General features: G+C 40.7%; 3 protein-coding genes and 1 long non-coding RNA gene across 5 annotated transcripts; all 4 read right to left on the bottom strand.

Moving 5' to 3' along the window:
- Positions 1–33,262: 33,262 nt before the first annotated feature.
- LOC311116975 lies at positions 33,263–37,615 on the bottom strand. 2 transcript variants are annotated; one of them, XR_014611530.1, is made up of 3 exons: positions 37,434–37,615; positions 34,135–34,321; positions 33,263–33,361 (listed from the first exon to the last, which is right to left on the bottom strand). It is a non-coding gene; the product is annotated as an uncharacterized lncRNA (long non-coding RNA). The 2 variants fall into 2 exon arrangements; XR_014611531.1 differs by having other exon boundaries at positions 34,135–34,288.
- Positions 37,616–70,921: 33,306 nt separating this feature from the next.
- LOC311116985 (interferon-induced very large GTPase 1-like) lies at positions 70,922–131,328 on the bottom strand. Its single transcript, XM_084191988.1, is given in 8 exon segments — positions 70,922–74,260; positions 74,264–74,326; positions 74,329–77,090; positions 79,276–79,545; positions 85,161–85,427; positions 85,551–85,820; positions 86,017–86,059; positions 131,264–131,328. Coding segments are annotated over 5 exon segments (5,145 nt in total). The 5' UTR covers positions 85,351–85,427; positions 85,551–85,820; positions 86,017–86,059; positions 131,264–131,328; the 3' UTR covers positions 70,922–72,400.
- LOC311116980 (interferon-induced very large GTPase 1-like) lies at positions 120,862–134,216 on the bottom strand (the record flags this gene model as incomplete). Its single annotated transcript, XM_084191984.1, is given in 9 exon segments — positions 120,862–123,870; positions 123,874–125,495; positions 126,269–126,529; positions 130,588–130,854; positions 131,079–131,127; positions 131,264–131,438; positions 131,440–131,489; positions 131,949–132,001; positions 134,108–134,216. Coding segments are annotated over 9 exon segments (5,595 nt in total).
- A 5,529-nt stretch (positions 134,217–139,745) lies between these two features.
- Positions 139,746–140,624, bottom strand: LOC311116979 (GTPase IMAP family member 9-like; the record flags this gene model as incomplete). Its single annotated transcript, XM_084191983.1, has 1 exon — positions 139,746–140,624. One exon carries the CDS (start codon positions 140,622–140,624, stop codon positions 139,839–139,841), a length of 786 nt encoding a protein of 261 aa, XP_084048109.1. The 3' UTR covers positions 139,746–139,838.
- Between the last annotated feature and the right edge of the window lie 3,555 nt (positions 140,625–144,179).

Genomic DNA, 144,179 nt, shown 5'->3' with positions numbered 1-144,179 from the left:
TATATAGTGTGTCAACATGAGTGTCAGTAAGTCTATAGTGTGTCAACATGAGTGTCAGTAAGTATATAGTGTGTCAACATCAGTGTCAGTAAGTCTATAGTGTGTCAACATGAGTGTCAGTAAGTCTATAGTGTGTCAACATGAGTGTCAGTAAGTCTATAGTGTGTCAACATGAGTGTCAGTGAGTCTATAGTGTGTCAACATGAGTGTCAGTGAGTCTATAGTGTGTCAACATGAGTGTCAGTAAGAATATAGTGTGTCAACATGAGTGTCAGTAAGAATATAGTGTGTCAACATGAGTGTCAGTAAGTATATAGTGTGTCAACATGAGTGTCAGTAAGTATATAGTGTGTCAACATGAGTGTCAGTAAGTATATAGTGTGTCAACATGAGTGTCAGTAAGTCTATAGTGTGTCAACATGAGTGTCAGTAAGTCTATAGTGTGTCAACATGAGTGTCACTAAGTCTATAGTGTGTCAACATGAGTGTCAGTAAGTCTATAGTGTGTCAACATGAGTGTCAGTAAGTATATAGTGTGTCAACATGAGTGTCAGTAAGTATATAGTGTGTCAACATGAGTGTCAGTAAGTATATAGTGTGTCAACATGAGTGTCAGTAAGTATATAGTGTGTCAACATGAGTGTCAGTAAGTATATAGTGTCAACATGAGTGTCAGTAAGTATATAGTGTGTCAACATGAGTGTCAGTAAGTATATAGTGTGTCAACATGAGTGTCAGTAAGTATATAGTGTGTCAACATGAGTGTCAGTGAGTCAAAAGTGTCAACATGAGTGTCAGTGAGTCTATAGTGTGTCAACATGAGTGTCAGTAAGTCTATAGTGTGTCAACATGAGTGTCAGTAAGTATATAGTGTGTCAACATGAGTGTCAGTAAGTCTATAGTGTGTCAACATGAGTGTCAGTAAGTCTATAGTGTGTCAACGTGAGTGTCAGTAAGTATATAGTGTGTCAACATGAGTGTCAGTAAGTATATAGTGTGTCAACATGAGTGTCAGTAAGTATATAGTGTGTCAACATGAGTGTCAGTAAGTCTATAGTGTGTCAACATGAGTGTCAGTAAGTATATAGTGTGTCAACATCAGTGTCAGTAAGTCTATAGTGTGTCAACATGAGTGTCAGTAAGTCTATAGTGTGTCAACATGAGTGTCAGTAAGTCTATAGTGTGTCAACATGAGTGTCAGTGAGTCTATAGTGTGTCAACATGAGTGTCAGTGAGTCTATAGTGTGTCAACATGAGTGTCAGTGAGTCTATAGTGTGTCAACATGAGTGTCAGTGAGTCTATAGTGTGTCAACATGAGTGTCAGTAAGTCTATAGTGTGTCAACATGAGTGTCAGTAAGTCTATAGTGTGTCAACATGAGTGTCAGTAAGTCTATAGTGTGTCAACATGAGTGTCAGTGAGTCAAAAGTGTGTCAACATGAGTGTCAGTGAGTCTATAGTGTGTCAACATGAGTGTCAGTGAGTCTATAGTGTGTCAACATGAGTGTCAGTAAGTCTATAGTGTGTCAACATGAGTGTCAGTAAGTCTATAGTGTGTCAACATGAGTGTCAGTAAGTCTATAGTGTGTCAACATGAGTGTCAGTAAGTATATAGTGTGTCAACATGAGTGTCAGTAAGTCTATAGTGTGTCAACATGAGTGTCAGTGAGTCTATAGTGTGTCAATATGAGTGTCAGTAAGTCTATAGTGTGTCAACATGAGTGTCAGTAAGTCTATAGTGTGTCAATATGAGTGTCAGTAAGTCTATAGTGTGTCAACATGAGTGTAAGTGAGTCTATAGTGTGTCAATATGAGTGTCAGTAAGTCTATAGTGTGTCAATATGAGTGTCAGTGAGTCTATAGTGTGTCAATATGAGTGTCAGTAAGTCTATAGTGTGTCAACATGAGTGTAAGTGAGTCTATAGTGTGTCAACATGAGTGTCAGTAAGTCTATAGTGTGTCAACATGAGTGTCAGTAAGTCTATAGTGTGTCAACATGAGTGTCAGTGAGTCTATAGTGTGTCAACATGAGTGTCAGTGAGTCTATAGTGTGTCAACATGAGTGTCAGTGAGTCTATAGTGTGTCAACATGAGTGTCAGTAAGTCTATAGTGTGTCAACATGAGTGTCAGTAAGTCTATAGTGTGTCAACATGAGTGTCAGTAAGTCTATAGTGTGTCAACATGAGTGTCAGTGAGTCAAAAGTGTGTCAACATGAGTGTCAGTGAGTCTATAGTGTGTCAACATGAGTGTCAGTGAGTCTATAGTGTGTCAACATGAGTGTCAGTAAGTCTATAGTGTGTCAACATGAGTGTCAGTAAGTCTATAGTGTGTCAACATGAGTGTCAGTAAGTCTATAGTGTGTCAACATGAGTGTCAGTAAGTATATAGTGTGTCAACATGAGTGTCAGTAAGTCTATAGTGTGTCAACATGAGTGTCAGTGAGTCTATAGTGTGTCAATATGAGTGTCAGTAAGTCTATAGTGTGTCAACATGAGTGTAAGTAAGTCTATAGTGTGTCAATATGAGTGTCAGTAAGTCTATAGTGTGTCAACATGAGTGTAAGTGAGTCTATAGTGTGTCAATATGAGTGTCAGTAAGTCTATAGTGTGTCAATATGAGTGTCAGTGAGTCTATAGTGTGTCAATATGAGTGTCAGTAAGTCTATAGTGTGTCAACATGAGTGTAAGTGAGTCTATAGTGTGTCAACATGAGTGTCAGTAAGTCTATAGTGTGTCAACATGAGTGTCAGTAAGTCTATAGTGTGTCAACATGAGTGTCAGTGAGTCTATAGTGTGTCAACATGAGTGTCAGTGAGTCTATAGTGTGTCAACATGAGTGTCAGTGAGTCTATAGTGTGTCAACATGAGTGTCAGTGAGTCTATAGTGTGTCAACATGAGTGTCAGTAAGTCTATAGTGTGTCAACATGAGTGTCAGTAAGTCTATAGTGTGTCAACATGAGTGTCAGTAAGTCTATAGTGTGTCAACATGAGTGTCAGTGAGTCAAAAGTGTGTCAACATGAGTGTCAGTGAGTCTATAGTGTGTCAACATGAGTGTCAGTGAGTCTATAGTGTGTCAACATGAGTGTCAGTATGTCTATAGTGTGTCAACATGAGTGTAAGTGAGTCTATAGTGTGTCAACATGAGTGTCAGTGAGTCTATAGTGTGTCAACATGAGTGTCAGTGAGTCTATAGTGTGTCAACATGAGTGTCAGTGAGTCTATAGTGTGTCAACATGAGTGTCAGTAAGTCTATAGTGTGTCAACATGAGTGTCAGTAAGTCTATAGTGTGTCAACATGAGTGTCAGTGAGTCTATAGTGTGTCAACATGAGTGTCAGTGAGTCTATAGTGTGTCAACATGAGTGTCAGTGAGTCTATAGTGTGTCAACATGAGTGTCAGTGAGTCTATAGTGTGTCAACATGAGTGTCAGTAAGTCTATAGTGTGTCAACATGAGTGTCAGTAAGTCTATAGTGTGTCAACATGAGTGTCAGTAAGTCTATAGTGTGTCAACATGAGTGTCAGTGAGTCTATAGTGTGTCAACATGAGTGTCAGTGAGTCTATAGTGTGTCAACATGAGTGTCAGTAAGTCTATAGTGTGTCAACATGAGTGTCAGTGAGTCTATAGTGTGTCAACATGAGTGTCAGTAAGTCTATAGTGTGTCAACATGAGTGTCAGTAAGTATATAGTGTGTCAACATGAGTGTCAGTAAGTCTATAGTGTGTCAACATGAGTGTCAGTGAGTCTATAGTGTGTCAATATGAGTGTCAGTAAGTCTATAGTGTGTCAACATGAGTGTCAGTAAGTCTATAGTGTGTCAATATGAGTGTCAGTAAGTCTATAGTGTGTCAACATGAGTGTAAGTGAGTCTATAGTGTGTCAACATGAGTGTCAGTAAGTCTATAGTGTGTCAATATGAGTGTCAGTGAGTCTATAGTGTGTCAATATGAGTGTCAGTAAGTCTATAGTGTGTCAACATGAGTGTAAGTGAGTCTATAGTGTGTCAACATGAGTGTCAGTAAGTCTATAGTGTGTCAACATGAGTGTAAGTGAGTCTATAGTGTGTCAACATGAGTGTCAGTAAGTCTATAGTGTGTCAATATGAGTGTCAGTGAGTATATAGTGTGTCAACATGAGTGTCAGTAAGTCTATAGTGTGTCAACATGAGTGTCAGTAAGTCTATAGTGTGTCAACATGAGTGTCAGTGAGTCTATAGTGTGTCAACATGAGTGTCAGTAAGTCTATAGTGTGTCAACATGAGTGTCAGTAAGTCTATAGTGTGTCAACATGAGTGTCAGTAAGTATATAGTGTGTCAACATGAGTGTCAGTAAGTATATAGTGTGTCAACATGAGTGTCAGTAAGTCTATAGTGTGTCAACATGAGTGTCAGTAAGTCTATAGTGTGTCAACATGAGTGTCAGTAAGTCTATAGTGTGTCAACATGAGTGTCAGTAAGTCTATAGTGTGTCAACATGAGTGTCAGTGAGTCTATAGTGTGTCAACATGAGTGTCAGTAAGTCTATAGTGTGTCAACATGAGTGTCAGTAAGTATATAGTGTGTCAACATGAGTGTCAGTAAGTATATAGTGTGTCAACATGAGTGTCAGTAAGTCTATAGTGTGTCAACATGAGTGTCAGTAAGTCTATAGTGTGTCAACATGAGTGTCACTAAGTCTATAGTGTGTCAACATGAGTGTCAGTAAGTCTATAGTGTGTCAACATGAGTGTCAGTAAGTATATAGTGTGTCAACATGAGTGTCAGTAAGTATATAGTGTGTCAACATGAGTGTCAGTAAGTATATAGTGTGTCAACATGAGTGTCAGTAAGTATATAGTGTGTCAACATGAGTGTCAGTAAGTATATAGTGTCAACATGAGTGTCAGTAAGTATATAGTGTGTCAACATGAGTGTCAGTAAGTATATAGTGTGTCAACATGAGTGTCAGTAAGTCTATAGTGTGTCAACATGAGTGTCAGTAAGTCTATAGTGTGTCAACATGAGTGTCACTAAGTCTATAGTGTATCAACATGAGTGTCAGTAAGTCTATAGTGTGTCAACATGAGTGTCAGTAAGTATATAGTGTGTCAACATGAGTGTCAGTAAGTATATAGTGTGTCAACATGAGTGTCAGTAAGTATATAGTGTGTCAACATGAGTGTCAGTAAGTATATAGTGTGTCAACATGAGTGTCAGTAAGTATATAGTGTCAACATGAGTGTCAGTAAGTATATAGTGTGTCAACATGAGTGTCAGTAAGTATATAGTGTGTCAACATGAGTGTCAGTAAGTATATAGTGTGTCAACATGAGTGTCAGTGAGTCAAAAGTGTCAACATGAGTGTCAGTGAGTCTATAGTGTGTCAACATGAGTGTCAGTAAGTCTATAGTGTGTCAACATGAGTGTCAGTAAGTATATAGTGTGTCAACATGAGTGTCAGTAAGTCTATAGTGTGTCAACATGAGTGTCAGTAAGTCTATAGTGTGTCAACATGAGTGTCAGTAAGTATATAGTGTGTCAACATGAGTGTCAGTAAGTATATAGTGTGTCAACATGAGTGTCAGTAAGTATATAGTGTGTCAACATGAGTGTCAGTAAGTCTATAGTGTGTCAACATGAGTGTCACTAAGTATATAATGTGTCAACATCAGTGTCAGTAAGTCTATAGTGTGTCAACATGAGTGTCAGTAAGTCTATAGTGTGTCAACATGAGTGTCAGTAAGTCTATAGTGTGTCAACATGAGTGTCAGTGAGTCTATAGTGTGTCAACATGAGTGTCAGTGAGTCTATAGTGTGTCAACATGAGTGTCAGTGAGTCTATAGTGTGTCAACATGAGTATCAGTGAGTCTATAGTGTGTCAACATGAGTGTCAGTAAGTCTACAGTGTGTCAACATGAGTGTCAGTAAGTCTATAGTGTGTCAACATGAGTGTCAGTAAGTCTATAGTGTGTCAACATGAGTGTCAGTGAGTCTATAGTGTGTCAACATGAGTGTCAGTGAGTCTATAGTGTGTCAACATGAGTGTCAGTGAGTCTATAGTGTGTCAACATGAGTGTCAGTAAGTCTATAGTGTGTCAACATGAGTTTAAGTGAGTCTATAGTGTGTCAACATGAGTGTAAGTGAGTCTATAGTGTGTCAACATGAGTGTCAGTGAGTCTATAGTGTGTCAACATGAGTGTCAGTGAGTCTATAGTGTGTCAACATGAGTGTCAGTAAGTCTATAGTGTGTCAACATGAGTGTCAGTAAGTCTATAGTGTGTCAACATGAGTGTCAGTGAGTCTATAGTGTGTCAACATGAGTGTCAGTGAGTCTATAGTGTGTCAACATGAGTGTCAGTGAGTCTATAGTGTGTCAACATGAGTGTCAGTGAGTCTATAGTGTGTCAACATGAGTGTCAGTAAGTCTATAGTGTGTCAACATGAGTGTCAGTAAGTCTATAGTGTGTCAACATGAGTGTCAGTAAGTCTATAGTGTGTCAACATGAGTGTCAGTGAGTCTATAGTGTGTCAACATGAGTGTCAGTGAGTCTATAGTGTGTCAACATGAGTGTCAGTAAGTCTATAGTGTGTCAACATGAGTGTCAGTGAGTCTATAGTGTGTCAAAATGAGTGTCAGTAAGTCTATAGTGTGTCAACATGAGTGTCAGTAAGTATATAGTGTGTCAACATGAGTGTCAGTAAGTCTATAGTGTGTCAACATGAGTGTCAGTGAGTCTATAGTGTGTCAATATGAGTGTCAGTAAGTCTATAGTGTGTCAACATGAGTGTCAGTAAGTCTATAGTGTGTCAATATGAGTGTCAGTAAGTCTATAGTGTGTCAACATGAGTGTAAGTGAGTCTATAGTGTGTCAACATGAGTGTCAGTAAGTCTATAGTGTGTCAATATGAGTGTCAGTGAGTCTATAGTGTGTCAGTATGAGTGTCAGTAAGTCTATAGTGTGTCAACATGAGTGTAAGTGAGTCTATAGTGTGTCAACATGAGTGTCAGTAAGTCTATAGTGTGTCAATATGAGTGTCATTGAGTCTATAGTGTGTCAATATGAGTGTCAGTAAGTCTATAGTGTGTCAACATGAGTGTCAGTAAGTCTATAGTGTGTCAATATGAGTGTCAGTAAGTCTATAGTGTGTCAACATGAGTGTAAGTGAGTCTATAGTGTCAACATGAGTGTCAGTAAGTCTATAGTGTGTCAACATGAGTGTCAGTAAGTCTATAGTGTGTCAACATGAGTGTCAGTAAGTATATAGTGTGTCAACATGAGTGTCAGTAAGTCTATAGTGTGTCAACATGAGTGTCAGTGAGTCTATAGTGTGTCAACATGAGTGTCAGTAAGTATATAGTGTGTCAACATGAGTGTCAGTAAGTCTATAGTGTGTCAACATGAGTGTCAGTGAGTCTATAGTGTGTCAACATGAGTGTCAGTAAGTATATATTGTGTCAACATGAGTGTCAGTAAGTATATAGTGTGTCAACATGAGTGTCAGTGAGTCTATAGTGTGTCAACATGAGTGTCAGTGAGTCTATAGTGTGTCAACATGAGTGTCAGTGAGTATATAGTGTGTCAACATGAGTGTCAGTAAGTCTATAGTGTGTCAACATGAGTGTCAGTAAGTCTATAGTGTGTCAACATGAGTGTCAGTGAGTCTATAGTGTGTCAACATGAGTGTCAGTAAGTCTATAGTGTGTCAACATGAGTGTCAGTAAGTCTATAGTGTGTCAACATGAGTGTCAGTAAGTATATAGTGTGTCAACATGAGTGTCAGTAAGTATATAGTGTGTCAACATGAGTGTCAGTAAGTCTATAGTGTGTCAACATGAGTGTCAGTAAGTCTATAGTGTGTCAACATGAGTGTCAGTAAGTCTATAGTGTGTCAACATGAGTGTCAGTAAGTCTATAGTGTGTCAACATGAGTGTCAGTGAGTCTATAGTGTGTCAACATGAGTGTCAGTAAGTCTATAGTGTGTCAACATGAGTGTCAGTAAGAATATAGTGTGTCAACATGAGTGTCAGTAAGTATATAGTGTGTCAACATGAGTGTCAGTAAGTATATAGTGTGTCAACATGAGTGTCAGTAAGTCTATAGTGTGTCAACATGAGTGTCAGTAAGTCTATAGTGTGTCAACATGAGTGTCACTAAGTCTATAGTGTGTCAACATGAGTGTCAGTAAGTCTATAGTGTGTCAACATGAGTGTCAGTAAGTATATAGTGTGTCAACATGAGTGTCAGTAAGTATATAGTGTGTCAACATGAGTGTCAGTAAGTATATAGTGTGTCAACATGAGTGTCAGTAAGTATATAGTGTGTCAACATGAGTGTCAGTAAGTATATAGTGTCAACATGAGTGTCAGTAAGTATATAGTGTGTCAACATGAGTGTCAGTAAGTATATAGTGTGTCAACATGAGTGTCAGTAAGTATATAGTGTGTCAACATGAGTGTCAGTAAGTCTATAGTATGTCAACATGAGTGTCAGTAAGTCTATAGTGTGTCAACATGAGTGTCAGTGAGTCTATAGTGTGTCAACATGAGTGTCAGTAAGTCTATAGTGTGTCAACATGAGTGTCAGTGAGTCTATAGTGTGTCAACATGAGTGTCAGTAAGTCTATAGTGTGTTAACATGAGTGTCAGTAAGTCTATAGTGTGTCAACATGAGTGTCAGTAAGTCTATAGTGTGTCAACATGAGTGTCAGTGAGTCTATAGTGTGTCAACATCAGTGTCATTGAGTCTATAGTGTGTCAACATGAGTGTCAGTAAGTCTATAGTGTGTCAACATGAGTGTCAGTGAGTTTATAGTGTGTCAACATGAGTGTCAGTGAGTCTATAGTGTGTCAACATGAGTGTCAGTAAGTCTATAGTGTGTCAACATGAGTGTCAGTAAGTCTATAGTGTGTCAACATGAGTGTCAGTAAGTCTATAGTGTGTCAACATGAGTGTCAGTGAGTCTATAGTGTGTCAACATGAGTGTCAGTAAGTCTATAGTGTGTCAACATGAGTGTCAGTAAGAATATAGTGTGTCAACATGAGTGTCAGTAAGTATATAGTGTGTCAACATGAGTGTCAGTAAGTATATAGTGTGTCAACATGAGTGTCAGTAAGTATATAGTGTGTCAACATGAGTGTCAGTAAGTCTATAGTGTGTCAACATGAGTGTCAGTAAGTCTATAGTGTGTCAACATGAGTGTCACTAAGTCTATAGTGTGTCAACATGAGTGTCAGTAAGTCTATAGTGTGTCAACATGAGTGTCAGTAAGTATATAGTGTGTCAACATGAGTGTCAGTAAGTATATAGTGTGTCAACATGAGTGTCAGTAAGTCTATAGTGTGTCAACATGAGTGTCAGTAAGTATATAGTGTGTCAACATGAGTGTCAGTAAGTATATAGTGTCAACATGAGTGTCAGTAAGTATATAGTGTGTCAACATGAGTGTCAGTAAGTATATAGTGTGTCAACATGAGTGTCAGTAAGTATATAGTGTGTCAACATGAGTGTCAGTAAGTCTATAGTGTGTCAACATGAGTGTCAGTGAGTCTATAGTGTGTCAACATGAGTGTCAGTAAGTCTATAGTGTGTCAACATGAGTGTCAGTAAGTCTATAGTGTGTCAACATGAGTGTCAGTAAGTCTATAGTGTGTTAACATGAGTGTCAGTAAGTCTATAGTGTGTCAACATGAGTGTCAGTAAGAATATAGTGTGTCAACATGAGTGTCAGTAAGTATATAGTGTGTCAACATGAGTGTCAGTAAGTATATAGTGTGTCAACATGAGTGTCAGTAAGTCTATAGTGTGTCAACATGAGTGTCAGTAAGTCTATAGTGTGTCAACATGAGTGTCACTAAGTCTATAGTGTGTCAACATGAGTGTCAGTAAGTCTATAGTGTGTCAACATGAGTGTCAGTAAGTATATAGTGTGTCAACATGAGTGTCAGTAAGTATATAGTGTGTCAACATGAGTGTCAGTAAGTATATAGTGTGTCAACATGAGTGTCAGTAAGTATATAGTGTGTCAACATGAGTGTCAGTAAGTATATAGTGTGTCAACATGAGTGTCAGTAAGTATATAGTGTCAACATGAGTGTCAGTAAGTATATAGTGTGTCAACATGAGTGTCAGTAAGTATATAGTGTGTCAACATGAGTGTCAGTAAGTATATAGTGTGTCAACATGAGTGTCAGTGAGTCAAAAGTGTCAACATGAGTGTCAGTGAGTCTATAGTGTGTCAACATGAGTGTCAGTAAGTCTATAGTGTGTCAACATGAGTGTCAGTAAGTATATAGTGTGTCAACATGAGTGTCAGTAAGTCTATAGTGTGTCAACATGAGTGTCAGTAAGTCTATAGTGTGTCAACGTGAGTGTCAGTAAGTATATAGTGTGTCAACATGAGTGTCAGTAAGTATATAGTGTGTCAACATGAGTGTCAGTAAGTATATAGTGTGTCAACATGAGTGTCAGTAAGTCTATAGTGTGTCAACATGAGTGTCAGTAAGTATATAGTGTGTCAACATCAGTGTCAGTAAGTCTATAGTGTGTCAACATGAGTGTCAGTAAGTCTATAGTGTGTCAACATGAGTGTCAGTAAGTCTATAGTGTGTCAACATGAGTGTCAGTGAGTCTATAGTGTGTCAACATGAGTGTCAGTGAGTCTATAGTGTGTCAACATGAGTGTCAGTGAGTCTATAGTGTGTCAACATGAGTGTCAGTGAGTCTATAGTGTGTCAACATGAGTGTCAGTAAGTCTATAGTGTGTCAACATGAGTGTCAGTAAGTCTATAGTGTGTCAACATGAGTGTCAGTAAGTCTATAGTGTGTCAACATGAGTGTCAGTGAGTCAAAAGTGTGTCAACATGAGTGTCAGTGAGTCTATAGTGTGTCAACATGAGTGTCAGTGAGTCTATAGTGTGTCAACATGAGTGTCAATAAGTCTATAGTGTGTCAACATGAGTGTAAGTGAGTCTATAGTGTGTCAACATGAGTGTCAGTGAGTCTATAGTGTGTCAACATGAGTGTCAGTGAGTCTATAGTGTGTCAACATGAGTGTCAGTGAGTCTATAGTGTGTCAACATGAGTGTCAGTAAGTTTATAGTGTGTCAACATGAGTGTCAGTAAGTCTATAGTGTGTCAACATGAGTGTCAGTGAGTCTATAGTGTGTCAACATGAGTGTCAGTGAGTCTATAGTGTGTCAACATGAGTGTCAGTGAGTCTATAGTGTGTCAACATGAGTGTCAGTGAGTCTATAGTGTGTCAACATGAGTGTCAGTAAGTCTATAGTGTGTCAACATGAGTGTCAGTAAGTCTATAGTGTGTCAACATGAGTGTCAGTAAGTCTATAGTGTGTCAACATGAGTGTCAGTGAGTCTATAGTGTGTCAACATGAGTGTCAGTGAGTCTATAGTGTGTCAACATGAGTGTCAGTAAGTCTATAGTGTGTCAACATGAGTGTCAGTGAGTCTATAGTGTGTCAACATGAGTGTCAGTAAGTCTATAGTGTGTCAACATGAGTGTCAGTAAGTATATAGTGTGTCAACATGAGTGTCAGTAAGTCTATAGTGTGTCAACATGAGTGTCAGTGAGTCTATAGTGTGTCAATATGAGTGTCAGTAAGTCTATAGTGTGTCAACATGAGTGTCAGTAAGTCTATAGTGTGTCAATATGAGTGTCAGTAAGTCTATAGTGTGTCAACATGAGTGTAAGTGAGTCTATAGTGTGTCAATATGAGTGTCAGTAAGTCTATAGTGTGTCAATATGAGTGTCAGTGAGTCTATAGTGTGTCAATATGAGTGTCAGTAAGTCTATAGTGTGTCAACATGAGTGTAAGTGAGTCTATAGTGTGTCAACATGAGTGTCAGTAAGTCTATAGTGTGTCAATATGAGTGTCATTGAGTCTATAGTGTGTCAATATGAGTGTCAGTAAGTCTATAGTGTGTCAACATGAGTGTCAGTAAGTCTATAGTGTGTCAATATGAGTGTCAGTAAGTCTATAGTGTGTCAACATGAGTGTAAGTGAGTCTATAGTGTCAACATGAGTGTCAGTAAGTCTATAGTGTGTCAACATGAGTGTCAGTAAGTCTATAGTGTGTCAACATGAGTGTCAGTAAGTCTATAGTGTGTCAACATGAGTGTCAGTAAGTCTATAGTGTGTCAACATGAGTGTCAGTGAGTATATAGTGTGTCAACATGAGTGTCAGTAAGTATATAGTGTGTCAACATGAGTGTCAGTAAGTCTATAGTGTGTCAACATGAGTGTCAGTGAGTCTATAGTGTGTCAACATGAGTGTCAGTAAGTATATATTGTGTCAACATGAGTGTCAGTAAGTATATAGTGTGTCAACATGAGTGTCAGTGAGTCTATAGTGTGTCAACATGAGTGTCAGTGAGTCTATAGTGTGTCAACATGAGTGTCAGTGAGTATATAGTGTGTCAACATGAGTGTCAGTAAGTCTATAGTGTGTCAACATGAGTGTCAGTAAGTCTATAGTGTGTCAACATGAGTGTCAGTGAGTCTATAGTGTGTCAACATGAGTGTCAGTAAGTCTATAGTGTGTCAACATGAGTGTCAGTAAGTCTATAGTGTGTCAACATGAGTGTCACTAAGTCTATAGTGTGTCAACATGAGTGTCAGTAAGTATATAGTGTGTCAACATGAGTGTCAGTAAGTATATAGTGTGTCAACATGAGTGTCAGTAAGTCTATAGTGTGTCAACATGAGTGTCAGTAAGTCTATAGTGTGTCAACATGAGTGTCAGTAAGTCTATAGTGTGTCAACATGAGTGTCAGTAAGTCTATAGTGTGTCAACATGAGTGTCAGTGAGTCTATAGTGTGTCAACATGAGTGTCAGTAAGTCTATAGTGTGTCAACATGAGTGTCAGTAAGAATATAGTGTGTCAACATGAGTGTCAGTAAGTATATAGTGTGTCAACATGAGTGTCAGTGAGTCAAAAGTGTCAACATGAGTGTCAGTGAGTCTATAGTGTGTCAACATGAGTGTCAGTAAGTCTATAGTGTGTCAACATGAGTGTCAGTAAGTATATAGTGTGTCAACATGAGTGTCAGTAAGTCTATAGTGTGTCAACATGAGTGTCAGTAAGTCTATAGTGTGTCAACGTGAGTGTCAGTAAGTATATAGTGTGTCAACATGAGTGTCAGTAAGTATATAGTGTGTCAACATGAGTGTCAGTAAGTATATAGTGTGTCAACATGAGTGTCAGTAAGTCTATAGTGTGTCAACATGAGTGTCAGTAAGTATATAGTGTGTCAACATCAGTGTCAGTAAGTCTATAGTGTGTCAACATGAGTGTCAGTAAGTCTATAGTGTGTCAACATGAGTGTCAGTAAGTCTATAGTGTGTCAACATGAGTGTCAGTGAGTCTATAGTGTGTCAACATGAGTGTCAGTGAGTCTATAGTGTGTCAACATGAGTGTCAGTGAGTCTATAGTGTGTCAACATGAGTGTCAGTGAGTCTATAGTGTGTCAACATGAGTGTCAGTAAGTCTATAGTGTGTCAACATGAGTGTCAGTAAGTCTATAGTGTGTCAACATGAGTGTCAGTAAGTCTATAGTGTGTCAACATGAGTGTCAGTGAGTCAAAAGTGTGTCAACATGAGTGTCAGTGAGTCTATAGTGTGTCAACATGAGTGTCAGTGAGTCTATAGTGTGTCAACATGAGTGTCAGTAAGTCTATAGTGTGTCAACATGAGTGTAAGTGAGTCTATAGTGTGTCAACATGAGTGTCAGTGAGTCTATAGTGTGTCAACATGAGTGTCAGTGAGTCTATAGTGTGTCAACATGAGTGTCAGTGAGTCTATAGTGTGTCAACATGAGTGTCAGTAAGTTTATAGTGTGTCAACATGAGTGTCAGTAAGTCTATAGTGTGTCAACATGAGTGTCAGTGAGTCTATAGTGTGTCAACATGAGTGTCAGTGAGTCTATAGTGTGTCAACATGAGTGTCAGTGAGTCTATAGTGTGTCAACATGAGTGTCAGTGAGTCTATAGTGTGTCAACATGAGTGTCAGTAAGTCTATAGTGTGTCAACATGAGTGTCAGTAAGTCTATAGTGTGTCAACATGAGTGTCAGTAAGTCTATAGTGTGTCAACATGAGTGTCAGTGAGTCTATAGTGTGTCAACATGAGTGTCAGTGAGTCTATAGTGTGTCAACATGAGTGTCAGTAAGTCTATAGTGTGTCAACATGAGTGTCAGTGAGTCTATAGTGTGTCAACATGAGTGTCAGTAAGTCTATAGTGTGTCAACATGAGTGTCAGTAAGTATATAGTGTGTCAACATGAGTGTCAGTAAGTCTATAGTGTGTCAACATGAGTGTCAGTGAGTCTATAGTGTGTCAATATGAGTGTCAGTAAGTCTATAGTGTGTCAACATGAGTGTCAGTAAGTCTATAGTGTGTCAATATGAGTGTCAGTAAGTCTATAGTGTGTCAACATGAGTGTAAGTGAGTCTATAGTGTGTCAATATGAGTGTCAGTAAGTCTATAGTGTGTCAATATGAGTGTCAGTGAGTCTATAGTGTGTCAATATGAGTGTCAGTAAGTCTATAGTGTGTCAACATGAGTGTAAGTGAGTCTATAGTGTGTCAACATGAGTGTCAGTAAGTCTATAGTGTGTCAATATGAGTGTCATTGAGTCTATAGTGTGTCAATATGAGTGTCAGTAAGTCTATAGTGTGTCAACATGAGTGTCAGTAAGTCTATAGTGTGTCAATATGAGTGTCAGTAAGTCTATAGTGTGTCAACATGAGTGTAAGTGAGTCTATAGTGTCAACATGAGTGTCAGTAAGTCTATAGTGTGTCAACATGAGTGTCAGTAAGTCTATAGTGTGTCAACATGAGTGTCAGTAAGTCTATAGTGTGTCAACATGAGTGTCAGTAAGTCTATAGTGTGTCAACATGAGTGTCAGTGAGTATATAGTGTGTCAACATGAGTGTCAGTAAGTATATAGTGTGTCAACATGAGTGTCAGTAAGTCTATAGTGTGTCAACATGAGTGTCAGTGAGTCTATAGTGTGTCAACATGAGTGTCAGTAAGTATATATTGTGTCAACATGAGTGTCAGTAAGTATATAGTGTGTCAACATGAGTGTCAGTGAGTATATAGTGTGTCAACATGAGTGTCAGTGAGTCTATAGTGTGTCAACATGAGTGTCAGTGAGTATATAGTGTGTCAACATGAGTGTCAGTAAGTCTATAGTGTGTCAACATGAGTGTCAGTAAGTCTATAGTGTGTCAACATGAGTGTCAGTGAGTCTATAGTGTGTCAACATGAGTGTCAGTAAGTCTATAGTGTGTCAACATGAGTGTCAGTAAGTCTATAGTGTGTCAACATGAGTGTCAGTAAGTATATAGTGTGTCAACATGAGTGTCAGTAAGTATATAGTGTGTCAACATGAGTGTCAGTAAGTCTATAGTGTGTCAACATGAGTGTCAGTAAGTCTATAGTGTGTCAACATGAGTGTCAGTAAGTCTATAGTGTGTCAACATGAGTGTCAGTAAGTCTATAGTGTGTCAACATGAGTGTCAGTGAGTCTATAGTGTGTCAACATGAGTGTCAGTAAGTCTATAGTGTGTCAACATGAGTGTCAGTAAGAATATAGTGTGTCAACATGAGTGTCAGTAAGTATATAGTGTGTCAACATGAGTGTCAGTAAGTATATAGTGTGTCAACATGAGTGTCAGTAAGTCTATAGTGTGTCAACATGAGTGTCAGTAAGTCTATAGTGTGTCAACATGAGTGTCACTAAGTCTATAGTGTGTCAACATGAGTGTCAGTAAGTCTATAGTGTGTCAACATGAGTGTCAGTAAGTATATAGTGTGTCAACATGAGTGTCAGTAAGTATATAGTGTGTCAACATGAGTGTCAGTAAGTATATAGTGTGTCAACATGAGTGTCAGTAAGTATATAGTGTGTCAACATGAGTGTCAGTAAGTATATAGTGTCAACATGAGTGTCAGTAAGTATATAGTGTGTCAACATGAGTGTCAGTAAGTATATAGTGTGTCAACATGAGTGTCAGTAAGTATATAGTGTGTCAACATGAGTGTCAGTAAGTCTATAGTATGTCAACATGAGTGTCAGTAAGTCTATAGTGTGTCAACATGAGTTTCAGTGAGTCTATAGTGTGTCAACATGAGTGTCAGTAAGTCTATAGTGTGTCAACATGAGTGTCAGTGAGTCTATAGTGTGTCAACATGAGTGTCAGTAAGTCTATAGTGTGTTAACATGAGTGTCAGTAAGTCTATAGTGTGTCAACATGAGTGTCAGTAAGTCTATAGTGTGTCAACATGAGTGTCAGTGAGTCTATAGTGTGTCAACATCAGTGTCATTGAGTCTATAGTGTGTCAACATGAGTGTCAGTAAGTCTATAGTGTGTCAACATGAGTGTCAGTGAGTTTATAGTGTGTCAACATGAGTGTCAGTGAGTCTATAGTGTGTCAACATGAGTGTCAGTAAGTCTATAGTGTGTCAACATGAGTGTCAGTAAGTCTATAGTGTGTCAACATGAGTGTCAGTAAGTCTATAGTGTGTCAACATGAGTGTCAGTGAGTCTATAGTGTGTCAACATGAGTGTCAGTAAGTCTATAGTGTGTCAACATGAGTGTCAGTAAGAATATAGTGTGTCAACATGAGTGTCAGTAAGTATATAGTGTGTCAACATGAGTGTCAGTAAGTATATAGTGTGTCAACATGAGTGTCAGTAAGTATATAGTGTGTCAACATGAGTGTCAGTAAGTCTATAGTGTGTCAACATGAGTGTCAGTAAGTCTATAGTGTGTCAACATGAGTGTCACTAAGTCTATAGTGTGTCAACATGAGTGTCAGTAAGTCTATAGTGTGTCAACATGAGTGTCAGTAAGTATATAGTGTGTCAACATGAGTGTCAGTAAGTATATAGTGTGTCAACATGAGTGTCAGTAAGTATATAGTGTGTCAACATGAGTGTCAGTAAGTATATAGTGTGTCAACATGAGTGTCAGTAAGTATATAGTGTCAACATGAGTGTCAGTAAGTATATAGTGTGTCAACATGAGTGTCAGTAAGTATATAGTGTGTCAACATGAGTGTCAGTAAGTCTATAGTGTGTCAACATGAGTGTCAGTGAGTCTATAGTGTGTCAACATGAGTGTCAGTAAGTCTATAGTGTGTCAACATGAGTGTCAGTGAGTCTATAGTGTGTCAACATGAGTGTCAGTAAGTATATATTGTGTCAACATGAGTGTCAGTAAGTATATAGTGTGTCAACATGAGTGTCAGTGAGTCTATAGTGTGTCAACATGAGTGTCAGTGAGTCTATAGTGTGTCAACATGAGTGTCAGTGAGTATATAGTGTGTCAACATGAGTGTCAGTAAGTCTATAGTGTGTCAACATGAGTGTCAGTAAGTCTATAGTGTGTCAACATGAGTGTCAGTGAGTCTATAGTGTGTCAACATGAGTGTCAGTAAGTATATAGTGTGTCAACATGAGTGTCAGTAAGTCTATAGTGTGTCAACATGAGTGTCAGTAAGTATATAGTGTGTCAACATGAGTGTCAGTAAGTATATAGTGTGTCAACATGAGTGTCAGTAAGAATATAGTGTGTCAACATGAGTGTCAGTAAGTATATAGTGTGTCAACATGAGTGTCAGTAAGTATATAGTGTGTCAACATGAGTGTCAGTAAGTCTATAGTGTGTCAACATGAGTGTCAGTAAGTCTATAGTGTGTCAACATGAGTGTCACTAAGTCTATAGTGTGTCAACATGAGTGTCAGTAAGTCTATAGTGTGTCAACATGAGTGTCAGTAAGTATATAGTGTGTCAACATGAGTGTCAGTAAGTATATAGTGTGTCAACATGAGTGTCAGTAAGTATATAGTGTGTCAACATGAGTGTCAGTAAGTATATAGTGTGTCAACATGAGTGTCAGTAAGTATATAGTGTCAACATGAGTGTCAGTAAGTATATAGTGTGTCAACATGAGTGTCAGTAAGTATATAGTGTGTCAACATGAGTGTCAGTAAGTATATAGTGTGTCAACATGAGTGTCAGTAAGTCTATAGTATGTCAACATGAGTGTCAGTAAGTCTATAGTGTGTCAACATGAGTTTCAGTGAGTCTATAGTGTGTCAACATGAGTGTCAGTAAGTCTATAGTGTGTCAACATGAGTGTCAGTGAGTCTATAGTGTGTCAACATGAGTGTCAGTAAGTCTATAGTGTGTTAACATGAGTGTCAGTAAGTCTATAGTGTGTCAACATGAGTGTCAGTAAGTCTATAGTGTGTCAACATGAGTGTCAGTGAGTCTATAGTGTGTCAACATCAGTGTCATTGAGTCTATAGTGTGTCAACATGAGTGTCAGTAAGTCTATAGTGTGTCAACATGAGTGTCAGTGAGTTTATAGTGTGTCAACATGAGTGTCAGTGAGTCTATAGTGTGTCAACATGAGTGTCAGTAAGTCTATAGTGTGTCAACATGAGTGTCAGTAAGTCTATAGTGTGTCAACATGAGTGTCAGTAAGTCTATAGTGTGTCAACCTGAGTGTCAGTGAGTCTATAGTGTGTCAACATGAGTGTCAGTAAGTCTATAGTGTGTCAACATGAGTGTCAGTAAGAATATAGTGTGTCAACATGAGTGTCAGTAAGTATATAGTGTGTCAACATGAGTGTCAGTAAGTATATAGTGTGTCAACATGAGTGTCAGTAAGTATATAGTGTGTCAACATGAGTGTCAGTAAGTCTATAGTGTGTCAACATGAGTGTCAGTAAGTCTATAGTGTGTCAACATGAGTGTCACTAAGTCTATAGTGTGTCAACATGAGTGTCAGTAAGTCTATAGTGTGTCAACATGAGTGTCAGTAAGTATATAGTGTGTCAACATGAGTGTCAGTAAGTATATAGTGTGTCAACATGAGTGTCAGTAAGTATATAGTGTGTCAACATGAGTGTCAGTAAGTATATAGTGTGTCAACATGAGTGTCAGTAAGTATATAGTGTCAACATGAGTGTCAGTAAGTATATAGTGTGTCAACATGAGTGTCAGTAAGTATATAGTGTGTCAACATGAGTGTCAGTAAGTATATAGTGTGTCAACATGAGTGTCAGTAAGTCTATAGTGTGTCAACATGAGTGTCAGTGAGTCTATAGTGTGTCAACATGAGTGTCAGTAAGTCTATAGTGTGTCAACATGAGTGTCAGTAAGTCTATAGTGTGTCAACATGAGTGTCAGTAAGTCTATAGTGTGTTAACATGAGTGTCAGTAAGTCTATAGTGTGTCAACATGAGTGTCAGTAAGTCTATAGTGTGTCAACATGAGTGTCAGTGAGTCTATAGTGTGTCAACATCAGTGTCATTGAGTCTATAGTGTGTCAACATGAGTGTCAGTAAGTCTATAGTGTGTCAACATGAGTGTCAGTGAGTTTATAGTGTGTCAACATGAGTGTCAGTAAGTCTATAGTATGTCAACATGAGTGTCAGTAAGTCTATAGTGTGTCAACATGAGTTTCAGTGAGTCTATAGTGTGTCAACATGAGTGTCAGTAAGTCTATAGTGTGTCAACATGAGTGTCAGTGAGTCTATAGTGTGTCAACATGAGTGTCAGTAAGTCTATAGTGTGTTAACATGAGTGTCAGTAAGTCTATAGTGTGTCAACATGAGTGTCAGTAAGTCTATAGTGTGTCAACATGAGTGTCAGTGAGTCTATAGTGTGTCAACATGAGTGTCAGTAAGTCTATAGTGTGTCAACATGAGTGTCAGTAAGTCTATAGTGTGTCAACCTGAGTGTCAGTGAGTCTATAGTGTGTCAACATGAGTGTCAGTAAGTCTATAGTGTGTCAACATGAGTGTCAGTAAGAATATAGTGTGTCAACATGAGTGTCAGTAAGTATATAGTGTGTCAACATGAGTGTCAGTAAGTATATAGTGTGTCAACATGAGTGTCAGTAAGTATATAGTGTGTCAACATGAGTGTCAGTAAGTCTATAGTGTGTCAACATGAGTGTCAGTAAGTCTATAGTGTGTCAACATGAGTGTCACTAAGTCTATAGTGTGTCAACATGAGTGTCAGTAAGTCTATAGTGTGTCAACATGAGTGTCAGTAAGTATATAGTGTGTCAACATGAGTGTCAGTAAGTATATAGTGTGTCAACATGAGTGTCAGTAAGTATATAGTGTGTCAACATGAGTGTCAGTAAGTATATAGTGTGTCAACATGAGTGTCAGTAAGTATATAGTGTCAACATGAGTGTCAGTAAGTATATAGTGTGTCAACATGAGTGTCAGTAAGTATATAGTGTGTCAACATGAGTGTCAGTAAGTATATAGTGTGTCAACATGAGTGTCAGTAAGTCTATAGTGTGTCAACATGAGTGTCAGTGAGTCTATAGTGTGTCAACATGAGTGTCAGTAAGTCTATAGTGTGTCAACATGAGTGTCAGTAAGTCTATAGTGTGTCAACATGAGTGTCAGTAAGTCTATAGTGTGTTAACATGAGTGTCAGTAAGTCTATAGTGTGTCAACATGAGTGTCAGTAAGTCTATAGTGTGTCAACATGAGTGTCAGTGAGTCTATAGTGTGTCAACATCAGTGTCATTGAGTCTATAGTGTGTCAACATGAGTGTCAGTAAGTCTATAGTGTGTCAACATGAGTGTCAGTGAGTTTATAGTGTGTCAACATGAGTGTCAGTAAGTCTATAGTATGTCAACATGAGTGTCAGTAAGTCTATAGTGTGTCAACATGAGTTTCAGTGAGTCTATAGTGTGTCAACATGAGTGTCAGTAAGTCTATAGTGTGTCAACATGAGTGTCAGTGAGTCTATAGTGTGTCAACATGAGTGTCAGTAAGTCTATAGTGTGTTAACATGAGTGTCAGTAAGTCTATAGTGTGTCAACATGAGTGTCAGTAAGTCTATAGTGTGTCAACATGAGTGTCAGTGAGTCTATAGTGTGTCAACATCAGTGTCATTGAGTCTATAGTGTGTCAACATGAGTGTCAGTAAGTATATAGTGTGTCAACATGAGTGTCAGTAAGTATATAGTGTCAACATGAGTGTCAGTAAGTATATAGTGTGTCAACATGAGTGTCAGTAAGTATATAGTGTGTCAACATGAGTGTCAGTAAGTATATAGTGTGTCAACATGAGTGTCAGTAAGTCTATAGTGTGTCAACATGAGTGTCAGTGAGTCTATAGTGTGTCAACATGAGTGTCAGTAAGTCTATAGTGTGTCAACATGAGTGTCAGTAAGTCTATAGTGTGTCAACATGAGTGTCAGTAAGTCTATAGTGTGTTAACATGAGTGTCAGTAAGTCTATAGTGTGTCAACATGAGTGTCAGTAGGAATATAGTGTGTCAACATGAGTGTCAGTAAGTATATAGTGTGTCAACATGAGTGTCAGTAAGTATATAGTGTGTCAACATGAGTGTCAGTAAGTCTATAGTGTGTCAACATGAGTGTCAGTAAGTCTATAGTGTGTCAACATGAGTGTCACTAAGTCTATAGTGTGTCAACATGAGTGTCAGTAAGTCTATAGTGTGTCAACATGAGTGTCAGTAAGTATATAGTGTGTCAACATGAGTGTCAGTAAGTATATAGTGTGTCAACATGAGTGTCAGTAAGTATATAGTGTGTCAACATGAGTGTCAGTAAGTATATAGTGTGTCAACATGAGTGTCAGTAAGTATATAGTGTCAACATGAGTGTCAGTAAGTATATAGTGTGTCAACATGAGTGTCAGTAAGTATATAGTGTGTCAACATGAGTGTCAGTAAGTATATAGTGTGTCAACATGAGTGTCAGTGAGTCAAAAGTGTCAACATGAGTGTCAGTGAGTCTATAGTGTGTCAACATGAGTGTCAGTAAGTCTATAGTGTGTCAACATGAGTGTCAGTAAGTATATAGTGTGTCAACATGAGTGTCAGTAAGTCTATAGTGTGTCAACATGAGTGTCAGTAAGTCTATAGTGTGTCAACGTGAGTGTCAGTAAGTATATAGTGTGTCAACATGAGTGTCAGTAAGTATATAGTGTGTCAACATGAGTGTCAGTAAGTATATAGTGTGTCAACATGAGTGTCAGTAAGTCTATAGTGTGTCAACATGAGTGTCAGTAAGTATATAGTGTGTCAACATCAGTGTCAGTAAGTCTATAGTGTGTCAACATGAGTGTCAGTAAGTCTATAGTGTGTCAACATGAGTGTCAGTAAGTCTATAGTGTGTCAACATGAGTGTCAGTGAGTCTATAGTGTGTCAACATGAGTGTCAGTGAGTCTATAGTGTGTCAACATGAGTGTCAGTGAGTCTATAGTGTGTCAACATGAGTGTCAGTGAGTCTATAGTGTGTCAACATGAGTGTCAGTAAGTCTATAGTGTGTCAACATGAGTGTCAGTAAGTCTATAGTGTGTCAACATGAGTGTCAGTAAGTCTATAGTGTGTCAACATGAGTGTCAGTGAGTCAAAAGTGTGTCAACATGAGTGTCAGTGAGTCTATAGTGTGTCAACATGAGTGTCAGTGAGTCTATAGTGTGTCAACATGAGTGTCAGTAAGTCTATAGTGTGTCAACATGAGTGTAAGTGAGTCTATAGTGTGTCAACATGAATGTCAGTGAGTCTATAGTGTGTCAACATGAGTGTCAGTGAGTCTATAGTGTGTCAACATGAGTGTCAGTGAGTCTATAGTGTGTCAACATGAGTGTCAGTAAGTTTATAGTGTGTCAACATGAGTGTCAGTAAGTCTATAGTGTGTCAACATGAGTGTCAGTGAGTCTATAGTGTGTCAACATGAGTGTCAGTGAGTCTATAGTGTGTCAACATGAGTGTCAGTGAGTCTATAGTGTGTCAACATGAGTGTCAGTGAGTCTATAGCGTGTCAACATGAGTGTCAGTAAGTCTATAGTGTGTCAACATGAGTGTCAGTAAGTCTATAGTGTGTCAACATGAGTGTCAGTAAGTCTATAGTGTGTCAACATGAGTGTCAGTGAGTCTATAGTGTGTCAACATGAGTGTCAGTGAGTCTATAGTGTGTCAACATGAGTGTCAGTAAGTCTATAGTGTGTCAACATGAGTGTCAGTGAGTCTATAGTGTGTCAACATGAGTGTCAGTAAGTCTATAGTGTGTCAACATGAGTGTCAGTAAGTATATAGTGTGTCAACATGAGTGTCAGTAAGTCTATAGTGTGTCAACATGAGTGTCAGTGAGTCTATAGTGTGTCAATATGAGTGTCAGTAAGTCTATAGTGTGTCAACATGAGTGTCAGTAAGTCTATAGTGTGTCAATATGAGTGTCAGTAAGTCTATAGTGTGTCAACATGAGTGTAAGTGAGTCTATAGTGTGTCAATATGAGTGTCAGTAAGTCTATAGTGTGTCAATATGAGTGTCAGTGAGTCTATAGTGCGTCAATATGAGTGTCAGTAAGTCTATAGTGTGTCAACATGAGTGTAAGTGAGTCTATAGTGTGTCAACGTGAGTGTCAGTAAGTCTATAGTGTGTCAATATGAGTGTCATTGAGTCTATAGTGTGTCAATATGAGTGTCAGTAAGTCTATAGTGTGTCAACATGAGTGTCAGTAAGTCTATAGTGTGTCAATATGAGTGTCAGTAAGTCTATAGTGTGTCAACATGAGTGTAAGTGAGTCTATAGTGTCAACATGAGTGTCAGTAAGTCTATAGTGTGTCAACATGAGTGTCAGTAAGTCTATAGTGTGTCAACATGAGTGTCAGTAAGTCTATAGTGTGTCAACATGAGTGTCAGTAAGTCTATAGTGTGTCAACATGAGTGTCAGTGAGTATATAGTGTGTCAACATGAGTGTCAGTAAGTATATAGTGTGTCAACATGAGTGTCAGTAAGTCTATAGTGTGTCAACATGAGTGTCAGTGAGTCTATAGTGTGTCAACATGAGTGTCAGTAAGTATATATTGTGTCAACATGAGTGTCAGTAAGTATATAGTGTGTCAACATGAGTGTCAGTGAGTCTATAGTGTGTCAACATGAGTGTCAGTGAGTCTATAGTGTGTCAACATGAGTGTCAGTAAGTCTATAGTGTGTCAACATGAGTGTCAGTAAGTATATAGTGTGTCAACATGAGTGTCAGTAAGTATATAGTGTGTCAACATGAGTGTCAGTAAGTCTATAGTGTGTCAACATGAGTGTCAGTAAGTCTATAGTGTGTCAACATGAGTGTCAGTAAGTCTATAGTGTGTCAACATGAGTGTCAGTAAGTCTATAGTGTGTCAACATGAGTGTCAGTGAGTCTATAGTGTGTCAACATGAGTGTCAGTAAGTCTATAGTGTGTCAACATGAGTGTCAGTAAGAATATAGTGTGTCAACATGAGTGTCAGTAAGTATATAGTGTGTCAACATGAGTGTCAGTAAGTATATAGTGTGTCAACATGAGTGTCAGTAAGTATATAGTGTGTCAACATGAGTGTCAGTAAGTCTATAGTGTGTCAACATGAGTGTCAGTAAGTCTATAGTGTGTCAACATGAGTGTCACTAAGTCTATAGTGTGTCAACATGAGTGTCAGTAAGTCTATAGTGTGTCAACATGAGTGTCAGTAAGTATATAGTGTGTCAACATGAGTGTCAGTAAGTATATAGTGTGTCAACATGAGTGTCAGTAAGTATATAGTGTGTCAACATGAGTGTCAGTAAGTATATAGTGTGTCAACATGAGTGTCAGTAAGTATATAGTGTCAACATGAGTGTCAGTAAGTATATAGTGTGTCAACATGAGTGTCAGTAAGTATATAGTGTGTCAACATGAGTGTCAGTAAGTATATAGTGTGTCAACATGAGTGTCAGTAAGTCTATAGTATGTCAACATGAGTGTCAGTAAGTCTATAGTGTGTCAACATGAGTTTCAGTGAGTCTATAGTGTGTCAACATGAGTGTCAGTAAGTCTATAGTGTGTCAACATGAGTGTCAGTGAGTCTATAGTGTGTCAACATGAGTGTCAGTAAGTCTATAGTGTGTTAACATGAGTGTCAGTAAGTCTATAGTGTGTCAACATGAGTGTCAGTAAGTCTATAGTGTGTCAACATGAGTGTCAGTGAGTCTATAGTGTGTCAACATCAGTGTCATTGAGTCTATAGTGTGTCAACATGAGTGTCAGTAAGTCTATAGTGTGTCAACATGAGTGTCAGTGAGTTTATAGTGTGTCAACATGAGTGTCAGTGAGTCTATAGTGTGTCAACATGAGTGTCAGTAAGTCTATAGTGTGTCAACATGAGTGTCAGTAAGTCTATAGTGTGTCAACATGAGTGTCAGTAAGTCTATAGTGTGTCAACATGAGTGTCAGTGAGTCTATAGTGTGTCAACATGAGTGTCAGTAAGTCTATAGTGTGTCAACATGAGTGTCAGTAAGAATATAGTGTGTCAACATGAGTGTCAGTAAGTATATAGTGTGTCAACATGAGTGTCAGTAAGTATATAGTGTGTCAACATGAGTGTCAGTAAGTATATAGTGTGTCAACATGAGTGTCAGTAAGTCTATAGTGTGTCAACATGAGTGTCAGTAAGTCTATAGTGTGTCAACATGAGTGTCACTAAGTCTATAGTGTGTCAACATGAGTGTCAGTAAGTCTATAGTGTGTCAACATGAGTGTCAGTAAGTATATAGTGTGTCAACATGAGTGTCAGTAAGTATATAGTGTGTCAACATGAGTGTCAGTAAGTATATAGTGTGTCAACATGAGTGTCAGTAAGTATATAGTGTGTCAACATGAGTGTCAGTAAGTATATAGTGTCAACATGAGTGTCAGTAAGTATATAGTGTGTCAACATGAGTGTCAGTAAGTATATAGTGTGTCAACATGAGTGTCAGTAAGTCTATAGTGTGTCAACATGAGTGTCAGTGAGTCTATAGTGTGTCAACATGAGTGTCAGTAAGTCTATAGTGTGTCAACATGAGTGTCAGTGAGTCTATAGTGTGTCAACATGAGTGTCAGTAAGTATATATTGTGTCAACATGAGTGTCAGTAAGTATATAGTGTGTCAACATGAGTGTCAGTGAGTCTATAGTGTGTCAACATGAGTGTCAGTGAGTCTATAGTGTGTCAACATGAGTGTCAGTGAGTATATAGTGTGTCAACATGAGTGTCAGTAAGTCTATAGTGTGTCAACATGAGTGTCAGTAAGTCTATAGTGTGTCAACATGAGTGTCAGTGAGTCTATAGTGTGTCAACATGAGTGTCAGTAAGTATATAGTGTGTCAACATGAGTGTCAGTAAGTCTATAGTGTGTCAACATGAGTGTCAGTAAGTATATAGTGTGTCAACATGAGTGTCAGTAAGTATATAGTGTGTCAACATGAGTGTCAGTAAGAATATAGTGTGTCAACATGAGTGTCAGTAAGTATATAGTGTGTCAACATGAGTGTCAGTAAGTATATAGTGTGTCAACATGAGTGTCAGTAAGTCTATAGTGTGTCAACATGAGTGTCAGTAAGTCTATAGTGTGTCAACATGAGTGTCACTAAGTCTATAGTGTGTCAACATGAGTGTCAGTAAGTCTATAGTGTGTCAACATGAGTGTCAGTAAGTATATAGTGTGTCAACATGAGTGTCAGTAAGTATATAGTGTGTCAACATGAGTGTCAGTAAGTATATAGTGTGTCAACATGAGTGTCAGTAAGTATATAGTGTGTCAACATGAGTGTCAGTAAGTATATAGTGTCAACATGAGTGTCAGTAAGTATATAGTGTGTCAACATGAGTGTCAGTAAGTATATAGTGTGTCAACATGAGTGTCAGTAAGTATATAGTGTGTCAACATGAGTGTCAGTAAGTCTATAGTATGTCAACATGAGTGTCAGTAAGTCTATAGTGTGTCAACATGAGTTTCAGTGAGTCTATAGTGTGTCAACATGAGTGTCAGTAAGTCTATAGTGTGTCAACATGAGTGTCAGTGAGTCTATAGTGTGTCAACATGAGTGTCAGTAAGTCTATAGTGTGTTAACATGAGTGTCAGTAAGTCTATAGTGTGTCAACATGAGTGTCAGTAAGTCTATAGTGTGTCAACATGAGTGTCAGTGAGTCTATAGTGTGTCAACATCAGTGTCATTGAGTCTATAGTGTGTCAACATGAGTGTCAGTAAGTCTATAGTGTGTCAACATGAGTGTCAGTGAGTTTATAGTGTGTCAACATGAGTGTCAGTGAGTCTATAGTGTGTCAACATGAGTGTCAGTAAGTCTATAGTGTGTCAACATGAGTGTCAGTAAGTCTATAGTGTGTCAACATGAGTGTCAGTAAGTCTATAGTGTGTCAACATGAGTGTCAGTGAGTCTATAGTGTGTCAACATGAGTGTCAGTAAGTCTATAGTGTGTCAACATGAGTGTCAGTAAGAATATAGTGTGTCAACATGAGTGTCAGTAAGTATATAGTGTGTCAACATGAGTGTCAGTAAGTATATAGTGTGTCAACATGAGTGTCAGTAAGTATATAGTGTGTCAACATGAGTGTCAGTAAGTCTATAGTGTGTCAACATGAGTGTCAGTAAGTCTATAGTGTGTCAACATGAGTGTCACTAAGTCTATAGTGTGTCAACATGAGTGTCAGTAAGTCTATAGTGTGTCAACATGAGTGTCAGTAAGTATATAGTGTGTCAACATGAGTGTCAGTAAGTATATAGTGTGTCAACATGAGTGTCAGTAAGTATATAGTGTGTCAACATGAGTGTCAGTAAGTATATAGTGTGTCAACATGAGTGTCAGTAAGTATATAGTGTCAACATGAGTGTCAGTAAGTATATAGTGTGTCAACATGAGTGTCAGTAAGTATATAGTGTGTCAACATGAGTGTCAGTAAGTATATAGTGTGTCAACATGAGTGTCAGTAAGTCTATAGTGTGTCAACATGAGTGTCAGTGAGTCTATAGTGTGTCAACATGAGTGTCAGTAAGTCTATAGTGTGTCAACATGAGTGTCAGTAAGTCTATAGTGTGTCAACATGAGTGTCAGTAAGTCTATAGTGTGTTAACATGAGTGTCAGTAAGTCTATAGTGTGTCAACATGAGTGTCAGTAAGTCTATAGTGTGTCAACATGAGTGTCAGTGAGTCTATAGTGTGTCAACATCAGTGTCATTGAGTCTATAGTGTGTCAACATGAGTGTCAGTAAGTCTATAGTGTGTCAACATGAGTGTCAGTGAGTTTATAGTGTGTCAACATGAGTGTCAGTAAGTCTATAGTATGTCAACATGAGTGTCAGTAAGTCTATAGTGTGTCAACATGAGTTTCAGTGAGTCTATAGTGTGTCAACATGAGTGTCAGTAAGTCTATAGTGTGTCAACATGAGTGTCAGTGAGTCTATAGTGTGTCAACATGAGTGTCAGTAAGTCTATAGTGTGTTAACATGAGTGTCAGTAAGTCTATAGTGTGTCAACATGAGTGTCAGTAAGTCTATAGTGTGTCAACATGAGTGTCAGTGAGTCTATAGTGTGTCAACATCAGTGTCATTGAGTCTATAGTGTGTCAACATGAGTGTCAGTAAGTCTATAGTGTGTCAACATGAGTGTCAGTGAGTTTATAGTGTGTCAACATGAGTGTCAGTGAGTCTATAGTGTGTCAACATGAGTGTCAGTAAGTCTATAGTGTGTCAACATGAGTGTCAGTAAGTCTATAGTGTGTCAACATGAGTGTCAGTAAGTCTATAGTGTGTCAACATGAGTGTCAGTGAGTCTATAGTGTGTCAACATGAGTGTCAGTAAGTCTATAGTGTGTCAACATGAGTGTCAGTAAGAATATAGTGTGTCAACATGAGTGTCAGTAAGTATATAGTGTGTCAACATGAGTGTCAGTAAGTATATAGTGTGTCAACATGAGTGTCAGTAAGTATATAGTGTGTCAACATGAGTGTCAGTAAGTCTATAGTGTGTCAACATGAGTGTCAGTAAGTCTATAGTGTGTCAACATGAGTGTCACTAAGTCTATAGTGTGTCAACATGAGTGTCAGTAAGTCTATAGTGTGTCAACATGAGTGTCAGTAAGTATATAGTGTGTCAACATGAGTGTCAGTAAGTATATAGTGTGTCAACATGAGTGTCAGTAAGTATATAGTGTGTCAACATGAGTGTCAGTAAGTATATAGTGTGTCAACATGAGTGTCAGTAAGTATATAGTGTCAACATGAGTGTCAGTAAGTATATAGTGTGTCAACATGAGTGTCAGTAAGTATATAGTGTGTCAACATGAGTGTCAGTAAGTATATAGTGTGTCAACATGAGTGTCAGTAAGTCTATAGTGTGTCAACATGAGTGTCAGTGAGTCTATAGTGTGTCAACATGAGTGTCAGTAAGTCTATAGTGTGTCAACATGAGTGTCAGTAAGTCTATAGTGTGTCAACATGAGTGTCAGTAAGTCTATAGTGTGTTAACATGAGTGTCAGTAAGTCTATAGTGTGTCAACATGAGTGTCAGTAAGTCTATAGTGTGTCAACATGAGTGTCAGTGAGTCTATAGTGTGTCAACATCAGTGTCATTGAGTCTATAGTGTGTCAACATGAGTGTCAGTAAGTCTATAGTGTGTCAACATGAGTGTCAGTGAGTTTATAGTGTGTCAACATGAGTGTCAGTGAGTCTATAGTGTGTCAACATGAGTGTCACTAAGTCTATAGTGTGTCAACATGAGTGTCAGTAAGTCTATAGTGTGTCAACATGAGTGTAAGTGAGTCTATAGTGTGTCAACATGAGTGTCAGTGAGTCTATAGTGTGTCAACATGAGTGTCAGTAAGTCTATAGTGTGTCAACATGAGTGTCAGTAAGTCTATAGTATGTCAACATGAGTGTCAGTAAGTCTATAGTGTGTCAACATGAGTGTCAGTGAGTCTATAGTGTGTCAACATGAGTGTCAGTAAGTCTATAGTGTGTCAACATGAGTGTCAGTGAGTCTATAGTGTGTCAACATGAGTGTCAGTAAGTCTATAGTGAGTCAACATGAGTGTCAGTAAGTCTATAGTGTGTCAACATGAGTGTCAGTGAGTCTATAGTGTGTCAACATGAGTGTCAGTAAGTCTATAGTGTGTCAACATGAGTGTCAGTAAGTATATAGTGTGTCAACATGAGTGTCAATAAGTATATAGTGTGTCAACATCAGTGTCAGTGAGACTATAGTGTGTCAACATGAGTGTCAGTAAGTCTATAGTGTGTCAACATCAGTGTCAGTGAGTCTATAGTGTGTCAACATGAGTGTCAGTAAGTCTATAGTGTGTCAACATGAGTGTCAGTAAGTCTATAGTGTGTCAACATGAGTGTCAGTGAGTATATAGTGTGTCAACATGAGTGTCAGTGAGTCTATAGTGTGTCAACATGAGTGTCAGTAAGTCTAGTGTGTCAACATGAGTGTAAGTGAGTCTATAGTGTGTCAACATGAGTGTCAGTAAGTCTATAGTGTGTCAATATGAGTGTCAGTGAGTCTATAGTGTGTCAATATGAGTGTCAGTGAGTCTATAGTGTCAACATGAGTTTCAGTAAGTCTATAGTGTGTCAATATGAGTGTCAGTGAGTCTATAGTGTGTCAACATGAGTGTAAGTGAATCTATAGAGTGTCAACATGAGTGTCAGTAAGTCTATAGTGTGTCAACATGAGTGTCAGTAAGTCTATAGTGTGTCAACATGAGTGTCAGTAAGTCTATAGTGTGTCAACATGAGTGTCAGTAAGTCTATAGTGTGTCAACATGAGTGTCAGTGAGTCTATAGTGTGTCAACATGAGTGTCAGTAAGTATATAGTGTGTCAACATGAGTGTCAGTAAGTCTATAGTGTGTCAACATGAGTGTCAGTGAGTCTATAGTGTGTCAACATGAGTGTCAGTAAGTATATATTGTGTCAACATGAGTGTCAGTAAGTATATAGTGTGTCAACATGAGTGTCAGTGAGTCTATAGTGTGTCAACATGAGTGTCAGTGAGTATATAGTGTGTCAACATGAGTGTCAGTAAGTCTATAGTGTGTCAACATGAGTGTCAGTACGTCTATAGTGTGTCAACATGAGTGTCAGTGAGTCTATAGTGTGTCAACATGAGTGTCAGTAAGTCTATAGTGTGTCAACATGAGTGTCAGTAAGTCTATAGTGTGTCAACATGAGTGTCAGTAAGTCTATAGTGTTTCAACATGAGTGTCAGTAAGTATATAGTGTGTCAACATGAGTGTCAGTAAGTCTATAGTGTGTCAACATGAGTGTCAGTAAGTCTATAGTGTGTCAACATGAGTGTCAGTAAGTCTATAGTGTGTCAACATGAGTGTCAGTGAGTCTATAGTGTGTCAACATGAGTGTCAGTAAGTCTATAGTGTGTCAACATGAGTGTCAGTAAGAATATAGTGTGTCAACATGAGTGTCAGTAAGTATATAGTGTGTCAACATGAGTGTCAGTAAGTATATAGTGTGTCAACATGAGTGTCAGTAAGTATATAGTGTGTCAACATGAGTGTCAGTAAGTATATAGTGTGTCAACATGAGTGTCAGTAAGTATATAGTGTGTCAACATGAGTGTCAGTAAGTCTATAGTGTGTCAACATGAGTGTCAGTAAGTCTATAGTGTGTCAACATGAGTGTCAGTAAGTCTATAGTGTGTCAACATGAGTGTCACTAAGTCTATAGTGTGTCAACATGAGTGTCAGTGAGTCTATAGTGTGTCAACATGAGTGTCAGTAAGTATATAGTGTGTCAACATGAGTGTCAGTAAGTATATAGTGTGTCAACATGAGTGTCAGTAAGTATATAGTGTGTCAACATGAGTGTCAGTAAGTATATAGTGTGTCAACATGAGTGTCAGTAAGTATATAGTGTGTCAACATGAGTGTCAGTAAGTACATAGTGTGTCAACATGAGTGTCAGTAAGTATATAGTGTGTCAACATGAGTGTCAGTAAGTATATAGTGTGTCAACATGAGTGTCAGTAAGTCTATAGTGTGTCAACATGAGTGTCAGTAAGTCTATAGTATGTCAACATGAGTGTCAGTAAGTGTATAGTGTGTCAACATGAGTGTCAGTAAGTGTATAGTGTGTCAACATGAGTGTCAGTGAGTCTATAGTGTGTCAACATGAGTGTCAGTGAGTCTATAGTGTGTCAACATGAGTGTCAGTGAGTCTATAGTGTGTCAACATGAGTGTCAGTAAGTCTATAGTATGTCAACATGAGTGTCAGTAAGTCTATAGTGTGTCAACATGAGTGTCAGTGAGTCTATAGTGTGTCAACATGAGTGTCAGTAAGTCTATAGTGTGTCAACATGAGTGTCAGTGAGTCTATAGTGTGTCAACATGAGTGTCAGTAAGTCTATAGTGTGTCAACATGAGTGTCAGTAAGTCTATAGTGTGTCAACATGAGTGTCAGTAAGTCTATAGTGTGTCAACATGAGTGTCAGTGAGTCTATAGTGTGTCAACATCAGTGTCATTGGGTCTATAGTGTGTCAACATGAGTGTCAGTAAATCTATAGTGTGTCAACATGAGTGTCAGTGAGTTTATAGTGTGTCAACATGAGTGTCAGTGAGTCTATAGTGTGTCAACATGAGTGTCAGTAAGTCTATAGTGTGTCAACATGAGTGTCAGTAAGTCTATAGTGTGTCAACATGAGTGTAAGTGAGTCTATAGTGTGTCAACATGAGTGTCAGTGAGTCTATGGTGTGTCAACATGAGTGTCAGTAAGTCTTTAGTGTGTCAACATGAGTGTCAGTAAGTCTATAGTATGTCAACATGAGTGTCAGTAAGTCTATAGTGTGTCAACATGAGTGTCAGTGAGTCTATAGTGTGTCAACATGAGTGTCAGTAAGTCTATAGTGTGTCAACATGAGTGTCAGTGAGTCTATAGTGTGTCAACATGAGTGTCAGTAAGTCTATAGTGTGTCAACATGAGTGTCAGTAAGTCTATAGTGTGTCAACATGAGTGTCAGTGAGTCTATAGTGTGTCAACATGAGTGTCAGTAAGTCTATAGTGTGTCAACATGAGTGTCAGTAAGTATATAGTGTGTCAACATGAGTGTCAATAAGTATATAGTGTGTCAACATCAGTGTCAGTGAGTCTATAGTGTGTCAACATGAGTGTCAGTGAGTCTATAGTGTGTCAACATGAGTGTCAGTACGTCTATAGTGTGTCAACATGAGTGTCAGTAAGTCTATAGTGTGTCAACATGAGTGTCAGTAAGTATATAGTGTGTCAACATGAGTGTCAGTAAGTCTATAGTGTGTCAACATGAGTGTCAGTAAGTCTATAGTGTGTCAACATGAGTGTCAGTAAGTCTATAGTGTGTTTGAGTCCACATGCCCTTCTCCCCCATAATGTTTCCTTACTTGGCAACTTGTGACCCAATCATCACGTCTCCCTCCTTCATCTTCGTCTGGCTGTAGGGTCTCATGTAGGGGTCCACACTAAGGAACACAGCCTCCAACAGCACCTAAACAGGGGTGTATTCATTAATGCACAACGTAGCGAAACGTTTTGCAACTGAAAATATTTTTTTACAAAAATGAATCATTGTTCAGGGGTGTATTCATTAGTGATTACCGTTTTGCAAAGAAAACACATTGTTTATATTGGACAAATTCAGATTAGTCCCTCCCTGTTTCGGCCCAGATAACCAGTTTCTAGTACAAATGTATTAAGCACAGGTTATCAAGTCATTTCACATGCCATGGAACATGTTGGAATTGCAAAAGGGATGTGTTAATTCTGTGTGAAATTTCCGGTAGGGCTATGTGTCCAAGACTATTTTTCCCCTCTGGGACATTAAAGGGTAATTACGCCACTTTTCAACTTCATATTCAATATCTCCAGCATCAATCCAGTGTCTACATATATGAAAACAGTGTGTGTCTATGATCTGTGCTTAAAAACATAAGAAGTCCCTAAACAAATATTCTCTGTGACATCACAGGGTAGGATTAAAAGTTTAAAAAACTGTGATTTTCAAAACCTGCAAAGAGTTTCCCAGAGGTAAGGTGTTTTCTTGCTCTCCACTTCACCGCGAATCTCAGTGTTGGAAAACCACTGGGTTTTTTTTTTATGATGTCATCGGGTAGAACTTTGTAATGTTATATATGTTTTCTACAAAACATAGAAATGCACTGTTTCCAAATATGTAGACACTGGTATTGTGCTGCAGATAGTAAAAATAAGATTGAAAAGTGGTGGAATTGCCCTTCAAAGACTATCCTATCCTATCCTCACCTGTCCATTCCTGGGCTGCGGCAGCGTCTCCTCCCTCAGATGGAAGTCACTAGCCTTGGGGAAACCCTGGAAGTGCTGACGTAACGTCCAGGCCTTGGACACAACCATGGTGCTCTGCTCCTCTGGTCTAAAGCAGTAGATCTGTAGAGACTGGCTGGAGGGAAGATGAGGAGGAGGAGACAGGGGTCTGAGTGTATGAGAGAGAGAGAGAGAGAGAGAGAGATATAGAACATGTGTTGTGTGTCTTGGGTGGAAATCACAGTGTAAATATTTGCATTCCTTTGTGCATATCCTAATACATCCTATCACATCTATGTTTACACAGGGCAGGTCATGAAAATGACTTTGTACCAATGTTTCTCAGGGAAGGTCATGAAAATTATTGTTTACCAATGTTTACTCAGAACAGCTCATGAAAACTATTGTTTACCAATGTCTACTCAGGGCAGGTCATGAAAACTATTATTTACCAATGTTTACTCAGGGCAGGTCATGAAAACTATTGTTTACCAATGTCTACTCAGGGCAGGTCATGAAAACTATTATTTACCAATGTTTACTCAGGGCAGGTCATGAAAACTATTGTTTACCAATGTTTACTCAGGGCAGGTCATGAAAACTATTGATATGACATAAAAACAGATTAAGCTACTTTGGGTTCGGAGCAAAAATACATTTTCATTCTCTACTGCAAGATAATGGACAATAAAGTATTCTTCTTGTACAATACCGGTCAAACGTTTTAGAACACCTACTCATTCAAGGGTTTTTCTTAATTTTATATTTGAGATTCTTCAAATAGCCACCCTTTGCTTTGATGACAGCTTTGCACACTCTTGGCATTCTCTCAACCAGCTTCATGAGGTAGTCACCTGGAATGCATTTCAATTAACAGAAGTGCCTTCCGGTCTGATCAATTTGTAATACGTTTCTTTCCTTCTTAATGCGTTTGAGCCAATCAGTTGTGTTGTGACAAGGTAGTGGGGGTATACAGAAGATAGCCTTATTTGGTAAAAGACCAAGTCCATTTTATGGCAAGAACAGCTCAAATAAGCAAAGAGAAATGACAGTCCATCATTACTTTAAGACATGAAGGTCAGTCAATACGGAAAAACTGCAGTCACAAAAACCATCAAGCGCTATGATGAAACTGCCTCTCATGAGGACAGCCACAGGAATGGAAGACACAGAGTTACCTCTGCTGCAGAGGATAAGTTCATTAGTGTTACCAGCCTCAGAAATTGCAGCCCAAATAAATGCTTCACAGAGTTCAAGTAACAGACACATCTCAACATCAACTGTTCAGAGGAGACTGTGTGAATCAGGACTTCATGGTCGAATTGCTGCCAAAAAAAACACTACTAAAGGACACCAATAACAAGAAGAGACTTGCTTGGGCCAAGAAACACGAGCAATGGACATTAGACCGGTGGAAATGTGTCCTTTGGTCTGGAGTCCAAATTTGAGATTTTTGGTTCCAACCACCATGTCTTTGTGACGCAGTGTGGGTGAACGGATTATCTCTGCATGTGTATTTCCCACCGTAAAGCATGAAGGAGGAGGTGTTATGGCGTGGGGGTGCTTTGCTGGTGACACTGTCTGTGATTTATTTAGAATTCAAGGCACACTTAACCAGCATGGCTACCACAGCATTCTGCAGCGATACGGCATCCCATCTGGTTTGGGCTTAGTGGGACTATCCTTTGTTTTTCAACAGGACAATGACCCAACACACCTCCAGGCTGTGTAAGGGCTATTTTACCAAGAAGGAGAGTGATGGAGTGCTGCATCAGATGACCTAGCCTCCACAATCCCCCGACCTCAACCAAATTGAGATGGTTTGGGATGAGTCGGACCGCAGAGTGAAGGAAAAGCAGCCAACTAATGCTCAGCATATGTGGGAACTCCTTCAAAATTGTTGGAAATGCATTCCAGGTGAAGCTGGTTGAGAGAATGCTAAGAGTGTGCAAAGCTGTCATCAAGGCAAATGGTGGCTATTTGAAGAATCTTAAATATATTTTGATTTGTTTAACACTTTTTTGGTTACTACATGATTCCATATGTGTCATTTCATAGTTTTGATGTCTTCACTATTATTCTACAATGTAGAAAATAGTAAATATAAAGAAAAACCCTTGAATGAGTATGTGTTCTAAAACGTTTGACCGGTAGTGTAATTCAAATGATTCTACTTCTTTACCTAAATATGCTGATTACTGCAGCATAAAACTGAAGAACTATGTCCAGCTATCCTGGGCCTATTCTTCAGGTTTTGAGATCAAATATATGCGCTTGTTTGAAGCAGACGACCAAGCTATTCTATGCTAGCCGTTATGCTTAATGCTAAACTGATATCAATATGTGTTGTTAATTCAATGTTTCTCAGGCGTCAACATGCGGAATAGACATCCTTCAGCAACAACAACAAAAAGTACATTCCTTACCTAGCTATATTTCACGGTGTAAAGCTGATGAACTAATGCCATCTATGTTTTTCATTAAAGTATTTGGTAATTGAATGGAATAGACATCCAAGCACTGCCACTGTTGATTTCAGAAAACGTAATTACAGATACTTTGCAACAGTGTTGCTATGGGTTGCTATATGGGTGGCAGTAAAGACTTTGATCTCGAATGCGTCCACTTCACGCAGAGAAATGACACCCCGGCAATGAACTAAAGCAGCCGTTCAGAATGAAATCTAGTTGTGATGAATTGGCTTTTATGGAATGCAATATATGCACTTGTTCAGACAAGATTACAAAACCCAAGGCTGGTCCCAAATGTGTTTGTATGCCTACTGTAGCCTACATACAACCAACTCGTATTCCTATAGTCGGTGTCTGTGGTTGAAGTTTAATTATTGGTTTGAAGCAGACGACCAAGCTACTCTATGATAGGCGTTATGCTTAATGCTAAACTGATATCAATATGTGTTGTTAATTCAATGTTTCTCAGGTGTCAACATGCTGAATATACCTACTTCAGCAACAACAACAAAAAGGCGAGGAGCGGAAGAACCCGCCCGTAGGCTACATGCGTGCTGGTAAACATTTCATCCAAGCAGCCAGATAACGGATTGGGACGAGTCCTACTTTTAGCTAAGCCGAATCCTCACTCGTACGAAATCCGTTAGTAAATGCGTAATTACGCAGTGTTCACATTTCCCACCACAAAATCGACTGAATGAGTGTAGGCCTACGTCTCCTAAACGCGGAACTTGTAAATTCGATAAACATTTGGACTAAACAAACACGGAACATTAGGGTAGAAAAGTGTGCAATGTCTGTATACTTTACCTGCTTCAGTTCAGGGTCGCCCACGACTGCTGGAGAAAGTTGCCTTGTCGGTGGATCTCAGGATTGGATATAGTAATCGATCTGTCGCAGTGTCCGGAAAGTAACTGTGGACTTTGTTACTGGAGTTTGAGTTATAACGTTGCCTAACCTTTCACCCGAATATTTCCTCACCGACCGAAAAAGCGGAATCAGTCAAACCGCACGCGCTGCGCCTAATAGTGCGTTTATAACCAAGTAGGATGGTGGTATTTACCATGTCTGTTGAACGCCCCCCCCCCCCCCCAACTGGTAATAGAGGGAAACTCGTCTATCATCCCTGAGCTCAGACTTCTCCCACATGCTGACCTCAGACGTCACCTAATAAGGAAATGACCTCCAGAACAGCATTTTCAGCAGTTAAATGCAACAACAAAACATTATTTATAAAAAGCAATCTATTATTATGTTTTTGTAACACTATAATTCGTTTACAAGCATGATATCCATACTTTTAGGTACGCCTGGTATGGCAACTGCTCGGCCTCCGACCGCAAGGCACTACAGAGGGTAGTGCGTACGGCCCAGTACATCACTGGGGCCAAGCTTCCTGCCATCCAGTACCTCTATACCAGGCGGTGTCAGAGGAAGACCCTCAAAATTATCAAAGACTCCAGCCACCCTAGTCATAGACTGTTCTCTCTGCTACCGCCAAGTCTAGGTCCAAAAGGCTTCTCGACAGCTTCTACCCCCAAGCCATAAGACTCCTGAACAGCTAATCATGGCTACCCGGACTATTTGCACCCCCACCCCATCTTTTTACGCTGCTGCTACTCCGTTAATTATTTATGCATAGTCACTTTAACTCTACCCACATGTACATATTACCTCAACTACCTCAACTAGCCGGTGCCCCCGCACATTGACTCTGCACCGGTACCCCCCTGTATTCAGCCTCCCTACTGTTATTTTATTTTACTTCTGCTCATTCTCTCTCAACACTTTTTTGTTGTTGTTGTTTTATTTTACTTTTTTATTAAGAAATAAATGCATTGTTGGTTAAGGGCTGTAAGTAAGCATTTCACGGTAATGTCTACACCTGTTGTATTCGGCGCATGTGGCAAATCAAATTGGATTTGATTTGATTTGGTTGATGCAGCTTGTTGGCTTTTAGCCAATTGCAGTTTCTCAATGAGTTCAAAGCATGTGAATGCACCCAACTGGTATTTACGACGTCATAAATGATACTTACCACCTTCTCACTCTGTTATGAACGCAGCATTACTCCATCAATTTATGCTGCCTTCATAACCAAGTGGGAAGGTGGTAATTACTAGAGGTGTGCCGAGTAGTCGGACAAACGGGTATAGTAACGGATATGGGCAATTTTCTTGATACGATTATGATCAGAGTATTTTTTTAATAATCCGTGATCGGAAAAAAAGTAATTTTCGGGTGCCAATATGCGTCTTTCTCATGTCAGTCAGTCAAGTGAGGCGCTACATTGTCTAAAAAGCTCAGCTGGCTAGTTTGCCTGTCTTTAAAGAGAAGGGCGGGCTGTATATTGATCCTGCTGCTCTGATTGCATAGAGTGAAGCTGTATTTCTCTGTCCACTCGCTTCATGATTTCACCCGATCACTTTCACTTCTGTTTCGGTCTGATCATTCATGTTAGCCTGCTACTATGATAAATGAAATGTCAAGGACGTTTGCTATCAAGCTATCAATGTGCATAATATCTAACAAACGGGCGAGGATAGGGAAAAAAGATGAAACGCCAACGTGCATTCTGACTGATAGCAAAATTATCTGCCCTCCGCAAATTGAGGACACAGACATAGGTCAGACACACACACCCCTCCGCGGCTCCTAATCTGCAGGTTGTTTGGTCTATAAACGTGCAGGGAGATAGGTATTTGCCAACATCTACTTTGGCATGTTAAAACATTTACGTTTTTTACGATCACGAGTATCATCCGATCCGACTATCAACTGTCAATTTACAGATATGATAACGAATATGAGTATGGCCATGTCGACACACCCCTAGTAATTACCAGTTGTGAAGTCGTAAATACTAGTTGGATGCATTCACATGCTTTGACCTCATTGCGAAATACCGATTAGATAATGGCCAACAAGCTGCCTCAACCATTAACTTAAAGTACAGCCATCATGCTTGTAAACTAATTATAGTATTCAAAAACCATATTAATATATCGTTTTTTATAATATATATATATATTTTTTTATAAATAATGTTTTGTTGTTAAATGTAACTGACGAAAATGCTCTTATCGAGGTCATTTCCTTAGTAGGTGGCATCAGAGGTCAACATGTGGGAGAAGTTGAAGCTCAGGGATTTCCCATTAGTAATTACGAGTTGGAGGGGCATTAAAGTGGATTTTTCCCAGTCGTATGTGACCCCGTGTAGCTCAGTTGGTAAAGCATGGCGCTTGCAACGCCAGGGTTGTGGGTTCGATTCCCACAGGGGGCCAGTATGAAAAAAATAAACATGTATGCACTCAATAACTGTAAATCGCTCTGGATAAGAGCGTCTGCTAAATGCCTAAAATGTAAATATATAAATACCACCTTCCACTTGGTTTTGAACGTAGCATAACATTAAACAACATACCAAATTAATGATATTTATTTGGATATTGTCTTTTTTATTGAAATGTTTATTATTAGTATCATAAATTCGCATACTATTTATAGGGATAGTGGCAGAATATTGTAGCACATTTTTCTTTTGATGTAGCAATGTCTTCCACCTCCACGTGAATCGATTATTCACTTTTTTTTTTAGTAGCTGATAGCCATAGGCCTAGCTCTGGTCCAGGGCGTTAGTGCGATTTTCACTTCCAAGAGAATATTAATTTGAAGAGGAATACACACTAACGCCCTGGACCAGAGCTATGGAAGGAGGAACTGAAGTGCAAGCTCCAATCTATTTCGCCAGGTGGCGACAATAGTCCAGACAAAGTAACAAGGATTTTCTACACACCCATACACCAAGGCTTTTGCCCTATTCTAATATTACCAGTGTGCATACATGGTCTATACTGACCTATTATATTACCAGTGTGCATACATGGTCTATACTGACCTACTATATTACCAGTACAGCATACATGGTCTATACTGACATAATATATTAACAGTACAGCATACATGGTCTAAACTGACATAATATATTAACAGTACAGCATACATGGTCTATACTGACCTACTATATTACCAGTGTGCATACATGGTCTATACTGACATAATATATTAACAGTACAGCATACATGGTCTAAACTGACATAATATATTAACAGTACAGCATACATGGTCTATACTGACCTACTATATTACCAGGCTTTTCCAACAGTCTTGAAGGAGTTCCCACATATGCTGAGCACTTGTTGGCTGCTTTTCCTTCACTCTGCGGTCCGACTCATCCCAAACCATCTCAATTTGGCTGAGGTCGGGGGATTGTGGAGGCCAGGTCATCTGATGCAGCACTCCATCACTCTCCTTCTTGGTAAAATAGCCCACACACAGCCTGGAGTTGTTTTGGGTCATTGTCTTGTTGAAAAACAAATGAAAGTCCCACTGAGCCAAACCAGATGGGATCGCATATTGCTGCAGAATGCTTTGAATTCTGAATAAATCACAGACAGTGTCACCAGCAAAGCACCGCCACACCATAACACCTCCTCCTCCATGCTTTACGGTGGGAAATATACATGCGGAGAGCATCCGTTCACCCACACTGCGTCTCACAAAGACACAGCGGTTGGAACCAAAAATCTCAAATTTCGACTCCAGACCAAAGGACACATTATAACCAGTCTAATGTCCATTGCTCGTGTTTCTTGGCCCAAGCAAGTCTCTTTTTCTTATTGGTGTCCTTTAGTAGTGGTTTCTTTGCAGCAATTTGACCATGAAGGCCTGATTCACACAGTCTCCTCTGAATAGTTGATGTTGAGATATGTCTGTGACTTGAACTCTGTGAAGCATTTATTTGGGCTGCACAAATGAACTTATAAGAAATGAACTTATAAGAAGGCACATCTGTTAATTGAAATGCATTCCAGGTGACTACCTCATGAAGCTGGTTGAGAGAATGCCAAGAGTGTGCAAAGCTTTCATGAAAGCAAAGGTGTCTATTTCAACAATCTCAAATATATTTTGATTTTTACATATGATTCCATATGTGTTATTTCATAGTTTTGATGTTGTCACTATTATTCTACAATGTAGAAAATAGTAAAAATAAAGATAAACCCTTGAATACTTGTTCTAAAACTTTTGACCGGTACTGTATGTGCGAAATCAAACTGTGTTAGCCCACCAAGCTAAGATAAGGGTCATGTTACCTATGTTTTTTTCCCAATTACTTTGGCAAATTTTCATAAGAATGAGCTTAGCACAAAAACAAAAAACAGATCATCAAAATGTCTCGTTTCAAAACTCTAAACACATAATTACAATGTGGACACCATCTTCTCGCACACCCAGTGGATTTTCGTTGTGCATGGTATGTCATTCCAACTCTTTAGTGGGTCTGATTCCTTATTTGAGAGATGAGCGCAGTCTTCATCCTGATTTGTATTGTTTGGTTCCCCATCCCTCCAATACCTATAAACAAGACACCAAAACAGACGGTAAAAAATTAAAAAGCAATTAAACAGGCTACAGCACAGATAGACGGTAAAAAGTCACATGGAACAACACAGGGAAACAGACGGTAAAACGACATCCAACACATACATATGACATTTACATTTTAGTCATTTAGCAGACGCTCTTATCCAGAGCGACATACAGTTAGTGCATACATCTTAAGATAACTAGGTGGGACAACCACATATCACTGTCATAGCTACTTTATTGAGGAAAAATGTACTTACTATCAGCAAAGTCAGAGCTAGTAAAGGGGGAGAAAAGTCAATTGTGAGTGTTAGTTCAGAAAAGGCTTTTGGGGGTGTGGAGGGGGGTTCTGTGGGATGATTTAAGATACTTTTTGAAGAGGTAGGCTTTCAGATGTTTTCGGAAGATTGGCAGGGACTCTCCTGTCCTAGCTTCAGGTGGAAGAGCTTGGACTGGGCTCCCGTAGGGGTGGGAGGGCTAAGAGACCAGAGGTGGCAGAACTGAGTGCTCGGGTTGGGGTGTAGGGTTCGAGCATAGCTTGAAGGTAGTGAGGGGCAGTTCCTCTTGCTGCTCCGTAGGCAAGTACCATGGTCTTGTAGTGGAGGCGAGCTTAGACTGAAAGCCAGTGGAGTGTGCAAAGGAGCAGGGTGATATGGGAGAACTCTGGAAAGTTGAACACCAGGCGGGCTGCAGTGTTCTGGATAAGTTGCAGGGGTTTGATGGCACAAGTGGGGAGCCTAGCCAACAGCGAGTTGCAGTAGTCCAGACGGGAGATGACAAGTGCCTGGATTAGGACCTGCGCCGCTTCCTGAGTGCGGTAGGGTCGTAGTCTACAAATGTTGTAGAGCATGAACCAGCAGGAGCAAGTCACTGCTTTAATGTTTGCAGAGAACGACAGGGTGGTGTCAAGGGTCCCGCCAAGGTTCTTTGTACTCTGGGAGGGGGACACCGTGGAGTTGTCAACCATGATGGAGAGGTCTTGGAGCTGGCAGGCCTTCCCCGGGAGGAAGAGCAGCTCCATCTTGTCGAGGTTGAGCTTGGGGTGGTGGGCCAACATCCAAGTTGAGATATCTACCAGGCATGCAGAGATGCGTGTCGCAACTTGGGTGTCAGAAAGGGGGGGGGGGGGGGGGGGGAGAAAAGTAGTTCAGTGTCATCCGCATAGCAATGATAGGAGAGACCATGTGTGGATAAGAAGGAGCCGAGTTACTTGGTGTATAGAGAGAAGAGCAGAGGGTATAGAAACAAGCCCTGGGGGACACCAGTAGTGAGAGTACGTGGTGCAGACACAGATCCTCTCCATGTCACTTGGTAGGAGCAGCCAGGTAAGATGCAATCCAAGAGTGTGCAGATCCTGAGATGCACAGCCCTGAGAGGATGGATAGGAGATTTCTGATGGTTCACGGTGTCCAAGGCAGCGGATAAATCTAGGAGGATGAGAAAACAGAGGAAGGAGAATCAGCTTTGGCAGTGCTGAGATCCTCTGTGACAGAGAAGAGCAGTCTCGGTTGAATGACCCGTTTTTAAGCCTGACTGGTTAGGGTCAAGAAGATCATTCTGAGAGAGCTAACGAGAGAGTTGGTCAGAGACCGCACGATCAAGTGTTTTGGACAGAAAAGAGAAATAGGATAACGGTCTGTAGTTTGATGTCAGAGGAGTCGAGTGTTTGTTTTTGGTGGAGGGGAGCGAATCAGGTCATTTTGAAGTCAGAGGGGATGCAGCCTGTGGTCAGGGATGAGTTGATGAGGGATGTGAGAAGGTCTCCAGAGATGGTCTGGAGAAGGGAGGAGAGGATGGGGTCAGGTGGGCAGGTTTTCGGGCGGCCAGACCTCAGTCGCAGGAATTCATCTGGAGAGAGAGGGGAGAAAAAGGTCAAGGGTAGTTCTGTGTGAGTGAGACCAGTGGACTCAATAGGCTGAGTGAATGAGTAGCGGATGTCGTCAACCTTCTTTTCAAAGTGGTTGACAAAGTCATCCGTAGAGAGGGAGGAGGGAGGGGGACGGTGTGGAGGATTAAGGAGGGAGGAGAAGGTGGAAAATAGTTTCCTAGGTTTAGAGGCAGAAGCTTGACATTTAGAGTGGTAGAAAGTGGCTTTAGCAGCGGATACAGAGGAAGAGAAAGTAGAGAGGAAGAAGTGAAAGGATGATAGGTCCTCCGGAAGTTACGTTTTCTACATTTTTCGCTCAGATGCCCACAGCCCTGTTCTGTAAGCTCGCAATGAGTCACGGGGCAGGAGGGGAGGGCCGAGCCAGCCGGGAGGAAAGGGGACAGTGGGAGTCATAGGATGCGGAAAGAGTAGGGTCAAAAAGGCAGAAACAGGAGACGGGAGGGAGAAGGATTTAGCAGAAGGGAGAGATGATAGGATAGAAGAGGAGAGAGTAGTGAGAGAGAGCGAACACATTGACCATCAACAGATTGCGACGGCACATGACCATCTGGGTAGGAGCTGAGTGGCTAGGGTTGGAGGAAAGGGAGACAGAAAAGGAAACAAAGTAGTGATCAGAGACCTGGAGGGGGGTTGCAGTGAGATTAGTAGGTGAACAGCCTCTAGTAAAGATGAGGTCAAGCGTATTGCCTGCCTTGTGAGTGGGAGGGGACTGGGGAAGGGTGAGGTCAAGAGGCAAGGAGGGAAAATAATGTATAATAAATAAAATAAATACATTTAAAAAAATAGAGCGATAGAAAGAAATGAATCGAAGGCGGACAACAAGAGGTGTAAGTCTTCAAGTATAAAGAGCGCTGAGCCATTGTCAGGAAATTAGCTTTAAGGTGTCAGGCTGATTGAGGAACTCTCTAAGGGCACGTGATGGGCGATAGATAACAACAACGTTAAGCTCGAGTGGACAATTGACAGCAAGGAATTCAAATGAGGAGATGGACAGGTGAGTGAGGGAGAAAATAGAACATCTCTGCTTAGGAGAAATGAGTAGCCCTGTGCCACCACCGCCACGACCAGATGCTCTCGGACTATGAGAGAAAACGTAGTCAGATGAAGAGAGAGTAGCTGGAGTAGCAGTGTTCTCTGGGGTGATCCATGTCACCGTCAGGGCCAAAAAGTCAAGGGACTGAAGGGCAGCATAGGCGGAGATGAACTCTGTGTTCTTGACCGCAGATCGGCATTTCCAAACGCTGCCAGAGACCAAGAATTCCAAATGGGTTGTGCACACAGGGTACATTAAATTAGAAGGGTTGCAGACAAGGGGTGGGGAGTGTCTGTGAAGCCTACAAAGAGAGGAGCGAACAGGTATAGAACACACACAAATAGTTGCCGAAGCTACAAAAGAGCAAAATTAGATCAGAAAATAACTACGTAAGACACTCAAGTGAGAGAGTGGTGTGACTCCTTCCTTGAACAACTCGGCAGAACCGTCTTTGTTTCAGCGACGGTCTTAGTTTTGTCGACAAGACCACCACTGACATGACCGCTGCTTACAGCTGTCGCTGAGAAAGCAGGGGAGACTGAAGTACTAACACTAATTGCTAATTGCCTTGCAAAGGTGAAGAGCACACCTCCCGGTACTAATTTATAATTGCCTAGGAGAGTAGGACCACTCCCCCTCCAATACAGCCACTGATTACCAAAACAACAACAGTCACAAATTGCCCTGCCCCTTGATCCTGGTTGATGTGTCAACAATCATCTGGAAGTTATGAGCAGTCAGCAGTTCACACACCAAGTAGGATACTGGGATGACAGGCAGCACTTAATGTAGATGGTCCTAGCTAGCAAAAAGACAGCACTAGACAACAACAGATTAAGACAAATTATACTTATCACTCCTGGAGATATCAGGAGTCCTCTAGCTATAAAATGAATCACACTGAGATGGAGCCTGAGAAGCTGGTTATATACACTCAGAAAAGATGTGAAACCACTCCCCCTCCAATTCAGGAGTCCTAACTATAGAATGAAGCACATAGAAACGGACAGCAAAAAGTCATCCAATACAAACACAGATAATCAGACAGTAAAAAGGAATTTGTTACAAATTAGATGGTAAAATATAATCCAGAACAGGTCCACTCACGTAGTTCCAGGAGCTGATGATTGGCCTGATTGGCCATCGTTAATCCACTCCCAAACCCCCTCTTTATTGGTGTCATGGAAACCAAGGTAGATGTTCAGGCATCTAACCCATTGATGGATAAATTCCTATTGTTTTGTCACAAAGAAAAGATCACATAATTTTATCACCTACAAACATGCTTTTGTGTCAGGATTATTAATATTTTCTATTTTGGGGGGGCGGGGAATGGGGGGTAGGCAAACAGAGTTGAAATAGTAACAAAATGTTGAAATTATCAAAAATATAATTGACTAACTCTCTCTCCTCTCTCTCACCTGTTCAGCTCTGCTGTTAATGATCACCAGGTGTGCGCCTCTCGCCAGACAGTCCTGCCTGCTCTCAGTCCAGGATTTCTTCTCAGTAGAGCGGAAGTACCAACTGGAACTGAACTTCCTCCATCCTTGGGGACAGGACCGTAGAGGTTATTTAATGACAAACCCATGATAGCGATCACATTTGTCCACATCAGGGACAAAATAGCACCTTATTCCCTATGTAGTGCACTACTTTCGACCAGGACCCAAATGGCATGGTCATTTGGAAACAACAGAGTCCTCGGTGACTTTCAGTGGGAATAGAAGCTTGTCCCTTCTGTTCCCAAAAATATTTAGACCTAGATTCAATCAGATCAAGTGTTAAGGCGATAGCAGACAGCTGTATAGCAGATGTTTTGGTGGTGTTGGAGGTGGAACTGTGTTAGATTCATGAGTAGCTGCTCTTGCGATCAATGTCATGAAGCCACACCCACCCTACTTGTGTGTCACGCCCTGGCTCTGGGGACTATTATATGTTGAGCCCGGGTGTTAGTTTCTATGTTTAGTGTTCTATGTTCTTGTTCTAGTTCATGTGTTTCTATGTTGACCAGGGTGGTTCCCAATCAGAGGCAGCTGTGGCTTGTTGTCTGATTGGGAACCATACTTAGGCAGCCTGTTTTGCACTTGTCATTTGTGGTATCTTGTTCCGGAGAGGTTTGTGTTTGTTAACCTTAGGACTTCACGTATCGTTTTGTTGTTGGTCAAGTACTCATTAAAAGATGTACGCCTATCACGCTGCGCCTTGGTCCGGTTCTTACGACGATCGTGACATTGTGTTAGAAGTTCAGAACGAGAAAGTGTAAAGAAATAGAAATAATAATGCTCAAATGGAAAAACCATTCATGGAAATAATGAAGATTTCTATCATCCTAATCACAGTCCAGCATTCGAACTTGTAAACAAGGCTGCATGGGATCTCTTAATGCGAATGGCAATATCTGCTTTATGTACACTGAGTGTACATTAGGAACACTTGCTCTTTCCATGATATCGACTGACCAGGTGAAAGCTATGATCCCTTATTGATGTCACCTGTTAAATCCACTTCAATCAGTGTAGATGAAGGGGAGGAGACAGGTTAAAGAAGGATTTTTAAGCCTTGAGACAATTGAGAAGTGGATTGTGTATGTCTGCCATTCAGAGGGTGAATGGGCAAGACAAAAGATTTACAGTGAGGGAATAAAGTATTTCATCCCCTGCTGATTTTGTACGTTTGCCCACTGACAAAGAAATGATCAGTCTATAATTTTAATGGTAGGTTTATTTGAACACTGAGAGACAGAATAACAACAACAAAATCCAGTAATGTTATAAATTGATTTGCATTTTAATGAGGGAAATAAGTATTTGACCCCTCTGCAAAACATGACTTAGTACTTGGTGGCAAAACCCTTGTTGGCAATCACAGAGGTCAGACGTTTCTTGTAGTTGACAACCAGGTTTGCACACATCTCAGGAGGGATTTTGTCCCACTCCTCTTTGCAGATCTTCTCCAAGTCATTAAGGTTTCGAGGCTGACGTTTGGCAATTCGAACCTTCAGCTCCCTCCACAGATTTTCTATGGGATTAAGGTCTGGAGACTGGCTAGGCCACTCCAGGACCTTAAGGTGCTTCTTCTTGAGCCACTCCTTTGTTGCCTTGGCCGTGTGTTTTGGGTCATTGTCATGCTGGAATAACCATCCACGACCCATTTTCAATGCCCTGGCTGAGGGAAGGAGGTTCTCACCCAAGATTTGACGGTACATGGCCCCGTCCATCGTCCCTTTGATGCGGTGAAGTTGTCCTGTCCCCTTAGCAGAAAAACACCCCCAAAGCATAATGTTTCCACCTCCATGTTTGACGGTGGGGATGGTGTTCTTGGGGTCATAGGCAGCATTCCTCCTCCTCCAAACACGTCGAGTTGAGTTGATGCCAAAGAGCTCCATTTTGGTCTCATCTGACCACAACACTTTCACCCAGTTCTCCTCTGAATCGTTCAGATGTTCATTGGCAAACTTCAGACGGGCATGTATATGTGCTTTCTTGAGCAGGGGGACCTTGCGGGCGCTGCAGGATTTCAGTCCTTCACGGCGTAGTGTGTTACCAATTGTTTTCTTGGTGACTATGGTCCCAGCTGCCTTGAGATCATTGAAAAGATCCTCCCATGTAGTTCTGGGCTGATTCTTCACCGTTCTCATGATCATTGCAACTCCACAAGGTGAGATCCTGCATGGAGCCACAGGCCGAGGGAGATTAACAGTTATTTTGTGTTTCTTCCATTTGCGAATAATTGCACCAACTGTTGTCACCTTCTCACCAAGCTGCTTGGCGATGGTCTTGTAGCCCATTCCAGCCTTGTGTAGGTCTACAATCTTGTCCCTGACATCCTTGGAGAGCTCTTTGGTCTTGGCCATGGTGGAGAGTTTGGAATCTGATTGATTGATTGCTTCTGTGGACAGGTGTCTTTTATACAGGTAACAAGCTGAGATTAGGAGCACTCCCTTTAAGAGTGTGCTCCTAATCTCAGTTCGTTACCTGTATAAAAGACACCTGGGAGCCAGAAATCTTTCTGATTGAGAGGGGGTCAAATAGTTATTTCCCTCATTAAAATGCAAATCAATTTTCAACATTTTTGACATGCGTTTTTCTGGATTTTGTTGTTGTTATTCTGTCTCCCACTGTTCAAATAAACCTACCATTAAAATTATAGACTGATCATTTCTTTGTCAGTGGGCAAACGTACAAAATCAGCAGGGGATCAAACACTTTTTTTCATCACTGTAAGTGCCTTTGAATGAGGTATGGTAGTAGGTGCCAGGCGCACCGGTTTGAGTGTGTCAAGAACTGCAAAGCTCCTGGGTTTTTCACACTCAACAGTTTTCTGTGTGTATCAAGAATGGTCCACCACCCAAAGGACATCCAGCCAATTTGACACAACTGTGCATTGGAGTCAACATGGCCCTGGCGAGTTGAGGCTGTTCTGAGGGGGGGGTGCAACTCAATAATAGGAAGGTGTTCCTAATGTTTTGTACACTCAGTGTATAGTGGCAGGAGCTACTTGTGGATTTGACAGCTCTAACGCAGGTTCACCAAAACAACTGCTATGTGGCTGTCGGCTAAAAAAAGTCTGACCCCACTTACTGAGAAATGAACCATCATACATTTCATCAGGAACAAAAGGTCATTGTTTATTAATCAACACATCTCCATCCTGTTTACTTTCCAAACACTGGGAAGACACACGACAAACAAGATGCCTATTCAGCAGCCTGGTATCAACTGATAAGCATCCACAGCCAGCTGCCTTCTCAGAATTCTGATATCAACTGATAAGCGACCAGAGCCATCAAAGTACACAAAAAAATCTGTCTTTGCTGACAGATCTAAATGTTTTTGCCAACTCTTTGAATAGTGTACATCAACGGTTCTTAACGTTTTTTTGCTCAAGAACCAAATTAGAAATTGACCTCACTCCTTTTATCTAAATTGTCCTCCAATGACCCAAATTATGATGAAATAGTGTTTAGATGTATTCTCATAATGTGCAACCCACCTCTCACATGCCCAGGGCCCACTTTGGGTCCCGACACATAAACCCTGGTCTACATCCAGAGTATTGCACAATTGATTGTCCAACTAATGAAATTATCAGATTTCTCTTGTATCCGTTACCTGTCAATTTACGTTAAAAAAATATATTTTGTTGGATGGGCAGAGCATACGTTAAAAATAAAACGTCACTCATTTCGAGTAATCCAATGGATTACATAAAATTCTATTATTATTGTTGAGAGATTTTTTTTTACCCCCTTTTTCTCCCAACTTTTCGTGATATCCAATTGGTAGTTACAATCTTGTCTCATCGCTGCAACTCCCTAACGGGCTCGGGTGAGGCGAAGTCGAGTCATGCGTCCTCCGAAACATGACCCGCCAAACCACGCTGCTTCTTAACCCAGAACCCAGAAGCCAGCCGCACCAATGTGTCAGAGGAAACACTGTTCAACTGACGACTGAATTCAGCTTGCAGGTGCCCGGCCCGCCACAAGGAGTCGCTAGAGCGCGATGAGCCAAGGAAAGCCTCCCCGGCCAAATCCTCCCCTAAACCGGACGACGCTGGGCCAATTATAGCCGCCCTATGGGACTCCAGGTCATGATGGGATCTAAATTATATTACTTTTATTGTAATCCATCCAACCCTGATCGGTAAAGTCAAGCGCACCTAAAATATTAAAGAAAGAAAACAAATAGGCTACTATTTGGATCTAGCCAGGCCCCCAATGTCCGGTCTGGAGCGTGAAGTCAAGAGCTCTGCTGGTTGGCTACTGCATAGCAACCTAGCGGTGCCCAAAAACAACCTGGTCTGTCCATTACGATCGCCAGAACGGCACCACATCTTTTTTAGATGCCGTTTAGGCCTTTAAAATTAGTTTACTATGATAAATAAATAAAATAAATTGGTCATTTAGCAGACGCTCTTATCCAGAGCGACTTACAGGAGCAATTAGGGTTAAGTGCCTTGCTCAAGTGCACATCGACAGATTTTTCACCTAGTCGGCTCGGGGATTAGAACCAGCAACCTTTCGGTTACTGGCACAACGCTCTTAACCACTAAGCTACCTGCCGCCCTGATCACGTTCGATCGCCACAGTGAATTATTTTAAAGTTCTCTACAAATCAGGAAATGTAATTAAATAGTGATACATTCTGACCACTACATTTGTCGTCACACAGGACCACGTGCTGACACAGACTAATCATGGGCCAGCAGGCTACGAGGCTCGCGACCACATGCTGACACCAACCAATCACAGGCCGGTAGGCTACGAGGAGTCTCCCGTCCTCAAGCACGCTCACTCAGGCAGGATGGAAACAACTACATCGACCATGATCCTTTGCTAGTTACGGCTGAATTCAACATGATCCTTAGCGATTTTTTTGGTGCCATTCAGCCACATTCAGCAATATGGCATGCTTCAAATTAAAATACTTCCGGCTTCATTTGCCATCGGGAGTTTTCCATTGGAAATATGTGGACGACGTCAGCGCTATCACTGTGTACTCGTTTTAATGTCTATGGATATAGCAGGTCTGGAGTACCGTGAAAAAGTCAAGTGATCTAGCAGATCTGGAGTACCACAAAACAGTCAAGTAATTTGCCTGTTTCTTACCACTGTTCTGTTTGTTTAGCTCTTCCTTCAAGTGGTCTCTCTCTTTAGTCAGGGTGTTGTAACTGGTCTGTAGCTGGTCTCTCTCTTTAGTCAGGGTGTTGTAACTGGTCTGTAGCTGGTCTCTCTCTTTAGTCAGGGTGTTGTAGCTGGTCTGTAGCTGGTCTCTCTCTTTAGTCAGGGTGTTGTAACTGGTCTGTAACTGGTTTCTCTCTTTACTCAGGGTGTTACAACTGGTCTGTAGCTGGTCTCTCTCTTTAGTCAGGTTGTTGTAACTGGTCTGTAGCTGGCCTCTCTCTGTAGTCAGGGTGTTGTAACTGGTCTGTAGCTGGTCTCTCTCTTTAGTCAGGGTGTTGTAACTGGTCTGTAACTGGTTTCTCCCTTTACTCAGGGTGTTACAACTGGTCTGTAGCTGGTCTCTCTCTTTAGTCAGGTTGTTGTAACTGGTCTGTAGCTGGTCTCTCTCTTTAGTCAGGTTGTTGTAACTGGTCTGTAGCTGGTCTCTCTCTTTGGTCAATGTGTTGTAACTGGTCTTTAACTGGTCTCTCTCTTTAGTCAGGGTGTTACTACTGGTCTGTAGCTGGTCTCTCTCTTTAGTCAGGGTGTTATAACTGGTCTGTAACTGGTCTCTCTCTTTAGTCAGGATGTTGTAACTGGTCTGTAACTGGTCTCTCTCTTTAGTCAGGGTGTTATAACTGGTCTGTAACTGGTCTCTCTCTTTAGTCAGGGTGTTACTACTGGTCTGTAGCTGGTCTCTCTCTTTAGTCAGGGTGTTATAACTGGTCTGTAACTGGTCTCTCTCTTTAGTCAGGTTGTTGTAACTGGTCTGTAACTGGTCTCTCTCTTTAGTCAGGGTGTTATAACTGGTCTGTAACTGGTCTCTCTCTTTAGTCAGGGTGTTGTAACTGGTCTGTAGCTGGTCTTTCTCCTTAGTCAGGGTGTTATAACTGGACGCCTGGGATCTCTCTGCAGAGTAGTAATGACCAATGACTCGGTTATCTGTCGGAATAGAAACATATAGATTTGTTTGACAATTTTATAAAACAAAATTCAGCCACACAAGTGGATATAGTATACACAATAATTTCCCTATTGTGGTCCTTTGAACATCTAAGTATTAAACTACTGATGATGAAGAATGTATTAGTGAAAACATCATAAACTTATAAACTTACAGTAGACAGACAGGCCTATGATCTCAGCCAGTAGGAGAACACACAGCAGCCCCAGACACACTGCAGCAACTCCAGAGGGTCTCCTCCACCACTGAAAATTAGCTGAATCACAGGGTATTATAAACTCTCTTGCGTAATGCTATAAAATATATATATATATAATCCAGAATTGTGAGGGGACAAATAGGTACTCCTCTGAGTAAGTGGTTTGTGTGTCTGTTTCTCTGTCTGTGTGTACTTGCATTGATACCTGAAAATGTAACACCAACGCCATCCATTTTTCTGGGCTTGTTGACATATTTTCCTTCATCAATATCCATGGTCTGCATTGTTGGATTCTCCACCTGTGTTTGTATAGATTTTTCTCTTACATTTTTACACTCAAAATGTGTATCTGTGCCTTATGTATTGTTATATGAAATACTAGTTAGTTTATTTACCCAGTACAGAGGAAACAATAGGATGGTCCCAAAAGTGCAAACTCAATTAGTGACACAATAGTCTGCTTAGGTAAAATATTAATATTTTAAATTGTCACGACTTCCTCCGAAGCTGCCTCCTCTCCTTGATCGGGCAGGCGTCGGCGTTCGTCGTCACTGGCCTTCTAGCCACTGCCGCTCCTCATCTCATCATTCCATTTGTTTTGTCTTGTTTATTACTCACACCTGGTTCATATCCCCTCATCAGTACCTGTATAAGTGTTCCCTCTGCCCCCTTGTCTTTGTGTGTGATTGTTTATCGTGGAGGTTAGAGTAGCTCGGTGGAGCTCTTTGTATGTTGTATCGCCGGGTTATTTCACTTGTGTGCCTCGTTGTTTTCCAGTGCGCCTGTTTTCCGCACTTTAGTGTTTGACGCATTGCTGCGTACTACTGTGTTTTTTGAATAAACCTTTTATTCTGTGATTTGCCCTCTTGCGCCTGACTCCTTCAAATCACTCACCACATCAATATAAAGTTGTATAACATTAGCATGTATTAATCAGGTGAAATAAAGAAGAAGAAAATCTTACCACGGTCTTTGAGAGTTGAAAAGAGATGCATCCAAATATGTTGCATTGTTGTGTAAATAAGACCAACATAACCAGATGTACTGAGTGAGCACGAAATGTAAGATTGGAGTTGTGTGTTTTTTTGTCCACTGCACATTTTCTGTCAACATCAGCATATCCTTTGCATATCTATATCCTTTACAGTAGCTAAAATGGGGAGAAGTCTGTCAATAACAAAGCGCTACTCTGCCTTCTTAACAACACTATCAACAAGGCAGGTCCTACAGGCCCTAGTTTTGTTGCACCTAGACTACTGTTCAGTAGTGTGGTCAGGTGCCACAAAGAGGGACTTGGGAAAATTGCAGCTGGCTCAGAACAGGGCAGCACGGCTGGCCCTTAAATGTACACGGAGAGCTAACATTAATGACATGCATGTCAATCTTTCATTGCTCAAAGTAGAAGAGAGATTAACTTCATAGTCACTATGTAATTAGGTTATTTCGCTGTCTTTTTCATGTCGGCCATCTTTTAGGAAATTGTATTAGGCGTGTCATTCCTACAATGTGGTGTCTTTTGGACCTCATAACTTCTGGAGAAAAAATATATATATATTTTGTAGTATTCTATCAGCAAAAGGACATGTCTGACTTTCAGAAAAACATATTGGTGCATTTTCCAACTTGATAGGTGCATAATGCTAACAGGGTTGAAACTAACAAGGTGGACATTTGTTTGCTAAATTAGCCATAGTTTTGTGAGTGAGCAAGTTTGAGCTAGAATAATAGTGGACACTTGAACAGGATTTTAACATTTTGTTAATTTTCTCTATAATTTAGCCTAACAGTGTGGAAATGTATGAGTGGGACATACAGATTTGAGTGAGACATACAGATTTGAGTGGGACATACAGATATGAGTGGGACATACAGATTTCAGTGGGACATACAGATATGAGTGGGACATATAGATTTGAGTGGGACATACAGATATGAGTGGGACATACAGATTTGAGTGGGACATACAGATATGAGTGGGACATACAGATTTGAGTGAGACATACAGATATGAGTGGGACATACAGTGGGACATACAGATTTGAGTGGGACATACAGTGGGACATACAGATATGAGTGGGACATACAGATTTGAGTGGGACATACAGATTTGAGTGGGACATACAGATATGAGTGGGACATACAGATATGAGTGGGACATACAGTGGGACATACAGATATGAGTGGGACATACGGATATGAGTGGGACATACAGTAGGACATACAGATATGAGTGGGACATCCAGATATGGCTCCCGAGTGGCGCAGCGGTCTAAGGCACTGCATCTCAGTGCTTGAGGCATCACTACAGACCCCCTGGTTCGATTCCAGGCTGTATCATAACCGGCCGTGATTGGGAGTCCCATAGAGCGGCGCACAATTGGCCCAGCGTCGTCCGGGTTTGGCCGGTGTAGGCCGTCATTGTAAATAAGAATTTATTCTTAACTGACTTGCCTAGTTAAATAAATAAAAATAAATGAGTGGGACATACAGATATGTGTGGGACATACAGATTTGAATGGGACATACAGTGGGACATACAGATAAACATCATAAAACAGTATTTCTGTAGCTTTAGACCATTGTTTTTCCACCAAAGAAATTATGCCACTTCCTGAATGTGGTGTCACTGTAGGAAAAGGTTGTTTTCTTAAATGGAGATTTACAACAAACTAACAGGTTGGAAAGTGATATCAGGGACACACAGAACATCTTAAATACAATAATAATTAATACAATAATATAAATCATTTAAATAAAAATAAACATTATTGATGAGAGAATTTAACTAGGACTATAAAATAATGAAGAAATATTTTATGGCTTCTAGTTATTGTGGAAGTTGATGGAAAACCGGGGACATGACAAAAACACCTACATCCACTGAAGAAATGTGTTTAAAATACATAAAATTCCCTTTCAAGATCCATATTTTTGTGGATTTAAGGACACCGGACCTTATATTTAAAGCTTTTCCACATTTTAAACTAAATAAGAAGTGATATTTCCTGGAGACAGAAAACGCACCGCATTGTAGAAATGATGCAGGCTGGACACCAATTCGACCTAACCTGGTCATGGCTAGACGGGATACAGTTTATGTCTAATTGACATCATAAATTAATTTCCTTTTGCGTTCAAGTTAACCCTAACCCGTTCCTAACCTTGACCTAATTATCCTAACCTTCTACGTTAAATATCCTAACTTGCTGCATAATTTCTCCTAACCTACCTGCTACGAAAAGTCATTCCTGGTCATTTCTGGAAACTGTATCCCTTCTAGCCCAAACAGAGATGCTAAATGGAATAGATACAAAGATGAGTCCTCTATCAATCTCCATGGTCCCAACTTAGACCCAAAGTGGCTGTGTTTTTACGCTATGGAACGCCGTTTGGGTCTTTGCGTTTCAAAAAACATACACGTCAAAATAACACTATTTGACGCGTTAAATAAGCTGTTAATTTGACACGTCAAATAACACAATTCCATTATAGAATGTTGTGTGCAGAATTTGCACGTTTAGGCCAAGCGCCACAACCACTATCAGCAGCACTGTCAAATCTGTAAAAAAAAGAAGAAAGTCTGCAAACAAGAACACACCGGCCACGAACGATGTGTTTACAATACCGCGTTGGTAATTAGCCATTATTTGTTCGACCGCAACTTCTGGGGTAGCTAGCTAGCTTTAGCTTGGTACCTAGCTAACACCAATGCAACCAGCCTGAAAACAATGACCATTATTAGCAATGATTTAGGAATCCTTGTGAGTAAGTATTAGCTAGGTAGCCACTTGTTGTTCGCCTATTGAAATTGAACTTCAGTTCATGAAAATAAATAGCTAGCCAGTTGCCAAAAGCTAACGTTATATTGCCAAAAGCAAACGTTATATTATAAGCAGCCAGCTAGCCTCAACTGGGGAGTGAAGCCGGGGCTCGACCGGACCCGGTAATGTGTTGTGAAGCTAACCACAATAAGGATTAGCCACAATAGTGGAATTTGCGGCTCGCCTTCAAAATAAAAGTCCCTCCTTGAAAGTGATGCAGAAGTTTACAATTGGTGGAATCATGGCATATTTAGACGAGATAATGTTTAACAAGGTTGGAATGTGGAGCAATGAAATGGGGTATCAGTCTACTTGGTGACACCCACAGAACACAACTGTGAAGAGTTTACGCAAATATTAGCGTTGTAGCTCTTATCGCAGGACTGTGACCGTGTGAAATCACCTCCCCAGTCAGCCTATTGTGCATATTGACATCCATATCGCACTGTACAGCTTTACCTAAGGATTGGAGATCAATAAAATGGGGTATCAGTCTATTCAGTACCCAATAGCTTTTTTCCCAACGTCCTCCTCAGAGTTATTAGACTCCAAAACATCCACATTGTATTGTTTTTCCTCTGGAATAGTGTTCAATACACATAGTAGGTTGACAATAAATGTGGCTCGATTCAGTTTTTTCAGAGTCCTGCAATAAGAGCTACGGCGCTAATGTTCTCTGGGTGTCACTGAGTGGACTAATACCCTATGACATTGATCCACAATCCATAGGTAAGGCTTTACAGTAATAATAATAATAATATGCCATTTAGCAGACGCTTTTATCCAAAGCGACTTACAGTCATGCGTGCATACATTTTTTGGGGGGTTTTGTTTGTTTTTTGTGTATGGGTGGTCCCGGGGATCGAACCCACTACCCTGGCGTTACGGGCGCCGTGCTCTACCAGCTGAGCTACAGACAGTGAAATACGTATGCCCACAATGCCATTCTAAAGTCTAATACATCCAGTGTGATTATTCTCAAATTAACAAATTATTGTCTTTTGTTGATTTTATATAGCAACATTCCAACCTCGTTTAGCATGATCTATTCAATTATACCATAATTCTACTAACTGTATTCATTTGCATCACTGTCAATTACATACTTTTATTTTGAAAGCTAACTTTAAAGTCCACTATTGTGGCTAATCTTTATTGTGGCTAGCTTCACTTAGATGGGTCCGACCACCATCAATCAAATAATAACTGTATTATAAATTAGGGTTATTTTAGAAGATGTCACCTAGCTAGGTAGTTAGCTAGTTAACTATAGCAACTGAAACAGATTATTTCGTTTTGCTATGTTTTTGTGGAAGAACATTGTTTGCATCCATCAGCTAGCTAGCTTTTTTTATGACCAGTATCATAGCATACATATCGATGAATCGTTGTGACATATGAAATATGAGTGATAGTGTAATCTATGTGTAATAACTTCGTAAAAAATTAATGAACGCCTTAAATTATTATGTGATGTGCAGTCATATTCTGGTCCTGATTGGTCAAAAAGCTTATTTGACACGTCAAATAGTGTTATTTGATGTGTATCTTTTTTGACACGCAAAGACCCAAACGGCGTTCCATATTAGGCCATGTCTTAAATCTGCATTGCCCACTACTTACTAAAACTACACAGTCTACTAATCGTACTAAATACTATTTAGAAAGTACTGTTTAGTAAAAAATTAATGCAGTAAGTACACTGCATCCCCTCAGCTGATAACCATCTGTCAAAAACCGGAGTCTGTAAAGACGATTATCTTCCTTAAGTGTGGAGCGAATTCTACCAAAGCCGAAATGGCAAATATGAATGCCTCATTGTCTTGCCACATATAAATTATGTCATGAATTATTCTTATTGTTATTTTATTTTATTTTTTATTTTTTGGGGGGGTGTTTTATTATTTTTATTTTGTCATTGTATTGATGTGTAATATTGTTATTATTGTTGCAATAATAATAAAAAAAATTGTTGGCATTTAAAGCACTCAATTTTCAAAATCTTACATTATTTTCTAAATGTCACATAATATAAAAAACGCCCTATTTTCGCATACCTAAAATGCCTACTAATTAAACGCAAGTATGGGTATAGGGACACCGACACTGTAAAATGTAACTTAACTCAATTAGGCCTATATCGCACTCAATGACATGACCGCCTATAAAAGTTTGGAAGAAATACACTGCATGTATTATTTTAGGATACATATATCAGCTTAATAGATTACATGTCAGCGTCAGATCGCTGTGTAAAAGACAACACCTTTCGTAGACTTCCTTGTGCGCACTCCGCCGTAGTTGGCCTAGTTGGGTATTTGATATTTTTACCTGCCATTTATTAGAAAGAGAAGTTGAAAACCGGGACTTATTATGTTCACGTTTTGTTGGGATAAATAAGAATTGACTCCTAAAGAATCTTACACCTGACTTATTTAATAAAAATATTAACCTACCATTTCTCCTGCTGTCGAGAAGCCTCTGGTGAAGCCACATAAAATAGTTGTCGAATTTACTTTCAGTTTCTTACAGGAAAGAACAAAAACAGGTCTACGTTTTCTAAGAGGCAGAGTATGTAGTTCTGATATTTGTCATTTGTGTGGTGTCAAACATTGATGGAGTCAAATTAATTAAAAACATCTGGAAATAACAACACATCTGATAAATATTGGTATATGCCAGTATAAAAAATATGTATTCACTAACTGTAAGTCGCTCTGGATAAGAGCGTCTGCTAAATGACTAAAATGTAAATGTAAATGTATATGCCGCAAACTTTATTTTAAATATTTATTCTCCATTAAAATATTTGATCAAGTTGAAATGTCTTCAACTCGTGGTTAAATGCTGTTAACATACAAACAAACAGACCAGAAAACATACAGTGTTCTTATTAGCTTTTTGTCAACCCTGTGACAGTTGTAATCCCTCCTTTGTTCCTCTAGGTGAAAGCAGAGGTCTTTGTGGATCTGATGGTCCTAAATGTTGTCAAAAAGCAGACATGATAAGAGTGAAGGAGCTCATGGATGATTTCAAAGCAGTACAGAGACTCAATAATCATTAAATTCGATGCGTTTATGATATAAAGAGATTGGTCACAGAGATTAAAATAGAGAAGTTATTTTCTCTCAACCTGCTCTTTCTACACCTTTCTCCCTCTCTCTTTCACCTCTCTCTCTCCCTCCATCCTTTTACTTTCCATTCCCTCTCTGTGTTCATACTTATTGTAGTTTATTTGGGAAGAATCACCACAATTAAAAATAATGTTCATTCAATGAGTTGTATTTATTTTTTATGTGTTCATTTCTTTTCCTATAAACAATTGTTAATGATAAATTGTGTACATCTTTGTTTGTTTAATCGAAATATGCTGCATCAATTTTTCTACAATAAAAGAATGCTGAGATTTTGAAAATGAATCAGGAGTCATTCTTTACATTGTGTATCTTTGACAAAGATGTAATCCACTTTTCTCTCCCGTACTGTATAGTTGTGTCATTGTGTTTATATGAATGAGTCCTTGCAGCAATAATCAGTATATGCAAACAGCTCAGTGATTGTAGTGCTATGATACCAAACACAGTTGTGCCTTCAGAAAGTATTCATATCCCTTTTTCCACATTTTGTTATGTTACAGCCTGAATTTAAAATCGATTAAATTAAACAAAAATCCTCAACAATGTACACACAATACCCCATAATGACAAAGTGAAAACATGTTTTGAGAAATATATGCTAATATATTATTGAAAATGAAAGACAGAAATATCGAAATAACGTAAGTATTTTCACCCCTGAGTCAATACATGTTAGAATCCCCTTTGGCAGCAATTACAGCTGTGAGTCTTTCTAGTTAAGTCTCTAAGAGCTTTGCACACCTGGATTGGACAATATTTAAAAATATATATTTAACAAATTCTTCAACCTCTGTCAAGTTGGTTGTTGATCATTGCTAGACAGCCATTTTCATTTCATGTCTTGCCATAGATTTTCATGCCGATTTAAGTCTAAACTAACTAGTCCACTCAGGAACATTTGATGTCATCTTGGTAAGCAACTATAAATATATTTGGACTTATTGTCCTGCTGAAAGGTAAATTAATCTCCCAGTGTTCTGTGGAAAGCAGACTGAGCCAGGTTTTCCTCTAGGATTTTTCCTTGTGCTTTGCTCTATTCCATTTATTTGTATCATAATCATAATCATAAAAAAACTCACTAGTCCTTGCAGATGACAAGCATACCCATAACATAATGCAGCCACCACCATGCTTAAAAATAAGAAGAGTGGTACTCAGCGATGTGATGCGTTGGATTTGCCCCAAACATAACGCTTTGTATTGAGGACACAAAGTACATTTCTTTGCCACATTTTTAGCAGTATTACTTTCGTGCCTTGTTACAAACAGGATGCATGTTTTGGAATATTTTGTATTCTGTACAGGCTTCCTTCTTTTCACTCTGTCATTATGGTTAGTTATCATAACCATTAAACTCTGTAACTGTTTTAAGTCACCATTGGCCTCATGGTGAAATCCCTGAGCGGTTTACTTCCTCTCTTGCAACTGAGTTAGGAAGGACGCCTGTATCTTTGTAGTGACTGTGTGTACTGATACACCATCCAAAGTGCAATTAATAGCTTTACCATGCTCAAACGGATATTCAATGTCTGCTTTTTTATTTATTTTACCCATCTACCAATAGGTGCCCTTCTTTGCGAGGCATTGGAATACCTCCCTAGTCTTTGTGGTTGAATATGTGTTTGAAATTCACTGCTCGACTGAGGGACCTTACAGATAATTGTATGTGGGATACAGAGATGAGGTAGTCATTCAAAAATCATGTTAAACACTATTATTGCACACTGATGAGTCCATGCAACTTATGTGACTTGTTAAGCAAATGTTTACTCCTGAACGTATTTAGGCTTGCCATAACAAAGGGCTTGAATACTTATTAACTCAAGACTTATAACTGACACCATTTAGAAGTGAAACACTGGTGTTACTATAGTATTAGTACATTAAAACACTTAGTAGTACAGCATACATACAGTGAGGGAAAAAAGTATTTGATCCCCTGCTGATTTTGTACGTTTGCCCACTGACAAAGAAATGATCAGTCTATAATTTTAATGGTAGATTTAATTGAACAGTGAGAGACAAAATAACAACAAAAAAATCCAGAAAAACGCATGTAAAATTTTTTATAAATTGATTTGCATTTTAATGAGGGAAATAAGTATTTGACCCCCTCTCAATCAGAAAGATTTCTGGCTCCCAGGTGTCTTTTATACAGGTAACGAGCTGAGATTAGGAGCACACTCTTAAAGGGAGTGCTCCAAATCTCAGTTTGTTACCTGTATAAAAGACACCTGTCCACAGAAGCAATCAATCAATCAGATTCCAAACTCTCCACCATGGCCAAGACCAAAGAGCTCTCCAAGGATGTCAGGGGCAATATTGTAGACCTACACAAGGCTGGAATGGGCTACAAGACCATCGCCAAGCAGCTTGGTGAGAAGGTGACAAAAGTTGGTGCGATTATTCGCAAATGGAAGAAACACAAAATAACTGTCAATCTCCCTCGGCCTGGGGCTCCATGCAAGATCTCACCTCGTGGAGTTGCAATGATCATGAGAACGGTGAAGAATCAGCCCAGAACTACATGGGAGGATCTTGTCAATGATCTCAAAGCAGCTGGGACCATAGTCACCAAGAAAACAATTGGTAACACACTACGCCGTGAAGGACTGAAATCCTGCAGCGCCTCCAAGGTCCCCCTGCAAAAGAAAGCACATATACAGGGCCGTCTGAAGTTTGCCAATGAACATCTGAATGATTCAGAGGAGAACTGGGTGAAAGTGTAGTGGTCAGATGAGATCAAAATGGAGCTCTTTGGCATCAACTCAACTCGCCGTGTTTGGAGGAGGAGGAATGCTGCCTATGACCCCAAGAACACCATCCCCACCGTCAAACATGGAGGTGTAAACATTAAGCTTTGGGGGTGTTTTTCTGCTAAGGGGATAGGACAACTTTATCGCATCAAAGGGACGATGGACGGGGCCATGTACGGTCAAATCTTGGGTGAGAACCTCCTTCCCTCAGCCAGGGCATTGAAAATGGGTCGTGGATGGGTATTCCAGCATGACAATGACCCAAAACACACGGCCAAGGCAACAAAGGAGTGGCTCAAGAAGAAGCACATTAAGGTCCTGGAGTGGCCTAGCCAGTCTCCAGACCTTAATCCCATAGAAAATCTGTGGAGGGAGCTGAAGGTTCGAGTTGCCAAACGTCAGCCTCGAAACCTTAATGACTTGGAGTGGAACAAAATCCCTCCTGAGATGTGTGAAAACCTGGTGGCCAACTACAAGAAACGTCTGACCTCCAAGTACTAAGTCATGTTTTGCAGAGGGGTCAAATACTTATTTCCCTCATTAAAATGCAAATCAATTTATAACATTTTTGACATGCATTTTTCTGGATTTTTTGTTTGTTATTCTGTCTCTCACTGTTCAAATAAACCTACCATTAAAATTATAGACTGATCATGTCTTTGTCAGTGGGCAAACGTACAAAATCAGCAGGGGATCAAATACTTTTTTCCCTCACTGTACATCTTTAATCACATGATATAGATGTTCTGGTAGTTGTCTACAAGGTGGAATAACAAGTTAATCACATATTAAATAAGCATAACTTCCTCATGTTTCCCCAACTGCAGTGTATGATATAACATTTTGAAGCTTTGAGTCTGTACTTTTATCAAATATACAAAAAGCCAATCTTGGAAATGGTACATAAGACTGAAAGGGGAAATGGTTCAACACCCCCCCAAAACAATCCCATTTAATAAGTAGAATGCACAAACGTTACATACAATAGAATGAAAGTAAAAACTTATTAAATGTATTATTTACAAAAAACTTAGATGAAAATGGTGTGTTGTTAAATGCAGACTTAAGATCATTAAACCACAGTTAACCCATAACACTCGTGGGAATTGGTCTATATGGATATAGCTAAATGAAATGTTACATATAAATGAAATATGGAACTCCTATGCATAACCATGGTAACAATCAAAAGGGAACAGTTTGCAGATTATGGAGAAATTAGACTAAAGGAGACAAATATAAGGTGCTTTTCTGAGCTCTCCTAGCTGTGCCATTGAGGAACTATAGCAAGCAAACTTGTCGTTTTGTTTGGAACACAGCAATCACATAATTACTGTTGTTGTTGTTCTTGCTTACGCAATTCAAAAACAGCCCATTATAAATCACAATCTGTGCCAGGTGGGCATAATTTGAAAGTTTGTTCAATTGCTGTTGGTGCTGTCAACTTCAGGACAGGAATACCGGCTTACTTAACGGAGGAATAAACACACATGTTCATCGTTGGTGTTTCAACCAGAACGGGGGAATGCCCTTTCTTTATTTGCGCACATGCGCAGTTGTACATCTCTCATAGGGCATGACTGTACCAGTGTAAGAACACAATTTATAACATATTAGTCTATATGTTAACAATTGCCAACATGACTAGCTAAATTATAAAATACTATCTTACAGTGTTAGGCTTTCATTAAGGCAATGCAGAGAAACATTGTATTTTGGTGCGCATATAATGGAGTCATGAGTGCATTCAGATGCGTAGTCTGCGTCAAACCTTCTTCACTATACAATACTCATTCTGTTCAGAACAACTCGGGGTATAACGCCATGTCATCTTGTAACTGTACATCAAACATAGTGATCATAAACGTTGACACTATACTACATGATTTTTATGATATGAAAATGTGAAGTGCAGATTTGGACTCAAGTTTTTGGCTTGCTTGTATGACATAGAGGTATTTATTATAATCCTCAACGTTTCATCTTTCAAAATACACAAAAACAATTTCAAAAACAGCATTTCTCTCACTCAGACAACAAAACATTTTCAAAGTTGCCCAATTACCTGGAGGGATGGGGTCAACTTCTTGTGGCATGCAGTGCACAAGTTCAGAACAGCTGTCTGTCAAAACCCATACAGAACTGTGAAGTGGAGACCCTGAGCTCTGACATGTATAGCATGTTACTTTACAGCCACTACGTTCCAATTTAGGCACTTAGTGTCCAAATCTGCCATTTTAAACCCATATATGGGTACGAGTGTAAAGGGCTACATACTGGGATTCAATGCAAGGCGTGTTATAGCGTGGAGCGCTATACAGCCGTGACAACGTCTTTCAAATGCGTTTTCTCCGACGTTCAGAAATTGCATTCATAGGCGCTGTGCATATCGGCTCAAAAGTTGCCTATATTGTGTCGTGCTGTAGACCATGTCTAATGGAGTTGTATTGATTATCCATGTGAGAGTTAACCTGTTTTTGTTTCTATTTGTAACTAAATTGAAATAAGTATTTAATGTCTTTAAAGAGACAAGAGCTATGTGGAGTTTGTCTAACGTTCAGGGGAGTGGAACTGTGGTCTAATATGCTGTGGTTGAAATATCAACATTTAACATTATGGTGCGCAAATAACAATTTAACCACATACTGTTTTCATTTGTACGTTTTTACAGTTATTAATACATTTAAATGACAGCCATTGTATATGGACCACGTGTTCATTCTACTTATGAAATGAGAAAGTGCGTGTGTTGGCAGTGTTGGAGTAGTGAACCACATGTAGTTCAACTAGTTGAAATCTTGGTAGTGATTTTACTAGTTAATTACTATTTTCAATGTAGCAGTGTAGCCAACTACCATAACTGCACCACTTCTAAGCAAAAATATGGGTGAAGTAGACAAGAATCATCTTTCTTTTTTTATCTCAGACCCAATTCCCAGTTGAAACATTTGTGTGTTTAAGCCTATGGATCATTTAGCTATTTAAGTTGGAATTTTATGACCCCTTTAAGTATTAAAACAATTATTTGATAAAATATTGAATTTGGCATTTACTACTATAGCCCATAGAAACGCATTGAATAACACATTCATAAATGACAAAAAACAAACAAAACAAAAAAATCATAAGGAATGAGGTTTTGAAGTGTGTCCTATATCTAGGAGCAGTCGTGGAAAAGGTACTCAATTGTCATACTTGAGTAAAAGTAAATATACCTTAATAGAAAATGACTCAAGTAAAAGTGAAAGTCACCCAGAAAAAACTACTTTAGTAAAAGTCTAAAAGTATTTGGTTTTAAATATACTTAATTATCAAAAGTAAAAGTATAAATAATTTCAAATTGCTTATAATAAGCAAATCGGACATCACAATCCTCTTGTTTTTTTTATTTACAGACAGCCAGGGGCATACTCCATCACTCAGACATAATTTACTGTTACGGATACAGGTATCCTGTTGGTGTGTTTTGTGTTTTTCCTCTCCTTCTGCCCTAATCACAGGTGTCCTTTGTGTTCCTGATTGGAGGTCGTTGGTGTGTCCCACCTGTCAGTCATCAGTTCATCTGCTGATTGCTGAGGTGGACCAAGCAGTGGCCACTTCTCCTGATTGCACCACCTGTTTCTGGTTTTCATACCTAATCACATCACACATCCCCTTGCTTTAAAAGCCAGTCAGTTGTGTTTTCTGACAGAGACTCTTTTCCTTTGTGAGTATGGATACAGTGGTAACTTGGTTTTTGTGTACGCACTCATTTGCTGTTTACTCCATATGGTAACTATGTTGTTTGTTTGTTGCTGGGAAAAGGGGAGTTTTAGCAAGTCGCCCTTGGGCATACACTACCCGTAGGACAACTTTGTCTAAAAACACTAGTTAGACCTGAGCGGACCACCCACTGTATTTTTGTGTAGTAAGCTTAGCGGTACTTGAGGCAGGCAAGATCAGTTTAGTTTTTTTTATTACATTGTTTCATTCCTTGGGTCCTGCTCAGCCCCCTTTCCCCAAACCTTTACCATGTGTTTATAATAAACATTTTTGTGATTGACGGTAGCTTTTTGGTTGTCAGTGTATTTTTTTGTTCTCACTGTTCCCTGGCAATATTCTAATTCGCATGAGTTATGTTACGGGTCTCTTTTCCATCCGCCCTAGACTTTTAAGCCACGGGGTTCGTAACATTTACAAACTAAGCATTTGTGTTTAGTGAGTCTGCCAGATCAGAGGCATTAGGGATGACCAGGGATGTTCTCTTAATAAGTGAGTGAATTGGACAATTTTCCTGTCCTGCTGAACATTGTAAATGTAACGAGTACTTTTGGGTGTCAGTGAAAATGTAGAGTAAAAAGTACATTATTTTCTTTAGGAATGTAGTGAAGTAAAACTAGTTAGAAATACAAATAGTAAAGATACCTAAAAAAAAAAACGTAAGTAGTACTTTAAAGTTTTACTTAAGTACTTTACAAAGGCGTTTAACAGATATAAGAAAGTTCAGGAAATATGCAGTGTATTTGGACCCCTTGACTTTTTCCACATTTTGTTACGTTACAGCCTTATTCTAAAATGGATTCAATTGTTTTTCCCCCCTCATCAATCTACACACAATACCCCATAATGACAACGCAAAAACAGGTTTTTAGAAAATGTCGCTAATTAATTTCAGTTTGGCCCGGCAGCCAGCTCTAGGAAGAGTCATGTCAGAACACTATACCATCACCAGATAACTGACCTGTTATAGTAGTGTAGATGTCAGAAGAACTGGAGAACAATGACGGTGTTGAGCCCAGAGATGTGTGATGACTAGTTGAGATTAAAGAGAGTTGAACTAGTAGTAGAACAAGTGGCAGGGACGCTGTTGTTTGTCAAATCCCAGAATGTAGCTTTAATTATTAAACCAAGGACTACTTATTTAATTCAACAACACAGCACAGCCACACTAACTTCATACACTTGGGCTCTTTCTCAGTCATCTAAAAAATGTGTCCTCCTTCACTGATCTGAAAGAAGTGACCAGGTGAAAAGCTAAGCCAGCCTAATGATGAGCTTCCTTCCACCATATTGTTTTCACCTATGAAGTATTTTCCAAGCAGTTGAAGGGGAGGAGACGAGGGATTTTTTAAGCAGTTGGTTGTGGTCACATTTCCAAAGATGCTATACCAACATAATCTATTGGTCAATTCTGGTGTTTATGATCACCAGGGACCTAATAATATATCAAGCATCTCAGAGTAACATTGCTGATTTAGGATCAGTTTAGCCTTTTAGATCACATTAAATCGGACTACATGGACAGGGAGGACCTGATCCTAGATCAGCAGTCCTACTCTGAGACGCTTGAGAATGGCTGCCGTTTTACAGGTTCCTAACCAATTGTGCTATTGTGTGTTTTTTCGCGTTATTTGTAACTTATTTTGTACATAATGTTTCTGCCATCGTCTCTTATGATCGAAAAGAGCTTCTGGATATCAGGAACCCGAATACTCACCTCGTACTGGAAGAATATTTTTTATTTAACGAGTCGGACAATAATACTTTTCTTCAGACACCCGACAAGGCCCAAATATATTGTAAACAACAGCTGGTGCATGAAATCTAATATTAATAAAGTCTCAAGGTTTTTCGCACCTGAGGTAGATTATCTCATGATATGCTGTAGACCACACTATTTACCAAGAGAGTTTTCATCTATATTTTTCGCAGCTGTCTATTTACCATCACAAACCGATGCTGGCACTAAGACCACACTCAATGAAATGTATAAGGCCATAAGCAAACAGGAAAACGCTCATCCAGAGGTGGCGCTCCTAGTGGCCGGGGACTTTAATGCAGGGAAACTTAAATCTGTTTAACTTCATTTCTACCAGCATGTTAAATGTGCAACCGGAGGAAAAAAAAAAAAACTCTAGACCACCTTTACTCCACACACAGAGACGCGTACAAAGCTCTCCCTCGCCCTCCATTTGGCAAATCTGACCATAACTCTATCCTCCTGATTCCTGCTTACAAGCAAAAACTAAAGCAGGAAGCACCAGTGACTCGGTCAACACAGAAGTGGTCAGATGACGCAGATGCTAAGCTACAGCACTGTTTGGTAGCACAGACTGGAATATGTTCCGGGATTCTTCCGATGGCATTGAGGAGAACACCACATCAGTCACTGGCTTCATCAATAAGTGCATCGATGACGTCGTTCCCACAGTGACCGTATGTACATACCCCAACCAGAAGCCATGGATTACAGGCAACATCCGCATCGAGCTAAAGGGTAGAGCTGCCACTTTCAAGGAGCGGGACTCTAACCCGGACGCTTATATCCCGATATGCCCTCTGACGAACCATCAAACAGGCAAAGCGTCAATACAGGACTAAGATTGAATCGTACTACACAGGCTCTGACGCTCATCGGATGTGGCAGGGCTTGCAAACTATTACAGACTACAAAGGGAAGCACAGCCGCGAGCTGCCCAGTGACACAAGCCTACCAGACGAGCTAAATTACTTCTATGCTCGCTTCGAGGCAAGCAACACTGAATCATGCATGAGAGCATCAGCTGTTCCGGACGACTGTGTGATCACGCTCTCCGTGGTCGATGTGAGTAAGACGTTTAAACAGGTCAACATTCACAAGGCCGCAGGGCCAGACGGATTACCAGGACGTGTACTCAGAGCATTCGCTGACCAACTGGCAAGTGTCTTCACTGACATTTTCAACCTGTCCCTTAGTTTGTAATACCAACATGTTTCAAGCAGACCACCATAGTCCCTGTGCCTAAGAACACTAAGGTCACCTGCCTAAATGACTACCGACCCGTAGCACTCACGTCTGTAGCCATGAAGTGCTTTGAAAGGCTGGTCATGGCTCACATCAACACCATTATCCCAGAACCCTAGACCCATTCCAATTTGCATACCGCCCCAACAGATCCACAGATGATGCAATCTCTATTGCACTACACACTGCCCTTTCCTACATGGTCAAAAGGAACACTTACTGTACGTGCGAATGCTATTCATTGACTACAGCTCAGCGTTCAACATCATAGTGCCCTCAAAGTTCATCACTAAGCTAAGGACCCTGGGACTAAACACCTTCCTCTGCAACTGGATCCTGGACTTCCTGACGGGCCTCCCCCAGGTGGTAAGGGTAGGTAACAACACATCTGCCATGCGGATCCTCATCACGGGGGCCCCTAAGGGGTGCGTGCTCAGTCCCCTCCTGTACTCCCTGTTCACCCATGACTGCATGGCCAGGCACGACTCCAACACCATCATTAAGTTTGCCGACGACTCAACAGTGGTAGGCCTGATCACCGACTACGATGAGACAGCCTATAGGGAGGAGGTCAGAGACCTGGCCGTGTAGTGCCAGGATAACAACCTCTCCCTCAACGTGATCAAGACAAAGGAGATGATTGTGGACTACAAGAAAAAGAAGAGGACCGAGCACGCCCCCATTCTCACCGACGGGGCTATAGTGGAACAGGTTGAGAGCTTCAAGTTCCTTGGTGTCCACATCACCAACAAACTATCATGGTCCGAACACACCAAGACAGTTGTGAAGAGTGCACGACAAAACCTATTCCCCCTCAGGAGTCTGAAAAGATTTGGCATGGGTCCTCAGATCCTCAAAAAGTTATACAGCTGCACCATCGAGAGCATCCTGACTGGTTGCATCACTGTCTGGTATGGCAACTGCTCGGCCTCCTACCGCAAGGCACTACAGAGGGTAGTGCGTACGGCCCAGTACATCACTGGGGCCAAGCTTCCTGCCATCCAGGACCTCTATACCAGGCGGTGTCAGAGGAAGGCCCTAAAATTGTCAAAGACTCCAGCCACCCTAGTCATGGACTGTTCTCTATGCTACCGCATGGCAAGCGGTACCAGAGAGCCAAGTCTAGGTCCAAAAGGCTTCTTAACAGCTTCTACCCCCACGCCATAAAACTCCTGAACAGCTAATCAAATGGCTACCCATTTTACATTTTAGTCATTTAGCAGACGCTCTTATCCAGAGCGACTTACAGTTAAGTGAGGGAATACATTTTCATACTGGCCCCCCGTGGGAATCGAACCCACAACCCTGGCGTTGCAAACGCCATGCTCTACCAACTGAGCTACATCCCTGCCGGCCATTCCCTCCCCTACCCTGGACGACGCTGGCTAATTGTGCGCCGCCCTATTTGCATTAAACAAATATATATATATGTTGGCTTGTAAGTAAGCATTTCACTGTAAGGTCTACACCTGTTGTATTCGGTGCATGTGACAAATAACATTTTATTTGATACATATGGCCCCTAGATATGCACATTATGTGCCTTTATTTGTCTAATATTTGATTAAAACTGTCTACAACAGATTTCAAGTGAACAAGCAATACTGGTGTTCTATTGCTGGACAGTATTTCATGACACCAAATAATGTTTTTAATTGATTCGTTTTTAATCATTATTTCTATCAACAAGATAGTACACAACGGAAAGGCATTTTTACTTTCAATTTCAACAATTTGCATGATTTCACAATATGTCTGCAAAGTACAATGTATGTGTGTTTTCACAGCAGGCAAAATAACATTTGTAAGAGATCATAAACAATATCAATATATTTGAACAGTACAACTAAACTTTTTTTTGTTCTCATCATGGTGATAGTTTGGCCAACTGAAAGCCGTTCACTGCAGGCTCTAGAGAGTTCAATCCCACATCCTTAACTCCAAAAATAAAATCCCCCATCATCAACTACAAAAACAAAATCACCATCATCAACAACAAAAAAACATCATTATCAACACCAAAAAGAAAATCAACAATATAATCTTTATCAACCGCCAAATGTATAATCACCATTATCAACAAACATCATCATCATAATCATTAGCATTCAAAACAAACAGAGTGCAGTACTTCAAAACATACTGTATACACCAAGCATACCTGAAGATTATTAATGAAGTTACATTACTGATGGTCACTGAGCATTACTTCAAAACATACTGTATACATCAAGCACACCTGAAGAGTATTAATTAAGTTACATTACTGATGGTCACTGATTAGGAATTACACCTTATCGAAACTAATGTGTTCAAAGCAATGAAGTCATTGAACAAATCACTATTTGAAGGTGCGATCAATTAAAAACATTATATTTGAAGTCTACTTAGTAATCATTCTTGTTGAAGTAAATTATTTAAAAGACCCATGAATGTGTAATACCTGTATATGAAACAACAAATGCATATTCATTAAATAAAAAGTACATTAAGATGAACATGTAAAAGGTAAAATAAGAGAAACTAAATCCAAGCCAACCGTTTACCACTGAATGATGCAGTCTCTTCATAATCTGTGATTAAGGCATATCAAGCCATAGGTTAGATGGTAAAGTAAATGAGAGAAATTTAATTATTATAATTTAAAAGAAATAAACAATTAGTTACCTGTGTATTGTGTTTATCTATGGACATTATCAAGTAAAACTCTGAATCTGTTGGTTAACCTGTTGTGTTCACGTTTACTTTTCTTGCCTTTTGTGTGATTTCTGAATCATGTTAAAATGCTTTAATTACATTGACGTCATTATTTATTTATTTATTACTTGACTATATTGTATTCCTTTCCCATAAAACTCAAAGTGTTAGCTATTTCATTATGGAACATCAGATCTGTAAATTGCCAAGTTTTTATATAATTTATCAATGTATCCGTAACTATGACTTGTCTTGCTGCAGTTGTTCTTTTCAGAATTGCATTGGGTATTGACAGATCTGTACATTATTTCACATATTTTGATTCTGTGATATATCCATGTCATGAGAGTTAATTCTGGTTGTCAAGTCTGACATCTTTGAATGGTTGTCATGTCGACAACTAGAGACTTCTTATAGCTAGTTTAATACTAGTCTTTCATGTTGAATGAGCCCTTCAAGCTCTTCATTGCATCATCAAATGTTAATGCCTTCCAGTCCTCTGGGATATCAGCAGGGAGTGCATCTGTGTCTGTAGCAATTCTCTCATTGAATGTAGCCATCACATACTTCCAGTAGTCTGACGCCTCAACGCTGGAATCTCCAGTTATGACCCAGTTAGGGTAATATGTCTGGTAGTCCTTGTAGGGATAAGATTCTTTTGCTGTTGAGGATATGTAAAATGAACGGCCACTTATCACAAGAGATGAACATATGTCAATAACTAGCACCTTTGTCACTCTACCCCTCCAAGCGCTGAGCCCGTTTGGACGGTGAATGGAGGTAAAGTGTTTGGCATGCTCCTTCCCCCCTGCTTCACAGGGTGCATGGCAGAAGGGGCATACCTCTCCACAGCCAAACAGACTGGTGAACATCTTGTCCTGAGGCATGAATGGCAGAGATCTGAGTCTCTCTTTGATGCCTCCTCCCTTATCGTACACAGCTGCCAGTGACTGCTCCAATTCTCCCACATAATCTATTAGGTAGTCAGCAAACTGTTCTGTATTTTCAGAGTAGTTCAGAGTCATGATCAAATCCAGATCATCCTTGGGGAAGACAAGCTTCTCTCCAAGGGCACAACACATTTTCTGAATGAAAGTATTGATATCTTTTATAGTGCTATGTGTTTTTCTGATGTTAGAAATTGTATCAGTGATTATCTCGACTATCTCTAAAAGATGTTTATTCTCCAATTTCTCCAGTCTGCTGTCCTTTGAGAGTTGTTCGACAATCTGGTCAAACAGCCAGTCCTTCACAAACCTTTCATAATGCTTGATGTATTCTCTGTATTTCTCATATTTCCCATCCATTAGGAGCTGTTCTAAAATGGAGAATTGGAAACGCATCCGTGTGCTGTAAGTCTCTGACCCTTTACCTGTCTTCATTTCATCAACTATATCAGGACCAATCATTTTGGTCACATAGTCCTGTACAGCTGGCCGTAAGAGCTTTGTGAACTCCTCAGCTTTCTTAAGGCACTGGTCTTTGTTATGAAATAAGTCTATGAAGTCAGTAAGGTACTTTTCCTTAGACTGTTCCAGACATTTTCGGGGGTCATTGACTGCAATTAAATCATCATGCTTCTTTTGAAATGTTATCGCTGCTATGCCACAGATGTGCAACTTCAGTTTAACCTCACATTCTTCACATTCTTCACTAACTTTACGTTTCTTGTTTTGTTGCAATGTTTCATCAATGTTGTTCAGCAGCTCTTTGATGTCAGTGTCATGGTAATCTGTTCTGCTTCTCACCTTCTGGGTTATCAAGTCCTGACAATGTGTTATGATGTCATCACACAACTTTTGTAGTTTCATCCTGTAATGGTCACTATCTCTATTCCAGTGCCTGACAAAGCCTTTAGTCTTCTTCCACCAATTACCTGACTCTACAACAAACGGTATCTTCCCACAATCAACCAAGCTGTTTCCAACCAACATACTTTTGACATAACCCGGCCTTGTAGAGAAATGGTCATGTAAAATGTTGAAGGCATCCTGAGCAACATCTCTTCTTGTGAGTCCTCTGAATTTGATCTCAGACAGAGTTTCCTTCCACATTCTTTCAAACTCTTCTATGAGGTCCTGTTCTGATAAATCAGATTTGTTCTGTCTACAGGTCTGCAGCAAAGCCAGTACCTTCTTCTCCATTGTATTTGCCTGTGAACTTTTTATGTCATCCAGTTTGGCCATTCCCTCTTTGATTTCAACAGCTCCATGTAGAGTGTTATTCACTGTGTTTTCTGTCTCTCGTCTCAGTGTTTTAGCACTGGCCACAAAGCCTTCCCTGTATTTTTACACCAGATTGACATGGCCATCTTGCTTTTTAAAGTATGTAATTAGATTGTTTTGGATTTCCTTTTTTCCCCCACTGACAGCTTCTCCGATGCTTCCCTCATCAGGTCATTAAGCATATCTCTTATGGAGATCTGGCGATTAAGAACTGTCATGTCAAAATTAGAAATGTTGGTTTCAGCACCAATCATCCAGTTGTACATGTCTTTCTGGAAGGCCCATTCCAAATCACTGTACTCAGTGCATAATCTGGAGTATGCATCTGCAACCAAGCTGTTTCTGAAACTGAAGATGAAGTTCTCAAATTTAACAGACTCCCACAAGCTTTGTGTCCACTTCATGAAATGCGTCAAGACATAATTTTTTCGGCATTGTCTGAAATCCTCCATCAAGCTCTTCTTGAAGTCATACACAGCCTCACTGTAGCCAGCATTGACTGGAGCCATCGGGGGAGTCCCATGCCAGAGTCCTGGGATGTAGCAGCTGCTTGTGTCTGGATCATACTCCATCACGTCAGTGAACTTGGAGATATTCTCCTTCTTCTCCATTCTGGCTGCTGCCAGGGTCATTTCATTCAACTGTTCCAACAACTTCTTCCTGTCCCTCATGTTGTTGTCATGAGCAGACATGTCTGAGACATTCTGGTGCACAAAATGACACACTGGCTTCTTCCCCACTTCCTTCATCCTGATAAAAGCATGAACAACAATCTGTAGAATGTCTTTCATCTCTGTGGAGTTCTCCATGGCGATGTTGATAATAGTGACATCACTGAGTCCTATCACCAGTGTGGCCAATTCATTGTCATGTTCATAGCTATCATCGAGTTGAGCCAGCTCTGGTGATTTCAACCCCTCTGTGTCAATGATCATGATGAAGTCACATTTCAGTTCCTCCTTGAGTTCTTTGTTGACTTTAATCAGTAGCATGAAGGCCCCTCTGGTGCATCTTCCACTGCTGACAGCAAACTGGACCCCAAACATGGTGTTGAGGAGAGTGGACTTCCCAGTGCTTTGGACCCCTAAAACTGTGACCACCCGGATCTTGCTGTTGGATTGGACAAGAGTATGAAGCTGAGTCAGTACAGCTGATATCCATTTTAGAGGGATATTTGATGCATCTCCATCCACAAGCTCAACAGGGGAGCCATCCAACAGCATCTGAGCACACAAACCAAGGAGATGCTCCATCTGTTCCCTTTGTAGGCTACCTTCAGGGAGGGAGCAGGCAGCTTCATAAAACTGGCCCAACTCACGCAGGAAGTGTTCAAGTCCTAAGGAACAGTCAGATAATTGCTTATCCAAATCTTTAATGTTGTCTTTTTTCTCCGGAGAATGTTGGCAGAGATCTTTGTACCGGTCCCGCAAAGCAGACAGGTTCTGCAGTGACAGATTGTCCAGATTTATGCGCATCCATTTGAGGAAATAGGATCGCTCAGCTCCTGAACTTGACAATCCTGAAATGAAGCTTGCCATTGCATCTGACATTTCAAATTGATTTAGCTTCTTTCTCAATTCCTCCTCCTTTTTCTTCAGAGGGCTCTTGTATTGTTCAATGTCTGCATCCCCTGCTTTTCTCAGCCTACACCTCTCCTTTTCCAACTGGGAAAGCTCTTTCCAGATTTGCCCTTGTAAGGGTAGCTGTTCATCTTTGAATTTAATGGTGTCTGTGATGTTCCTGGTGATTTCATATGCCATCGTCCTGGCACTCTGACACGCATCACTGTCTTCATCAACCAGAATCCCAAACTGATGAGCCACGTCAGCCATGTTTTCAATTGTCAATCTGTTTTTACTTTTTTCGATGATGTCACCCACAGATGACTGCAGGGTTTTGACAAATTCTGCATCATTCTGCTTCTTTTTCACAATCACATTTGTTTCTTTGATACTGTATTGTGTAATCATTTTCTTCAATGTGTCCACCTTGAATGTTTTTCTCTGAGAGTTGACAACCAGAAATAACTCTGCTTTTGTGCTTTTTCCTTCCAAAACCTTGAGATCTGCCTCAAAGTCGTCAATGAAAATGTAAACTGCAGCTGATGTTTGACACAGAAAGGAGAACTGTGTTTCAAAGGACCTGATGTCTCCTCTGAGATTGGCAACAGCCACAGGCTTAGTGAACATGTCTATGTTTCTGTTCCCACATGGAAAGTACCAGCTGATTTCAACTAGACCATCTGAGATTTGCCGAGGGACATCGCCACATTCCATATCATGATGAACAAATGTATCATGGTACTGTTGAGGGTTACTAAGCAACTTGTTCAAAATCTGAGACTTGGACAAGCTGCTCTCTCCTAGCCTAACAAAAGACACCATAGGAATATCAGAGAGAACTATTCTCTCCTCCACGAAAGCATTTGTGGCCGTTTGTGAAGAGGATCTAAACTTCTTCACTATGTCCCTCAAGGCCCACAGCATCAAAGTGCTTTGTTTTTTGTCACAGTTTGGCAGCAGGAGAGGAACAGCAAACTGACACATGGACATTTTCTGGACCATCTCCTGCTGCAGGAAACCATCTGAGCACAGAAACAGGGCAGTTATCAGGTCCAGTGGATGAATTACATTGCTGGTATCAGAGTCAGTGTCCAGGTTGTCTACACCATAATAGAAAACTTCCTGGTCAGTAGACATACATTTTACACTCCTAGCATTCACATTTGCCATCATTAATTTCTTAAGGAAGGCCCCTGGAAGTGACTGCATAGTGGTAAGTGGTTCATCTGATGTAGTATTATCATTTATCTCAAGGACAGTACTTAACGTCAGCTTGTTTTCATAATGATCTTCTAGTCCAGTCTTTGACAACAGCTCCATGAGACAGGGTTCTGTAAATAGAAAGGAAGATCAGGAAATAGGAAAGATCCAGGGAAATCACCATCATATATTTATCATCAGGGAAGATACTGTACCTTTACATCCCATGCTGACACATGCTTTATGATTAGTTCATAGATTCATTTTGATAACTACCCACTGGGCAAACCACATCATTTCAACATGGATAATTGGGTAGTATTTGGGTGAGACGTTGATCAATGAGATTACAACCTATATTCACCCACTCAAAAAGACAGCCAAAATGTAGTTTATATCCCAATGTGTTATCACTATGCTTTCAACCATCTAAAAGCACAACCAAACTCCAATGGGAATACAATGTCAGATATTTTGTTTATTTATTCAATGTGTTACTTATCACTGTGCTTCTCTAATAGCCGAACCTAATGACCTGAATTGCAGTTGAGATTACATTAAAAGTACATGGTGCAAGTGATCAATGCCATTCGAGATTCTACTAGATTATTACAGCAATTGTGAAGATCTCCACAGACCTGCGATGACCTTTGCATGCTATCTTAAACATGCAGACTTTATATGATTACATAAGAAGAAATGTATAGTTACAGTAACCTCAACATTACATTTACATTTTAGTCATTTAGCAGACGCTCTTATCCAGAGCGACTTACAGTTAGTGAGTGCATACATTATTTTTTATTTTTTTTATTTTTTTCATACTGGCCCCCCGTGGGAATCGAACCCACAACCCTGGCGTTGCAAACGCCATGCTATACCAACTGAGCTACATCCCTGCCGGCCATTCCCTCCCCTACCCTGGACGACGCTGGGCCAATTGTGCCATGGGTCTCCCGGTCGCAGCCGGCTACGACAGAGCCTGGATTCGAACCAGGATCTCTAGTGGCACAGCTAGCACTGCGATGCAGTGCCTTAGACCACTGCGCCACTCGGGAGGTGTGGCCATGAATGTGTTACTCATTTTAAGGTTGAACGTTACATTAAGATAATTTTAGGCTATTTACTGTATTACAAAAGTAATATTGAATTGTGTTTGGTTGACAACGCAACCAAATATCAACATTAAAGCTAGAATCCTTAGTTGCTACATCCATTTTGGGACTTTTAAAGTAATTATATATACCCATTGATTTTTGAAGAATACACATTATAAAAGCATCAAAAGCTTAGTTAAACTGTTGCACCCCATAATATCTAAAATATAAGCTTGTTTTACTCCAGTGTTTGAAAGCAATTTAAATGTAAACAAACTCTGTATAGCCTCAAAACATTGTCTATAATGTTGATGTCATGGATGGTCAGTCCTTGCATCCATAGCTTTGTCTATGAATTTGAATGGTTACATTTCTCCAGGCCCATCCCTCAGCTTTTTACTTAAACTGAGGCGGGCTGGTCTGCTTTGTTATTTTTTCAGTTAAGGATTCTAGCTTTAAAGGAGACGTAACTTGTTCCATTTGAACAAATGACTTAATCCCATCCTTTAACTTTTGTTTTTGGTAGAGTTAAAGACGTCAAGTTAATAGGCTATTTATTGTATTTCAAAAGGAATATTGAATTGTGTTTGGTTGTCAATGCAATCAAATAGCAACATTTCAAGGTGATTTATCTTCTTCCTGGATAGTTCCATCTGTGCCACTGTCTGGCTTTAATTCCAGTTTGTCTACAAATTAATAATTGATATGTTGGATTCACGTCTCCATCTCAACCAGAAATCTAAGTTAAAGTACATGACTAAATCAAACGTTAAATTCACTTTAAATAGAGTTTGATAAGATTTAGTCCTGTTTTTTTACTTCTATTTTTTGGTCAGTGACAAATATCACAGGGAAGAAGGTTAAAACCCTGGGAGACAAAAGGGTAGATCAATTCTCCAGTAGGAGGTGCTGCCCAGCCGATTGTTTATTTATTCTGATAGTGGATATTACATTGAAGATTACATCCGACGTTGTTTTAAAAGGTACAAATTCAACATATTTTACAAAAGGGTTATCTATGTTGAAATTTGGTTACCATGATGACAATCCTGTGGTATAGTTTTTTTCCTCAAAATAACAGATTGTTGATAACTTTTTTCAAATCCAATGTATTTTCCATGTAGATTCCATGTCACAATACATTGACAAATTATGTTTAAATACAGTTGATTAAACCAGTATTTTGCCCAGACAATACTTAAGTAGTGTACTTCCTTACTTGTGGTGAGGGTTGTTGACACCAGTTGACTTCGCTTTCCATTCTTCAGCATAGTGCAGACAGTGACAGAGTACTGAGTACCACCTTGCAGGTCAGAGAGAGTGATGCTGTGTGAAGATGTGGTAGTGATGTGTGGTTCTGTCCCTGGACAGCGGTAGGAGATCTGGTAATAATGTTGGGTTTGGTCTAATCCTGGTGGCTGGCTCCAGCTAACAGCAGCTGATGTGGTGTCCACTGAGTCAACAGTCAGCTGGTCTGGTGCAGGCAGTACTAAAGGAAAATACATTAATGTCAGGGTTACAGTTTATCTCCAGAAATATGCTACAGGAGGAAAGATGAATCAACCAATAGGAAGCTCTATTTTCTTTTTAACTCTGAGGTTCCTAGTTCCGACTAGCATGTGAATGTGGCATTATTTCCCACAATCCCGGGGTAATGCCTTTTAACAGTTCCATTTGAATGATCAATTTGCAGCCACTGTCCAACATCCTGGACAGTCAATTCATAAACTTAATCTTCCCTGGAAAAAAGCATCTAGAAATTATTATTTCCCCTTGCTACTGGGCTAGGATTTGGTTTGCAACAGTTGGGGGTTTGTCTAAACCAGGGGTGTCAAACGTCCGGCCCGCGGGCCGGATCAGGCCCGCAAACGGGTTTAATCCGGCCCGCGAGATGATTTTGTAAAGTATAAAAATGCGCTGCAATTTTTCAATAAAATAAACTGCTGTTCCAATTGCGTCCACTGGATGGCGCAATAGCAATTGTGTTAAGCAAGCAAACTGTTTATACCGGGGCAGAGCAAGTAGGTCAAGCACGTGCAGCCAATGAGCTACTTTGTTTTGCCCGCGATATTTATTACGGCTTCTACTTTTAACATTATGTGCTTTGGCACCCTCATTGCCCCAATATGTCTCTGTCAAAAAAGAGAAAAGTGGACGCAGAGTGCAGAGTGTTCCAAGAAAAATGGTCATCCTCCTATTTATTCACGGAATTGAATGGGAAAGCTGTATGTTTGGTGTGTTCACAGCATGTTGCAGTGCTGAAAGAATATAACCTTCGTCGCCACTATGTGAGTCTTCATGCCGACAAATATGACAACTTTCAAGGACAGCGGAGAAGAGAGAAGGTGAATGAACTGTTGGTGGGTCTGAAGAAACAGCAGTCTGTGTTTACTCACAGCCGAGACATCAGTGATGCTGCAGTGAAAGCTAGCTACCTCATTGCTAATGAAATCGCAGTGGCTTCAAAACCATTTAGTGAGGGTGAATTTGTAAAAACATGCATGATGAAGTCAGCGGAGATTGTGTGCCCTGAAAAGCGTCAGGCTTTTGTAAATATCAGCCTGACAAGAAACACAGTTGCAGACAGGATTTACGATCTTTCAGTGGATTTGGACAGCCAGTTGAAGCAAAAAGTAAAGTAATTTATTGCGTTTTCGGTTGCAATTGATGAAAGCACGGACATTACAGATGTTGCACAACTGGCCATTTTCATCCGCGGAGTTGATGACACATTGACCGTCACCGAGGAGTTCGTGGAGTTGGTGCCGATGACAGATACAACGACAGCAGCTGATATTTTTACCGCACTCGTCGGCACGCTGGACAGGGTCGGAGTGGACTGGTCCCGCGCTGTCAGCCTGGCTACAGATGGTGCGCCCTCAATGATCGGGAAAAAAGCAGGCGTTGTGACAAAGTTCAGAGAGAAAGTGCAATCTGCAAATGGAGGACGTGATTTTTTGACTTTTCACTGTATTTTGCACCAGGCTTTGTGTTGCAAGTCATTAAAAGATGGATAACGTCATGAAGGTGGTCATCCAAACTGTTAATTTCATCCGATCCAGAAGCCTGAATCACCGTCAGTTTGACAGCCTTCTCAGAGAGAAAGACCACATCTATGGCCTGCCATACCACACTGAGGTAAGATGGTTAAGCCGAGGTGCTGTGCTGAGGCGTTTCTTTGATTTACGAGAAGAAATTGAACAGTTCATGGAAGAAAAGGGCAAACCAGTGTTAGAATTTCATTCCGCAGAATGGATGCAGGACCTTGCATTTATGGTGGATGTTACAGAGCACCTGAATAACTTGAACAAACAGCTGCAAGGGCGCAACAAAGTTGTCACGCAGTATTATGACAGCATACGTTCTTTCAAGTTGAAGCCGTCATTGTGGGAGACGCAACTTGCCGGTGGTGATGCAGCTCACTTCCCCTGTCTGAAAAATTTGTAAAAGTGTGTAATTGATTTTATTTGTATATTTAACCTATTCTTGACTCTGTGGTTCTTGCACTTGTTTGGGGAACAGGATTTCATTATTTTTATCTACATTTCTGCCTGAGAAATGACACCCTGATATAGTTCTGTGATCTGTGAAACAGTTCTGTTAATCACTGAGGCATTGTGTGTTTGTGTGTTCTTTTTCATTAGAATTTTCAAATAAACTTGACGTGTTTTATGATTAATAGTGATGTTGTGCTTGTACTATTTTGGACACACTGTCCTCAGGCTCCAGCTTTATGTTGTATGTTGATCGTATTAAAACAAAGAAAACAATCTGAAGTTGTTGTTTTTAAGTTATACATACCATGATTTTTCCGGTCCGGCCCACTTGGGAATAGATTTTCCTCCATGTGGCCCCTGAGCTAAAATGAGTTTGACACCCCTGGTCTAAACCTTTTTGTCTGTCTTTACGACCTGTGCAACAGTATCTACATTTCCATGAACTTGTCCAGTGATTTTTTTAACGACATTTAGAAAGTTTGCATAGAAAATAGATGTGACATGTGCCTGCTAGGGTGTGTTTCCATTGAACGACCCTGTGTTGATATATCCAGCTTGACGAAATGACGTCACACATAAAACAAAATAGTTTAGCGAAAAACGAATAATGCCGTGTTCCCATGCTGGGAAGTTTTACTTGAATGACCCTCCATGTTGGAATTCCAAGTGGGGAAACTGCCCGAGTTGCTGAGTTGTGACGTTTCACCACTGACCTTTTAACTTTTCAACCAAAAGATGACAACAAAGAAAAAAATTGACAACTACAACCTTATCATATGGATAATGTAGCTAGTTTGACCAAATTGTCAACGTTAGGCATATAGCTGACTTTATTATTAGCAACGTTAGCTAGCTTATCAAGCTAGGTAAAATGTTATTGGTTGAAGAATTGTATGCCCTTTCGACATATCTGTTTCATGTCTCAGGTAGCCCGCTAAAGCCAGCATGGATAGAATGCAAGAATTTACTAATATTTTCTAATAATTATCACAGTCTATACCATGGTGAAACCATAGAATAGCAATAGAAATAGTAGTAATTTAATAGGATTTCTATCAGTGAAAATTGCAGTCCTGTAGCGTAGATCTGAAATAATTGGATGTTGAAACTTGCAACCAGCCAACCAGAAAAGCAAAGTGAAGCAATTCTGTCATTCTTGAAAGTTAAGACAATCCTTGTCCTGCAAAGAAACATTTTTATAGAAAAATGGATTTAGCAGTAAGCATTTAGAATTAAATGTAGACGGTGCTTTATAATTATGCGATGACATCACGTGCCCCGCGTACCTTCAAATGTATTCTGCAATCATTATTTTTTTCCCAAAAACACAGTTTCAATTAGAATGTTTTGCAATAAAGAAAGTTAGACAAAATAAAAATCCACCCGTCGAACGGATACAGAAGTTGTCTATCTTTAGAACATGTTTCCTATAGCTGATTCCATTACACATGTCGCTATGTTTTCATTTGCGACATTGCTTTTGTAGAATAAACACAGAACAATGCATTTTCTCATGTCAGATAGCGACTTGATTCTACCTGCACTGATCGATTGAGGGACGAGCATCCCGTAGGAGTGACGCCATCTGACATAAGACAATGGGGTCAATGCAAACCTGCCTACTGTTGAATTTTTTTTGTGATCTCCACCGTGCCGTAGTAGGCCAGCCTAGGGAATGAACATGAAACTAATAATTCACCTTGGAAACATGTAAATACTCAGAATTCTATTAATACATAGACCAGCGCAGTGCGGCTACTACAAACACAAACAAAACATGGAGGAGTTCATAATTCATTTTAACATTTGGGGAGACATGGATTTAAAAGTATGGTGGGAACAGGATATGGGAGGGGGAGGAAATCCCAAAATAACCAACTGGCACGCACAGGTGGAGATAAAGGGTTATGTATGTAACCACGGCTACAGTGGCTTGCGAAATAATTCACCCGCCTTGACGTTTTTCCTATTTTGTTGCCTTACAACCTGGAATTAAAATGGATTTTTTGGGGGGTATGTATAATTTGATTTACACAACATGCCTACCACTTTGAAGATGCAATATATTATTTATTCTGAAACAAAAAAACAGAACACTTGAGCGTACATAACTATTCACCCCCCCCCCAAAGTAAATACTTTGTAGAGCCACCTTTTGCAGCAATTACAGCTGCAAGTCTCTTAGGGTATGTCTCTATAAGCTTGGCACATCTAGCCACTGGGATTTTTGCCCATTCTTCAAGGGAAAACTGCTCCAGCTCCTTCAAGTTGGATGGGTTCCGCTGGTGTACAGCAATCTTTAAGTCATACCACAGACTCTCAATTGGATTGAGGTCTGGGCTTTGACTAGGCCATTCCAAGACGTTTAAATGTTTCCCCTTAAACCACTCAAGTGTTGCTTTAGCAGTATGCTTAGGGTCATTGTCCTGCTGGAAGGTGAACCTCCATCCCAGTCTCAAATCTCTGGAAGACTGAAACAGGTTTCCCTCAAGAATTTCCCTGTATTTAGTGCCATCCATCATTCCTTCAATTCTGACCAGTTTCCCAGTCCCTGCCGATGAAAAACATCCCCACAGCATGATGCTGCCACCACCATGCTTCACTGTGGGGATGGTGTTCTCAGGGTGATGAGAGGTGTTGGGTTTGCCCCAGACATAGCGTATTCCTTCATGGCCAAAAAGCTACATTTTAGTCTAATCTGACCAGAGTACCTTCTTCCATATGTTTGGGGAGTCTCCCACATGCCTTTTGGCGAACATCAAACGTGTTTGCTTGGCAGGTTTGTTGTGGTGCTATATTCTTTCCATTTTTTTATAATGGATTTAATGGTGCTCCGTGGGATGTTCAAAGTTTCAGATATTTTTTTATAACCCAACCCTGATCTGTACTTCTCCACAAATGGGTCCCTGACCTGTTTGGAAAGCTCCTTGGTCTTCATGGTGCCTCTTGCTTGGTGGTGCCCCTTGCTTAGTGGTGTTGCAGACTCTGGGGCCTTTCAGAACAGGTGTATATATACTGAGATCATGTGACAGATCATGTGATACTTGCACACAGGTGAAATTTATTTAACTAATTATGTGACTTCTGAAGGTAATTGGTTGCACCAGATCTTATTTAGTGGCTTCATAACAAAGGGGGTGAATACTTATGCACGCACCACTTTTCCGTTATTGATTTTTTATTTATTTTTTAAACAAGTTATTTTTTAAATTTTACTTCACCAATTTGGACTATTTTGTGTATGTCCATTACATGAAATCCAAAAAAAATTTGAATTCATGCTTTCCTCCATTCCTGTTAGTCATTATGTCAAGGAGTTGATCTGCCTCTGCTTGCTTAACTTTATCAGTAGTACAGTGTAAAACACTTATTGTGTAGAGGATTTCTAATCACACCATTCTTTTCATTTATGTTTAAGTAATAATGCATGAGAACCCAGGGACTATAGTGTGAATAACTCTATAGATAAACATGTCTTTGCAATCACTTATAATGTGGGAAGAAATAAGCTAAAAACAAAAGTCACTATAGAAGTTGATTTGTAATATAGCAAAATGTCTGTTCTGGTAGAGATGATGAACTGTAATAAGGTGAGGAGATCTCTTACTAGTGCAGATTGTTGTAGAGACAGGTTCACTCTGTTCCCCATTGTTCAGTACAGTTGAGACGCTGACGGTGTACTCAGTACCAGGCTGCAGGTTTGAGAATGTTTTGTGGCAGTCTTTAGTATTCTCTGCATGGAGGTCTGTTCTTGGGCTGCAGTAGGATATGAGGAAGCGCTGTGGGACTTTTTCCATTCCTTCAGCCTTGGACCAGTGGAGAGTGAAGGAGGTATCGTTCAAATGGTCTACCTTTAAGTCTCTGGGTGGAACCACTGGAACAAAAATCAAGATTTGTTGTAAGAAGATCTTTCCATGACAGATGAGTCCATAACAATATCGCTCTTAAAACACAACAAAGTATGTCAGTAAAACATGACTAAAACCAAACTCTCTACCTGTGGTTACAGATGCTGAGACACATCTGCTTTGTCTTCCATCTTCTCCTTCTGTAGCCACGTTGAACTGGTACTTTTCACCAGGTTGGAGACTGCTTATTTTAAGATGATACCCGCCTTTCACTTTTGATGAATCCGTTTCCCCCAGGTCACAGCCCCAGGTCACTCTGAACTTGTGTGGTGCCTTCAGCCCCTCAGGAGAACCCCAGCTCAGAGACACAGAGTCTGATCTCACTGACAGGACCTGGATCTTCCCAGGAGGAGGCAGCACTGGAGAAAAAACGGACTTAATTGGAACCACAAATGCATACTAATTTACTTATATCAGAATAGGAGTAACAAATTATATCTTAAATACTTTTTTACAAACGTTATGTACATCATTGTTCACAAGTTATGAGCTATCACTAAAGATCTCAAAGAACAACTTTTGGGTTAATTAATTATTGATTGTACATGCACTTACCGTCGACTGACTCTGGCCTTTGGCGTTGCTCTCCATCAAAAGTCTTGAGCAGTGGAAACAGAGTAAGAAACAATCTTTTCATTGAAAAAAAACTAAATGTTTATGTTGCAAAACAAGCAATGACAAAGCTTGTAGCATGAACTTGAATTAACAGTATTAGCAAATCTTCTGTAATAAGTACACTACATTGTCAATAGTATGTGGACACCTGCTCGTCGAACATCTAATTCCAAAATCATGTGATTTAATATGGAGTTTCCTCTAGATGCTGGAACATTGCTGCGGGGACTTGCTTCCATTCAGCCACAAGGGCATTAGTGAGGTCAGGCACTTATGTTGGGCGATTAGTCCTGGCTCGCAGTCTGCGTTCCAATTCATCCCAAAGGTGTTCGATGGAGTTGAGGTCAGGGCTCTGTGCAGGCCAGTCACGTTCCTCCACACCGATCTCGACAAACCATTTCTGCATGGACCTCGCTTTGTGAACGGGAGCATTGTCATGCTGAAACAGGAAATGGCCATCCCCAAACTGTTGCCACAAAGTTGGAAGCACAGAATCGTCTAGAATGTCATTGTATGCTGTAGCGTTAAGATTTCCCTTCAGTGGAACTAAGGGGCCTAGCCCGAACCATGACAAACAGCCCCAGACCATTATTCCTCCTCCACAAAACTTTACAGTTGGCACTATGCATTCGGGCAGGTAGTGTTCTCCTGGCATCCGTCAAACCCAGATTCGTCTTTTGGACTGCAAGATGGTGAAGCGTGATTCATCACTCCAGAGAATGCACTTCCACTGCTCCAGAGTCCAATGGCGGTGAGCTTTACACCACTCCAGCCGACGCTTGACATTGCACATGGTGATCTTAGGCTTGTGTGTGGCTGCTCTGCCATGGAAACTCATTTCATGAAGCTCCAGACGAACAGTTCTTGTGCTGGCGTTGCTTCCAGAGTTAGTTTGGAACTCGATAGTGAGTGTTGCAACTGAGGACAGACGACTTTTACGCTCTACGCACTTCAGCACTCGGCGGTCCCGTTCTGTAAGCTTGTGTGGCCTACCGCTTCGCGGTTGAGCCGTTGTTACTCCTAGACGTTTCCACTTCACAATAACAGCACTTACAGTTGACCGGGGCAGCTCTAGCAGGGCAGAAATTTGACGAACTAACTTGTTGGAAAGGTGGCATCCTATGACGGTGCCACGTTGAAAGTCACTGAGCTCTTCAGTAAGGCCATTCTACTGTCAATGTTTGTCTATGGAGATTGCATGGCTGTGTGCTCGATTTTATACACCTGTCAGCAACGGGTGTGGCTGAAATAGCCGAATACACTAATTTGAAAGGGTGTCCACATACTTTTGGGTATAATGAGGTGGGGGATCAACTACCTGTCTTCCAGTTTGTTTTATCTCTTCAATGATCAGGTCATGACCTTTGTGCTGTCACTGAACACTCCAAGCAGATCAGCATCTGGTCTGTCCTGCAGAACACCTCCAGATCTCTGTGGTGCTCCTGACAGAGTCTCTCCTCCAGGTCTCCAGTCACCTCCACCAGGGTGTGTGTCTGTAGTTTAGGTAATGTGTAGTGCTTCCTAACGTGGGTCTCACATTAGGACTGAGTGCAGGTCAGACAGAACTTCAAAGCTTGGACCTCAGAGCAGATATCACAGGGTACCTCTCCTGGCCTGGTTGGGAATTGGAAAATAACATTTATCAAATACATTGATCAAAAGAACCTGACCCATTCAGTTTAACACATAATGGCCTGATAATATTATTATATTTTAATATAACCTACCTATAACTATCTGTTATAATGGTAACCTACCTATAACTATCTGTTATCATGGTAACCTACTTATAACTATCTGTTATCATGGTAACCTACTCATCATATCGTTATGTGCATTTTTGTCTCACCTTAAGTCACAAATAATTAAGAAAATGTTATTATTATGACATAGGCTCAAAGGACTATGTAAAATATTACCCTTTGAAATGAAAAGGTTGATCCATGGATTGGTCACTCTTTATTGATAAAAAACCAGATGAAACAGACTCTGCCATCTCTGGTTGGGACCTGCAAGCAGCACAAGTCATACAACATAATACAACATTGAATATTGAGTCAGAATTCATAATTTTAGTTTAACTCATTTCTACAGACGTAAAATTATTCTGATCCTTTATCAAATATATTGATGAACAGAATATTTTCTGTGAAGTTTATTCTGCACTGCAACATTAACATGAAAATGTAAACCATGTGATAACTGAAGAATTACACTTATAGGTGGTTATTACTAAATTATACAACGGGTGGGTCTAATCCTGAATGCTGATTGGTAAAAACTGCATTCCAGCCGGTGTCTATTCCACAAGTTACCACCGGCTAAATCTATGATGTTAAAAAGCCTATTTACTCTGTTCCATCTGACTGCGCAATCCACTGTCTCATCAGCCCAGCCAGGCACTTTATACACTTGATCTCCACTATAAAAAGCATCTAGACATTATCTCACATTTCTTTTAGACTAACATTTAGTTTTCAACAGCGGAGATTTAGATAAACCTTGCTGTCTGTCTCTGATATTTGCAACATTGTTTCAATATTCAAATTCGATCTCCAGCTGTCCCATAGCAATGAACGTGTCGGGAGTCGGTACGAGACAGACAGGCAGGGTTTCTCAGCCAGTCGAAATCATGAATCAGCTGGCATCATTTTTATGGATATATACAAAGAAATGTCAATTGATAAAAGGTCAAATGAAACGAAGTGCAGCTAGTTTGCAGTCTTTCCAGCTTCAGTTTGAAGTGATTGTGTTACTGTAGCTGTGTTGTTGGCTAGCTCCTCTGAACAACAGTGTCCTGACGAGAGAGCACATTCTCTATGCCAGGCGAAATCGCGCCTCATTAGCTCATTGTTATGGATTTATCCGAATAAATGTCTCTAGAAAACAGCTTAAACAAATGCAAATACCGTTGTTATTCTGGCTGCACTGTTTGACTTACCTGTAAATTAGCTGTAGTTGGCTAGCTAGCAAGCAAGGGATAAAAGCGTTGCCAGACAGTATGGCAATGGAACATTTAGAACGAACGACTGGGTCATGTCTATAGATACAGAACAAAAAGACTGAATGACTGGGTCGCGTCTATAGATACAGAACAAAAAGACTGAACGACTGGGTCGCGTCCATAGATACAGAATAAAAAGACTGAACGACTGGGTCGCGTCCATAGATACAGAACAAAAAGACTGAATGACTGGGTCGCGTCTATAGATACAGAACAAAAAGACTGAACGACTGGGTCCGTCTATAGATACAGAACAAAAAGACTGAACGACTGGGTCGCGTCTCTGGCAACCGAACCGATAGAACGAACGACCAGCCGGTTTGGGTAGCAACCCTAGATTTGTGTCGGGACTATATCTTGTGGAAGGATGAAATAGTATGAATAAATTCATCAAAATAAAGTTTTTAATGAAAATATGTAAATCATTATTTGAATATGTTGGTAACCCATTGTATAAAAGTGATAATGCCCTCAAAGCCGGTGTTCGTGCCTAACAACATCCATGCCAATATATCCTCCAAACACCGGCTTCTCTGGCATTATCACTTAATTATAGAGATGGGTTACCAACATATTCAAATAATGATTTACATATTTTCATTAAAAACTTCAGTCCCACAGCGCTTCCTCATATCCTACCGTAGCCTCTGGCATTATCACTTCATTATAGAGATGGTTCTAAATTTCCTGGTAACATGTAGAAACTCACCCTTTTCTTTGTGAAGAGGCCCCCTCTTTGACATGAAGAGAGTGAACCATTGATGTACCACTCTTCATTGATAAACAACCAGCGGAAACAGACTCGGCTATCTCTGGATGGACACTGCAAATAATACAAGAAAGACATGCACATTTAGTAAATACTCAAATCACATGCAGCATTATAGAAGTGAACTACCTTTGGACTTGGTTTGTCCTCAGTCATTTACACTTACCAAATCTTTCATATTTTCTGTTAAATGTACTATGCAGTAACTCAGTATCCTTCTAAAAATGCATTACTTTTAAATAGGATACAGATCTAAAAGTCTTCAACAAGCAGTTGTGCGCGCGCACACAAACACACACACCTCTTCATATCAGGGTCCATGGTCTCATCAAGATCCTTGTTTGGTGACCCATCCTTCTGTCTGTCTTTAGGGATGGCTCCACCCTTAGCCCCCTGATGATAACTCATTATAACTCTCAGAGAGGAGGCCTCACAATCCTGAAGAGGACTGGTCTGGTCCCATATCAATCTGTAAATAAGAAGAGTAAATACCATTATATTAAAACGTTTAAACACAAAAGCAGAGTAGGCCTACTGTGCTGGGGATTTAAATTGACATTATAATGATATTCTGTAAAGCATTTTGTGCCGAATACAATTGTGAAAAGCAGTAAAGGCTGAATGTTTTTTTGTTTAAATTATTATTATTATAAAACAATAAAAAAAGATTTAACCTAGCAATGTAGCATAATTACATAGTGAATATGTAATTATGTTATTTAGTTGTCTTTTTCGTGTCAGTCCTCTTTTAGGAAATTGTATTATGCCTAGGCAGGACACCAATCCACCCCAACCTGGGCATGGCTAGATGGTGCACAGTTTGTCAAATTGACGTTAAAAGTTTGTTTTTGTATTTTAGTTAACCCTAACCCTTTACTTAACTTGAACCTAATTTTCCCAACCTACTACGTTAATTATACTAACCTGCGGAGTATTTCTCCTAACATGCTAGGAAAAGTCTATCCTGGTCAATTCTGACAAACTGTATTCCTTCTTGCCCCAACCTGCCCCACCATAGAGAATGATAGAGGCCTCTAGTGGCCAAAAGGCTGTATTAGCATGAGCAGCGGTTCCACCATTTCAACGTATTCAACTGTGTGGGGCTTCCACCTTCATTGGCTTATCCTTCCTGGTGACCCTGTTGTGTCCAGTCTGGTCATCGGGAGGGATCAGCCAGTGTACTACTTCAAAAAGGAGATAGCATCAATAAAGCTGCCTCTGCTGTATATCTCTATGGCCCAACGCAAAACCAAAGTGGCTAAGTTTTAATGAATCCATTTTGTCAAGGTTGGCTGGGAGTCATAGGTCGTATCCGAAATACTTACTAAAACGACATAATGTGTATTACTAATCGTAAAAATTTATGCAGTAACAACAAATATCAACATACTAGACTCACCGTTCATTTGGGTACAGTGCGTCCTTCCTCAACAGTGTGCAGCGAATTATAGCCGAAATTAGTATAACATCCTGGCACTTAAAGCTTAGTCGATTTTCCAAATGTCACATATAAAACGTTATATTTTCGCATACCTAAATGCCTACTATTTAGAACGCAAGTATGGGTATTCTGACACAACTGTAAAAATGTAACAGGACTCAATTAGGCCTATGACCGCCTATCAAAGTTAGGAAGAAATACACTGTATGTATACAATACACACAATTATTTCTTTCCTCATACGCATCTCTTATTTTAGGATAAATATAATAATATATCTGCTAAATATCTTAACTCTCAGCGTCAGGTAGCTGTGTAAAAGAGAACACGTTTCGTGGTCTTCCTTGTGCGCACTCACCATTATGCCAGTGGGCCTAGCGGGGTACTAGATTTTTGTACTTGCCATGTATTAGAAAGAAGTTGAAAAATCGGGCCTTTATTATAAGAAAGTTTCGTTGAGTAGAATAAGAATCGACTCCCAAAGAATCTAACACCTGACTTTCATAATAAAAATATTAACCTACCATTTCTCCTGCTGTCTTGCAAGTCGAAAAAACCTGGGTGTAGCCATAGAAATAGAGAAAGGTTGTCGAATTTACTCTCACTTTCTAACAGGAAAGCACTTCGACAAAACAACTCCCGCTTTAAAAAAAACACAACAGGTCTACGTTTTCTAAGAGGCAGAATATGTAGTTCTAATATTTGAAACGTTTGTGGTGTCAAATATTGATAGGGTCAAATTAATTAAAAACATCTGGAAATAACACGACACATCTTAGCATTGGCATACGCCGCAAACTCTATAAAGAAAATATTATTTGTCCATTCAAGTGATTTGATAATGTGGGAATGTGTCTTCAGCTCGTAGTTATTAAATGCAGTGAAAATACAAACAAGCATAGATCCGAAAACATTATACAGTATTGGTATCAACTTTTTGGCGTTCCTGTGATAGTTGTAATCACTCCTTTGTTCCTCTTGGTGGAGACAGAGGACTTTGTAGAGCTGATGGGTACTAAGACGATATAGCAGAAATACAATACACACGATTGTCTATCTCTTATTTTAGGATAAATATATTATTATACCTGCTAAATAGCTTAAATCTCAGCGTCAGGTAGCTGTGCGAACTCCGCCATTATGGTAGTGGGCCTAGCGGGGTACTAGATTTCTGTACTTGCCATGTATTAGAAAGAAGTTGAAAAATCGGGCCTTTATTATAAGACAGTTTCGTTGAGTTGAATAAGAATCGCCTCCCAAAGAATCTAACACCTGACTTTCATAATAAAAATATTAACCTACCATTTCTCCTGCTGTCTTGCAAGTCGAAAAAACCTGGGTGTAGCCACAAAAAGAGAGAAAAGTTGTCGAATTTACTCTCACTTTCTAAGAGGAAAGAACTTCGACAAACAACTCGCTTTAAAAAAACACAACAGGTCTATGTTTTCTAAGAGGCAGAATATGTAGTTCTAATTTTTGAAATGTTTGTGGTGCCAAATATTGATAGGGTCAAATTAATTAAAAACATCTGGAAATAACACGACACATCTTAGCATTGGCATACGCCGCAAACTCTATAAAGAAAATATTATTTGTCCATTCAAATGATTTGATAATGTGGGAATGTGTCTTCAGCTCGTAGTTATTAAATGCAGTGAAAATACAAACAAACATAAATCAGAAAACATTATACAGTATTCTATCAACTTTCTGGAGTTCCTGTGATAGTTGTAATTACTCATTTGTTCCTCTAGGTGGCGACAGAGGACTTTGTAGAGCTGATGGGTCCTGAGACGTTATAGCAGAGACAGCAGAAATTAAAGGAGTGAAGGGACGCTTTCAGATGTACAGAGACCATAGCCACGGGAAGTCGTTTGGGGGTGGAGGGGCTGCGATTTTTAGTTTGAACAGACAGCTCAGTGCATTCAACATGTTAATACTTCTTACAAAAATAAGTAGTGATGAAGTCAATCTCTCCTCCACTTTGAGCCAGGAGAGATTGACATGCAAATAATCAATTATCTCAGTTTACATTTAAGGACCAGCTGTGCTGCCCCGTTCTGAACCTATTTTAATTGTACATGGCTAAATAACAGTTGACAAGTTCCATTTTAAGCCCATCTCAAAATATATATATATATTTTAAAGCCCTCTGCTTTACACCTCTGAAGCCCTCCCGTGTCATGGTATATTTTCATAGAACTGTACAGTGCAGAGGAGCCTGGTGGGATGAGCTATAGGAGGATGGTCTCATTGCAATGGCTGGAATGGAATTCGTGGAATGGAGTCAAACATGTGGTTTCCATACGTTTGATGTGTTTGATACCATTCCATTCATTACAATGAGTCCATCCTCCTATAGCACCTCCCACCAGTCTTCTCTGGTACAGTGTCATTGAATATCCTTTACTGAATCAAAGTGTATCAATGTGAACAATCCCTCTGTAAATATTGAGGTACATGTTTACTTTCTACATTCTTTTTACAGTTTATGTTGATATTTTTACTGGGGAAAAGGTAGATATTCACAACTACATAGCCTCTATAGCTCATGAAGCATTGTGGGGATACATAGATACTGTGCATTGTTGTTCACTAACTCTGTAGACGAACTAGTGCATAAATAAAACATGGAATGGAGTCCTTAGTCCATCCGTTATCAGTGTAATGAAAACATGGACTGGACTAGCAGTAATGTTCACTAGTAGTTATCAGTATAATGAAAACATGAACTGGACTTAGGTAATGTTCACTAGTAGACTACACTACAGTAGTTATCAATATAATGAAACCATGGACTGGACTCTCAGTAATGTTCACTAGTAGACTACACTACAGTAGTTATCAGTATAATGAAACCATGGACTGGACTACAGTAATGTTCACTAGTAGGCTACACTACACACATAAATAAGAGTGTCTTAACAAATCGTGGTATCTGTCCACACTGCCTCAATACTCTCATAATATAATGCTGATGGCTGCTGTATTAGGCTAGTGTGATAAATCGGTTGATTTAGGATAGACTACTTGTAAAGGTGCACCATCATCATGTGATTTAGTTGATCCTTTTCTTGTCAGTCATTTCTAATGAAATTATAGTCAACAATTGTAGAGTTGAATTTGTTTCACACAGTTTATAGACTGTAGTATACAGCACTCCACCATTTTAGACCATTTATCTGACGGAGAACAGTGATTCATTAACCTCACAAGTAGCTAGTAACACCTGACCCATTTAATCGTTAATCGTTAATGTTTTTCTGCAGTTGCACTATGAACATTAGATCTCTTAACCAATGTTCCCTCTCATTTTTTCGGCACTGAGCAATTTTCAGGTCTGCTGAGTGCAAACTTGAACGTTGTGAAAATTCTGTGTAACTTCCGGTGTGCGTTTACTGTGAACACTGAGGATGTACCCGCTTTAAGTTACAGTTTTAACAGTGGCCAAGTAGGCTACTGTGGCTATTTGATCATAATGTAGGCCTACCAGAGTGGCCTACCATAAAAAAACAATGGAGAAAATGCATCCCATAACATTTGTAGTTTAATTTGTTTTAGACAGCCTACAGCGCCTTCAGAAAGTATACACACCCCTGAACTTTTTCCCCATTTCGTTGTGTTACAAAGTAGTATTAAAAAGGATTCAATTTCCATTTTAGGTCAACGATCTACATAAAATACTCCGTAATGTCAAAGTGGTAGAAAAATTCTAACATCTTTAAAAAATTTATGAAAAATAAAACACATATATCTTCATTAGATAAGTATTCACCCCCCTGAGTCAATACATGTTAGAAACAGCTTTGGCAGCAATTACAGCTATGAGTCTTTTGGGGATAGTCTCTAAGAGCTTTGCACACCTGAATTGTACAATATTTTATCATTATTATTTTGATTTGGTTGTTGATCATAATAATGGCCTGAATGGAGCAAATAGAATGGCATCAAACACATGAAAACCATGTGTTTGATGTATTTGATAACATTCCACTTATTCCGCTCCAGACATTACCACAAGCCTGTTCTCCCCAATTAAGGTGCCACCAGCCTCCTGTGCTAGACAGACATTTTCAAGTCTTGCCATAGATTTGCAAGCCGATTTAAGTCAAAACTGTAACTAGCCCACTCAAGAATTGTCCTGCTGAAAGGTGAATTCGTCTCACAGTGTCTGTTGGAAACCAGACTGAAACAGGTTTTCTTCTAAGATTTTGCCTGTGCTTAGCTGTATTCCGTTTCTTTTTATCCCAAAAAAACTCCCTAGTCCTTGTCGATGACAACCATACCCATAACATGATGCAGCCACAACAATGTTTGAAAATTTGAAGAATGGTACTCAGTGATGTGTTGTGTTGGATTTGCCTCAAACATAACGCTTTGTATTCATAACAAAAAGTGTATTTCCTAGCAACATTTTTTGCAGTATTACTTAAGTGTCTTGTTGGAAACAGGATGCATGTTTAAAACAGGCCCTGTCATGTAAGAGCGGCAGACCAAGATGGCGGACTGAACACAGCGATGAAGATCGCCTCAAGATAAAAACCTAATATTCAATATCTGTAACTTCGACTATACAGTACCAGTCAAAAGTTTGGACACAGCTACTCATTCAAAGGTTTTTCTTTATTTTTAAATTTTTTTACATTGTAGAATAATAGTGAAGACATCAAAACTATGAAATAACACACATGGAATCATGTAGTAACCAAAAAAGTGTTAAACAAATGAAAATAAAATGTTATATTTGAGATTCTTCAAATAGTCATCCGTTGCCTTGATGACAGCTTTGCACACTCTTGGCATTCTCTCAACCAGCTTCCATTCCTTTGGGATTCATTTGGGACTTCCATTCCTGTGGCGGTCCTCATGAGAGCCAGTTTGATGGTTTTTGCGACTGCACTTGAAATAACTTTCAAAGTTCATGACAATTTCCGTATTGACTGACCTTCATGTCTTAAAGTAATGATGGACTGTCGTTTCTCTTAGCTTAGCTTATTTGAGCTGTTCTTGGCATAATATGGACTTGGTATTTTACCAAATAGGGCTATCTTCTTTATACCCCCATAGTTTTGATGTCTTCACTATTATTCTACAAAGTAAAAAACAATGTCCAAGCTTTTGACTGGTACTGTATATTAGCACTTCATTCCACATACTCGGGGGTAATAACCTTCAATCTGGATAACTACACAAAACAAATTATAAGACAAATGTATCGACTAATATTACCAAAACAAACAACAACCAAACATGACAGAGAGTAAACATGGAGAACCAATCCCCAAAAGAAAACGTGACTCCAGACGATTTATGTTTTTCACCACCCGGAATGGTAAGGGTGGAAACCGATTTGTTGAAGTCGATAAATGATAAACTTGAATTAGTCAGTAAAGATATAAAGGAGATGAAGGCGAGCCTCAAGATGAGTGACGAAAAAGTTACGACAATGGAGAAAGAAACAGACAAGCTAAAAGGTGCAGTCAATACGACCGAAACGGACGTTAATGAACTTGAAAAGGAGAACATGTTTCTGAGAGAAGCCTTAATTGATATACAGACTAGATCTATGAGAGAAAATCTGTTATCCAATAAAAAGAAGGAAAAAGTCCTGAAATCGTGGTGAAATAATTATTTCATACAGCGATAAAGATCCCAGGCGATGTTGTCAACAAAATCCAACTCGAACGTGTAATCCGTTTAGGACAGAGATATGAGTGCCCAATCGTTAGCACATTTGCATTATTTAAAGATAAAATAATGGTTTAAGGCCTGTGTGAAAGACTCGCTGGCACGAAAATAGGAATTCATGATCAGTTCCCGAAAGAAATTGCAGAACGGCACAAAGTTATGTACCCAACTTTAAGGAGAATAGATTAAAAGGGAAATGTGTAGCTCTCGACTGTATCTTGATAACCAAATGTTCCGAGACACCAAGACCACTCCATGGCTATTCTAAATATTACAAAGTTCCCATAGAGGAGTCGAATAATGGAACACCCATACTGTCTATGGTAGGGATTGTAATGAAAAAAATATATATAGGAAAACAATAAAATACTACAATTGATAAAGAAATAAACTACAACTACACTGTACCATTCAAGACAGGGAATGTTGTAAAATAATTAGTATTCAGCTTTCTTTTTATAGTATTTTATAAATAGATAAGAAAGCATTAGAAGGATAATTATCTTCAAATATAAGGAACTGGAACACAACAGTACTCAGAATCAACACAGTTAAAAACACAGCAAACTGTCATGAACCCTGCATCCTGAGTCGGTTCCTGCCTGTGTTGCCATTTTTCTGCTCGGAATCTCCAGTTTCCTGAGGGTTCGTGAACGCTCCCGGCCTGGTTGCCGGGCGACGTTGCTAGGCGGGAGATCTCCCGATTAACCGCACCTGCATCTCATCAGCGGTCTGCACACCTGGTCCTGATCATCACTCTTCTTAAGCCCTGACCTGACATCCATTCCCTGCCGGATCGTTAGCCATGAACAGTATGTTTGTCAGTGTATCAGCCTTGGAGTTTCTAGCGTTAGTTTTGTTGTTTTGCACCTTGTTGGCTTGCCGTGTACTTACCTCCGTTTTGTTTCTATCTGCAGTCAATCTCCAGGAACCTTCACCCAACCCTGCCTGGTTGTCGGCGGCTGCCGAGCCATTCTTGGATCTACCACTGCACCTCCACCAACTCATCTCCGCCGTCCGCTCTGTCCCCTGGATTATTCTACATCGTTTTTTTGAATCTGTGAAATAAATACTCACCTTCGTTTCAGCTCACCTTGTCCTGGTCTGCTTCTGGGTTCTGGCTTAGTAAACCGTGACAGAACGATACGGCCAGAAATGAACCCAGCGGACCTGGACTCTGTTCGCCATGCCATTACCCATCAGGAGAAGATGTTGGGACAACATAGCACGGCGCTACAGGAGATCGCTTTGTCCGTTCGGAACTTTTCTACCAGTCTGACGAAGGTCCAGGCTCAGCTCAGTTTGCCGGTGAAGAATCCACAACCGGTTTCACCCATCTCGCCTGCCGCTTCTGGAGCTGTGCCCTTCCTGAGGGGGAGTTGGGAAGATGCCGTTCTTTCCTTATGCAGTGTGGATTAGTGTTCGATCTACAGCCCCACTCTTATGCCACAGACAAGGCTAGGATAGCCTTTGTCATTGAGTTGCTGCGTGGTCGAGCTCTGGAGTGTGCTTCAGCTGTTTGGGAACAACAGGACACCTGCATGGCCTCATACCAGGAGTTCACGGCCGAGATGAGGAAGCTATTTGACCATCCCGTTCGAGGTATGGACGCAGCTAGGCGCCTGTTTTCGCTTCGCCAAGGAACTCGCAGCGTTGCCGACTTCGTGATCGAGTTCAGGACTTTGGCTGTGGAGAGTGGGTGGAATGAGGAGTCTCTGCAAGCGGTCTTTTACCAGGGGCTGTCGGAGCAGCTCAAGGATGAGTTGATCTCCTATCCGGAGCCTAGTGACCTGGACAGCTTGGTAGCCTTGTCTATTCGGGTGGATAACCGAGTTCGAGAGAGAAGGAGGGAGAAGCAATGGGGCCCGTCCACTTGTTCCCGGCGGTCGTCAAACTGCTCGGCTCGCTAAAGTTGGGAGGACTTTTAGCGAGCCAGTATCAACCTCTCAATACCTCTGTCAGACCCCGTTTCCCGGCTACCCTCATGAACAGGAATCAGAGTCTAGCGATTAACGCTTTCGTCGATTCATGTGCCGATGGAAGCTTTATTGATGCCGAAGTGGTGGAACAGCTGGGGCTTTCCAAGGAGCGATTACCGGAAGCCATTGAAGCTACCACTCTGAACGGCAGTAGTCTGGCACGTATCACGATGAGGACTGAACCGGTTAAGATGCTGTTGTCAGGGAATCATTCTGAGGTGATCTCATTCTTCATTCTGCCTTCTTCCCATGTTCCTCTGGTCCTTGGATACCCCTGGCTGAAAGAACACAATCCCACGTTCGATTGGGTGACTGGCAAGGTAACTAGTTGGAGCCTTGAGTGTCATGCTAACTGCCTCAAGACTGCCTGTTCCCATTCTGTTCCCAGTCAGGTGATTTAGGCTAGACCCCCAGATTTGTCCCTGGTTCCCGAGACATATCACGATTTGGGGGAAGTGTTCAGTAAGCAGAGGGCTCTGTCACTCCCTCCCCACCGACCATATGACTGTGCCATAAACCTGTTCCCTGGAGCTGTCTATCCCAAGGGACGGTTATACAGCATCTCCCGACCTGAACGTGAGGCTTTGGAGACCTACATCAAGGAGTCCCTAGCGGCTGGTCTCATTCGTCCCTCATCATCACCCCTGGGGGCAGGATTCTTCTTTGTGGGTAAGAAGGATGGCTCTCTTCGACCGTGTATTGATTATCGGGGGTTGAATGATATCACGGTCAAGAACAAGTATCCCCTGCCCTTGATGAGCTCTGCCTTCGACTCCTTACAGGGTGCTACTGTGTTCACCAAGCTAGACCTACGCAATGCGTATCACCTGGTCCGGATCAGAGAGGGGGACGAGTGGTTGACGGGTTTCAATACACCGATGGGTCACTTCGAGTATCAGGTGATGCCGTTTGGACTGACCAATGCTCCAGCAGTGTTCCAGAGTATGGTGAATGACGTCCTGAGAGATATGATCAGTCTCTTTGTGTTTGTTTACCTGGATGACATTCTTATCTTCTCGAAGGAACCTTCCAGCCACGTCCAGCATGTCAGGCAGGTTCTGCAGCGATTGTTGGAGAATCGCCTGTTCGTGAAGGCCGAGAAGTGCGAATTTCACGGCCACACTACATCCTTCCTCGGGTACATCATCTCCAGGGGAGAGATCAGGATGGACCAGGAGAAGGTTAGGGCCGTTCTGGAATGGGCCCAGCCCGGTACGAGATTGCAGCTCCAGAGGTTTCTGGGGTTTGCGAATTTCTATCGCAGATTCATCCGGGATTACAGCCGTGTGGCCGCTCCTTTAACTGCCCTGACTTCCAGTACCAGGACCTTCAGTTGGAACCCTGAGGCGGACCGAGCGTTCCTGGATTTGAAGAGGCGATTCACCAACGCACCGATTCTCTCTCAACCTGACACGGCCCGTCAGTTCGTCGTGGAAGTGGATGCGTCTGATGTGGGGGTTGGCGCCATCCTGTCCCAGCGATGCTCCACTGACGGGAAACTCCATCCCTGCGCCTACTACTCTCGTCATCTTTCGTCTGCGGAGAGGAACTACGATGTGGGTAACCGGGAGCTTCTCGCGGTGAAGCTTGCCTTGGAGGAGTGGCGCCACTGGTTGGAGGGGGCGGAGCAACCGTTTATTGTCTGGACCGACCACAAGAATCTTGCTTACGTGCAATCGACTAGACGTCTCAACTCCCGTCAGGCCAGGTGGGCTTTGTTTTTCGGACGCTTTAATTTTTCCCTGACGTTCCGACCTGGGTCTAAGAACGGCAAGGCGGACGCCTTGTCCCGGATGTTCTCCAAGACGGAGGAGAGTGGGGCCAAGACCGAGACGATTCTTCCCCGGAACTGTGTCGTGGGAGCAGTCATGTGGAGGATTGAGGAGGAGGTTATGGCGGCCCTTCGGACGCAGCCCGGTCCCGGTAACGGTCCACCCGGTCGTTTGTTTGTGCCTGAGTCGGTTCGTTCTGCTGTCCTCCAATGGTCCCACGCCAGCAAGATGGCTTGTCGCCCTGGCGTGGCCCGGACGATGGCGTTACTTCGCAGACGATTTTGGTGGCCGGCCATGGGAGAAGATACTCGGAGGTTTGTTGCTGCCTGTCCAGTGTGTGCGCAGAATAAGAGTGCCAACCGGCCCAGCTCTGGACTACTTCACCCCCTCCCTATTCCCCGGCGACCATGGTCGCATCTGGCCCTGGACTTTGTCACTGGGTTGCCCTCTTCTGAGGGGAACACGGTCATTCTGACTATCGTGGACAGATTCAGCAAGTTCGCCCACTTTGTGCCCATTTCCAAGCTTCCCTCGGCCTCTGAGACGTCCGAGATCCTGGTTAGGGAGGTTTTTAGGGTCCACGGGTTGCCCAGTGACATAGTTTCCGACCGTGGCTCTCAGTTTACCTCTGCTGTCTGGAAGTCTTTCTGTTTGGCCATTGGAGCTACAGTCAGTCTCACATCTGGTTTTCACCCCCAATCTAATGGTCAGGCGGAGAGAGCCAACCAGAAGACGGAATCCACGCTACGCTGCCTTGTCTCCTCCAACCCCACCTCCTGGGTCTCTCAGTTGCCTTGGGTTGAGTATGCCCCCAATACTCTCCCTACATCTGCCACTGGGATGTCTCCCTTCCAGTGCCTGTATGGCTACTAACCTCCCTTGTTTCCATCTCAGGAGAAGGATCTCTCAGTGCCCTCTGTTCAGGCCCACATTCGTCGTTGCCACCGGACCTGGCATCGGGCCAGAAAGGCCCTCCTTAGAGTTTCTGACCGGTATCAGCTCCAGGCGAATCGTCGCCGGATTCCCGCCCCCACCTATACCATCGGAGATAGGGTCTGGTTGGCCACACAGGATCTTCCTCTGCGGACTGAGTCTAAGAAACTGTCACCGAAGTTCATTGGTCCGTTTGTGGTGGAGAAGGTGATCAATCCTGTGGCGGTTCGACTCAAGTTACCTAGAACGCTCAGAGTCCATCCCACCTTTCATGTCTCCTGCCTCAAGCCTGTTCTCCTCAGTCCTCTGTTACCCCCTCCGCCTCCTCCTCCTCCCCCTCGGATGATCGGAGGTGGTCCTGCCTACATGGTGCGCCGCATTATGGATTCCAGACGGCGGGGCCGGGGTTTCCAGTATCTCGTGGACTGAGAGGGGTATGGTCCTGAAGAGAGGAGTTGGATTCCTCGGCGCCAGATCCTGGATGCTGACCTCCTTCGTGACTTCTACCGCCTCCATCCTGGCGCTCCGGGTAGTCTGCCCGGTGGCGTTCGTCGGAGGGGGGGTACTGTCATGAACCCTGCATCCTGAGTCGGTTCCTGCCTGTGTTGCCATTTTTCTGCTCGGAATCTCCAGTTTCCTGAGGGTTCGTGAACGCTCCCGGCCTGGTTGCCGGGCGACGTTGCTAGGCGGGAGATCTCCCGATTAACCGCACATGCATCTCATCAGCGGTCTGCACACCTGGTCCTGATCATCACCCTTCTTAAGCCCTGACCTGACATCCATTCCCTGCCGGATCGTTAGCCATGAACAGTATGTTTGTCAGTGTATCAGCCTTGGAGTTTCTAGCGTTAGTTTTGTTGTTTTGCACCTTGTTGGCTTGCCGTGTACTTACCTCCGTTTTGTTTCTATCTGCAGTCAATCTCCAGGAACCTTCACCCAACCCTGCCTGGTTGTCGGCGGCTGCCGAGCCATTCTTGGATCTACCACTGCACCTCCACCAACTCATCTCCGCCGTCCGCTCTGTCCCCTGGATTATTCTACATCGTTTTTTTGAATCTGTGAAAGAAATACTCACCTTCGTTTCAACTCACCTTGTCCTGGTCTGCTTCTGGGTTCTGGCTTAGTAAACCGTGACACAAACAGAGCACCTAGAAAGTACAGTATGTGCGGATGTATTGTGATGGAAGGTGGGGTGTGTGTTTTTGTGTTTTGAAAAGTGTGGAGTTAAGTGAGTGAAAAAGGAAATGGTTGCGAATACCAGAGCCCATTGGTGTCTGCGAGCAGGGGTTGTGTGAGAGAGCTTTCAATTTTGTGCAGATATGGGATTTACATTTTAAAATAAATGATATAGTTGAGTTATTTCTTGTCCTATCATGATTGAATGGTCCCCAACCATTTACCCTAGACACCCACCTGAGCGACACATACACTACGTCTGATGTGGTTTCAACATCTGCTAGCCCCGGCCCGCTAGCACGCACAATCAACAGCCGTGCCTCCTGCTCGCCTGTGCTTTAGCAGCCTACGATCTGCTCCCGGACTTACATAGTGCTGTTCACTGGACCTTATGGTCCTCTGTAGCTCAATTGGTAGAGCATGGTGCTTGTAACGCCAGGGTAGTGGGTTCGATCCCCCGGACCACCCATATGTAAAAATGTATGCACACATGACTGTAAGTCGCTTTGGATAAAAGCGTCTGCTAAATGGCATATTATTATTATTGGCTACACAGCTAATGCCTGCTGGACTGTTCCTTTACACGGCACCCCATCCTGTTAATCTGTTTAGCCTCAGCCCAAACTTTCGTCGCCATTACCAGTTGTTGTCTTAGCCCTCTCGAATAACACCTGTCAGAGGTGTGGACTCGAGTCATGTGACTTGGACTCGAGTCAGACTCGAGTCATGAATTTGATGACTTCAGACTCGACTCGACAAAATGTACAAAGACTTGCAACTCGACTTGGACTTTAACATCAATGACTCGTGACTTCACTTGGACTTGCGCCTTATGACTCGAGAAGACTTGCTACTTCCCATGAAAACTGGGGAAAAAAAATTTCACACGGCCGCGCCGCTCTCCGTTTATCTGCATCTGTGAAAAAAATGTGCACCATCCACCTGTATGCATACAGAGAGCGCGCGCTGCCTGCACGTTATCCAATCACTGTAGTCCCACGTTGTTTTAATTCGACAGCATCTAAGCAGGCACATTGCAAGACAACCAATGAAGCACATCAAGCAACAACGCGCCAGTTGTCAAAATGATACCGAAGATAGTTTGGTTTGGCTATAAAAATTACGAGGTAGTCGACAAAAAACGAGTTGCAATCTGCAAAACATGCGGATCGAAGATTACAGACGGAGCTGCCACAACGTCCAACTTTGTTCGACACCTGAAGTTGCACAAAGAAAGGTAAGTTTTGAACGAATGCTACGCACCTTATCGGATGTACCGTAACTTACTAGCTAGCTGCTGCATATTTACTGTATCAACGAGACAAACGCACATCTCCCTTGCTGGTTCATGCTTACAAAAATATGGATTTTTGAACTGCTATTATATGGACATTCTAAAACGCTTTCGTGAAAAACGCTTAACGTTCTTTAATGTACTAAGACAGTGTTATTAAAAGACCAAACTCTGTAAATATCATATTAATAAAGTATACTATGTACAAAACATCAGATGAGCCCAGAATATGAACGCAAACACGTTTAATAACACGTTGCGTTTTCCTCCCATAGAAAACTATTATAAGAAAAGGCTTAACGTGTCTTAATATACTGAGACAGTAATATTAAAAGACCAAACTATAAATATCATATTAATAAAGTATACTAAATGTACAAAACATCAGATGAGGCCAGAATATGAACGCAAACACGTTTAACAACACGTTAAGTGTTTTCCTCCCATAGAAAACCATTATAAGAAAAGGCTTAACATGTCTTATGTAGGCTACTATGTATTCTGGGCTCATCTGATGTTTTGTACATAGTATGCTTTATTAATATGATATTTGCAGAGTTTGGTCTTATAATATTACTGTCTTAGTATATTAAGCATTAAGCAACGTTAAGCGTTTTTCACGTTAAGCGTTTTAGAATTCAGTTTCAGAGTTGCTGGTGTGCTGCCTCATTGAGGTCGTTTATGTAATTTTGGTTAATCACAACTAAGCTGAACTGTCGCTGAAGACAAAATATCACAATTAAACAATGAATGCACCCCCTTTCACAACTCGGATGTAGTTGGTGCATCCCTAAACCCATCCAAGTACAACAGGAAACATAGTAAGACGTATACATTGTAAAGAGGAAAATGATAACACAGTCACAGTAGATCCACCATTAGCCTTCCCTTTTCATATCATGCCCAAACAGCAGACAGCGCATGGACAGAGTGCTACCGTAGTCTACAGTAGGTCTGTGAGGCAGCGCACCACTGGGATATATACAGTATATAATAAAATAATAACGATTATAGTAGTAATGTTCAGAGATGCAATAGATTATTATAGTGCAGTTCTTAACTAATGGGAATATTGTTTAGCTTATTTTTGGTTTAATTTGGTTTACTTTAGTTATTTAATTTATTCAATTATTTTGTTTTTCTATACTTTTCATGCCAACTTGCCATGGCCCCCCTAGAACCCCCTCGCGGCACCCAAGGGTCCCCGTCCCCACTTTGAAAACCACTGCTATAAAGCATATGACTTCAGTTTCTTGAGGGAAAGGGCTTTCTTATGAATTTTGAAGCAGTGAAAATATTCTTAATATTGCATACACTGACACTGAAATGTATTATCGTAAACCGTAGTGTACAATAGGCAATGAATATTAACACAACAACATTGATATGAGTAAAGAGTAGTTTCAAATACAACATGTGTGGCTGTAAAGGATTTTCTGACATCTGTTTCATATTCTTCTCTGTTACAGGTATGAAGAATACCAGATGAACAAAATCATCGTAGATGAACCACAACAGCCTTCAATCTCACAATTCCTTGACACTCGTGTAGGGCGTTACAGCCTGACCCACCCACAGCAGAAGGCCATCTCCAATGCGATACTGTCTGACTTGATTATTGATTGCAATTTCCCTCTGTCTATTGTGGAAAATAAGAGCTTTCGTCACTTTCTGGCTGTGCTGGACAGCAAGTATACCCCAGTATGTCGCCGAACGCTGACCACAAAAACAGAGAGCCTTGCTGAGGAGAGACGGTCAAAGTTAAAAACTCAATTGAGCAACACTGACCATGTTTCAGTCACTGTGGACATTTGGTCTGATCGAAAGATGAGGGGATTCCTTGGTGTCACTGTGCACTGGATGGAGCGAGATGCAGAGAGGGTACAGCTAAAGACTAATCTCTTGGCCTGCAACCGCTTCAAAGGCTCTCACACAGCAGAGCGAATCTGTGACCAATTTGAGGCAATATGTGATGAATACAACATCAAAGCTAAATTGGACTATATAATTAGTGACAATGCTGCTAACATGCGCAAGGCATTTACAGTCTGCTTCCCCAGCGAACAGGAGGAAGATGAAGATGCTGGAGATAATCTTGATGATCCTGAGCTATGGCATGACTTAACCCAAGAAGACCAGCAAACCGTCGATGCTGCTATGGCAAAGAAACAGCGCCTGCAGTGTTTTGCACACACATTGCAGCTGGTTGTGGGAGACGGTTTGAAAGAAACAAAAGCGGCATGTCCTTCTCTCTCCAAGTTATCAAAACTTAGCTCCCTGCTCCACACAAGCACAACGTTTAAAGACATCTTCGATGGTGAATTTGGGGAGCACAGAGGCATCCCTGCTGCAGTGAGCACGAGGTGGAATTCCACACTGCGGCAGGTAAAAGCAGTCCTTCATTGTGATCAGCAAAAGCTCTGCGCAGTTCTTGAGAAGGCCGGGCATAAAGAACTGTCATTCACACCACGAGAGTGGAATCTGCTGAAGGAGTTGGTGGACATCTTAAAACCGTTCGGAGAAGCAACTGATTTGACACAGGGGGAGAAAGTCATTACAATCAGTGCAGTTGTTCCATCCATCTTGTCCCTCAATCACCATCTTGAGAAGCTGAAGCCTCAAGTTCGTTTCCTGAGTGGCCTGGTCAGAGGTCTGCAGGCATCCCTGAAAAAAAGATTTCTTGGGATCTTCATTAATGTAAAAATGGCCCAGTCTCAAGAAGGGATCACTGTCCCCTTTTCAGACACAGTCTACCTGAAAGCAGCTGCCTTGGATCCAGCCTTTTGTCTGCTGTGGATTGAGCCCCATGTGCTGGTCAACCGTGACATCAAGGCAGAGGTGGCACAACGAGTTAAAGGTAAATATTATTGACTTGCAATGCAACTTAAATGCAACGTACAATAATTTGATCTTAATCTGATATAGGATCTAATGTGATATTAATCTGACTTTAACAATAATAAAAAATTTCAGTCTTGAACAGTATCATCAACATCAGAAATAAGGGCTCTTTTGTTTCTGCTGTTGTGACACGTTTTTATTTTTATTTTTAGAATTGATCCTGCAAGATGCTGCAGAGACAGAGCAGCCTGTGCCGGTGCCTGCTGAAGAAGAACTAGAGGACATGGAAGGAGAAGGGCTGTTTGCTGCATACCATAAGAGGCAGAAAAGGGATGTTGGGACCCCACCAGCAGTACAGCTAAGTCACTACATTGACATGGCAGAAGGACAGAATGCCCTTTTGTTCTGGGCACTGAACAGTAAGACTCTTCCTTCACTCTTTCAAGTAGCCATCCGAGTCTTGGCAGTGCCTGCTTCTAGTGCTCCAGTGGAGCGAGTTTTCAGCCATGGTGGCATCATTCTGCGTCCCCATCGTGCACAAATGACTGACAGACTTTTGGCCAATTTGATCTTTTGCAAATGCAATGCAGTATAGGGGCCTCCCTCCACCTGTCCACAGCACGCATGCGCGCACACACACTCACTCTCTGCTCATCACCTGTCCACACAGCTCTCTCTCTCCTGTGGTAGGAGTTTCACATGGAGTAAGATCTGTTCATTTGCAGTGCAGGTTCCCACACTGTTTTTACTTCCAGAGCTTTGGTGTTTGTCCTTCCCCGTAAACCATTTTCTCTCTCTCTCTCTCTCTCTCTCTCTCTCTCTCTCTCTCTCTCTCTCTCTCTCTCTCTCTCTCTCTCTCTCTCTCTCTCTCTCTCTCTCTCTCTCTCTCTCTCTCTCTCTCTCTCTCTCTCTCTCTCTCTCTCTCTCTCTCTCTCTCTGCATTGTTCTAGTGCAATATGCTGTTCAAATACAAGCATTTTTTTTGTGAAAATTAAATGTTATGTTTTTTGCTGTATTTGATTAATGTTATTGTATAAAAAGGTTTAAATAAATACAAATCTTACAGACATACATGATTTGTATACATTTTATTTCTGTGGTAAGAGGACTTGAAATGACTCGAAACTAAAATGGTAGGACTTTGGACTCGACTTGAGACTTGATGGCTTTGACTTTTGACTCGACTTGGGACTTGCCTCATCTTTGACTCGACTTGACTCGGGACTCGAGGGCAAAGACTTGAGACTTACTTGTGACTTGCATAACAATGACTTTGTCCCACCTCTGACACCTGTGATTGCGTTATGCCTCTCTCCCCATGTCAATATGCCTAGCCTATTGCTGTTTGGGTTCGTTCTTATTATACAATTTCACTGTAGAGCCCCAAGTTCAGCTCAACCAGCCTCAGAGAGCTCCTTTGTCCCACCCCCCATACACGCGGAGACCGGCTCAATCGGTACCTCCAGTGATGCTATCTCTTTCATAGTTACCCAATGCTTAGGTGTACCTCCACTGTACTCATATCCTTTCATATCCTTGTCTGTCTACAACGCCCTGAATCTATTCTGCCCCCTTTCTCTGTACCCAACGCACTAGAAGACCAGTTCTTAAAGCCTTTAGCCATATCCTTATTCTATTCCTCCTCTGTTCCTCTGGTGATGTAGAGGTTAACCCAGGCCCTGTAGCCCCCAGTATCACTCCTATCCCCCAGGCGCTATCATTTGTTGACATCTGTAACCGTAAAAGCCTTGGTTTCTTGCATGTTAACATCAGAAGTCTCCTCCCCAAGTTTGAGTTATTCACTGCGTTAGCACACTCTGCCAACCCTGATGTTCTAGCAGTGTCTGAATCTTGGCTTAGGAAGGCCACCAAAAATTCAGAAATTTCCATTCCGAACTACAACATTTTCCGTCTAGATAGAACTGCCAAAGGAGGCGGAGTTGCAATCTACTGTAGAGATAGCCTGCAGAGCTCTATCATACTATCCAGGTCTGTGCCCAAACAGTTTGAGCTTCCACTTCTAAAAATCCACCTTTCCAGAAATAAGTCTCTCACTGTTGCCGCTTGCTACAGACCCCCCTCAGCCCCCAGTTGTGCCCTGGACACCATATGTGAATTGCTTGCCCTCCATCTATCCTCAGAGTTCGTACTGCTTGTTGGTGACCTAAACTGAGATATGCTTAACACCCCGGCCGTCCTACAATCTAAACTAGATGCCCTCAATCTCACACAAATTATCAAGGAACCTACCAGGTACAACCCTAAATCCAAAAACATGGGCACCCTCATAGATATCATCCTGACTAATTTAACCTCTAAATACACCTCCACTGTCTTCAACCAGGATCTCAGTGATCACTGCCTCATTGCCTACGTCCGTAATGGGTCCCCGGTCAAACGACCACCCTCATCACTGTCAAACGCTCCCTAAAACACTTCAGCAAGCAGGCCTTTCTAATTGACCTGGCCCGGGTATCCTGGATGGATATTGACCTCATTCTGTCAGTAGAGGATGCTTGGATGTTCTTCAAAGTGCTTTCCTCTCCATCTTAAATAAGCATGGCCCATTCAAAAAATTGAGAACTAAGAACAGATATAGCCCCTGGTTCACCCCAGACTTGACTGCCCTTGACCAGCACAAAAACATCCTGTGGCGTACTGCATTAGCATCGAACAGCCCCCGCAATATGCAACTTTTCAGGGAAGTCAGGAACCAATATACACAATCAGTTAGGAAAGCAAAGGCTAGCTTTTTCAAACAGAAATGTGCATCCTGTAGCACTAACTCCAAAAAGTTTTGGGACACTGTAAAGTCCATGGAGAATAAGAGCACCTCCTCCCAGCTACCCACTGCACTGAGGCTAGGAAACACTGTCACCACCGATAAATCTACGAGAATCGAGAAATTCAATAAGCATTTTGCTACGGCTGGCCATGCTTTCCACCTGGCTACCCCTACCCCGGCCACCAGCTCTGCACCCTCCGCTGCAACTTGCCCATGCTACTCTCGGCGGGTCTGACTTAGAATATGTGGACAACTACAAATACCTAGGTGTCTGGTTAGACTGTAAACTCTCCTTCCAGACTCACATTAAGCATCTCCAATCCAAAATTAGATCTAGAATCGGCTTCCTATTTCGCAACAAAGCCTCCTTCACTCATGCTGCTAAACATGCCCTCGTAAAACTGACTATCCTACCGATCCTTGACTTCAGCGATGTAATTTACAAAATAGCTTCCAACACTCTACTCAGCAAATTGGATGTAGTCTATCACAGTGCCATCCGTTTTGTCACCAAAGCCCCATATACTACCTACCATTGTGACCTGTACGCTCTCCTTGACTGGCCCTCACTACATATTCGTTGCCAAACCTACTGGCTCCAGGTAATCTATAAATCACTTCTAGGCAAATCCTCGCCTTATCTTAGATCATTGGTCACCATACACCCACCCGTAGTATGCATTCCAGCAGGTATATCTCACTGGTCATCCCCAAAGCCAACACCTCCTTTGTCCGCCATTCCTTCCAGTTCTCTGATGCCAATGACTGGAACCAACCTGCAAAATCTCTGAAGCTGGAGACTCTTATCTTCCTCACTAACTTTAAGCATCAGTTGTCAGAGCACCTTACCGATCACTGCACCTGTACACAGCCCATCTGAAATTAGCCCACCCAACTACCTCATCCCCATATTGTTATTTACATTGTTATTTATTTTGCTCATTTGCACCCCAGTATCTCTATTTGCACATCATCTTCTGCACATCTATCATTCCAGTGTTAATACAAAATTGTAAATATTTTGCACTATGGCCTACTTATTGCCTTACAGTGAGGGAAAAAAGTATTTGATCCCCTGCTGATTTTGTACGTTTGCCCACTGACAAAGAAATTATCAGTCTATAATTTTAATAGTAGGTTTATTTGAACAGTGATTTGAACGGCTGATTTGTAATGGAATATCTACATAGGCGTACAGAGGCCCATTATCAGCAACCATCAGTCCTGTGTTCCAATGGCACGTTGTGTTTGCTAATCCAACTTTATCTTTTTAAAAGGCTAATTGATCATTAGAAAACCCTTTTGCAATTATGTTAGCACAGCTGAAAACTGTTGTGCTGATTAAAGAAGCAATACAACTGGCCTTCTTGAGACTAGTTGAGTATCTGGAGCATCAGCAATTGTGGGTTCAATTACAGGCTCAAAATGGCCAGAAACAAATAACTTTATTCTGAAACTGGTCAGTCTATTCTTGTTCTGAGAAATGAAGGCTATTCCATGTGAGAAATTGCCAAGAAACTGAAGATCTCGTACAACGCTGTGTACTACTCCCTTGAAAAAGTGTCTGTCGGCAATGCATTAAAGACCAAAATTGGCTAAAGAAAATTGTGATAAATTAAAAAGTATACCAGTTTCATTGAAGGACCAAAAATGGACAGCTGTGCCATATAGATTGCAAAATAGTTAGGAAAAGATTGTCGATGTACCGATTCCATGGCACATGGTTTATGAACTGTTATGCAAAACAACGCCCGATTCAAAACTTCAATTTTTTTAATGTAAATTATTATACAAAATTCTTGCAACAAATATAATGTTATATATGGGTGATACAACCATTCCAGCTCTGCAGATTTTGCTACAAAGAGACAGAATCATTAGACCATTTGTTTTGTACTGTCCATGTTTTTGGTCGCAGGTCCAGGAATGGTTGAAGAAGTGCAACATTTACCTGGAGCCAACACTACTGCATATAGCACTACTGGGTGATCTGAAAAGTCATAGTCAATCGATATATAATATAATAATACTTTTAGCAAAACATTTTATCTTTAATTTACAATTTGTAGAAACTATGAGAATAGAAAGGTTCAGAACTTCTGTGAAACATCACAACACAGTTGAAAAATGTATGGCAAATAGAATGGATGGTGTTCAGAGATAGATGGGAGGGGTTGAGTGGAGCTGAAGGACGGGATTAAAAACAAGCAAAGATAACTATTGTAAAATACATTGTGTCCGTACATTTATATAGTATGTATAAGCTGGAAGTAGAAGCCTAAGTGTTGTTGTCCATTAGTTTACTCCAATTAGGAGAGGGGTGGTAGGGTTAGGGGAGAAGAATAAAGGGAAATATATTCAAAAAATATATTTATATCTATATATACAGTACCAGTCAAAAGTTTGGATACACCTGCTCATTCCAGGGTTTTTCATTATTTTGTTACTATTTTCTACATTGTAGAATAATAGTGAAGACATCAAAACTATGAAATAACACACATGGAATCATATAGTGCCCAAAAAAGTGTTAAACAGATCAAAATATATTTTATATTTGAGATTCTTCAAAGTATCCACCCTTTGCCTTGATGACAGCTTTGCACACTCTTGGCATTCTCTTAACCAGCTTCATGAGGTAGTCACCTGGAACGTATTTCAATTAACAGGTGTGCCTTGTTAAAAGTTAATTTGTGGAATTTTTTTCCGTCTTAATGCGAGCCAATCAGTTTGAGCCAATCAATTGTGTTGTGACAAGATAGTGTTGGTATACAGAAGATAGCCCTATTTGGTAAAATACCAAGTCTATATTATGGCAAGAACAGCTCAAATAAGCTAAGAGAAACGACAGTCCATCATTACTTTAAGACATGGAGGTCAGTCAATCCGGAAAATTTCAAGAACTTTGACATTTCTTCAAGTGCAGTTGCAAAAACTAACAAGCGCTATGATGAAACTGGCTCTCATGAGGACCGCCACAGGAAAGGAAGACCCAGAGTTCCCTCTGCTGCAGAGGATAAGTTAATTAGAGTTACCAGCCTCAGATTGTAGCCCAAATAAATGCTTCATAGAGTTCAAGTAACAGACACATCTGTTCAGAAGAGACTGCGTGAATCAGGCCTTCATGGTCGAATTGCAGCAAAGAACCCACTACCAAAGGACACCAATAAGAAGAAGAGACTTACTTGGGCCAAGAAACACTAGCAATGGACATTAGACTGGTGGAAATCTGTCCTTTGCTCTGATGAGTCCAAATTTGAAAATGTTGGTTCCAACCGCCGTGCCTTTGTGAGACGCAGAGTAGGTGAACGGATGATCTCCGCATTTGTGGTTCCCACCGTGAAGCATGGAGGAGGAGGTGTGATGGTGTGTGGGTGCTTTTCTGGTGACACTGTCAGTGATTTCTTTAGAATTCAAGGCACGGTTAACCAGCATGGCTACCACAGCATTCTGCAGCGATACATCCCATCTGGTTTGCGCTTAGTGGGATTATTATTTGTTTTTCAACTGGACAATGACCCAACACACCTCCAGGCTGTGTAAGGGCTATTTGACCAATAAGGAGAGTGATGGAGTGCTGTATCAGATGACCTGGCCTCCACAATCACCCAACCTCAACCCAATTGAGATGGTTTAGGATGAGTTGGACCGCAGTGTCAAGGAAAAGCAGCCAACAAGTGATCAGTATATGTGGGAACTCCTTCAAGACTGTTGGAAAAGCATTCCAGGTGAAGCTGGTTGAGAGAATGCCAAGAGTGTGCAAAGCTGTCATCAAGGCAAAGGGTGGCTACTTTGAAGAATCTAAAATATAAAATATATTTCGATTTGTTTAACACTTTTTTGCTTACTACATGATTCCATATGTGTTATTTCATAGTTTGATGTCTTCACTATTATTCTACAATGTAGAAAATAGTAAAAATAAGAAAAACCCTTGAATGAGTAGGTGTTCTAAAACTTTTGACTGGTACTGTATATATATATATATATATATATATATATATATATATATATATATATATATATATATATATATATATACAAAAAAAATATGGGGGATTGGAAATGATGCAGACAATTACATTGATGGAATCTACAATCTATCTGAAATATATACAGTGAGGGAAAAAAGTATTTGATCCCCTGATTTTGTACGTTTGCCCACTGACAAAGAAATGATCAGTCTATAATTTTAAATGGTAGGTTTATTTGAACAGTGAGAGACAGAATAACAACAAAAAAATCCAGAAAAACGCATGTAAAAAATGTTAGAAAATGACTTGCATTTTAATGAGGAAAATAAGTATTTGACCCCCTCTCAATCAGAAAGATTTATGGCTCCCAGGTGTCTTTTATACAGGTAACGAGCTGAATTTAGGAGCACACTCTTAAAGGGAGTGCTCCTAATCTCAGCTTGTTACCTGTATAAAAGACACCTGTCCACAGAAGAAATCAATCAATCAGATTCCAAACTCTCCACCATGGCCAAGACCAAAGAGCTCTCCAAGGATGTCAGGGACAAGATTGTAGACCTACACAAGGCTGGAATGGGCTACAAGACCATCGCCAAGCAGCTTGGTGAGAAGGTGACAACAGTTGGTGCGATTATTCGCAAATGGAAGAAACACAAAAGAACTGTCAATCTCCCTCGGCCTGGGGCTCCATGCAAGATCTCAACTCGTGGAGTGGCAATGATCATGAGAACGGTGAGGAATCAGCCCAGAACTACACGGGAGGATCTGGTCAATGATCTCAAGGCAGCTGGGACCATAGTCACCAAGAAAACAATTGGTAACACACTACGCCGTGAAGGACTGAAATCCTGCAGCGCCCGCAAGGTCCCGCTGCTCAAGAAAGCACATATACAGGCCCGTCTGAAGTTTGCCAATGAACATCTGAATGATTCAGAGGAGAACTGGGTGAAAGTTTTGTGGTCAGATGAGACCAAAATGGAGCTCTTTGGCATCAACTCAACTCGCCGTGTTTGGAGGAGGAGGAATGCTGCCTATGACCCCAAGAACACCATCCCCACCGTCAAACATGGAGGTGGAAACATTATGCTTTGGGGGTGTTTTTCTGCTAAGGGGACAGGACAACTTCACCGCATCAAAGGAACGATGGACGGCGCCATGTACCGTCAAATCTTGGGTGAGAACCTCCTTCCCTCTGCCAGGGCATTGAAAATGGGTCGTGGATGGGTATTCCAGCATGACAATGACCCAAAACACACGGCCAAGGCAACAAAGGAGTGGCTCAAGAAGAAGCACATTAAGGTCCTGGAGTGGTCTAGCCAGTCTCCAGACCTTAATCCTATAGAAAATCTGTGGAGGGAGCTGAAGATTTGAGTTGCCAAACGTCAGGCTCGAAACCTTAATGACTTGGAGAAGATCTGCAAAGAGGAGTGGGACAAAATCCCTCCTGAGATGTGTGCAAACCTGGTGGCCAACTACAAGAAACGTCTGACCTCTGTGATTGTCAACAAGGGTTTTGCCACCAAGTACTAAGTCATGTTTTGCAGATGGGTCAAATACTTATTTCCCTCATTAAAATGAAAATCAATTTATAACATTTTTGACATGCGTTTTTCTGGATTTTGTTGTTGTTATTCTGTCTCTCACTGTTCAAATAAACCTACCATTAAAATTATAGACTGATCATGTCTTTGTCAGTGGGCAAACGTACAAAATCAGCAGGGGATCAAATACTTTTTTCCCTCACTGTATATATATTTTTACAGGATTTATGTTTTGGAATATTTATATTCTGTACAGCTTCCTTCTTTTCCCTCTGTCATTTAGGTTAGTATTGTGGAGTAACTACAATGTTGTTGATCCATCCTCAGTTCTCTTATATCACAGCCATTAAACTCAGTAACTGTTTGTGTCGTGTTTCAAAACAGCCCTTATCTGTGGTATATTGGCCATATACAGTACCTCGGGCCTTATTGCTTAAATATCACCACTCCGCCATTTTAGGCCATATTTATCTGATGGAGAACAGTGATTCATTAACCTAGGCTGGTAATTCATGAACACCTGACCCATTTACTCAACAGCAAGAGGGCGTTCCAGCTGTGTGAGTGGGGACAATTTAGGCTTGAGGAGTGAGTTTCACACAATCCCATGTGCTACATGGGCATAGTGCAAATATAAGCTATGGCCTAATGTTAATTGTAATACCATTTTTGTGAACTTGAATGTGTAAAATCACCATGACAATGTCCTGCTGCATTTAGAGTCACGTGGAGGAAATGTAGGCTATTACACAGTTTAGACCATGTCATCTAGATCACCCTGGTGATCACAAGGTCTAAGAATGAGTCAGCACAGCATCAGTCTGTAAATATATAACAGACACTCCTATTACTGACATTACAATGTACAGTACCTGATAGTACCTGACCATATAATCATAAAGCCATCTGAAAGCAAGTACACCTTCAAGGTTACCTTGTTGTCAATGGTTCTGATTAGTTAAAGCAATGATATGTCAAAGTATTTTAAGAACACATTAACAAATAATATTATTTCTAAATATAAGGCTCTGTCAACAACAGTTTGACATGATTGTCACAATCAGACTCAAGTCATACGTTGTCATAGTTTTGATGGACTGAAATACATTTGGTGAAAATGAAATTATGATCAACAATATAATAATCACCAGAGCATATCAATCTTCCTTGAATAGTTTCAAGTTGAATTGTCTACATGCACAGTATATTTTCCCTTTAACAATCTTTGCCATTTTCTCTGGAACCATTTTGATGGTAGACTGACGGTCACTTTCAATGCCACGTTAGTACAGTAACTGTTTGATCAACAACAGTAAAACGTTTCCTAATTACAATAGACATAGTAGAGACACAGAAACAATAAATAAGATGCAATACCTTTCATTAAGTTTTAGTGGTACATGTAACAATCACTTTAACAATCAACTACATATAGTTCATGTTAATGTCAAATTATTCATCCCATACATACCTGGGAGAAGCCCACCCGGTGCCCCTTCCTCTTGACCGACTAGATTAACTTTCCACGCAAGTTCTCTGCTAACATTGACTGTAAACCGAGCTCTATAACTGTAGAGAATGAAATGTGTTCCTTCAAAACAGGTCGGGTTCATGAGACTTTGTACTACCATAAATGTTATCTGTTAATAGTTGACTCATTATTCTTCTCCTTCACTAATCCCTCTCTGCTTCCAGTTAATGGTATTTTCCCTCTAGGTGGCGGCAGAGTGACCTATGTGGACTTTGTGGAGCTGATGGGTCAGACCTAATATGTTGGCAGAGACAGCAGACATGATAGGAGTGAAGGGATGCTTTCAGATGTATGGCGTCAACATGACTGTTTAAATCTGTTGATGGTGTAGAATGACTTAATATCAAAACAGTTAACTTATTTACTCTCTCAACCTGCTCTTCCTCTCCTCCTCTCCCTCTCTCATTCTCTCCTCCTCTCCTCTCCTTCTCTCCTATTCTCCTCTCCTATTCTCCTTCTCTCCTCCTCTCTTCCTCTCCTTCTCTCCTCCTCTCCTCTCCTCCTCTCCTCTCTTTCTCTCCTCCTCTCTTCCTCTCCTCCTCTCCTTCTCTCCTTCTCTCCTCCTTTCCTTCTCTCCTCCCCTCTTCCTCTCCTCTCTTCCTCTCCTTATCTCCTTCTCTCCTCCTCTCCTTATCTCCTTCTCTCCGCCTCTCATTCTCTCTTCCTCTCCTCTCTTCCTCTCCTTATCTCCTTCTCTCCGTCTCTCATTCTCTCTTCCTCTCCTCCTCTCCTTCTCTCTTCCTCTCCTTCTCTCCTCCTCTCCTTCTCTCTTCCTCTCCTTCTCTCCTCCTCTCTTCCTCTCCTCTCCTCCTCTCCTTCTCTCTTCCTCTCCTTCTCTCCTCCTCTCTTCCTCTCCTCTCCTTCTCTCCTCCTCTCCTTCTCTCATTCTGTCCTTCTCTCATTCTCTCCTTCTCTCCTCCTCTCCTTCTCTCTTCCTCTCCTTCTCTCCTCCTCTACTTCTCTAACTTATTTTCATTGCTATAGAAACAATCCCTAACAATAGTTATTGTATATTTTAATTGCATAAATGACATTCTAATAATAACTTTGTTTGTAAAGCACTTTTCATGCATTTTGTTGATAGCGCTACGCTATATAGTCAATTAACAAATATTGATTAATTATTTAATTGTAAAATACTTTCGTAATAATTGAACAAAGTCTGTAAACAGAGAAAAGGTCAATGGTATGATTATATAATATAAGATAGATTGAGGGGGGGGGGGGGGGATGGGGGGATTCATCCTACTGTATTATACAAATATTTCAAAATATATACAGTGAGGGAAAAAAGTATTTGATCCCTTGCTGATTTTGTACATTTGCCCACTGACAAAGACATGATTAGTCTATAATTTAATGCTAGGTTTATTTGAACAGTGAGAGACAGAATAACAACAAAAAAATCCAGAAAAACGCATGTCAAAAATGTTATAAATTGATTTGCATTTTAATGAGGGAAATAAGTATTTGACCCCTCTGCAAAACATGACTTAGTACTTGGTGGCAAAACCCTTGTTGGCAATCACAGAGATAAGACATTTCTTGTAGTTGGCCACCAGGTTTGCACACATCTCAGGAGGGATTTTGTCCCACTCCTCTTTGCAGATCTTCTCCAAGTCATTAAGGTTTCAAGGCTGACGTTTGGCAACTCGAAACTTCAGCTCCCTCCTCAGATTTTCTATGGGATTAAGGTCTGGAGACTGGCTAGGCCACTCCAGGACCTTAATGTGCTTCTTCTTTTGCCACTCCTTTTTTGCCTTGGCCGTGTGTTTTGGGTCATTGTCATGCTGGAATACCCATAAATACATTTGATTGATTGAGTATATATGGTATAACTCCACCTTCCATCCTATACTGCAGGTATCTGTTAGTCAGTGATGTCATCTCAAACACTAGCCTTGCTGCAAGGCCCCGATGAAGGTTGTGTGAAACTGCTAAGTGTTGACTGATGCCGATTTGTTTTCCTTGTTTTAATTTTCCTACATGGATATGCCAATATAATAAAAGCTTTTTATCTGCAACTATCTGGTAAGAGAGCCTTTGTTTTTTGGGGGGGATGGTCAATATCCTACAAGTTTAGCCTCCATTTTGTTGTGTGTTACTGCCACTAGCCTCACAGCCTTCTATGATTGTGACAGGTGTTATTTGATGAACTGCTAAGAACAGTTTCTTCCTTTAACCCTTCCCTTATGTTCGATTCGGCCTACACGTTTATGTTCAGGGCCAATTTGACCTGTACATTAAGAACAGTAAGTACAGTAAGAACAGTAAGCACAGTAAGTACAGTAACAACAGTAAGTACAGTAAGTACAGTAAGTACAGTAACAACAGTAAGTACAGTAACAACAGTAAGTACAGTAACATCAGTAAGTACAGTAAGTACAGTAACAACAGTAAGTACAGTAAGCACAGTAAGTACAGTAAGCACAGTAAGTACAGTAAGAACAGTAAGATCCTAAATATGATTTTCACCTTCCAATTACCTATTTCATATGCTTTTTCCCCCAAGGTTGATAGACCCAACTGTTCAAAATGTATACCACATGTTTACTGTACCAAAGTTGTAAATCCATCAAATTATTTCATTTTATGACATTTCTGACATTTTTTGCTAAACGTCAGATCACTGTCCCTCTGCCCCTGAACATCACACGGAAAACATACTTATATCAATAGGAATTAGAATACTAGAATAGACATGAACCGTCTTAGGATGGGATGAAGGTCAGACATTTTGGTCAGGAAGTTGGTCAACCAGTTTGCCAGTGATAAGATACAGTATTGTGTAAAATAATGAATTTGAAGAATTTATCTGCACTGTATGTTTGTTAGCTAGCTAGCCAGCCAGTTTGAGGAATGATTCCATAAATGTTTCAGATTAACTGCACATTTGGCAACATTCCATTCAAACATTGCAGTCAATCCACAGCCATACACTGGCTGAAATCAGTTGATGATATGATTTAGACAAGCTGTACATTTACAAGTACTGATATTGTATCATATACTGTAATAGCACTCACAGCTTTCCAATAAAACGTTTTAATTTTTTTATGTATGGTCTGTTTTCATATATATTAGAGGCTATTTATACAGAAAATTGGTATTAAACCCATATAAACGATATTTATAATTCTATGACAATATTTAAGGTTGCCAATAATTCTATTACACAATGTCTGATATATCACATGCCTTACTTTTATTGTCCTGCAGAAGTCAAATCAGGATTATGCCTCTACTGCCATTCATTCCAATTAGCCTGGTTTGAGTTTCTCCCTGACCAATATGGCTGCCATTTTCAACCCATTCTGGAAATTCGAGGGTTTATGATATAGCCCCTCTAGTAATTTAACAGGATGTTTATGCTTATTATCTCATGATCATCATGGATAGATCTTTACTGCACAGAAGACCATTTGTCGCTAACACAAAGGTCAAGGTCAATTGACTAAAGATCAGTGTTGCTCAGCCTCTCAGAATCATAGGGATACCATTCCTGTGCAGAAAGCAGCTTGTTTCTAGGAAGAAACGATCAAAAGTTATATAGACCAAGGTCAAGGTCAAATTGCGGGGGTCAAATTGACCCAGAACATCATGGATGTCACTATTCCAGTACTGAGTCTAATTTTCTTAATGTATTTTTTATTAGGTGTTTACAAGTTAGGAAAGTAGATGAAGGGTCATGTTGGAAAAATTATGTAAAATATAATTTTAGTGATTTCAAACACTGTTTCCGGGTCGCAGAACACAAAGAAAGGGTTAACAAACCAATCAAGGCATGTCAAAGGTAAAAGTGCCTGAGCATCAAACGTCACATTTTTCCCTGATGGGTTTTGGTTATTTGGTCAAGGGGAAATCATTTTGGAATTGAGGTATTTGCAATTAATTAAAAAAGTTATTTGTAGAAGTGACTAGCTTGGCTTTTGACTTTTTGATTATGTTATGTCGTCATATTCATACTGTAGGTGAGTTATTTATGGTTGTCATGTCTGACATTTTTAATTGGCCAATTTTATGTTTGTCAAGAAGAGTGATGTTGTAGTCTTTCACTTTATCTCATGTTGAATGACATTTTTAAGCTCTTCAATGCATCATCAGGTGTTAATGTCTTCCAGTCCTCTGGGATATCAGCAGGAAATGCACCATCCTCTTTAGCAATTGTCTCATTGAATGTAGCCATCACATACTTCCAGTAGTCTGCAGCCTCCATGCTGCTATCTCCATCTATGTTCCAGTCAGGGTAATATGTCTGGTAGTCCTTATAGGGGTGATATTGCCGTCCTGCAGCTGTCTCCTGCACAAAGAAGCTTTGGCTGCTAACCACAAGAGATGAACATATGTCAATCATTAATTTCTGTGAAAACGTACTCCTCCAACCACGGATACCTTCTGAACGGTGAATGGAGGAAAAGTGTTTGTCGTGCTGCTTCCCCCCTGATTCACAGGGTGGGCAACAGAAAGGACATATTTTCCCACAGCCAAAAAGAGTAGTGAACATCTTGTCCTGAGGCTTGAATGGCAGAGATCTGAGTCTCTCTTTGATGTCTCCTCCCTTGTCGTACTCAGCTGCCAGTGACTGTTCCATTTCTCCCACAGAAATGGTGAGGTAGTCAGCAAACTGTGCTATGTTAGCAGAGTAGCTCAGAGTCATGATGGAATTCAGAGCATCCTTTGGAAAGACAAGCTTCTCTCTAAGGGCACGGCATATGTTCTGAATGAACGTCTTCATGTCAGTTACAGTGTGAGTTGTATATCTGAGGTTTGAAATTGCTTCAGTGATTATCTTGACTATCTCTCGAAGATGTTTCTTCTCCAATTTCTCTCGTCTGCTTTCCTTTGAGAGTTGTTGGACAATCTGGTCAAACAGCCAGTCCTTCACAAAGCTTTCATAATTGCGTATGTACCCTTTATATTTCTCATATTTTCCATCTGTCAGGAGTTGTTTCAAAATGGAGAACTGGAAATGCATCCGTGTGCTGTAATCCTCTGATCCTTTACCTGTCTTCATGTAATCAACCACATCAGGACCAAGAAATTTGGTCACATATTCCTTTACAGCTGGCTGTATACACAGCTTTGTGAAATCCTCAGCTTTCTTTTGGCACTGGTCTCGGTCAGGGAACAAAAGTATGAAGTCAGCTTGGTAGATGTACTTGGACAGCTCTAGACACTTCCTTGGGTCATTGACTTCAATGAAATCATCATGCATCTTCTGGAACTCTCTGGCTGCTCTGCCACAGATGTGTAGCTTCAGAGAAACCTCACATTCCTCACTGACTTTAACATTCACGTGTTGTTGCAATGTTTCATCAATCTTGTTCAGCAGCTCTTTGATGTAAGTATCATGGTAATCTGTTTTGTTTTCCACCTTCTGGGTTACAAAGTCCTGACACTGTGTTATGATGTCATCACAAAACTGTTGCATTTTTGTCCTTTGATGGTCTGGAACCCAGTGCTTTATTAAACCTTTAGCCATACCCCACCAATCCCCTGACTCCACAACAAAGGGGTTTCTACCACAATCCACCAAATTGTTTTTAACCAACATACTATTGACATAGCCCGGCCTAGCAGATAAATGATCTTGTAACTTCAGGAAGGCATCCTGAGCCACATCTCTTCTTGGGAGTCCTCTGAATGTGATCTCAGATAGAGTTTTCTTCCACATGCTTTCAAACTCTTCTCTGAGGGCCTGATCTGATAAATCTGTTTTTTTCTGTCTACAGTTCTGTAGCAAAGCCAGCACCTTCTTTTCTAGTGTATTTGCCTGTGAACTCTTGATTTCATCCAGTTTGGCCATTCCCTCTTTGATCTCAACAGCATAATGTAGAGTTTTACTCACTGTGTTTTCTGTCTCTCGTCTCAGTGTTTTGGCACTGGCCACAAAGCCTTCCCTGTAATTTTCCACCAGATTGACATGGCCATCTTGCCTTTCAAAGTATTTCACAACATTGTGTTGAATTTCTTTTTCTTCTAATGCCAGCTTCTTTGATGCTTCCGTCATCTGGTTCGTCAGCACATCTCTTATGCTCATTTGGTGATTTTGATCTGTTATGCAGAAATTTGACATTTTAGTTTCAGCACCCACCATCCATGTATACATCTCCCTCTGGAAGGCCCATTCCCAACCATTGTACTCCGAGCATAATCTGGAGTATGCATCTGCAACCAAGCTGTTTCTGAAACTGAAGATGAATTTCTCATATTTCACAGACTCCCACAAGCTTTGTGTCCACTTCAGGAAATGTGTCATGTCATCATTACTCTGACATTGTCTTAAATCTTGCATCAAGCTCTTTTTGAAATCATACACAGCCTCACTGTAGCCAGCATTGACTGGAGCCATAGGGGGAGTCCCATGCCAGAGTCCTGGGATGTAGCAGTTGCTTGTGTCTGGATCATAGTCCATCACGTCAGTGAACTTGGTGATATTCTCCTTCTTCTCCATTCTGGCTGCTGCCAGGGAAATTTCATTCAACTGTTCCAACAACTTCTTCCTGTCCCTCATATTGTTGTCATAAGCAGACATGTCCGGCACATTCTGGTGCACAAAATGGCATATCGGCTTCTTCCCCACTCCCTTCATCCTGAGGAAGGCATGAACAACAATCTGCAGAATGTCTTTCATCTCTGTGGCATTCTCCATGGCAATATTGATAATCGTAACATCACTGAGTCCTATCACCAGTGTGGCCAGTTCATTGTCATGTTCATGGCTATCATCTAGTTGAGCCAGCTCTAGTGATTTCAACCCCTCTGTGTCAATGATCATGATGAAGTCACATTTCAGCTCCTCCTTGAGTTCTTTGTTGACTTTAATCAGTAGCATGAAGGCCCCTCTGGTGCATCTTCCACTGCTGACAGCAAACTGGACCCCAAACATGGTGTTAAGGAGAGTGGACTTCCCAGTGCCTTGGACCCCTAAAACTGAGACCACCCGGATCTTGCTGTTGGAATGAACTAGAGTATGAAGCTGAGTCAGAACAGCTGATATCCATTTCAGAGGGATATTTGATGTATCACCGTCCACAAGCTCAATGGGAAAGCCATCCAACAGCATCTAAGCACACAATCCAGGGAGGTGCTCCATCTTTTTCCATTGTAGGCTACTTTCAGGGAGGAAGCATGATGATTCATACAGCTGGCCCATCTCACGAAGGATGTGTTCAAGTCCCAAGGAACAGTCATATATTTGCCTATCCAAATTTGCTGTGTGTTTTTGCTCTGGATGATTTTGGCCCAGTTTTTTGTAACGCTCACGTAAACCAGACAAGTTCTGCCGTGACAGATTGTCCAAATTAATCCGCATCCATTTGAGGAAATAGGATCGCTTCGCTTTTGAACTTGACATGCCAGTTATGAACTTTGACATTTCTTCTTTAGTATCAAATATTTGTTGTTTCTCTCTCAGTTCTTTCTCCTTTCTCTTCAGAGAGCTCTTGTAGTGTTCAATTTCTTGACCCCTTGCTTTTCTCAGTCTACATCTCTCTTTCTCCAACTGGGAAAGATCTTTCCAGACTTTCCCTTGTAAGGGTAGTTGCTTGTCTTTGAATTGTACTGTGTCTTTCATGTTGCTGGTGATTTCATCTGCTATCTTCCTGGCATTCTGACACTCATCGACGTCTTCATCAACCAGAATCCCACTCTGACGAGCTACGTCAGCCATGTTTTCAATTGTCAATCTCTTAGGACTTGTTTCGGTGATGTCACCGACAGATGACTGCAAGGTTTTCACAAATTCTACATCATTTTTATTTTCCTTAACAATCACATTTGTTGGCTTGATACTGAATTCTGTGTTGAATTTTCTCAATGTGTCTTCTGTGAATGTTTTTCTTGGAGAGTTGACAACCAGAAATAACTCTGCTTTTGCGATTCTGCCTTCCAAAATCTCAGAATCTGCCTCTAATTCATCACTGAAAATGTAAACTGCAGCGGATGTTTGACACAGAAAGGAGAACTGTTTTTCAAAGGACCTGATGTCTCCTCTGAGATTAGCAACAGCCACAGGCTTAGTGAACATGTCTATGTTTCTGTTCCCACATGGAAAGTACCAGCTGATTTCAACCAGACCATCTGAGATTTGCCGAGGAACATCACCACATTCCATATTATGATGAACAAATGTGTCATGGTACTGTTGAGGGTTATTGAGCAACTTATTCAAAATCTGAGACGTAGACAAGCTACTCTCTCCTAGCCTAACAAAGGACACCATATGAATATCAGAATCCACAATTCTCTCCTCCATGAAGGACTTTGAGTCTGCTTGTGAAGAGGGACTGAACTTCTTCACTATGTCCCTCAAGGCCCACAGCATCAAAGTGCTTTGTTCTGTGTCACAGTTGGGCAGCAGGAGAGGAACAGCAAACTGACACATGGACATTTTAAGGGCAATCTCCTGCTGGAGGAAACCATCTGAATTAAGAAACAGGGCTGTGATAAGGTCTAGAGGGTTAACCTTCATATGATCCTCCTTATCAGTGGTGATGTACTTTACCTCCCTTGCTGACACGTTCATCCTCATCAGTTCTTTCAGAAAACACCATGGTAGAGATTGAGGAGTTAGAGGATGGTTCTTTCCTAACGTTAGGCTATCGATTGCAAGCACGGCATTCAACGACAGTTTCTCCTCAAAATCCTGTGTCAGTCCCAACTTCTGCATAGAAAGTTTCAGAGTGAGCTCTGCAATAACAAAGGGAAATGTTTCAGTTTTCTAAAATATTCTAGTTTATTTAATCTTGAAGCTGCAATTGATTACTTACTTGTATGTAGGGTAGTACAGATTGGGTCACTCTCCTTATTTCTCTCATCAATGGTGAATACAGTAATGGTGTACTCCGTCCCTGGTGTCAGACCAGTAACATCTCCACAGAGCTCTTTGGTAGTGAAGGACTCCCTTGGACTGGCATTGTCACACCAAGTCACCCTGAAGTGGTGCTGGATGTGCTTCATGCCATCAGGACTATCCCAGATCAGTTTGGCAGAGGTCGCACTATAGTAGGATATAACAAGATTGCCTGGAGGAGCAGGGTCTGTGTAACAACAGAAATAACACAAAACAGAGTTGGATTGGATTATTAAAAACAAAAACATTAATGATTTTAATAATGTGGATGCTACCATGTTTACGGATCATCCTGAATGAATCGTGAATAATGATGAGTGAGAAAGTTAATGAGGGTCGAAGATCATACCCCCAAGACATGCTAATCTCTCAACATTACCAATAACAGGGGAGGTGAGCATGTCTTGGGGGTATTCAAAAACAACTACCAATGTAGTGGGTCACTACTGGGACCAGCCAATTAGCTTGACCTAAGTACTTTAAACAACGCATAATAAACTAAGTTCTGCGGTATAGTTTAAATAATGTATGATGTAATTATTTGTAATTTTAAAGTGTTTTTTTTGGTTGCAAAGCGCTACTCAAGAACAAGCCTTAACTTAGAACATACTTGTTTTAAAGGTTGTTAACACCTGTTCACTTTCCTTTCCATTTTCCAGCACAGAGACGACAGTGACAGAGTACTGAGTGCCACATTGCAGGTCAGAGAGAGTGATGCTGTGTGAAGATGTGGTAGTAATGTGTGGTTCTGTCCCTGGACAGTGGTAGGAGATCTGGTAATGATGTTGGGTTTGGTCCAGTCCTGGTGGCTGGCTCCAGCTAACAGCAGCTGATGTGATGCTTACCCAGTCAATAGTCAGCTGGTCTGGAGCTGGGAGAACGACATTACAAAATGTTTTGTTGTCAGTGTTACAATGTGATTACAAATATATATTACAGTAGATTAACACCAGGGCTAAGCATGTCTTTGCAATTGCTTGGGAAGAAAATTATGAACAGTCGGATTGGTAAATATGAAATAAAATAAAAACCTTCACTATCTCCTGTCCTTCATCACAGCTTGGTAACGTTACAAAATTGTGAGTTCTAGTTACTGGTACACAGACGAGGTGCAGCTGGATGCAATAGGTGTCTTACCTGTACAGATGGTTGCAGAGACAGGTTCACTGTGTTCCCCATTGTTCAGTACAGTTGAGACACTGACAGTGTTCCAGGTCGTAGGTCAGAGAGTGTTGAATGGCAGTCTTCAGTACGTATTCCCTGGGCTGCAGAATCTGTTCCTGGGCTGCAGTATGATGTATGGAAGCCATGTGGGGTTCGGTCCATTCCGTGAGCCTTGCTCCATCTTACGGTGAGGGTTGTAGTTTGCATCTGGCCTACGGCCATTGTCAGCATGTCAGGTGCTGGGATTTCTAAGATATTTGAAATGGAAATGGAATGTTTTGGGAATGCATTTGAATATACAGAACATGTACAGTGGGGAAAAAAGTATTTAGTCAGCCACCAATTGTGCAAGTTCTCCCACTTAAAAAGATGAGAGAGGCCTGTCATTTTCATCATAGGTACACGTCAACTATGACAGACAAATTGAGAAAAAAATATCCAGAAAATCACATTGTAGGATTTTTAATGAATTTATTTGCAAATTATGGTGGAAAATAAGTATTTGGTCACCTACAAACAAGCAAGATTTCTGGCTCTCACAGACCTGTAACTTCTTATTTAAGAGGCTCCTCTGTCCTCCACTCGTTACCTGTATTAATGGCACCTGTTTGAACTTGTTATCAGTATAAAAGACACCTGTCCACAACCTCAAACAGTCACACTCCAAACTCCACTATGGCCAAGACCAAAGAGCTGTCAAAGGACACCAGAAACAAAATTGTAGACCTGCACCAGGCTGGGAAGACTGAATCTGCAATAGGTAAGCAGCTTGGTTTGAAGAAATCAACTGTGAGAGCAATTATTAGGAAATGGAAGACAAACAAGACCACTGATAATCTCCCTCGATCTGGGGCTCCACGCAAGATCTCACCCCGTGGGGTCAAAATGATCACAAGAACGGTGAGCAAAAATCCCAGAACCACACGGGGGGACCTAGTGAATGACCTGCAGAGAGCTGGGACCAAAGTAACAAAGCAAACCATCATTAACACACTACGCCGCCAGGGACTCAAATCCTGCAGTGCCAGACGTGTCCCCCTGCTTAAGCCAGTACATGTCCAGGCCCGTCTGAAGTTTGCTAGAGTGCATTTGGATGATCCAGAAGAGGATTGGGAGAATGTCATATGGTCAGATGTAACCAAAATAGAACTTTTTGGTAAAAACTGAACTCGTCGTGTTTGGAGGACAAAGAATGCTGAGTTGCATCCAAAGAACACCATACCTACTGTGAAGCATGGGAGTGGAAACATCATGCTTTGGGGCTGTTTTTCTGCAAAGGGACCAGGACGACTGATCCGTGTAAAGGAAAGAATGAATGGGGCCATATATCGTGAGATTTTGAGTGAAAACCTCCTTCCATCAGCAAGGGCATTGAAGATGAAACGTGGCTGGGTCTTTCAGCATGACAATGATCCCAAACACACCGCCCGGGCAACGAAGGAGTGGCTTCGTAAGAAGCATTTCAAGGTCCTGGAGTGGCCTAGCCAGTCTCCAGATCTCAACCCCATAGAAAATCTTTGGAGGGAGTTGAAAGTCCGTGTTGCCCAGCGACATCCCCAAAACATCACTGCTCTAGAGGAGATCTGCATGGAGGAATGGGCCCAAATACCAGCAACAGTGTGTGAAAACCTTGTGAAGACTTACAGAAATCGTTTGACCTGTGTCATTGCCAACAAAGGGTATATAACAAAGTATTGAGAAACTTTTGTTATTGACCAATTACTTATTTTCCCCCATAATTTGCAAATAAATTCGTTAAAAATCCTACAATGTGATTTTCTTGATTTTTTTTTCTCATTTTGTCTGTCATAGTTGACGTGTACCTATGATGAAAATTACAGGCCTCTCTCATCTTTTTAAGTGGGAGAACTTGCACAATTGGTGACTGACTAAATACTTTTTTTCCCCACTGTAGCAGAAAGAGCTGCTTGAAATGAAAATGAAAGAAGAGTTATGTTTTCAAAATACTTACTTGTGGTGAAAGATGTTTGCGATAGGTTGACTTTGCTCCTGATTTTCCAGCACAGTGTAGACAGTGACTGAATATTCAGTAGCAGGTCAGAGAGAGTGATACTGTGTGAAGATATGGTAGTGATGTGTGGTTCTGTCCCTGGACAGTGGTAGGAGATCCGGTAATGATGTTGGGTTTGGTCCAATCCTGGTGGCTGGCTCCAGCTAACAGCAGCTGATGTGGTTTCCACTGAGTCCACATTCAGCCCTACCGGGGAAGGGATAACTAGGGAAATGGTTTAATATAGTTAATAGTAGCTGATCACTTGTCAATTTTTTTGTTGCATTTTAGTCATTTAGCAGACACTCTTATACAGAGCGACTTACAGTAGTGAGTGCATACCTTTTTTTTTATCGTACTGGTCCCCAACCCACAACCCATGGTCTACAAACTGAGCTATACGGGACCCAACTGAGCGATGTCTTCCATTCTGCTGTTACTATTCCACTAAAGCAGGGATGGGCAACTTTCAGGGGGGTGGGGGCCACAAAAAAACTGAACTCATCATGAGGGGCTGCAGTGGCTCGTGGGTCTGCGCACTCACATCCTTACACCCCCCCCCCCCCCCCCCCCACCCACCCCCACCTTGCAAGCAGAACATTTTAGCAGCCCCCCTCATGACAGCAAAGAGGACATTTTAGTTTTAAAGTAAATTTCCTGCTATTCTGCACATTTTGCCATGGGGCGTTGAGAAAATGTTTCAGTTTTAAAGCAAGTTTGCTGAAGTTCTACACATTTCGTCATGGGGCGGAGAGAAGATTTAGCAATTTTGTAACTCATTTCATGCATTTCTACTCATTTTGCCAATAGGGTGGAGGCAAATGTTCGCAGTTTTTAATATGATTACTGATGATCGATGGGCCCCACCCCGGTCTACAAATTTAGATAGCCGGCCGCTAGACAAACTTACCAATCAACAATCTTTGGGGTGACATGGGCTAATTGTGTGACTTCTGATGCACAACCACATTTCGAAATGGCACTTTGTGTATTCTATTATTCTAACTGTCAACAGTAAGTTGAGACCCCGACTGAATTTAAACATTTTCATTGGTCCGCAGGCCAACAAAAGGCCCTGGCCCGCGGACCGCCATTTGCCCATCCCTGCAATAAAGGATCCCACAACTACTTAGTAACTACTCACAACTACTACTACACTAGTCTACATTTTCCAACACAAGGCTCTAACAATTACAATTCTAAACTTTGTGGACTAAGACAACCATAAAAATAATTTTGGACAGCTGAAACAAGCACACCATTTTTCTTCACAAAAATTATTATTTCTATAGTAGTTCAGATTTGGCCACTTTCGTCCCCAGAAGTAACATGAGTTGGTATGAGGCCTTACTTGTACAGATGGTTGTAGAGAGAGGTTTGCTCTGTTTTCCATTCTTCAGCACAGTAGAGACACTGATGGTGTAATGAGTACAAGGTATCATGCCAGAGAGAGTTCTGTAAGAGTCCTCAGTACTGGCTGCACAGGGCTCTGTTCCTGGACGGCAGTAGGATATGAGGAAGCTCTGTGGGACTTTCTCCATTCCTTCAGCCTTGGACCAACTGACAGTGAAGGAGGTCGCTGTTGAATGTTTGATGTGTAAGTCCCTGGGTGCTGGGACAACTAGGAAGAAATAGAATTTGTTTGAGAAAAGGAAATCTAGGACAGGCCTATTGTTAATGTCTTGTTTGGACATCACATGAAAAAACAACATCCCTAGAAGCAAATAACCAAAGACAAACTCAAGTTACTGTACTTGTGAATAAAGATGCTGAGACCCATCTGCTTTGTCTGCCATCTTCTCCCTCAGTAGCCACACTGAACTGGTACTTTTTACCAGGCTGGAGTCCATCTATTTCAACATTACACCCATATTCCACCCTCAGGCTGCTCTCTTCTCCATCACATCCCCAGGTCACTCTGAACTTCTGTGGTCCGGTCAGTCCCTCAGGAGGACCCCAGGTCAGAGACACAGAGTCTGTCACTGACAGGAACTGGATATCACCAGGAGGGGGCAGCACTTCTAAAGAAATAATGGAAGAGAAAATGACTTTACTTGCACTGAAACACACTTCAAAGAAAGCTACATTCTAATCATACAAGCATTATGGAATAAGAATGATTAATCTAAACAAATTAATCTTCCTCTTTTAGTGGTCTTAAAAAATTGTATGTATGTTGTTGAACACAATGTAAAGGTCTCAAAATACATTGTTTGGGTAATGTATTTCTTGATTGTACACCTACCGTCAACTGAGGCCAGCCTTAGTCTTTGACACTGCTCTCTATCAAAAGTCTTGAGCAGTGAAAACAAGTGAGAATCAACAATTTGTAAGAATTATGCAGAGCATACAATGAAAAAGCTTGTATGACTGAACATCATTATTATCAAATGCAATATTTTCTTTAAAGAGCATCTTCAGAGTAGCCACCTGTCTTCCTGCTTGTTTTATCTCATCATAGACTACATCATGTCCTTTGTGTTCTGTTACTACACACAGACTGCAGATCAGCTTCTGGTCTGTCCTGCAGAACACCTCCAGAGCTCTGTGGTGCTCCTGACAGAGTCTCTCCTCCAGGTCTCCAGTCACCTCCACCAGGGTGTGTCTGTAGTTTAAGTGCTGTGTAGTGCTTCTTAACGTGGGTCCCACAGTAGGACTGGTTGCAGGTCAGATAGGACTTCAAAGCTTTGACCTCACAGTGTCACGGTTTCGGCCGAGGCTGCTCCTCCTCCTGGTTCGGGCAGGCTTCGGCGGTCGTCGTCCCCGGAGTACTAGCTGCCACCGATCTATGTTTCATGTTCGTTTGGTTTGGTCTTAATGTTGTACACCTGTGTCTAGTTAGTCCTCGTTAGTGTTCTATTTAGTTCTCGTTGTGTGTGTCTGTGTTTGTGTGTGATTGCGCTTCTGTTTCGTGTTTGGAGCTACATTTTCCCTCCAGTGTTTTTGAGAGGGTTGTTTGCACATGTTTGTGCGTCATTTGTTTTGTCGCCTGTGTGCGTCGTGCATTTTGCCTTCGGGCTTATTGTGCTTCTGTTGTATATATATAATATATATTGCACTAAAGCCTTTGGACTGAGCCTCTGCGTCCTGCGCATGATTCCTACACCACACCCACCTTCAGCACGCCTTGACACACAGACATCACAGACCATCTCTCCTGGCCCGATGCTAAGTGGAAGACCGCACAATTACAAACCTTAAAATATGTTTCTTTTTTTAAATACATTATCTTGTTAGATTTATTGAACATTTTAGCATTTCCATTTCCAGTCCTAATTCTTTCCTTTCTGCAAATACAGGCTAACCTGAGTGGTAGATATAGTCATCACAAGTTTAGGCCCTCTTTGTCTCTGTCATATGTCCTTAAAATTGTTGTCAAGTATATTACAATATTCTGACATTAATTGTTTACTAGATTAATCAAAGGAAGATATAATCTCACTTCTCTTTTTGAGTAGAGGCCTCCTCCTTAATAATAGGGATAACCATTGATTGGTCACTCTTCATTGATAGACAACTCGGGGTTGGTGACTCTGCTCTCTCCAGATAGACCCTGCAAGTACAGTAAATGATGCAAAAAGTGGGCAGAACAAGCAAGGAGGTGGGTAGAGCCAAGCACGAGCTAGCGAGATCTAATTGGCGCATTCTAGCATGTATTTGCATTAGGGAACGCCTACTCTGTGAAGTGGACTTGTGCAATAACTATATTCGCCCTTGCAATCAATCTAAACAATGCAATTTTTAGAAAGTTTGTCAAAAGATAAAGTCTACAAAACTTAGTCCAAAATCCATCTCACTCCATCTTCTCCCACTGTCGGCCACTGGGCTTCCTCACCATATTTGGTAGTGAGTGGAAACGCCAACCAGATGCTTCACATTTATACATCCGGTGAAACATCTGGCTCATTGTTTTATCTGTGGCTATATGTCAATTTTATATTCTAGCATACTTTAAAAAATCTATTTAAACATGAAAATGTTATATACACACTCCAAGAACATTAACCTCTTAATTTGTGGGGCATAATCTTAAAACAAATATTAAAATTGGCTTTAATTAGGACATTTGTAAATGTGTAATTTACTAAGTTAGTTTGCTTGCAGTTAAACTGCCTAAACTGTCTGTCTGAACTTTCTAGCGCAAGACAACACAAGAAGTGACCTCATAACTAGGCGAGTGGGACCTCTAGCGGTGGTTACAACTAACAACACCCTTTCCTTCAATAAGAATAGGAATAGAATAGACTTGAAGAAGAAAGTGACAAAATGACTGATTACTCTGCGATTTACCACTGCACATAATCAGATATAGCCTAGTACAAGGATCAAAAGTAAATAAATTATTAATGACATCAAATTGGATAAAATGCCATGAATAAAATGGATTATCTCACTCCTTTCTTTGAGTTAAGTTTCCCTGCTTGAATACAAGAGGGTTAGCCATAGATTGGTCACTCTTCATGGATAGATAACTGGGGGTTGGTGACAATGGTCTCTCCAGATGGATCCTGCAAGCAGTAAAAGAAAGTCCCACAATTCAATCAAACATACCAGAAACATGTGTCATGTTATACATACTATGTCAACAGCATGTGTTGTTGGTTTACCTTTCATTCCTTGGTTTGGTCTCCATCACCACTTGGGTCTTTGCTTGAATTCACTGACTGTTTACTCTGGTCACTCATAGACATATGGCTAGCAGTATGTAGCCGTAGACGCTTCACATTGCTGTGAAAAGTTTGAAAAAGGTACTCACATTTTTCTTCAAAATGTCAATGTTATTTTTATTTTTATTAGCTGTGACTCAGCTGTGAATTATAAGGTAATCAAGAAAAAATGATCAGATAAACAAAAAATGATCATTAGAAGCACCTTAGTTCTCCTGCACTCTCCAGTGTTCTAGTGGACTCACAGCTGGGCGTTGGAGATGTTATTTTATGCACATGGACACTATGAACACACCAGAGTCGTACTGCAGCTTTAGCTTTTGAGAACTTTCTGATAGTGATATGGTAAACACAGAGTATTAGTTTAATGGAAATGAAAGACTGCAGTGCATAGGCATACTGAAGGGGTTAAATTGGGGGAAACTGAGCTCCACCATTTTATCACTGGAGACAGCATACAGTTGAAATTGAAACCTACAAAACTAAAATGTAACGTATTACTATACCTTGCTTATAATGCCAGTAATTACTATATAATAAACTGTCATCCTGATAACTGCAACGGAAACAGACACAATGAGAAGTGCTACAGATTAATTAGACTCACCCCTCTTCATATCAGGGTCCATGGTCTCATCAAGATCCTTGTTTGGTGACCCATCCCTCTGTCTTTCTTTAGTGAGGGCTCCACCCTCAGCCCACTGATGATAACTCATTATAACTCTCTGAGAGGAGGCCTCACAATCCTGAAGAGGACTGGTCTGGTCCCATATCAATCTGATGATAACTCATTACAACTCTCTGAGAGGAGGCCTCATAATCCTGAAGATGACTGGTCTAGTCCCATATCAATCTGATGATAACTCATTATAACTCTCTGAGAGGAGGCCTCACAATCCTGAAGATGACTGGTCTGGTCCCATATCAAATCAAATCAAAATCTGTAAATAAGAGGAGTAAATTCCAGATATTGATACAACCTTTTAGACACAATAAATCCTGCTGCCCTGCTCTGGGGGTTTCCGTTGTTTTGCAGCCTAAACCACTTAGTGACAAAAGCATTGGTAAAAACTACAATACACTGTAACGTTCCTCTTCATGTTGTATTATCTTATGATTATAAGGGACAGAACGAAATGTACAGAATGGTTACCTAGAGGAAAATGGGGAAGGGTCATGCGTTTTCAATTTCAGTCAAGGGGAGGGTTTAGTATTTTTTAAAATCTAGTCCATGTAATTTGTAATGGAGGAAAGTTTAATATTTCTCAGTATTTTAGAATGAGAAATCTTCCTATTTAAAAAATAAGAGGTAGGCCTACCTGTTTGACAGACGAAATTAGGCTATAGGCTGCTATATCCATGGATTGGGTCAATTCCTCCACACCCACCATGCACTCTTTAAATAGCCTACCTCAGTGTCAGTGAAGGGCTGTTATACAGAAATCGCTCTGGCATTTCCTGGTTGCTAAAATTTGAATAGTTCGCCTAATTTTAGCTTATGTGACAAAACAACCAGTCTTTGTGTAGAGAGTCATTGTACCATCTATACTGCTGTGGAATATATTTTCCAAAACCAAACATATTTTATGTTCAGCTGTTAGAAGCTTGTGTACAAAACCAGAAGTAAAAGATGCAAAAAAATGAACTTATGATTGGGAAGCATAGAAATAGCACACACAGAACATATATCACTTCTTACACTTGCTTTCAATGAGAATGACAGATGACAGATCTATAACTCACATTATTACATATTGCAGCTTTAAGTTAAAACCAAGACTGGAATTGAAGGGGTATGAGAGGGTATATCATAGGCCTTTTATTTTATTTTTTGATGGAAAAAAGCTATTCACTTTCTGTATAATAGAAGACGTTTAAACCCAGACAGCTTTTAGGCAAACACTTGTGACCTTCTCTCATTCGGTTAAACCACTGAAGAAGTGTAGCCAGCAGTAAGCGCTTACATTTTTTTTGCGGTGGTAGGCCTACTCTGTCTGGGGTGGAAAGGTAGGCCTAACTTTTGAAAGTACCAAGCTCAGATTCCTAATGACGTCTCAGATTTAATGATTTGCAAACAGGGAGTTTCGTTGCAAACAAGACAGTGATTTGGAGAAATATGATAAGATGAACACTTAGGCCTGTCTCTCTGTCCATTCTGTCATTTGTGTGGTATTAAAAAAAGATTCCGCTAATATTGTAAAATACATTGTGTCCATAAAAATTGATATAGTATGTATACGCTGGAATTAGAAGTCTTAGTGTTGTTGTAAAGGAAAATATATTTAAAAGAGATATGTATATATACAGTGGGGGAAAAAAGTATTTAGTCAGCCACCAATGGTGCAAGTTCTCCCACTTAAAAAGATGAGAGAGGCCTGTAATTTTCATCATAGGTACACGTCAACTATGACAGACAAATTGAGAAAAAAATATCCAGAAAATCACATTGTAGGATTTTTAATGAATTTATTTGCAAATTATGGTGGAAAATAAGTATTTGGTCACCTACAAACAAGCAAGATTTCTGGCTCTCACAGACCTGTAACTTCTTCTTTAAGAGGCTCCTCTGTCCTCCACTCGTTACCTGTATTAATGGCACCTGTTTGAACTTGTTATCAGTATAAAAGACACCTGTCCACAACCTCAAACAGTCACACTCCAAACTCCACTTTGGCCAAGACCAAAGAGCTGTCAAAGGACACCAGAAACAAAATTGTAGACCTGCAACAGGCTGGGAAGACTTAATCTGCAATAGGTAAGCAGCTTGGTTTGAAGAAATCAACTGTGGGAGCAATTATTAGGAAATGGAAGACATACAAGACCACTGATAATCTCCCTAGATCTGGGGCTCCACGCAAGATCTCACCCCGTGGGGTCAAAATGATCACAAGAACGGTGAGCAAAAATCCCAGAACCACACAGGGGGACCTAGTGAATGACCTGCAGAGACCAGAGACGTGTCCCCCTGCTTAAGCCAGTACATGTCCAGGCCCGTCTGAAGTTTGCTAGAGTGCATTTGGATGATCCAGAAGAGGATTGGGAGAATGTCATATGGTCAGATGAAACCAAAATATAACTTTTTGGTAAAAACTCAACTCGTCGTGTTTGGAGGACAAAGAATGCTGAGTTGCATCCAAAGAACACCATACCTACTGTGAAGCATGGGGGTGGAAACATCATGCTTTGGGGCTGTTTTTCTGCAAAAGGACCAGGACGACTGATCCGTGTAAAGGAAAGAATGGGGCCATGTATCATGAGATTTTGAGTGAAAAACTCCTTCCATCAGCAAGGGCATTGAAGATGAAACATGGCTGGGTCTTTCAGCATGACAATGATCCCAAACACACCGCCCGGGCAACGAAGGAGTGGCTTCGTAAGAAGCATTTCAAGGTCCTGGAGTGGCCTAGCCAGTCTCCAGATCTCAACCCCATAGAAAATCTTTGGAGGGAGTTGAAAGTCCGTGTTGCCCAGCGACAGCCCCAAAACATCACTGCTCTAGAGGAGATCTGCATGGAGGAATGGGCCAAAATACCAGCAACAGTGTGTGAAAACCTTGTGAAGACTTACAGAAAACGTTTGACCTGTGTCATTGCCAACAAAGGGTATATAACAAAGTATTGAGAAACTTTTGTTATTGACCAAATACTTATTTTCACCCATAATTTGCAAATAAATTCATAAAAAATCCTACAATGTGATTTTCTGGAGAAAAAAATATCCATTTGTCTGTCATAGCTGACGTGGACCTATGATGAAAATTACAGGCCTCTCATCTTTTTAAGTGGGAGAACTTGCACAATTGGTGGCTGACTAAATACTTTTTTTCCCCACTGTACATCTTGGTGGGGCAAAAAAATTATAATTGTGGGATGCATGCCAGCAAAGCCACTACACAACACAACACTAAACAATACATGAATTGCACTATAACGGTGACAAACGGTGCCCACAAACTGTTAGGGCCTACATAAATCTGTCCCAACACCTCACCACTGCTTTACCTGGCTATCAGCAGAGCCTTGTCTGGCAGCGAAACAGTTCATTCAGCCTTATTTACTGCCTTAAAAAAAAAAAAACATAGCTGATATGGCTGACTTGGTTAAACAAATGTGGTTTCTACTAACCATTGAAATGTACAAACTATGGCATAAGGGGACGACAAGTGGATAAGTGGCAATCCTTAATTTCGATTAAGACATTAATGGGCGAGCTAGGATGGACAAAGTCAATATACCTATTTGTTTAGCACTTTTGAAATGTACAGCGACAGAATTCAGAACATGGGCCGTTCTTACAGTGTTCTCCCTGTACACCAAGTCAGAACCGTAGGATAAATAAAGGGGGCATATAAGCAGACAATGAAAGCTCTTACAATATTTGATTACATTTCTCTAAAACAGGCTATAGGCTACATGTGCACCACCAAGTCAGAACAGTAGGCAAAATTAAGAGGTGAAATAGACCAGATTATTAGGGTGAGGCACATGGGCTACTAACAACTTACTATACAACATACACTTAGTATTACTTTGTTAGCTACTGTATACATATATCCCTGGCATATTACATCGTTTATGGAGCAGCATACAAGACATTTCTGGACTCACCTTGTTGTGCTGTGACGTCATCACGTGATTTTGTCATCAAACTTTGTCATCAAAGTCTGGCATTCTCTGGATTTATGGTGAGGAACTCAAAAAAAAGGTTGAATCATGATGATGTCATTGATCTTCAGATCGTAGCTCTAGAAAGAGGCCCGAGTTCCGGATTTACAATTCCGAGTTGGATGAAAGTTCAAAAAGTCGTAGCTCGTTTTTCCCGAGTTCCCAGTTCACTTGAACTCACTAAAGTCCGATTTTGCAGTTCCGAGTTAACAGTTGTTCTGAGCGCGGCACAAATCATGCTTCATTGACAGCATGGCCAATGTTGAATGTTTATAATTTTAAATTAGGAAAATATACCCTTAATCTTAGACTTGGGACCACACAGCCACTCCACTGAATAGCAGGCTAATGATTGCTTTGCAATGCTTGCAGTTAGCCACTTATTCCTTCCAAACCACTCATTGTTGAATTTGCGATTTCCAACTTGTTGTGTAATGTTTATGTCCAATGGCCGATGAGCACTGATACGTTCTATCTATAATTTCGCTTCGTTATTTCTCTTCATATGACAAGGATTAAAAAGGATTTGCAAGTAGATTGTCGACTTGATTCATGATGATGACTGCTAGCTAAGATTTGAAAGTATAATGTTGACGTGATCAGTCCAATCAAAGCTGTAGATATAACGTGATTTGACATCATTTTATCTGTGGCCAATGACCTTGAGCCTTCTTGGATGGGCACTTCTAATTTAACTCTATGGCAGCACCCAAGGGGCTTGAATTGTCTAGCTCTACCCTTAGACTTGGCGGCGACGTAGTGTCCCCATGAGTGACAGAACACTGAGCCAATCACGGCGCAACACTCCGTATTCTCTGCTGGCTTGCCCCACCACCACAGAAAGCCCTGAGCTAGGCTGAAACACCTGCATTTTGGAGCTGTCTTACTCAAGAAAATAAAAAAAACAAAAAGGAGACAATGTTTGTATGTGGCTTTATTAACTCAATTATATATTTTTTACATTGTTTGCAAACTGATATGTGACACGTATTAATGCCAAAATAACATGCAAAACAGGCAAGCTTAATTTTTTTGTTTTGCTAAAAATATGGGGCTCAAAACAGACGGGTTGCCCCTGATTATACAGTATTCGTATCAGCTTTTCGTCATCCCTGTGACAGTTGTAATAACTCCTTTGTTCCTCAAGGCAGAGGACTTTGTGGAGCTGATGGATCCTAAAATGTTGGCAGAGACAGCAGACATGATAGGAGTGAAGGAGCTCAGAGATGCTTTCAAAGAGGTACAGAGACCCAATATTCATTATAGTCAATGTGTTTATGATATAGAGATTGGTCACAGAGATTAATTAGAGAATAGATTTTCTCTCAACCTGCTCTTTCTACACCATTCACTCTCTCATCTCTCTCTCTCCCTCGGTCTCCTTACTTTTCACTCTCTATCGCCCTCTATTTGTTTGTACATACTTTTATTAATTAGTTAACTAATTCAATTTTAGTATTTCTGTAATGATTGATTAAGAGTCTAAGAGTATAGGTCCATAGTCTGATTACATAATAATCATGTTGACGTTTCACTAGAATTAGAATAAATGTTAATTCAAATAGTTGTATTTATTTATTCATTTATTTTCCTAGAAACTATTTTTATTTAAAACATCTTTAAATGTTGCATGTACCACAGGAGGTTGGTGGCACCTTAATTGGGGAGGACGGGCTAGTGGTAATGGCTGGAGCTTCCATGTTTCCAGTTCCACCATTCCCTCTTTCTGAGTCTCTGCTCTTTGTTCTCTTTCAGCATCCTCTTCTTCTCTTCAATCTCTCTCTCTTTATTCTCTCTCTCAGCCTCTTGTAACATCTCAGTGGTGTAGTATCTTCCTCCATTCATCTTCACCATCTTCTTTATCTTGTCAAGCAGCTCAGTGACCTGGGAGGGATTCTGATCTCTGTTGTTGAAGACATGATATCCCCCATGGCATTGTTTTATGAAATGCTGAAGATTTGGAGAATCATCCACACAGTCTTTAATTGACGTTCCCTCCAGTCGATCTCCATGGGTGAAGAGGACCATTGTGTAGTTTGCTTCCTGTTTTCCAAAGGTTGTCTGAATGATCTCCATTGTTTTCATCTCCTCAGGTGTGAATCTAATCAGCGGGATCACAACCAGGAACACATGGGGACCAGGAGAAGAGAGAGAGATACACCTCTTGATTTCTGTCAGTGTCTCCTGTTGGGTATAGTAGCTGTCAAACAAGCGTGGGGTGTCGATAACCGCAACCTTTTGTCCATCCACCTCTCCTCCGTTCTTGTCACACTTGGATGTCACAGAGTAGGGAGACATTTTTGACTTAAAAGCATTTCTACCCAGGATGGTGTTTCCTGTTGCACTCTTCCCAGCTCCAGTCTTCCCCACCAGCACAATCCGGACCTCATGTTCTGTTGGATTACAAGGACGTGAGTCTAACCTGGATGTAATTCCTGTTATCACATTGACAAACTGCATTTTTCAGTAAAATAATTTTGTGAATGGATGACATCACCCATGTTAGACCTCTAACATCCTTGATTCCTCCGAGTTCTGTTGTAGTTTGTTAGTTCTGTCTCATTCTTTTTCATTTCAGAGGGGAAAGTATTAAACTGAAACATCACCTTCATTTTAGCAGAGGTTCCCTTGCTTGTGCCAGCATACTAAACTATACAATAAGCTGCTTTTTCAGTTTCACACTGCTTCATGGCTGCAACAACTAACATTTACGGTCGGTAGAATATAAACTTTGTCCAAATTAACGCTGACATTATGAATCAGTGGAAATATTTAAGAAACAAGGAGGCCTACACTTTCAATACATGACACCAGTGATAGTAGGGTACTTCCTTACTTGTGGTGAGGGTTGTTGACACCAGCTGACTTTCCTTTCCATTTTCCAACACAGTGCAGACATTGACTGAGTATTTAGTAGCAGGTTGCAGGTCAGAGAGAGTGATGCTGTGTGAAGATGTGGTAGTGATGTGTGGTTCTGTCCCTGGACAGTGGTAGGAGATCTGGTAATGATGTTGGGTTTGGTCCAATCCTGGTGGCTGGCTCCAGCTAACAGTAGCTGACGTGGTGTCCACTGAGTCAACAGTCAGATGGTCTGAGCAGGAAGTATTAAAGTAAAATATATTATTGTCAGGGCTACAGTTTAACTCCAGAAGATATATTACAGGAGGAGAAGTAGAATAAGTCCAGGGATAAACATGTCTGTAATTTATTTTGATGTTGGAAGAATTTAAAAACAGAAGCCATAACAGAAGTTGATTTGTAATATAACAAAAAATGTTCCAATTCACACACTTATCAGGAGAACATTCCTGGTCATCCCTACTGCCTCTTATCTGGCAGACTCAATAAACACACATGCTTCATTTGTAAATGATGTCTGAGTGTTGGAGCGTGCCCCTGGCCATCCGTTAAAAAAAATATATATGAAAATGGTGCAGTCTGGTTTGCTTAATTTAAGGAATTTTAAAATATTTATACTTTTACTTTTAATACTTAAGTATATTTTAGCAATTACATTTACTTTTGATATTTAAGTACATTTAAAAGCAAATACTTTTAGACTTTTACTCAAATAGTATGTTACTGGGTGACTTTTACTTGAGTCATTTTCTATTAAGGTATCTTTACTTTTACTCAAGTATGACAATTGGGTACTTTTTCCACCACTGACAAACTGTCTGTTCTGGTTACTGGTAAAGAGATGATGATCTGTAACAAGGTGAGAGAGATCTCTTACTAGTGCAGATAGTTGTAGAGACAGGTTCACTCTGTTCCCCATTGTTCAGTACAGTTGAGACGCTGACGGTGTGCTCAGTACCAGGTTGCAGGTTTGAGAATGTTTTGTGGCAGTCTTTAGTATTCTCTGCATGGAGGTCTGTTCCTGGGCTGCAGTAGGATATAAGGAAGCGCTGTGGGACATTCTCCAATCCTTCAGCCTTGGACCAGTGGAGAGTGAAGGAGGTCTCTTTCAAATTGTCTACTTTTAAGTCTCTGGGTGGGACCACTGGAACATAAAACAATATTTGTTTTAAGAAGATCCATAACAATACCTCTCTTAAAACACAACAAAGTATGTCAGTAAAACATGACTAAAACCAAACTCTTTACCTGTGGATAGGGATGCTGAGACACATCTGCTTTGGCTTCCATCTTCTCCCTCTGTAGCCACGTTGAACTGGTACTTTTCACCAGGTTGGAGACTGCTTATTTTAAGATGATGCCCACTTTTCACTTTTGTTGAGCTTGTTTCCCCGTCACACACCCAGGTCACTCTGAATGTCTGTGGTCCTTTAACTTTAACTCCCTGAGGAGAACTCCAGCTCAGAGACACTGAGTCTGACGTCAGCAACAGGACCTGGATGTCACCAGGAGGGGGCAGCACTGGTGAAGGAATAATGAGAGAGAAAAACAGACTTTATTGAAAATAAAATTACAAACACAAATGTGTATTATTCATCCCAGCAGTTAAGGGACAACAATTAATATCTTACTAAATGTATCCTCTTAAATGTAGATTTAAATTAAATAATATTGTTTAGATCAGTTTATTCCGTGTTACCTACCATCATCTGAGGTCAGCGTTGTGTGTTGGTCTCCATAAAAATTCTTATGCTGTGAAAACCAAAGAAAGAGTCAATCATTTCTGTGAAACATGTTATTTTGCTCTTGACACATAAACCTTTATCTTTATCGAGCATATACTGTACATCTGCAATGAAGAGTATGAAAACAAACCAGGAGCTACCTGTCTTCCAGTTTTCTTTATCTTACGGAAGATGGTATCATGTCCTTTGTGCTTTGTCTCTGCACACTGACTGCAGATCAGCATCTGGTCTGTCCTGCAGAACACCTCCAGAGGACTGTAGTCATGTTGACAGAGTTTCTGCACCAGGTCTCCAGTCACATCCACCACTGTGTGTCTCTGCAGTGCTGCTATTGTATAGTGCTGTCTGATGTGGGTCTCACAGTAGGACACACTGCAGGTCTGACAGAACTTCACAGCTTTGACCTCAGAGCAGATATCACAGGGTACCTCTCCTGGCCTGGTTGGGAATTGGAAAATAACATTTATCAAATACATTGATCAAAAGACCCTCATCTATTCAGTTTAACACATAATGGCCTGATAATAATACACATGGTAACCTACCTATAACTATCTGTTATCATGACGTGTATTTTTGTTTCACCCTAAGTCACATATTTTATTTCATGAGGTTAGCATTAATATGTCATAGGGTTTTATTTCCAGCTGGGCGCAAAGGAGAATCTCACCCTTTGTTTCGTAGAGAGACCCCTCCTTTGAAATGTATAGGGTATATCATGGATTGGTCACTCTTCATTGATAGAACACCAGAGGAAATAGACTCTGCTCTCTCTGGACTGCCCCTAGTAGTACAAGACAGTCAGGCAAAACACACTAAAAAACTAATAAAACACAATGATAAACACACTAAAAAACTAATAAAACACTATGCTAAACACACAAAAAAACTACTAAAACACTATGCTAAACACACTAAAAAACGACATGCTAAACACACAAAGAAATACAATAAAACAACAATGTATTATATTCCTCTCTTCCACATAATGTGAATTTTAGTTTATCTTCTTCTAGCCAACTACATGCATTAACTTTGCTTATTTGAGCTATTATTGCCATAATATGGACTTGATCTTTTACCAAATAGGGTTTTCTTCTGTATACCACCCCTACCTTGTCACAACACAACTGATTGGCTCAAACGCATTAAGAAGGAAAGAAATTCCACAAATTAACTTTTAACAAGGCACACCTATTCATTGAAATGCATTCCAGGTGACTATGTCATGAAGCTGGTTGAGAGAATGCCAAGAGTGTGCAAAGCTGTCATCAAGGCAAGGTGTGGCTACTTTGAAGAATCTCAAAAATGAAATATGTTTTGATTTGTTTAACACTTTTTTGGTTACTACATGATTCCATGTGTTATTTCATAGTTATGATGTCTTCACTATTATTTTACAATGTAGAAA

This window comes from Coregonus lavaretus, assembly GCF_964263955.1.
Source record: "Coregonus lavaretus genome assembly, contig: HAP1_SCAFFOLD_464, whole genome shotgun sequence".
Lineage (NCBI taxonomy): Eukaryota > Metazoa > Chordata > Actinopteri > Salmoniformes > Salmonidae > Coregonus > Coregonus lavaretus.
The sequence above is the reverse complement of the archived record's forward strand: the minus strand, read 5'-3'. Positions and strand labels throughout refer to the sequence as shown.